The sequence below is a fragment of the Cervus elaphus genome, chromosome 25, assembly GCF_910594005.1.
Source record: "Cervus elaphus chromosome 25, mCerEla1.1, whole genome shotgun sequence".
Classification (NCBI taxonomy): Eukaryota; Metazoa; Chordata; class Mammalia; order Artiodactyla; family Cervidae; genus Cervus; species Cervus elaphus.
In genome coordinates this window covers 71,269,737-71,384,012 of record NC_057839.1, presented here as the reverse complement: position 1 = coordinate 71,384,012, position 114,276 = coordinate 71,269,737, and the positions used below count along the sequence as shown (strand labels likewise).

The 114,276-nt window shown below is 56.3% G+C and overlaps 4 protein-coding genes and 2 long non-coding RNA genes across 14 annotated transcripts; 3 read left to right on the top strand and 3 right to left on the bottom strand.

The window, feature by feature from the left end:
* Positions 1-2,875: 2,875 nt before the first annotated feature.
* Positions 2,876-23,871, bottom strand: LOC122683770 (tubulin polymerization promoting protein). Of its 4 annotated transcripts, none has more exons than XM_043887603.1 (5): positions 23,717-23,835; positions 23,166-23,267; positions 11,512-11,832; positions 6,696-6,849; positions 2,876-6,594 (listed from the first exon to the last, which is right to left on the bottom strand). In XM_043887603.1, the coding sequence occupies exons 3-5, from the start codon at positions 11,826-11,828 to the stop codon at positions 6,400-6,402; spliced, it is 666 nt and encodes a 221-aa protein (XP_043743538.1). In that variant the 5' UTR covers positions 11,829-11,832; positions 23,166-23,267; positions 23,717-23,835; the 3' UTR covers positions 2,876-6,399. The 4 variants fall into 4 exon arrangements, with proteins under 4 accessions (XP_043743538.1, XP_043743536.1, XP_043743535.1 ...); XM_043887601.1 differs by having other exon boundaries at positions 11,512-11,829; XM_043887600.1 differs by lacking the exon at positions 23,166-23,267 and having other exon boundaries at positions 23,717-23,871.
* On the top strand, positions 9,293-10,905 carry LOC122683771. The gene is made up of 3 exons (XR_006337812.1): positions 9,293-9,513; positions 9,985-10,107; positions 10,483-10,905. It is a non-coding gene; the product is annotated as an uncharacterized LOC122683771 (long non-coding RNA).
* Positions 23,872-28,577: 4,706 nt separating the features above from the next.
* On the bottom strand, positions 28,578-67,448 carry LOC122683672 (protein S-acyltransferase 21-like). Its single transcript, XM_043887452.1, has 18 exons — positions 67,398-67,448; positions 66,994-67,182; positions 66,858-66,928; positions 65,658-65,724; positions 65,259-65,480; positions 59,029-59,204; positions 58,602-58,703; positions 57,848-57,972; positions 57,088-57,243; positions 55,010-55,122; positions 54,064-54,098; positions 49,936-50,035; positions 46,142-46,176; positions 41,599-41,689; positions 38,656-38,690; positions 38,114-38,207; positions 31,267-31,339; positions 28,578-29,471 (listed from the first exon to the last, which is right to left on the bottom strand). Exons 1-18 carry the CDS (start codon positions 67,446-67,448, stop codon positions 29,017-29,019), a joined length of 2,190 nt encoding a protein of 729 aa, XP_043743387.1. The 3' UTR covers positions 28,578-29,016.
* Positions 67,449-73,215: 5,767 nt separating this feature from the next.
* On the bottom strand, positions 73,216-91,283 carry BRD9 (bromodomain containing 9). 4 transcript variants are annotated; one of them, XM_043887277.1, is made up of 16 exons: positions 91,117-91,283; positions 90,222-90,436; positions 89,819-89,951; positions 88,371-88,431; positions 87,858-88,002; positions 85,942-86,052; positions 85,236-85,411; positions 84,072-84,204; positions 82,476-82,551; positions 81,826-81,921; positions 81,273-81,405; positions 80,202-80,313; positions 78,650-78,688; positions 77,404-77,503; positions 75,923-76,090; positions 73,216-73,875 (listed from the first exon to the last, which is right to left on the bottom strand). In XM_043887277.1, exons 1-16 carry the CDS (start codon positions 91,166-91,168, stop codon positions 73,775-73,777), a joined length of 1,851 nt encoding a protein of 616 aa, XP_043743212.1. In that variant the 5' UTR covers positions 91,169-91,283; the 3' UTR covers positions 73,216-73,774. The 4 variants fall into 4 exon arrangements, with proteins under 4 accessions (XP_043743212.1, XP_043743213.1, XP_043743214.1 ...); XM_043887278.1 differs by having other exon boundaries at positions 85,236-85,369; XM_043887279.1 differs by having other exon boundaries at positions 85,236-85,351.
* TRIP13 (thyroid hormone receptor interactor 13) lies at positions 91,224-106,054 on the top strand. Of its 3 annotated transcripts, none has more exons than XM_043887281.1 (14): positions 91,224-91,573; positions 92,321-92,486; positions 92,596-92,725; positions 93,394-93,449; positions 94,218-94,308; positions 95,535-95,607; positions 99,643-99,706; positions 100,445-100,531; positions 100,742-100,848; positions 101,991-102,144; positions 102,368-102,480; positions 103,105-103,185; positions 104,672-104,741; positions 105,057-106,054. In XM_043887281.1, exons 1-14 carry the CDS (start codon positions 91,482-91,484, stop codon positions 105,150-105,152), a joined length of 1,380 nt encoding a protein of 459 aa, XP_043743216.1. In that variant the 5' UTR covers positions 91,224-91,481; the 3' UTR covers positions 105,153-106,054. The 3 variants fall into 3 exon arrangements, with proteins under 3 accessions (XP_043743216.1, XP_043743217.1, XP_043743219.1); XM_043887282.1 differs by having other exon boundaries at positions 91,343-91,573; positions 103,120-103,185; XM_043887284.1 differs by lacking the exon at positions 103,105-103,185 and having other exon boundaries at positions 91,343-91,573.
* A 698-nt stretch (positions 106,055-106,752) lies between these two features.
* On the top strand, positions 106,753-111,013 carry LOC122683746. Its single transcript, XR_006337806.1, has 3 exons — positions 106,753-107,541; positions 108,051-108,151; positions 110,879-111,013. It is a non-coding gene; the product is annotated as an uncharacterized LOC122683746 (long non-coding RNA).
* Positions 111,014-114,276: the final 3,263 nt, after the last annotated feature.

Sequence of the window (114,276 nt, the reverse complement as noted above, 5' to 3'; positions counted from 1 at the left end):
GTATGTCAGGGAATACTTGCTATCTTTGGTGAAATGATGTGATCTGCTGAAATGGCCTGTGGTAGATTTGGGGGCAGAGCTCCAGGTGGAGATGGGGGGCTGTGTGGGTCCTGGGCGGGGAGCATCACCCACCTGCAGGTCATGTTTTGTTTTTGTAACTTCGCAGGGAAGTTGGGGGAGGAGGGGTCATCATCAGAGTTTTTTTTAATTTAAAGATTTTTGCATTAATCCATTTTCAGCCTGTAGGAAATTGTCACCGTGCCGTTAGTTTCTGGTTTGGACTGCGTTGAGCTTCTTGGAACCTGAGTTTGTATTTCTCATCAAACGTGGGAGAGTTTTGGCCCCCATGTCTTGGTGTTTCTCCCCTGACCCAGCCTCCCGCCCTCCTTCCTGGGACTCCACAGTGCCGCTTCAAGCACTGGGTCTGGCCCCCACTTCCCTGCACTCACATCTCTTCCTTGGTTCTCAGCCTCTCCCATCCCGTTGGAGCTCACTGCCCTTTCCTCCACCTGCCTGATGTGCTGTGGGCTTGTAGAAGGAGTTTTTAATGTCAGAGATTCTGTACTTCCTAGTCCTAAAATTCCATTTGGTCCTCTTTTATAAAAAGGAAAGAAGCCTTTCTTGTAAAGGTTTTATTTCCCGTTTCATCTAACTGTTCAACCATATTTTGAACAACCTTACTGCAGGTCCTGGGAAACTGCGGTGCTGAGGCAATTAACACGCCATGCCAGCGGGTCTGGGGGCCCTGCCGGCCCTGCCCCCACTCGCAGCTTCCCGAGCCCGCCTCCCTCCCTGAGGCCTGCACCCCTGTGCCCCAGGCAAGCACCTGGGTCTCCAGAGGGCCTCTTCAAGCCTTCTGTTTTCCTACTGGATGGTCTGTCTCTTACTTATTTGTAGGAGTTATTTATAATTCTGGATACTAGTACTTTGTGGAATATGTTTGCAAATAGCTCTTTCTAGTCTTTCCACATTTTAATGGTGTCTTTTGAGGAAGAGAAAATTGAATAGGAGGCAATTAATCAGTCTTTTTCATGATGATTTTTCTTTGTGGTCATAACACATTGCGTGTATCTTTTAAAAGAGTGCACAGCTCTGTTTTGAGTTTTAGACACGTGCTCCCCTCGGAGCTGACTGCACGTGGTGTGGGTTAGCAGCCCAGCTCCAGGGTCCCTCCACGTAGGTCCGGTTGTCCAGCGTCATCACTCGCACGACCGCTCGGTCAGAGTGGTTTCTGTCTGCTCCCCACGCTATCCCATCCATCCCTGAACAGCACCACAGCCGCAGGTCAGGGCCTCCCATCCCCTCTCAGGACGTTTGCGCTACTTGTGACCTTTAGAATTTCATGAACTTTACAATCAGCTGGTTCAGTTGGGGTTTTGTCTCAGACTGCGTTGGTCAATTGGGAAGAGTGGACACAGGTAAGAGTGGGTCTTAGAGGCCGTGACTCTAGGGTCTGTGTCCACTGACCAGATCTCCTCTATTACACTTCTATACTTTTCTCCGTGGGGGTCTTATCTACCTCTTGTTTATTCCTAGGTTTTTCTTATTTTGTGATGCCATATCTAAAAGATATATTTTTAGAATGTGTTTCATTATATGGAAATACAATTGATTTTTTGGTACATTAGTTGTATACTCAGCAATCCTGTTAAACTCTCACCAGTTTTCCTGTGGGTGTCCTGACCTCCCGAGGGCAGCTGTGGTTCCTGTGAGAAGTGGCTCTCCTCTCTGCTCCTTGCCGTCGCTCAGTTTTACTGTATGCGCTCGCTTTGGTTTTGCTCCGAGTTTGGCTTCTCGGTGCTGGCGGGCTCATCTAGTGCAGTGTGGATTATATGGGGCCATAGAGGGTGCCTGTCTTGATACAGAACCAAGGAGGCCTTTCACCATTTCTCTGATAAATTTGAAATAGGTTTTTTGACCTTGCTCCTTCTGTTATTGGTTTGCTAAGAATTTGTCATCATGAATGGATGAGTTTTATTAATAAGACACTCTTCTGCCACTTTGATGACCATATGATTTTTCTCCCTTGTCCTATAAACCTTTCCTTACACACGTGCTGTTGCCTGTGCCCCAGCCAGTGACCAAGTGACCCCAGCAGGGCCAGGGGCTCCTCCGGTCACTGCCCAAGACCCTGGCGAGCCTGGCCATGGGCAGGGCCCCGCTCCCTCCTGCGTTCCCCCGAGCCGGGTGGTGCCGCGGCCCACTCCGGTGTCTGTTGCTTTGTCAGCTAATGTAACCTACAGGTTTGAGTTTGAAGCGGCCATCTCATTTCGTGCTGCTTGTTCTACTTGTGTGATTTTTTTTTTTCCTCTCTGGTTTTGCTGTTTTTGGATAGTTTTCTATCGTTCACATTGTCACCTCTACAAGTGTGGACGCTGTGTGCCCTGTTCCCGGTGAGGGTGGCATCACAGCACGCTTGTGTGTGTGTGATCGGCATGGCAGACACCACACACGAGCTCTGAGCACGTGACTCCCCGTGCCCCCGTCCGGCTTACACAGCGCTCGGCCTCAGGGAAGTATTCTGTGTAACCGGACACAGTCACTGTTTGTGGTTATTTACCGTTCACTCTTTGTCCCGCTTTCCCCTTTAGGGCTCAGACTTGCCTTCTGTACTCGCCTTCTGCATTTGGAATCTCCTTTCTCACCTACTGACTGGCGTGCCCCCCATTATGGTCCAAAAACACCCTTTTTGTCATTCCTGAGGGCGCCGTCAGCCCGCATCCGGGGATGCTGCAGGCGTTCGTGACGTGGTTTGTGTCCAGACCCCGCTCCCCACCTCACACCTCACACCTGGCCCGCAGGCCCTATTGGGCACGTCCGTGCCCCTGTGGCATCACGTGATGCCCGCACACGGCGCAGCTGGAGGACCACAGGCCACGATTCAACACCTTTATTTGTCACCAACCGGACACAATGTTCACAACAGGGGGCACACGAGGAGGTATGCAGACAGACACGAGCTGTTTCACCACAGGCCTCGGACAGCGAGCAGGCCTCGGACAGCGGCTTGGGCGGAGCACCGTGCCCGCCCCCGGAGCTCCCAGAGAGCGGCTCCGAGTCCCCCTGGTGCCCCTGGAACTCTGGGAGAGCAGCTCTGAGTCCCCCAGATACCCCCGGAACTCCGGGAGAGCGGCTCCGAGTCCCCCCGATGCCCTTGGAACTCTGGGAGAGCGGCTCCGAGTCCCCCAGATGCCCCCGGAACTCCGGGAGAGCGGCTCCAAGTCCCCCCGATGCCCCTGGAACTCCGGGAGAGCAGCTTCGAGCCCCCCTGATGCCCCAGAGCTCCGGGAGAGTGGCTCTGAGCACCCCCCGACGCCCCCAGAGCTCCTGGAGAGCGGCTCCGAGCACCCCCAACGCCCCCGGAGCTCCTGGAGAGCGGCTCCGAGTCCTAGCACACTGACCAGGCGACGCTCTCCTCACTCCCTCACAGTGAGAAAACAGTGCAAAAATAGACCGCATCTCTATGTACATTTATTTCCCTTTCCTGAAAAGACTTAATACAAACTAGTAGCCTATGATCCCTTTCAAGTCTGAGTTATGTGCGTTTCCTTGTTGTTTGGCTTGGTCTGGGGAAGAGCGTTAGCCAAAGCAGCCCCGAGTGCAGGGCAGCCGCCTCCCTCCCCGGGCAAGGCCACACCGCTGAGCCGCGGAGCCCCAGAGCGTTCAGTAGTCGGTCTGTGGAGGGAGGCCGCTCGGGGTCAGAGCTCTGAGGACGGTCTCGCCACTTCACAGTGCGGCTGAGTCGTCAGCCTGTGCCGTGGGAACAGGTGACAGCGCGTCCCCACCCGCGTGTGCCGCTCGCGGGGGGCGCCCGCTGGGTCCTGGGGGGTCGGCACCGGCGGCCTTCCCGGTGACCGCAGGCCACATGGGCCTGCGCCTCGCCGCCACCCTCCACCCACATGGCCGCAGATGCCTCCTGACCGCAGGCCATCGGGCTTCCCGTGGAGCCTCCGCCCCTGGGCCTCGAGGGGCCGCCTCGGCCTGCCCTGAGCTGGCGGCCCCTGGGGTGTGGACAGGCCCGAGCCCCCACCTGCCTCTTCCTGACTGGTTTCCACCTGCTCCAACCTTAAGACTGAGGACACTCAGGTGTAAAAATACTCCAGTACAAATATAGACCTCTTCCTGTAATATTTTAAACGTACATGGTTTCAGTTTTGGCGACCTGACTGCTGCCTGCTTGCTTCTCCTACAGCGTTAAATAGAAATAAATACGGGGGCGGCAGTGCTCGCGTGCGTGCTGTGGTCCTGGCTGGGCGCCGTCCGCAAGGAGTGCCCCGACCACGTCCCCGCGTCCTGGCGGGCTTGTGCAGTTTCCTTGGCTCACAGACAGACACGTGATTTCTAGATGACTGCGGTTAGTGGAAGCGAGCGGGTGATGCAGAGAACATGCAGCGAGACGCACACCTGCCTGTGTCTGTAGCGTCCGTGCTGAGCGTGGGATCCGCATCTGTGCTGAGTTACGGGGCGGCAGGCCCGGGACCTCCGCCCGCCCTGCCCTGAGCTGGAGGTGCGTTTCCAAAGCTGCACTTTGGGAAGGGAACCTCAGCTGGGCCAGGGACACACAAGACCTGCCCGGATGCCTCTGGACGCCTCAGGAGCCCAAGAGCACGGGGCTGGGCCAGGGTGGCCACCGTGCATCAACCTTCCCTGGCCCGGGGGCAGGGCTGCCGCGGCCGTGGGGAGCCGGTCTCCCGCGGCGGGCAGTGCTGCCCTACAGGCCAGCCCAGGGGGGTGTGGGACACGGGACTCTGCATGTTCTTGTCTGCACACGTGTTTCCCCACCTGACAGCTCCTAGAGGAGAAGAGCCCAGGGCAGGGGCCAGTGTCCTGCCCGCCTGCCACCCCAGCCTTCGGCTGTAGAGCGAGGCCTGGCCGGGCAGCCTCGTTTCCCCGAGTTGCAGACTTCCCAGATAGCAGTGACTGTGTCCTCCAAGTGCTTCCGGACACCTGTGTTCCATCCCTCACTTCCCAGGTGTTTCTGCAGTGAGGTCCCAGGGTCTTAGGACAAAGCTGCCCGCAGAAGCCACTGCCATTCCGGGGAGCCCAGTGCGGGGGCCGTGTCCAGCGCTGGCCTGAGCCCCTCTGCGGGGGGCAGACCTCCAGGCCCAGCAGGGACCGGCGTGCATGGCAGTGCTGGCCTTCTCATGGCCACTTGTGCTGTGGGCCGGCCGTGTGTCTGGGGAGGGGTGCCCCAGGTGGCCCGCTGCCCTGGACACGGGACAGACAGCGGCGGGGCCGTGGGCTCCACGAGGCACTCCCCAGGGGCTGCCATGGGCTTTCCCAAGACTGACACCAGGGCCCTGGGGCCCAGCGGGTCACATGCCAGGCTGCGGCCGTCTTCACACACAAGGGACACGTGGCCAAGGAGCCAGTGCGACAGCAAGAGGCCCTGCCTCTGGCCTCTCGGAGACCCCAAAAGCAGACACTGCCGGCTCGGGCCCTCCTCGGGCCAGTCTAGCCCTGCGGTTTCTGCTCTCCTGGGTAGGGGTGGACAAGGGGGCCACTCGCAGACACCGCAGCGGCCAGCTGGAGGGGGAGGGAGGGGGCAGCCGGACTACCCGCAGCCTTGAGCCCAGGAGTCTCCTTGGCCTAGGACTCAGGGCACAAGGGTTGCGGGAGAGAGGCCCAGAGATGGGCCATTCTGAGTCTTCCCTGAGCCGTTCTGAGAGCAAACTCTAATCGCCATTTCTTATTTCTTCTCAGAAAAGTGAAATGAAATGAATTGCCCTTAGTTTTAGAATCCTGTAACTTCACGGTTCAAGTCACTTTGGTCGACGGATGAGGCTCCCTCCTTTGCACAGCAGCCCTCAGCTCAGCGCCCACCCTTAGCACAGCCCTGGCCCACGGGCGTGCGTGCCTGAGCGTGTGTGTGTGTGCATGTGCATATGCGCGCAGCGTGTGTGTGTGTGCAGCCTGTGTGCATGCGTGCGTGCACATGTGTGCAGCGTGTATGTGTGCGTGTGTGTGTGTGCACGCGTGTGCCCGCCTCCCCTGCCTGCACGCTGCTCTCCGGGCTCTGCGGGGCCCTGGCTGGGCTCCTCCGTGTCATCGGGGCTGCAGGTCGGCGCCCTGGTGCCCTCGTCAGCGCAAACCCGACAGGGCCTGTCGGCCAACTCCTTTGGACACCCACTTTGCTGCGAGCCAGTGGCCGGTGTGGTCTGGTTCTGGGAGACACTTTGGAAAGGGCCGTCTGTCTACTTCCTGGCAGGGACGAGGCAGGTGTGTTAGGAAAGGTGAGTTCAGGGGCCAAAGCTGGGGTCCAGGGGGCGCGAGGGCTGGGCGGGAGGGAGGCCGGCGGCCCTGCGGCCACCCAGCCCCAGGTCCGAGTTCTGCCGGTGAGCACAGGAATGTAACGAAGTGGAGGTGGTGAGGGGGCCAGGCGAGGGGAGGCCCGGCCAGCTACTTGCCCCCCTGCACCTTCTGGTCGTAGGTGCCCGCGTGCTTGTAGCCCGGCACGTAGCCCGACTCATCCACCAGGTCCACGCGGCCCGCCCGGCCCTTTCCCCTGCCTGACGGGTCGAAGCGCTCCTTGTGGGAGCCCGTGAACTTGGTGGTGTCCGTGAGCCGTGACACAGTGGGTGAGGAGATGGCTTTCTGCAAGAGAGCGGGGGCATGGGGGAGGTCAGCCCGGGGCCCAGACCACAGACAGGGGCGGCCCACGTGGGGACCCCCGTCCTGCCCGCCCCCGCACTCACCGTCACTCCCGCGATGATGGGGGCCTTGCCCTCGACGAGTTTGTGCACCTCCCTGACGGCCTCCGCCGCGCTCTTGTCTTTGAATCTCTTCTTGGCGAGCTCCTCCAGCGCCTCCTTGAACTGCTCGAATGTGATGGTCCTGCAGGACTTGCCCCTGCAGGGAGCAGAGTCTCATGGGGCACCCAGGGACCGCCCCCCCACCCTGCCCAGGGCCCCGTGACATCGGGGACCCTCACCTCCCCCGCAGAGTCCAGAGCGAGCCTGCCTCTCCCCCACCTCAGTCTGCAGCGTTTGCACCCAGTGGTTGGTTGCCATTGGCAACGGCAGCAAATATAAATTGCCTTGGAGAGAAGCTTAAAGGAAGCACATCGTTTATGAAAGACTAGACATCAAGATATGGCCTCGTCTGGTTCTAAAGCAGGTGACCATGCAGCCTCCGTGGGAGACAGACCCTCAGAGAGAGGGGCTGGGAAGCATGTCGCCCCCCGCAGTGTGGAGGGCGTCTCAGTCCCACCAGGGGCCCCCCCAGCCTGCACGGAGGCATCATCCCCTGGGGACAGGATTGGGGGCCACCTCCCCACGTCCCGGCCTGACCAGGGGCCTGGGAGCAGCTCTCCGCGAAGACGCAGACCCCGGATGCCCGGACCCGGTAGGTCATTCTGCCAACTTCAAGATGGCTCTGAACTGGCTCTCCATCTCTGAGAATCTTAACTGCCCCCTGGAGCGGATCTCCCCCGGCTAATCCGTTCAGTGAGGGCCTCAGTGTTTTACAGCAAGAGAAGGTGGGGGACGCGCCTGGGAGGGGGAGAGAGGCCGCCTGCAGGGGCCCAGAGCTCCAGGGGCGGTGTGGCTGCAGTGCCCAGGGCCCTGGCTGGAGGGACCCTGGGTGGAGGCGGCACGCCCACGTCGGCACTGGCCACAGCGGCCGCAGGACGGCGTCAGAGACGGGGCACAAGGAGGATTTCGACAAGGTCACAAAGGCAGTGAGTGGTCGCATATCACCTTTTCAGCAAATAGAGCCACAGCGACCGGTGGGCGGTGTGCAGAGAGCAGGCCTGGGCTGGCGCCGCCCCCCCCCCCCCCCACCCACCTACAGTAGTAAGTAGGCCACAGTCCTACGCTTGCCATAGAGCCCGAACTGTCCACCTTCTGAGACAGCATCCAGGTGGAAATCTTTGTGACCCTGGCTTAGGCAGAGATCTTCTTGGAAACAATCCCCAAAAAACAGTCCAGGAAAAAAAAAAAGAAAATGAACTGGACTTGACCAAAACTTTTAAAACCATGCTCTTCAAAAAGATACTGTTAAGAGAAGCAAAAGACAAGCCACAGACTGGAGAAATTTTGATAAAGTATTCGTATCTGAGTATGCAAATTACTCTTACACCTCAACAACAAGAAGAAAACCCCAGGTAAAAAGTTGGGCAAAATATTTCAACCGGATGCTTTGTCCAAGATCTGCCAGATGCGAACCAGCCCAAGAAGGACATTCCACGCTGCCAGGCGTGAGGGAAATGGGAGGGAATCCCAGTGTGGCCGGACGTGGCGCCCCTGCCAGCACACGCCCGCCACCACAGCTGCCGTGAAGGCCGGGCGAGTGCACAGCAGGGCGGGGCGGGCCCCTGGGGAGGCCGGCGGCCCACACAGCCCCGTGACCCCTCCTGGCCCACTCGCTCACTCTCCTGTTCACCGACCTGTTCAGTCACCAGAACTCAAAACAGCTCGGCGACCATAGACAAACACCTCGGGACAGCCCCAGCAGACACGGGGACTCACACTTGACACATGAGCCTGAGGACTCAGGACATGCTGACCGACTACACCGAGGTCAGGGCGACGGCGGAAAGAGGCCTCGTGAGACTGGACGTCCGGGCCGTGGGTTCCGCCCACCCCTGGAAGCCCCGCCGCCCTGCACGGCCGCTGTGAGGCCGAAGGCCCGGCCCTGCCCTCCCAGCTGGGAGGTGACCCTCCGCGGCCATGGGGTCCCGCTTGTTTGTACCAAGTCGTCAAAGGCGTGCCTGTCTCTATTCACGGGCTCCAGGCCCGACCGGCAGCCCGGTGTCCAGCGGGGGGCACACAGCCCTCCCTGCGCCAGGCGCCACCAGCGTGAGTCACTCGGCCGGGGCGGGGGGACAGCCGCCCGGTCTCCATCAGAGGCCGCATTCAGATCGCGTGGACCAGGGCTGACCTGCATGCCCCGCTGGGCGGGGGCGGGCGTCCCCGCCGTGACTGCCCCGTAGGGTTCGGGGCCTGGTTGGGACCAGCAGGGAGCTCTCCCGGGGCCCCGCGGCCCGCCGCTGAGAGCAGTCCCCAAGGAGATGTCCAGTGACAATGCCAGCTCTTCCCCGGAGACGCCTGGTTACTCGACACAGCTGCGCAGACACAGGGAGCCTGTTCTGCAGAGCACAGAGATGAGGGTCCCCACAGCAGACCCCCTGCTCCCACTTGGCGCCCGGGCCAGAGACTATTGTCCTGTGGGGACGCTGGCCTGGCGGTAACGGGGTCAGTGGGCACACACGTGGCCCCCGAGCTGAGCTCCTCGGGCGTGCGCTCCCGGTTCTGCAGGCCCAGGGCAGGTCACCCGGGGACGCCGGGTGGCCAGGGATCCTGGCAGGGGCCAGCCAGCCCTCCCAGGACAGAGGTCGGTGCCTCCAGGGCCAGCGTCACAAAGGGCCCTGGACTTTGGCCGACACGTCCCAGGACGGGGCAAGGGCCCCCTGGACCACAGATAAACAGCCACCTGTGCGGCTGGAGGAAGCCGACTCCAGGCACCCCTGACCTGCAGGAGCCAGACCCCGGCGACACGTCCAGGAAGCAGGAAGTGGGGCCTGACCCCCAGCAGCCCCGGGCCGGGGGGGGCCTGGGGGGACTGGACCACAGGGGAAACGCAGGCTGCCACACGAGTGGCACCAGGCACGGGTGCGAGCAGACGCTGGCCCCTGCTCCTTCCCAGGTCCACGGGCCGCATCCTGGCCTCACCCCCGCCTGGGCCTGGGGCCCGAGGGCGACTCTGCTCACACGCAGCTCTGGGGTGCGGGGCCCCCGCCCCAGGTCCTGGTTCTCTGCAGATGCACCGGGCGGGCAGCAGTAGGCCAGGACAGGCACTGCTGGAGGCCTGCATGGCCTCGGGGGGCCGGGAGAGGGACCCCCGGACCCTGTGAGACCTCAACACCACAGCTGGAAGCAGGACCTAGGGGCAGCATCCCTACCAGCCTGGACGCAGGGGCTGGGCCCCTGGTGGGCCCGGGACGCCCCGTCCCAGGAGCTCAGCCCACCCCACCTGCTCCCTCAGGCCCCGTGGATGCACCACGCTCCACGCTTCGGACAGTCCCCGTCCCGCCCCGGCCCGTGTTGTCCTAACCAACCCAGACAAGGCTCCGGAATCATGGGGAACGTGACCATCGGCCAGAAAGCTGTGAGTCAGGGCCAGGAGGGGAAGCCTCCCCTACCCCCGCCTCCCGGCCACCCCACCTGCGCACACACGCAGGGACCCCGCCGCCCACAGACCCCCCCGACAGCGGTGTTGGACCCCCAACGTGCTCGTGGGAAGGCGTCCTGAGTTCACTCCTTCGGCCCTGGGGTGGCGGAGCAGGGGTGGGGGTGGGGAGCCCCGGTCGCGGAAACAATAGTTTTCAATCAAGGCCTGGGGAAGAGCGGCAAGAAGTTTGTTTAAAACTTAACACATAGTAACATCGAAACAAACAAGCGCTGCCATGGCGACAGGCCCAAACAGAGGCTGCAGATACCGGCGGGCACAGAGCCACTGAGCCATGGCAACCGCCCCAAACAGAAACAGCCGTCGCTGTCAGCGCCCGCGGCTCCGCGTCCACGGCCACGGCTCCCACGAGCCGGGGCGCCTCGCCGGGGCCGCCACCTGGGGACCCTCCACCCAAGACGCACATGTCCACGCTGCACCGCACTCTGCAGACCTGGGCGCCTGGGGTCCCTGGCCTGGCCTGCAGGACCCGGCCCGGAGCACCGCCCGCGTCTCCCCAAGGACAAGAGCGTGAGGGTGGGCCCCTCACTCCACACCCGGGAGGTCTGGGGGGCCCGCCCCCGGGACAGGTCACAGGGATCCCATGGGGAGCCTGGGTTTAGGAGGGCAGAGGGAAGGAGCCACAGGCTCCTCTTTAGGAGCAGCCACAGGCTGCTCTTAACTGTGTCTTGATCACGACCCTCACTGGGCCCGCGCCCCCAGATGGCCGGCACCCTGCGAGCTGAGGCAGCGACGCTGGGGTCCGGGCAGCCGGGGGGCGGGGGTGGCCCGCGTGTCCGAGCAGCTGGTGTCCTGCCCTCTGGAGTGGGGCTGGGGCCAGAAGGGGTCACCCTTCCTGGGGCAGGAGGGCCTGTGTCCCCCACCGCCCAGGCATCCTGCACACGGAGTCTCCGGGTGAGCCCTGACCAGGGAACCCTGAGCTCTACATGTGTGCACACGTGTGTGATGCAGCGGGCGCTCTTCTTGGGTGTGGTCCCGGGTGTGGCGGGCAGGAGAGGGGGAGGGGCGTGCTGAGGCCTGGACGTGCTCATGCGTGTGGACACACACGTGGACACGCATGTGGCGGCCACTGTTGGTTACCCCTGCCCTTCCTCACACGTGAACGCCCCCCAAAGCTGAGGAGCCGCACCATGGACCTCTGGCTCCCACCCCCGCCGCCCCCCGCGGGCAGGACTCGGCCACACGAGACCCTCGGGCCCCCACGGCCGGCTGTGACTGCCCCCCCCACCCAAGGCCCTGGCCCCACCCGGCTGCCCCATGGGTCTGCCCCGCCCGCTGGGACCCAGACCCACCCCAATGGCCCAGGGCGGAGCCGGCACGCACTTGATCTTGCTGAAGACGATGTCCACGTCGGTGACGGTCACATTCCGGCCATCGATCACCTGGCAGTCCCGGCACAGCTTGGACCAATTCTTGCCGTGCATCTCCCTGCCCGAGGCCCGGGTGTCCCCATGCACCGCGAACCTCCGGAAGGCCTCCTCCAGGGCGCTGAGCTCCGCGCCCGCGGCAGCCGCCCCCTCGCCGGCCCCCTCCGACTCGAGCGACAGCCTCTTGGCAGCCTTGTCCTTGGTGGGGTCCCCCGGGGACTTGGGGGGTGTCTTGTTGGCGGACTTGGCGGGCTTGGGCCTGCTGTCAGCCATGCTGCTGGAAGGAAGAGACGAGAGGTCACCTGCTTTGTGGGCGGCTGTGTGAGACCCCCTGCCACCCACGGACAGCAGCCCTGCCCAGAAGTGACTTCGCGACCGTGGGGGACACCGAGGGTCCCGCGTCTGCTGCAGACACAGCCCGGCCCCTCCGGCCCTGGCACCCTGTCCACCTGTCCCCCAAGCTCACAGCCCCAGCCACGGGGGCAGCACGCGGCCAGCAGCCCAGGGGGTGCAGGGCCCCTCCAGTGAACCCCTCACCTCCCCCCCGGCTGCTCCTGCTCTGGGGGCTCCCCGAGCGACACCCCTCTGGGCACCGGTGGGGAGACACCGTGCTTGTGGCGAGGATCCAGAGCAGTCACACCACTGCCCCGACCTCAGGGCCCGGCCTGCTGACCAGGGTGCCCCTCACCCGGGTGGCCAAGTGGAGTGCTGGGGGGAGAGGGGGCCCAGGTGAGGGCAGGCGTCTGGGGGACCCCAAGGGCTGAGCACAGCTGCACCCAGCCCCAGGGTGGAGGCCCCGTGTTGGGGGGCGGCTGACAGTGTCTGGAGCCCAGTGAATCCCCGAGGCTGGGCCCGGGTCTCCATGGGGCTGAGGCATCTCCACCTCCAGCAGCTTTGGGGAGCCCGGAGCTGAGCATCGACACCCCAGAGTCATGGCCGGTGGCTGGGGCAGGACCCGAGAGCCCAGTCCCCAGAGGAGCAGCAGCCTCAGGAGAACCACCAGGTCAGCGAGCAGAGAGACAGGCAGGACGTGGCCCGAGCACAGGGCCCGGCTGGGCAGACAGAGCCGCGGACAGCGAGCTCATTCATGGCTGAACCCACAGAAGACCCTCAGGTCTGAGTCAGAGCGCAGGAGGCAGCGCCTGGCATGGCGGGAGTCCCCGCCACACCCGGCTGAACTCAGGACCTACAAGTTCCCCGAACAGAAAGGCTGGCACAGCTTGAGACGTGCCGGAGGCCCCATCGCTGTTGCGGGGGGCCCGGGGCCCGGGGCTCAGGGCCGGGTGGCCATGGCTGTGGACGCGGCCGTGAGCCCCAGAGCCAAGCTCTCCACTCAGGGCTCCACGTTCACCATGAACATACGGTATCTTAATAATCAAAAGTTACTTTTGATTCAAAAAAGAACAGGAGTCAGGACTTCCCGGAGGTCCATGGTCCAGGATCCACCTGCCAGTGCCGGGGACCCAGGTTCGGCCCCTGATCCAGGAAGGTCCCGCCCACCGCAGAGCAGCTAAGCCCGAGCATCACAGCTTCTGAGCCAGGGTGCCTGGAGCCTGGGAGCCACAATAAGAGAAGACGAGATACCACAATGAGAAGCTCGCGCACGGCCACAAGGACCCAGCGCAGCCAAAAACAAATAAAAATAACAGCAGTCAGACCCAGTGCGCGGGTGGGAAGCTCTCCAAGGTCACTCTTTGGTGACTCCTAGGTGTTCTGGGGAGAAGCCGGTCTGGATGGGAGAGCAGAAATCACACAGCCCGTGTCGGAGCCGACAGGGGTGTAGAGCAGGTGAGTGCCTGCAGACAGGATGCCCAGCAGGCTCTGTCCCGGTTTGCAGGGGAGGCTTCTCAGCAGCTGATCCTGGTGTGGACCAGGGCCAGGGGCGGGAGGACAGATGGGCGGGCAGGTGACCTGGAGGGAGCCTTGTGAGCATGGCCCGGCCGGCCCTGCTGCAGCCTGCAGACCCCCGAGGCCTTGGGGCAGGGAAATGATGAGGGGCTGTATATCCAGAACAACTCTCCCTGGCAATGCCCTTAGGACTGGCGTCCGAAGCAAAACCTATAGAAAAGGTCACACAGGACAGACCCTTACACACCATAGTCACCGCCTCAGCAGGACATCAGTACAGTGTCCCAGCCAGGAGGGCTGGGAATCCATGATAGTGATGTGCCTGCAACAGGGCCAGGTGTCTGTGAGCTGGACATGTGTGACTGTGAGCTGGGCAGGTGTGTCTGTGAGCTGGACAGGTGTCTGTGAGCTGGGCAGGTGTGTCTGTGAGCTGGACAGGTGTCTGTGAGCTGGGCCAGGTGTCTGTGAGCTGGACACGTGTGTCTGTGAGCTGGACAAGTGTGTCTGTGAGCTGGGCAGGTGTGACTGTGAGCTGGGCAGGTGTGTCTGTGAGCTGGGCAGGTGTGTCTGTGAGCTGGACAGGTGTCTGTGAGCGGACAGGTGTGTCTGTGAGCTGGACAGGTGTCTGTGAGCTGGGCAGGTGTGTCTGTGAGCTGGACAGGTGTCTGTGAGTGGACAGGTGTGTCTGTGAGCTGGGCAGGTGTGTCTGTGAGCTGGACAGGTGTGTCTGTGAGCTGGACAGGTGTCTGTGAGCTGGGCCAGGTGTCTGTGAGCTGGACACATGTGTCTGTGAGCTGGACAGGTGTGTCTGTGAGCTGGGCAGGTGTGACTGTGAGCTGGGCAGGTGTGTCTGTGAGCTGGGCAGGTGTCTGTGAGCTGGACAAGTGTGTCTGTGAGCTGGGCAGGTGTGTCTGTCAGCTGGGAAGGTGTGACTGTGAGCTGGGCAGGTGTGTCTGTGAGCTGGACAGGTGTCTGTGAGCTGGACAGGTGTGTCTGTGAGCTGGACCAGGTATTTTGAAGGCAGCATCAATTCTGCCTCTCCTGGTTCTCCTTCCTGGAGCAGAAGGCAGGTCTGCACTGTGAGTAAACATGGAGTGTGGATTCCTCCTTCTGCAGGTGTGAACATGCCCCCACTCCCTGGCTCCCTCAGCTTTCAGCCCCTTGTTCTGCCCATAGTCTACACACCAACCTGCAGGCACTTCCTGATCAGACAGAGTATCTGGCCCTGGGAATCCCACCCCTCCCTCCCCTCAGCGTAGTCTGGGCTGAAGTCTCCGGGTGCAGACCAGATGTACTGCCTCCCTGCGCCCATCCCGTCTCCCGCGGGTGCCGGCTGTGCCCGGATGGCCCGGCCTCCCTGGGGGGAGGACAAGCGTCACGGGGACGGGTCTAGGCTGGTGTGCAGACGGGCAGGATGCACACGTCTGGAGCTCAGACCTGCACAGGGGACCCTCCGCCCCCCACACCCCAGGCTCCCAGCACCTCCCCAGGAGCTGTGTGAGGTCCTGCTCTGCAAAACCCGGGACCAACCAGCCCCAAGCAGGCGAGGGGTCCCCAGGCCTAAGGATACCCCAGCTCCAAGCTTTGTGATTCTCCCACCTCACACCCAGCGAGCCAGGCTGGCAACATGGGGAGCTGGGGTCATGGCCCAGGAACCATGGTGGCTGGACCCCCACCTCAGGCTCGGCCAGGTCCTCGGACTGGGCTGTCGGGCCAGCATCCCAACCCCTACCTGAAGAGCTGGGGGGCACCCACCCGCTGAGTAACCACATGCCGGCGCTCCGCAGGGCTTCTCGTGGCCAAGCCCATCCCCCCGGGGGCCGTGTCCCCAGGAAGACACTCGGGAGTGGGAGCTGGGCCGGGAGGGGCCCTGGGCCCTGGAGCTCCTGTGGACTCCTCAGGGCGGCCGCCCCCTCGAGCTGGGTCACGGGCAGCACCCACGCCTGGGCCGGGAGCCCGAGTCCCTGGGCCACGGCTGGGCCAGGCAGCGTGACCCCGAGGCCCAGGGCCCGGCTGACCAGCTTCTGTGCAAGAACCACACGGGCCCTGGAAACAGCAGGCCCCCAAGCCTCTTACAAGCAGGCCGTACTTGGACCTCGACGGAGCACCGGCCACTGGCCAGGCTGACCATCTGCTGAGGGTGCCTGACCGCGGCCCCGTGGAGGCTGAGCCACAGAAGGCCCCACGCCAGACACCGCTGGACACACAGAGGGAACCCAGAGGCCCTGCGCAGCGGGCGGATGAAGTGGAGGCAGTGCAGAGGGAGCGGCCGCCTCCCAGGGCACCTCAGCCCTCTGGTGGCTCGGCCCCCAGGGCAGACGTGGCAGAGCGGGGAGGCTGGGGGCGTGACGCCTGCGCCCTCACGGGAGCCCCAAGCACGCCTGCTCCGCAGCCACGCAGAGGGGGCCGGGCGCCGGGTCAGCTGGGCCGGGGAGGACCCCCACCCGCCCCCCAGACCCCCGCCAGGTGTGAGCACTGGACCCCTGCAGAAGAGCTTGCAGGTGGCGGGAGGAGGTGGACAGTAAATTCAAAAGACCAAGCTGAGCGGACGTCACCACTCTGCGGCCCCCCACCCACCAGAGCTCAGCTCCCAGGGTCAGGTCCAGCTCCCGGCAAGGGCACAGTCCCTGAGCAAACAGCCCCGGGAGCGGTGGAGCCAAGCCTGCAGACCCTCTGGCTGCCTGCAACCTGAAGCTTTGGCTCTTTGTTCCGGAGTCCACTTGGGCACAACACAGCCTTTTGGCAGCTGTTCACATTCGAATCACGATTCGGCCACCACTCACAGCTGCCCAGCTCTGACGGGTGAATGACCACCCGTCCCAGTCTGCGGAGCCTCCCAGGCGGGCACCTGCCCCGCAGAGCTGATGGGGCCTGGAGTCTCGGCATGGACGCAGCCCCCCGCCCCACCCTGCCGGTCACAGGCTCCGCGGAGGCCCCGCAGGGAGGGGCGGGTGACTGTACCATCTGACGAGGAAGACACTCAGGGCCCGTGTCATGCACTTCAAGCCAGGGGCCCGGAAAGGCCCACAGAGGTGGGGACCTCCCGCACGGGGCGAGGTGTCCCTTGGAGCAGCCTGGTCACAGCCACACTGGTCCAGGTCCCGGAGTCAGAGGTGACATCTCCAGGACGAGAAGGAAGGGGCGGGTGGGCGGGGGGGCGTCCACCAAGGACCGGGACCACTCTGCGTCCTGCAGCGAGACTGCCGTGGGGGCCACCCCCCCCAAACCTGGGGGCTGCTGCCACTGGGCTGGGGGAGGGGAGGAAGAGGCCAGGACAGTTACCAGCCCTGCCCGCAGCAGACCTCATGTGGACAGAGGAACTTCCCTGGGTCACTGAGAGGCTGGGGGTCTCCCTCCCGGCGACCCCGTGGCCTCCCAGGAGCCACACCCCGGGCCCCACTGTCCGGGCCCCAGAGCCAGCCTCTGCTGTCAGCTTGCTTCTTACAAATCCCAAGAATACAGCACCTGTAGCCCACATGCTGCCAGGGTGAGTCACGTGTGGCCACGTCCTCACAAGGTGGCTGAACCTTGTTTGGAAGAAGGGTCCCTGCAGACGTCATCAAGCTAAGGATCTCTAGATGGGCCCACTCCGGACCAGGGTGGCCCTAAGTCCAGCAACAGGCGTCCTTGCGAGGGACAGAGGGAAGTGACACAGACCCAGAAAAGAGGCCACATGAAGACGGAGGCAGAGACAGGGGCATTGCAGCCCCGAGCCCAGGGACCCCGGGTGCCCTGGGAGACGGAAGAAGCAGGAGGGACCCTCCTGGACCTCCTGACGGAGCCCAGTCCTGCGCCAGCTTCATCTCGGACGGGGGTCTGGCCCAGAGTGGAAGGAGGACACATTTCTGCTGTTGCAGCTGAGCCTGCGGGCATTTGTTACAGCCCCAGACCCTCACACACCAGGGAGACCGGGGGCTGGACAGGGGGTTCCTGCCCCAGAGAAAAGTGCTTGCGGAGGCCCAAGCGGGTGAAGCACCGGTGGGCACACAGACCCGGCGGCCAGAGCCGGCAGAGGGCCGGCCCCCAGCACTGGAATGGAGGCCGGGCCACCATCCCTGGGGAGCAGGAAGCCCCAGGCTCACCCTGGGGGAGGGGGGCCAGCAGCAGCCAGCCCCGCGCTCAGGGTTGGAGGGTGAAGCAAGGCCTGCCAGGCGGAGGGGCGCCTGGGAGCAGACGGGCAGCCGGCAAGGACCGCCAGGCGGGCTCCTCCCAACTCACAAATGTGGACTTGGGGGCCCTGGATCGCTGATGCCCCAGACACCGCTGGACACACACACTCCAGAGGAGGGGACTCCCACTGGAGACAGAGACGTCTCTGTGACACCTTTAGATCCCGTGTCCACACATGACAAACAAACGGCCGGGCTTAACAGGGGAAGTGCCAGGAGCCTGCAGAGACAACAGGAGACAGAAACCACAAGAGGCCGCACGTTCTGCACTGGCCTTGCCTGGACACTAATTTAAAGTAACGGTGTGCGCGTGTGCAAAAGAAATGGGTGGTGCATGCCATGTGCAAAGAGAAAGGACAAGGTGAGGAATTCCAGGAAAGAACAGCGGCTGTGAGAATGCAGCAGGCAGCTTTGAAAAGAGAACACCTCAGAGTTTGGACTTCCCCCGCGGCTCAGACGGTAAAAGCATCTGCCCGCAGTGCAGGAGACCCGGGTTCAATCCCTGGGTCGGGAAGATCTCCTGGAGAGGGAAATGGCAACCCACTCCAGCACTCTTGCCTGGAAAATCCCATGGACGGAAGAGCCTGGCAGACTACAGTTCATGGGGTCGCAAACAGTCGGACACGACTGAGCGAATTCACTTTCACTTTCACAAAGGTTAGTGACTAAAGTTCAGAACTCAGCGGATCAGTCTCACAGCAGGGCAGATTAAAGAACTCCTGGATCAGAAATCCCCAAAAGAAAACACCTAGATGTAGTGTACATATGTGTGTGTGCACACATGTATACAAAGGCATGTGCGTATGTATGGTGCACACAGGCTTTCCAGGCGGCTCAGATGATAAACAATCTGCCTGCACTGTGGGAGACCCAGGTTTGACCTCTGAGTCGGGAAGATCCCCAGAGAAGGGCATGGCAGCCCACTCCAGTATTCTTGCCTGCAGCATCACTTGGACAGAGGAGCCTGGCGGGCTGCAGTCCACGGGATCACAAGGAGTGGGACAGGACTGAGTGCCTAACACATGGTGTACACACAAATGAAAATCATTTGATGGAATTTAGCATTTATTCACCATAAAAATTCTTAGCAAATAAGAAAAGGAAACACATTTCTCAACTTCATAACGGATGGTGGTGTGTTACTTGTTCAATCATGTGCTACTCCTTACAGTCCCACGGACTGCAGCCCGCCAGGCTCCTCTGTCCACGGGATTCTCCAGGCAAGAAGACTGGAGTGGGCTGCCATGCCCTTCTCCAGGGGATCTTCCCCACCCAGGGATCAAACCAGGGTCTCCCACATTGCAGGAGGATTCTTCATCATCTGAGCCACCAGGGAAGCCCTTGATAATGGGTACCTACAAAAAACTACAAAAATGTGTGAACACTGAAAATTTTTTCTTTTCAAGCTGGAGTAATGGGAGGATGCCTGCTATCACCACTTCTGTTCACCTCTGTTCAGTGTAGTGAGACAAGGAGAGAAGCGGCATGAACACAGAGAGGAAGAAATAAAACGTCACTGTTTGCAGTTTCTATGATTGTGTACACACAACGTCCAAAGGGATCCTGGGAAAACTTTTAGAATCAATGTGAGTTTATCAAGATTTCTGCCTACATGGTCAACATACAAAAACCTATTTTATTTCCATGAAGCAGCAAAACCAGACAATAACAGTGTTTAGAAATACATCATTTAAAATAATGTGAGGAAATACCGATTGCCTAAGGATCAATGTAACAGGAGTTGTGCAAGGGCCGTCGACACAGAAACTATGAAGTGTCATTGAAAGAACAGTGATATCATGAACATGGATTAAGTCTGAATGCACAAAGATGTCCATTATCCCCGAATTCACCCACAGTTTTAATTTAATCCAATCAAAAATTCCAACACTTTTTTTTTTTTTGGTCTGGGTTGTGAGACAAGCTGAATGCAAAGCAAACGAAACAACAAAGGATCATGAATTAACTAGCCATCTTGGAGGAAGAACAGGTGGGGGATTTGCCCAGCGGTTTTGAGACTTGATGGGAAGGTCTGGAAATGAAGTGGTGTGTGGTCCTGGTCTAGGACAGAGAATAAACCACGGAGCAGAAGAAAGCTCCCCACCCACCCGCAAGGCGGAGACAGTGTGGACGGCAAGGTGGTCCTACAGGAAAAGAGGGAAGAAAATATTCTCCGAGAAAGGAGACAGGCTTACTGACTGGACACATGGAGAGAAATGAGAATTAATTCAGATGCCGACTGCAGCAGGAGGCAAGGACTTTAAGCCCCTGGTGGGTGATGCTCAAGAGCATCCGATGTCCTTGTGTGGGAAAGACTGTACACAGTACACAAAACCACTGTCCCCAAAGCAGAAGATTCTGAAATGGCCCCAGATTAAAATGTGGAACATCTGCTCCTCCAAAAGGGGGCTGCGGGGTAGATAGGTCTCTCCTATGTGCAGCCTACGCTGCTGGTCTCCAGAATCTAGGGAGAGCCCTGTGGATCAATCCGAAACAGACAACTCCGGAGGAATGTGCAAGGCATGGGAGTGGCTCAGGGACCAGGCCCAGCGGGGACGCCGGGCCCATCACGGTGGCCTGAAGTGCAGGCTCTGACGCGCCCTGCAGGTGGCCATGGCCTGCTGGCGCTGCTGGCGCCGGGGCTGCGACTGGGAGGCAGTGCCTGGGCCCTGCAGACGCTCACCTGTCCCCCGAGGAGCAGAACAGGGAGGCTCCTGGCGGCCACGCTCATGGGAGCCAGAAACCAGAAGCAACCCAGGGCTCGTGGGGCGCAGCAGAGCAGCAGACAGCGGGGGCGTGTTCACAGATCAGACACGTGCTGACGGTGCAAGAGCACGTGCTCTGAGCCCAGAGGTTAGCCGAGCCGGCAGGGCCGGTGGGTAGGGCGGGCAGGCTCAGGCAGGAAAGCCAGCAGGAGGCAGAGTCCCTCCCTGGGAACGTGGTGGGGACAGCCACGGCCCCTGCAGGAGACGGGGGGCCGTGGGCCTGGGGCTGCAGAGTGAGTCCTAACCTGCTCCTGGGATGCTCGGGCTCAGATCTGTGACCACGGCAGTCAGAGGCACAGTGCGTGTGAGGCATCCGGCTTCGTGACGTTCCCGTGGCGGGGCCCTCCCAGGGTTCACCTGGGTCTGGGCACCTGGCTCCTAACACACGGGTGCAACAGGGTGAGAACCTAGGAAGTTCGGCCCAGAGCAGGGAGGCTGTGCTGGACAGGTGGACAGGGGACAGGAGGGGGCACACTCAGGGACGCCGTGCAGAGGGGCGGAGGAGGGCCTGGGTGTTCTTAACCTCTAGGCTTGGAGAAGGACAGTCCTTCCTTTCCACAAATCTAGCAAGAAAAGGGAAAGCGATGTGAATGAGAGAATGAGTGCCCCCCCATGTCACAGAAGATATGTGCATTTGGTGCCAAAGTCAGAGCACCAGCATCCTCACGCCCTGTGGGAGTCAGTTTACGCGTTCTCAGTAAAGAAGGTCCTTCCCTTGGACACTTACACATTACGTCGCAGTTGAGCTTCATTGCATGTCGCCGCACGTCCTGGTACAGTCAAAGGGCAACTCTGCAACCTGCGAGGAGTCTTGCTTCCCAGCCAGGGTGAGAGCACACCCTGACCCTGCCGTGGTCCTCACCCAGCCCCGCCCGTCCCCCACACGCCTCTCCTGGAGGCTGCAGATCACAGAACCTGCACCCCCCGGTGACCCGCCCTCCCAGCCGGCGACGCGCCCCCCTGGTGGCCCAAACCCCCCCCAGGTGATGTAACCCCCCCAGTGAACCACCACCACCCGCCCCCGCCGGTGACGCACCCCCCTTGCTACCCCCCCCCCAGCGACGCACTCCCCTGGTGATGCACCCCCCGGTGACCCACTCCCCTGGCAACACACCCCAGGAGCAGCCACATGAATGCAGCAGAGGAAGTGCCCTCTGCAGAGGCGCTGCTGAGCTGGGACACCGAGGTCCCATCGAGGATGCTGGGGTTCGAGGGTGCCAGCTCTGGGGATCCATGGACTGTGACCCCGGGGCCACCTCCACAGCCAGAGAGGAAGCTGCTCTCCCAGGAGGGGCTGGACAGTGAGCGAGCGCGCCAGGGCCCTGCAGGCCCCACCCGGGCTCCGCTCCTTCCTGCCCTGAGAACACCTGTCGATGGAGCGGCCAGGACTGGACGTGGGTCGCTCCTGCCTGCACCCGGGGTCTGCCTGGTCTTCGGCTTGTGAGCGCGGGTGGGCTCCTCACAGCGCCCCGCACCCTGGGTCTGCAGCAGCTCCGGAGTGGCGCCAGACAGGGCCTGAGGGGGACCTGATACCAGTGCCGCGTGGCCCCCGCATCCCCGGATGGCATCTCTGTACGTGCTCCTCCAGCCTCACCACCAACATCACCAGCTATAAATAGCCCTGGCGCTAAGTCAGCAAGCCTCTCCCCGAGGAAGCGTTTAATTCTCAGCCTCTTCTGCAGGGAACGGCTCCTCTACCCACCGGGGAAGGGAGCCACGTGGAAGCGGCCCCGGAGGGCACTTTGGCTGCTCAGGGCTTTCTCTTAAACCTCAATCAGTGATGAGCCATTTTAATTTTCTTTACGAAATTCTCCTGTGCTTTGCACATTTCCCACAGTGAGCATCTATAACCTTGTATGTAGTTAAAACAGTTTATTTATTGCGACTTCAAAGGATTAGCAAAGATGAGGCAAACAACGCCGAGGCGATAGGAACACAGCCCCACACGGCTTCCTCTAGTCTGGCTCATGTCATCATTCCAGAAAGATGGAGAAGAATTTTTTAAAGTCGTAGTTAAATGATGGCACCTTTCTGAGAGATCCTTCTGAAAGTCAAGAAGGCCACGGGCCCTTTCCTCAAGAAAACATGCATGCTTGTGTGTGCCACATTTGGCAGATACTCCCAGGAAATTCACCAGCGCCGCCTTGCCCCCTTGCTATCCCTGAGCCCTGGGATTCCACCCTGGAGGTGGGAACCGGGGCTGGTACCAGAGCCGGACAGGGAGTCCAAGGGAAGGCCCCCTCAAGGCACCCCTCCCCTGGCCCCGCCCCACCCCCGTTTCCTGCCTGCTCCAAGCTCGCCCTCCCCACCCCATCGCTCCATCCCCGGATGTGGGCCCAGGGCACTGGGAATTCGGGTCAGGGTTCACTGACCACCTCCCAGGCTCTGGGGAGGCCCTGCCAGCACCCCTCCCTGAGAGACTGGCCATGGGGAGCCCTAGGATATGTGCTGGGGGCCTGGGAAGCTAGGTCTTTTATCATTCATAAATGTCAGACGAATTAGCCAATAAATACACATGGGTGACAGCACAGCCAGCTTATCCTAAAAGGTGTCTCATCTTCAGAGAACACAGAACGCCCGTCAGCACGGCAGGCACACAGGGCCCTTCCCACCTCCTCTCCAGGCTTCATTTACATAACTGAAACCGCAGATAAAGGGTTTCTCCGGATCCTCCTTCTAGGGCGGGGCTCTGGTCCCCAGGGGCGTGTGGAAAACATACACTGGCCGCCAACCTCTTTATCTAGATTGCCGGGTTCTGTGCCCACATGCGCTAAGAAAACATAACACCCCTCTGGCGGGTTCTGGATCGCAGAGTGTCTGACACTCACCTGCTCCGATACGGCACAGCAATGCCCGACACAGAGGCGGCGTTCTCGCCAGAGGGTCACGCTCATTCTGGGCCGCGGACGCAAACGGTCTTTTCTGTGGCCCTGAAATTCGTGCAGCGTGACAGTGGCTCCATTTCAAAGCCTCCAAGCCCTAAATTCCTGCCGTCTCGTTGGCAGCCGCCACCCCGGGCCTGGGCGTTTGAACGGTGTTTATGCAGATGAACGCGGAGGGGGAAGGGGCTGCAAGGGGCGTCCTCTGTCCTCTGCGCACCGACGGGCAGAAAGGCCGGGGCGCCCCAGCGAGGGCCGATTATAAACCCATCCTCTGCATCGTCGGCCGCTCCAGCCCGCGCCCCCCGCGCCCCGCCGCCCGTCCCCAGACCCGTGTCAGGACGCAGCCGCTGGGGCCCGAGCGCCAAGCCGAGGGCCGGCAGCTGGGGGGCGCGGGGCCTCGGGGAAGGGGCGCGGCCGGGCGCGCCCCGAACTGCGGGTGCAGGTGGCTGGAGGAGCAGGCGCCCCGCGCCCCGGGACGGCGCTCCGCGGCCACTTACCTCAGAGATGCGGCGACCGCAGCAGCAGCGCCTCCGCGACTCGGCCGCGAGCGACCCGGTGCCCGGCCTGCTCTCGCGCCGCCGCTCCCCGCCGCCGGCCCCGCCCCCGGCCCGGACCCGCCCCCGGCCCCCCGCTTCCGCGCCCGGACCGGCCCACGCCCTGCGCGCCGCGCGCTCTCATTGGGAAACGCGGCCCCGGCCCGCCCCGCGCGCTCCTGGCCTCCCCGCCCGGCCCTCCCCCTGGCCGCCCGGCGCCCCGCGGCCGGCCTCGCTCGGCCTCTGCCTTACAAGGCGGGTCGGCACCGGCCCCGGGGCCACACGGCTCCCGGGGCGGGGGCGGCCCCTCCTGGCCCTCCCGGCCCCCGGGCGCTGGGAGACAGAGGGGCGCGCGGACCGGCCTCCCGGGTGGGCCGGTCGGGTACGAGCCTCTCTGCGGAGACGCTGCGGGTCCGCGCTGGGGGCCGGGGTTGCGGGGTTGGGACCCCACGGAGCGGGTGCAGGGGGCGGGGAGGGGGCGCCCTGCGAGAGCCGGGGGACGGCGGGAGCGTGCGGTGAGCGCCTCGCTGGGGTCGGCGGGGAAGGGGTCTGGGCCGGGCACTGGGCGCCGTGAGCAGTTGGGCCGCTTTGAGGGGGGTGCAGGGGGCAACCCCATTCCAGCTGGAGGCGATCGGTCTTCCTGCGGACGGCCTGGGCCCCGGGCTGCCCGTGTGAAAGCGCAGACCTCAGAGCCTCTTCCACTGTCTCCCTCCTTCTCGGGTACCTGATTCCCTCTCCCCTCCAGGCGGTGAGCTGGCGGGGCACCCCCGCCGCCCTGGACAGCAGTGCTCAGCAGAGGTTCTGGGGCTGAGGTGACAGAGGTGCTAGTGTTGAGTTCAACAATTGGAGTGCAGGGGTCTTCCCATGGATCCTCCAGGACCCCCTCCAGTGGAGGAAGCCACCCCAGGCTGCCGGGATGTCCAGCCTCCGGCGGAAGAGTGGCCTTCGGGTCATTTCCAGCTTCACTGCCTTGTGACCGGCCAAGGAGCCACCCCAGGCCCCTCCTCCCCTCCCGGCTGCAAAGCCACCCCCGCCCCAGGCTTACACACACACTTCACACACACCCGCCACCCCCTACCCAGGCCCCCAGGACCTGTCCTCCGTCCTGGCTGCAAAGCCCCCGCATCCCAACTTGACTTGAGTCTCACCTGAATCAGAATTGTGGCAGCAGCTTCTGACTTCACCTGGGATTCCAACCAGGCCAGGGGGACACGGAGGCAGCAGAGGAAGCTAGGGTGCTGAGCTGGAGGAGGGGTGACCGACAGGCGGCCCCACAGGTGAGAGGACTCAGTTCCCCCCAGGGAGCCCAGCAGGCAGGTGTGTCCTGCCCTCCCCACCTGGCCCTGGGCCTTTCCCTCAAGCCCTCTGGTTTCTGCTTCTGCTCAAAACCAGCCAAAGATAGGCTTCTAATTCTAATTCCTCTGCAAAGGTTCACACTGCGGAGCCCAGGTGAGTCCAGAATCTTAGACCTGAAAGAGCACAAAGAGCAGGGAGTCACCTGAGGCCCGTTCCTGGCGAATCTTGGTCCTGACTTTCCTTGGTCCTGACGCTGGGCTGCGCCCCGCCGGTCCCCCACAACCCTGAGTGCCGCCCACATTGTTCTTAACTACGCAAACGAAGTCATTAAGACCACTTCTCAGGATTATGTCCCCATTGTCATATTAGCCAAAAGGCTAAGGTGTTCAATCTGTTTTTCAAACCCTGTGCCAATGCCATGATGTGATCCTGGTGATTTTGCCAAAGGTAGAACTGCTCTGGGAGGCAGGTGCCAGGCTTCAGGTAGAAACGTTTGAGGGACAGAGTCCTTGGGAAGCAGAGACAGGGCCTGGGAGTCAAGGTGGGCTCCCACAACACGTGCTCCCCCCAAAGACAGAATTGCTGGAGCCGCAGCCCTCAGCCCTGGTTTGGGATCAGGGGACCCTTCTTCCATCTATGGCTGCCGGACTGATCCTCTGTGGGGGATGACCGCCCCCTGGCCCTTGGTCCTCTGCCAAGACCTGGATGATCCCCGTCTACCCTGCAGTTATTACAGCCCAGCTCAAGAGGGCAGGGGCAGGTCTGCACCGTAGCCGTGTGGAGGCCCACGGATGGAACCATCTGCCCTTGCAGGACACTGTGCTGGTTTTTCAAGGCCGCGCGGCAGAGGACCACGTGCTGGTGGCTTAAACAGCAAAAGTCCTCACAGCCCAAAGTCAGGGTGTCAGTGGCCATGCTCCCTACGATGGCCCTGGGGCCCTTCCTGCCTCCTCTGGCTTCTGGGCCGCCAGCTGTCCCCCTACGATGGCCCTGGGGCCCTTCCTGCCTCCTCTGGCTTCTGGGCCGCCAGGTGTCCCTGGCTCCAGGCTGCATCGCCCAACCTGGGCCTCCGTCCTCACGTGGCCTCCTCCCCCAGGTCTGTTTCTGCCCTGCATCTTGCACCAGGACGAGTGGATTTAGGGCCCACGCGGGTTGTATGGGGTGCCCTGTCGAGCCCCTAAGTATGCCTGCAGAGACCACTGTCTGTGCTGTCCCCCAGGGATGGGCGCTGAGCTCTGGGCACCATTTCTGCGTCCCAGCGGCCCCGGCCCGGCGTCCTGGGCAGGTTCCGTGTCCCGTGTCTCGACTGTGCCAACTCGGCTCAGGACCCTGGGCCCCCTCCCCGAGGACCACCTTGGTGGGAGGCAGCTGTGGGCAGGAAGGGGTTGGGCTCTCGGGCTGTATTGAACTCCACGTGCTGGGCGTGAACATGGTCCTTATTTTAAATCCCGAAGGACATCTTGGTTGAAATGCATCCTCATTCACACACTTGGAGGCCTGGGTGGCTCCATCTTGGACCACGCAGTCTTCCCCAGGTGGGAAGCCGCTCGTGGGCCACGGGCTGTGTCCAGGCCCCACTCAAGCAGCAGTGGGGGCCCGTCCATCTCGCTGGAGGCGGGGGCAGAGCTTTGGGGCTCCTGGTGCTGCTCAGCTCAGGCAGAGTTGCCCTTCATCGCAGACGAGACCCGAGGAGCTCTGTGCAGCCCAGGGAGGGGGGTGCCCTCAGCATGGAGCCCTGGACAGACTCTGCGGGCGGCCCCTCTGCAGGTGGAGCTGCTGTGTGCTCACTGCGGGTCAGCGCCCGGCGGGGCCCCTCCCCTGGGAGGTGTGTGGGGAGGGTGGACAGCCAGCTCCTTGCAGGAACGTCTTCAGGATGACCCAGTGTGGGGACGCCCAGCACCCTCTCTGTGCCCATGGGGGCCCTGTCCTCCTACGCATAGAGGCCTCCTGGGGTGGATGTCCAGCCAGGGCCCGCCAGGGGCCGGACACTCGCTGCAGATTGTGAAGAATCTCACGACAGTGGCAGCAGAGCACTGGACCAGACCCAGGGGTCCTGGGTGTGAATGGCCCTCATCACCATCCCGATTTTAAGGCAGCACCCCCAGGATTCAGAGAGGCTGAGTTGCTGACCCAGGACACACAGCAGATTTGGGACAGGGCTGGAGTCCAACACCAGCACGTGCTTGACGGTTACCTTGAAGACCTGTATTTTGACTTAGGTTTACCCTTACAATCACAAACCTGGGCACAGAGTCTTATTAAGAAAGCCGTATAAATTTCTCATGGTTTAAGATGATTCCGTAATTTTTATTCTAATAAGATTTTCAGGACCTGGGACCCGTTATTTACTCTGCTTCTAAGAAAATCTGGCCTGGCTTCAGCTCAGCAAGGAGGCCGGGGGCTTCCCCTTGGGTCTGGGGACCCGCCGCCCACCCGTCCCTCCTCACCTCTGCTTGTGCCAGACCTGCGGTGCTGACCCTCCGACGTCTTTGCCCCAGGTTGGCGTTGCTGGGTCCATGCTTCCACAGTGACTGCTACTTCTGTCACCCCCTGTGATGCCACCCCTCCTGGTGCTACCCTTCTGCCCTTCTCCACAAGATCTCTGGGGGGGGGTGTCTCTTCACACGGCTTGGGATACGTGATGCCTCCTGTACCTGTCCTTTCACGTCCTTAGTCAGCTCAGGGACCCATCAGCCCTTGTAACGCTTGCCTCCCTGCGTGCTTGTCTTCCTGGCCTCCAGCTGGACACAGGAGACCCCCTTCTGCCCTCCCTCTCTGCCGACCTCTCCTCCTCTGTCCATCTCATCCTCTGCTGGGTAATTTCTTCAGATTATCTTCCAGTTTAATAAGTCTTTCTTCAACTGTGTTTATTGTTTCACTTACTTTAACAAGTGTATTTATTTCTGAAAAGTCTACCTCTTTTACATGTCCTCCTGATCATGTAGAAAATCCACTTGTTGCTTATTTTTTGTGATTGTTGTATATTTACATATTTCATGCACCCTACTGAATACTCTGTGTTTCTGATCGCGAATCTCAAGTTCCTGGGGCCTAAATCCACCTTCGTTGTTTGTTGACTTCCACTCACAATGGTGTTTTCTTTGATCTTTGATCGTGAACTTGCTTTGATTGATCCTAAACTTTGAAATCGAGAGCTCTCGGAAGTGTAGAACCTCAGCTTTGGCCACCTTATTTAAGTCTGTTTCTGCCACAGTCCCTGACTTTGTCCTGGAATCTTGCAACAGGCCTGCTTTTGACTCGAGGCCTTGTTTCAAAGCAGCCCACCCTTCTTGTGCTATGTATCTCCAAGTTCACTTTCTTCCTCTAGTTTCAGCCAGAGGGTCCTGGAGGGTCACACCTCAATTCAGGGGGCTGCCCCCAGAGACGGGCTGGGGAGCCTGTTCCAGAGGCCCAGAGCGGGCCTGGTTCCCACCAGGCTAAAGAGCCCAGCGCCAGCATGGGGGAGGGCCGGGGTCGGTTGCCAGCCCTCCACGGAAGCCACTGCCCAAAAGCCATCTACCAGGACTGATTTCAAGTTCATTGCCGTTAGAATTAACTTTTATTATTTCCTATAAAACTTACTGAAGAGTTCCAAAGAATTTTCTTAAAAAGCTACTTAAATTCATACAGTTCAAAACATTAATAATCAACGAAAGTAAAAACACGGCACCCAGCCCGTCTTGAATCTGCCTTCTTTCTGGAATAACGTGTAGACATGTTTAGAAAACTAGGTGGGTCTTTAACATATGGCTTCTGGAGTGAGGGAGATGTGAGTTCATGAGACTCCTCCTGCGTGGCCAGAAGCAGCGGCCTTCAGCTCTGTTCCCTCTTGATGCCGGGGGGCAGGGCTCTGAAGATGGGCGGCGGGGCCCAGGTCTCCTCCTCGAGGTGGAAGCCAGGCTGGGCGGCATGGGCAATGCCAGCCAGAGGGAGGGGCACCCTGGGGGCCTGGGGGACGTGCCCTGGCTCTACACGAGCTGAGGAGCCCTGTCCCCGGGCTCCGGGTCCTCCGGCATCGTGGTCATGGCGATGGGGGTGGGGCTGCTGGGCACAGGGTCCTTCGCGGAGGTGTAGCCCCCCACCTCTCTGACGACCGGGATGCCCTCCTCCCCACACTCTCCCTTGATGGCAGGCAGGCTCTTGGGTGCCTGGGCGGACGGCATCACCACCAGTGTGCAGGGCATCTGCTGGACGTCCAGTTCGCCGTCCAGCCCTCCTGGGATGTTGATGACAGTGGACTCCACGGTCCAGGGCTCCTGGTGGCTGGGGACGGTGTCCTGGTGCTTCTGGGGCCACGCGTCCTGGTTGTGGCCCTGCGGCGGGGATGGGAGCTGGAGGGTTTCCGGGACAGACTCCGCGGCTGGGATCCCGGTGGAAAAGGACCCCTGGACGCGGGACTCGGCTGGTTCAGGTCCCTGGGCTCCTGCAGAGAAAGGAGACGTCCCCATGAGCACCTAGAGGCAGGGGTGGGAGTGGAGCCCGGACGCAGCATAGGGCCCTGCACGGAGGCCCCCGGACAGCAGGGACGGGCGTGGGCAGCAGAGCCCAGGCCCAGCCCCGTGTGCCTCTTTGCTGCCCCTCTGCACCTCTGGAAGCTCTGTTTCATTCTTTCTCAGATGTGTTTTGCTCATGCTCAGTCATGTCTGACTCTTTGTGACCCCATGGACGGTAGCCCACCAGGCTCCTCTGTCCATGGGATTTTCCAGGCAAGGATACTGAAGTGGGTTGCCATTTCCTTCTCCAGGGCATCTTCCTGATCTAGGGATCGAACCCGGGTCTCCTGCATTAGCAGTTGGGTTCTTTACCAGCTGAGTCACCAGGGAAGCCCCTCAAATGTGTTTGGTAATTAACGAGTTTTCTGTTCTCTTCAGATACTTTGAACTTTGCCTTTTGTTTCTCTAAGCAACATAAACCCTTGTGGTTACTCGGTGATTCCGCCTGCTGAGTCCCGAGGCCCTTGGGGCTGTTTCTCCTGTGGTTTTGCTGACTCTCACTCAGGTGCTTTGTCTCCACGGGGAGTCGGTCACTCGAACAGGGAGCGACTGGTTTTCTGTGTTCTGTGTCCTCAAGGCAGCAGCATTGCGTGATGAAGGGCGAGCCTCAGAGGGCCCCTGCCTGGCACTCCGGATGACCCTAACCCTCTGTCGGTTCTCAGCTGGGGGCTCAGGGTCACCCCCTTTCACAAAGGGTTGGCTAGGGGTCTGGCTGGGGTGGAGCGTTGGGGTCCTCTTGTTCACCCCTGCACTTGGGGGACCCAGTGTTATGGGACAACTTAACCCATAAAGTCAGGTCGGCCCTGGACGCAGCCCTCTGTGTCTCCCGCCTGTCTGTCTGTGAAGGTTAAACTCGGTGGGGCTGCTGCCCCGGGTGTCTCTCTGGGTCTCTCTGCCTCAGTCCCCTCCCGAGTCCCTTCCCTCCCAGCTGGAGGCACCACCCACAGGAGGCCCTCCCGCATGTGGCGCACCCACACCCACCACGCGCCTTCCGTCCTCAGAGTCAGCCTGCTCATTCAGGCTCACAGAGCAACCTCCCTTCTCCTCTACCAGTTTCAATGACATCACGTTTGTACTTTGTGATCCTCCAAAACCGCCTTTCGTGGAACCACGTAAACATCTAACTACCCTCCCGGCCGCCCGCTCCCTCCCAGGGGTCGGAGGCGCCGAGCCCCACATCAGGCATTTTGAAGAGTTAACAGCTCAGGTGTCCTGTACTCCTCAGGGATGCACGCTCATGAGATGTTAGCATTGTGAACGTTCAGTATTGCAAAGCTGAGTGGTGGATGTTGCTCAGACTCTGAAAGGACGAAGACTCACGAATGATGAGGTCTGGAGCCCCCAGCAGGCGGGGACGCGGCGGGGCTGAGCCTGAGTGTCTGGGGGACCCCACCCTGTGGCCACACGGTCACTCTTGGGCTCCTCGGCTCTCGTGGGGCCACAGGAGAGGACACCAGGGTGGCCCTCAGCCCGGGCAGACATCCACTGCTGCTGCTTAGACCCGTGTCCAGCTTTACCTCTGGAGCCCACCTCTGTTTGGCACACAGCGGGGGCAGGGGCTGTCTGCGGACCCCCAGCAGGCTCCCCCTTCTCTGCATCACAGAGACAAGTCCCAACCCTGGCTTTCTCTGGCGACTTCTCTCCTTTTTCTTTTGAGAATATTGGACGTGCTAGAGAATCAAATTTAGGTAGACCTCGACGTGCCCGGACTGCAGAGGGTCTCACCTGAGGCAGAGCCTTGCTTTTCAGCCGCGTCTCCTGCTCTAAGTTGCTTTCTTTCTCGCTGATCCTTTGTATTCTACAGAAAGAGAAATCACAGGGAACCTGTGATGCAGGGTCTGTCACACTGCTGAGGACAGCAGAACAGGCGGCACTTTAGAGAGGACGCTTCAGAGACAGACAGGTCTGCCCCACCCCCCGTGAGCTGCGGTGATCACCAAGAACTCCAAAACCTTCCCCTCGACCTGGGGCTGGAGCCACGACAGCCTTGGGGAGAGTGCTGACCCTTCTCCGGCCTGTGAATCAGGACGGACACGGGGTGCTTTGTCTGGCACGTGTGAGGGTCTCGGGGAAGCCAGGGAGACCCCTGTGATTCCCAGCACGAGAAAGGCTGGCTGCCGCCTGTGCGGGCCTCTGCCTCCTAAGAAGCCTGAGCATCTCACCCACATCTGAACACAGGCGTGTGTCCCCTGCCCGGCCCAGCGGGATTGTCCTGTGTCCGCCAGCCGGCAGGTCGGAGGGGTGGCCGCAGTTCTTGCCAGACTCGCTAAAAGGTCAGGGATGTGCTCATTCCAACTTTCATTGGTGCATGTGCGGGACCCAGAGACTGGGCCTATGCAAAACTTCTCTCTGAGAATCTGGACAGCCTTACAAGCAGATATGTCGCTGGGAGACTTCTCGGTGAAAACAGCACATCTGTAAATGCTCTCGTCCCTTTCCTGGTCCAGGACTTTAAAATTATTCTCAAGGTATCAACAAATAGCGACAGATACGTGAGTGCGTGAAGAAACAACTTCAGGGGAGACAAAGAAGGAACCCTCGCTGGGCCAGAAGCACCGACGCCCCACAGAGGAGAAAGCAAAGGCCCACAGGAGGTCAGAGGAGGCTGCTGTGGACGGCGGGAGAGGCCCTCATGGAATCCACCGCGAGCAAGGCAGGGGCGGCCGTGGGAGTGGGGGTCCCGATGGATAACCTGCTGGGGCCGCAGCAGGCCGAGCGGCCAGGCAGACAGCCGGTCGCTGCTGCAAAACCTCCTGAATCCACAGCAACAGCGGGGAGCCTGCCCCACACGAAAGCGGTAACCTCAGTGGACAGAAGGCCGTGTGAGCTCACACACCCAAGGGCGTGGCACCCAGGAAGCAGAGGTGGGCTGAGGTATCGCCAAACACCCAAGCGCCCCTGGGAGTCAGGAGCAAAGCGCTGCTGTGGAGTGAAGGGGAGAACCCGGCGCAGCATGTACGGGACGCACTGGAGGGTGTGGGGCAGATCCTGTGGGAGGATGTGGGGGCTGGCTGGGGGGTGCTGTGCATCAAAGCGCACGGGGGTCTGCTGAAAGGAGAGGGGAGCTGTCAGAACCTTCAGAAACTTGCCCTCCACCACAGGGCTTCCCAGGTGGCACTAGTGGTAAGGAACCTCCCCGCCAGTGCAGGAGATATAAGAAATACAGTCTCCATCCCTGGACTGGGAAGATCCCCTGGAGGAGGAAACGGCAACCCACTCCAGTATTCTCGCCTGGAAAACCCCATGGACAGAGGAGCCTGGTGGGCAACAGTCCACAGGGTCCGGCTGCAGCTTCAGGGAGGGCAGCCCCCACTCCCCACTCTGTGCAGCCCTGGCGGCTGGCACGTCGCAGGTGTGGGGTGTGTGTTCTGGCTGACCCAGCCCTGCCCTGAGGGATGGGCACAGCTGCTGTCCTGGTTCTGGCCCCCTTGGCAGCAACAGCCTCCCGCGTGCCGCCCGGTGGAAGACTTAAAGAGACAGGACCTCGCCCCTCCTGCTTGCAGCCAGACAGTCAAGGATGCCTTCCCCAGGCCACTGGCTGACCAAGCAGGCGATAGAAGAAAATTTTCAGTGACAAGAAATACACTCTTTGCAAAATTCAGCCTTCAACAGGCAAAAATCTATAATCTCCAAGGAACAAATCTGACTTCCATCATTATCACATGATAATACTACAAAGAAACAGGAAGCCCGGACTTTCAAGTTAATAGTCAAGGATATTAAGTCAGCTGTCTCAGAAATACTCAATGAGTCAGGACATCAAGGACGAAGAATTAAAGGAGATCAGGACAATGGTGTAAGAACAGATCAGAATATCAACAAATAAGTAGAAATTATGAACAGAAACTAAACAAATTCTAGAGGTAAAAAGTATAAAAATTGAAATAAAAAAATTCACTAGAGGAGCGCAACAGATTTGACCAGTGAAAAAAGGATAAAAAAAAACTTGACTAAACTGAAATTATTAATATCCAATCTGAACTGTAAAGAAAAAACAATGAAAGGAAGTGAATGGAGCCTGGTGGGCCTGTGGGTCTCCATCAGAGGTATCAAGATATGCCTTGTAGGACTTCCAGAAGGAAGAGAGAGAAACAGAGCATAAAAACAGCTGAAGAAATAATGAAAACTTCCCCAAACGGATAAAAACGTGAATCTACACATCTAATCTACACTCTCCATGAAGAGTATGAAAAGGCAAAAAGATATGACACTGAAAGATGAACTCCCCAGGTCGGTAGGTGCCCAAATTGCTACTGGAGAAGAGGGGAGAAGTAGCTCCACAAAGAATGAAGAGGCTGAGCCAAAGCAAAAAACCCACAATGCCCAGCTGTGGGTGTGGCTGGTGGTGGAAGTAAAGCCCGATGCGGTAAGAGCAACACTGCGCAGGAACCTGGAATGTTAGGTCCCTGAATCAAGGCGAATTGGAAGGGGTCAAACAGGAGACGGCAAGAGTGAACATCGACATTTTAGCAATCAGTGAACTAAAATGGACAGGAACAGGTGAATTTAACTCAGATGACTACTATATCTACAACTGTGGGCAAGAATCCCTTAGATGAAGTGGAGTAGCCATCATAGTCACATGGTCAACAAAAGAGTCTGGAATGCAGTACTTGGATGCAATCTCAAGAACAACAGAATGATCTCTATTTGTTTCCAAGGCAAACCATTCAATATCACAGTAATCCAAGTCTATGCCCCAACCACTAATACCAAAGAAGTAGAAATTGAATGGTTCTATGAAGACCTACAAGACCTTCTAGAAAGTGAAAGTGAAAGTCACTCAGTTGTGTCTGACTCTTTGTGACCCCATAGACTATACAGTCCACGGAATTCTCCAGGCCAGAATGCCGGAGTGGGTAGCCTTTCCCTTCTCCAGGGGATATTCCCAACCCAGGAATCGAACTGGGGTCTCCTGCATTGTAGGTGGATTCTTTACCAATTGAGCTATCAGGGAAGCCCTTCTAGACCTTCTATAACTAACACCCAAAAAACATGTCCTAAGGGGACAGGGATACAAAAGTAGGAAGTCAAGAGATACCTAGAGTAAGAGGAAAGTTTGGCCTTGGAGCACAGAATGAAGCAGGGCAGAGGCTAACAGAGTTCTGCCAAGAGAACGCACTGGTCATAGCAAACACCCTCTTCCAATGACACAAGGGATGACTCTACACATGGACATTACCAGATGGTCAATAGCAAAATCAGATTGATTATATTCTTGGCAGCTGAAGATGGAGAAGCTCTATATAGTCAGAAAAAAAAATACTGGGAGCTGACTGTGGCTCAGATCATGAGCTCCTTATTGCCAGATTCAGACTTAAATTGAAGAAAAATAGGGAAAATCACTAGACCATTCAGTTATGACCTAAATCAAATCCCTTACGATTATACAGTGGAAGTGACAAATAAATTCAAAGGATTAGATCTGATAGAGAGAGTCCCTGAAGAACTATAGATGGAGAATCGTAAATTGTATAGGAAGTGGTGATCAAAACCATCCCCAAGAAAAAGAAATGCAAAAAGGCAAAAGGGCTGTCTGAGGAGGCCTCACAAATAGCTGAGAAAAGAAGAGAAGCAAAAGGCAAAGAAGAAACATAAAAAATATACCCATCTGAATGCACAGTTCTAAAGAATAGCAAGGAGAGATAAGAAAGCCTTCTTAAGTGAACAATGCAAAGAAATAGAGGAAAACAATAGAATGGGAAACACTAGAGATCACTTCAAGAAAATTAGAGATAGCAGGGGAACATTTCATGCAAAGATGGGCACAATAAAGGACAGAAACTGTATGGACCTAACAGAAGCAGAAAATATTAAGAAGAAGTGGCAAGAATACACAGAAGAACTATACAAAAAAGATCTTCGTGACCCAGATAACCATGATGGTGTGATCACTCACCTAGAGCCAGACATCTTGGAGTGTGATGTCAAGTGAGTCTTAGAAAGCATCACTACTAACAAAGCTAGTGGAGGTGATGGAATTCCAGCTGAGCTATTTCAGATCCTAAAAGATGATGCGGTGACAGTGCTGCACTCAATATGCCAGCAAATTTGGAAAACTCAGCAGTGGCCACAGCACTGGAAAAGATCAGTTCTCATTCCAATCCCAAAGAAAAGCGATGCCAAAGAATGTTTCAACTACTGCACAATTGCACACTTTTCATATACTAGCAAAGTAATGCTCAAAATTCTCCAAGAGAGGCTTCAACAGTGCGTGAACCAAGAACTTCCAGATGTTCAAGCTGGATTTAGAAAAGGAAGAGGAACCAGAGATCAAATCGCCAACATCTGTTGGGTCATAGAAAAAGCAAGAGAATTCTGAAAAAAATCTACCTGTGCTTCATTGACTATGCTGAAGCCTTTGACTGTGTGGATCACAGCAAACAGTGGAAAATTCTTCAAGAGATAGGAATACCAGACCACCTTACCTGCTTCCTGAGAAACCTGTATACAAGTCAAGCAGCAACAGTTAGAACCAGACATGAAACAACAGACTGGTTCCAAATTGGGAAAGGAGTACATCAAGGCTATATATTGTCACCCTCTTATTTAACTTATATGCAGAGTACATCATGCTAAATGCTGGACTGGATGAAGCACAAAGTGGAATCAAGATTGCTGGGAGAAATATCAATAACTTCAGATATGCAGAGGACACCACCCTAATGGCAGAAAGTGAAGAGGAACTAAAGAGCCTCTTGATGAAAGTGAAGGAGGAGAGTGAAAAGGCTGGCTTATAACACAGCATTCAAAAAACGAAGATCATGGCATCTGGTTCCATCACTTGATAGCAAATAAATGGGGAAACAATGGAAACAGTGACAGACTATTTTCTTGGGCTGCAAAATCACTGCAGATGGTGACTACAGCTATGAAATTAAAAGATGTTTACTCCTTGAAAGAAAAGCTATGATCAACCTAGACAGCATATTAAAAAGCAGAGACATTACTTCGCCAACAGAGGTCCCATATAGTCAAAGTTATGGTTTTTCCAGTAGTCATGTATGGCTGTGAGAGTTGGACCATAAAGAAGGCTGAGCCCCAAAGAATTAATGCTTTTGAGCTGTGGTGTTGGAGAAGACTCTTGAGAGTGCCTTGGACTGCAAGGAGATCAAACCAGTCCTTCCTAAAGGAAATCAGTCCTGAATATTCACTGGAAGGACTGATGCTGAAGCTCCAATCCTTTGGCCACCTGATGTGAAGAGCTGACTCATTAGAAAAGACCCTGATGCTGGGAAAGGTTGAGGGCAGGAGGAGAAGGGGACAACAGAGGATGAGATGTATGGCATCACAGACTCAGTGGACATGGGTTTGGGTGGACTCCGGGAGTTGGTGATGAACAGGGAGGCCTGGCGTGCTGTGGTCCATGGGGTCGCAGAGAGTCGGACACGACTGGGTGACTGAGCACCAGCAACACAGTCGAGCAGCTTAACTGAACCCCGAGCAAGAGAAGCTAAAACCCTCAGCAAGACATGTTACAGCCGGTTTCTTAGAACTAAAGAGGCAGAGCTAATGACAAAGGAGTGATCCTCGGAGTCATAAACAGCGATTTCTCATCAGATTCCATGGAGGCCAGAAGGCACTGGGGTGACATAAGGTCATGAAGGGAAAAAAAACCACCAACCAAGAATTCTAAATCCCCCAAAGCTATCTTTTAAGAATGATGGAGACATTAAGACATTTTCAGGTAAACAAGGGCTGAGGGACTTTATTACAATACACCTGCCGTACAAGAAATGCTAAAAAGACTTACACGGTTTACCAGTCTCTCCAAATTCTTCAGGTTAAAATGAAAAGGTACTAGACAGCAAAGCCATAAAAGCAATAAATAATACAGGTAAAGGTAACCACATATGTTAATTTATAAGCCAGTATTATTGTACTTTGATTCGTAACTCTTCCCCTTTTCTATATGATTTAAAGATAGATGCATAAAACAATAATTATAAATCTTTGTTCATGGGCACACAATATACAAATATGTAATCCATGACACTAACAACATAGAGGAGGAGAGATCGAAATGTATGAGAATAGAGTCTTGGAATACTATTGAATACTGAATTCAAATACTATTGAAACTGAATTAGTATTATTCAAACTTTATTGTTGTAAATTTAGAATGTTCATTGTAATCCTCAAGGTAACCATTAAGAAGATGACTAAAGACCATGTAAGAAAAGGGTACCATACAAAAATTCAATTAAATACAAAAAAGTCAGTTGTATTTATTCCTCGACTCCTAATGGAGGAATGGAGGAACAATATATATATATAACAGCTAAGTAGCAGAAGTAAATCCTTATCTACTGATTAATTACCTTAAACATGAATGAAGCAGGAAACAGTAGAAATCCCATGGGAAGTGGGGAGCCAGACCCCTGCCTCACACCACACACACCAACAACCACAGATAGGAAAGGACCCAGCTCTCAAGATCAAAATGTTAAACTGTCAGTAGGAAGTATCGAAGACTTTCCTTTAGGTCTTTGGGTGCAAGATTTGTGAACAGAGCCCCAAAGCACTATCTCTGAAACATTTGTAATTGTGATCCTTAGGCCCACAGGCTCACCTGGGGTGGCGGGGAGCACTCGAGGGTAACGGTGCTGACCGAGCTCAGGCTGGAGCACCTGGAGAGTGGAGGCAGGAACTCCTTCCGCTTGACTCTGTTGGACCGCAAGAGACAGAGACATGGGGGATCTGGGGTGGGGCTGGGGTGCCTGAGGGCTGCAGGGGAGAGTGTGTGTGTGCCCGTGTGTATATGTGCACACGCTCATGCATGTGTGTGTGCCCGTGCACGTATGTGTGCGCACTCATGAGTGTGTGCTTGTGTGCGTGTGTGTGAACCGTCGGAAGGGCCGCCTACACTTGCACAAACGGAAATCAAATGAGCGTGATGCCTGGTGTCCTTCAGCTCAGGCGCCAGCCATGAGCAGGGTGGCCGCAAGGGGTTGTGACTTCCAGGTTGGGGCAGAGCTGAAAGCCAGTCAGTGACTGAACTCCGCACAGGGGTTTCCTGCCCCAAATGCTCTGTCACAGGTGGATCGCTCTCCTAGGAAACCTGAACCAAGGCGCGCCCCCAGCCCCCGTCAGGTAGAAAGGCTCGCAACTCACCGTATGGCGGAAGCGCTCCGGCCGGAACACAGTTCCTGCGGGCAGGAGGGGAGGAGCAGCTGGTTAGGAGGAGCCAAGAGCCAACACCCCTGCCCTCCCCCGCACCCCGGCTGTGGTGTCAGGGCACCTGGGGGCCCCCGGGTCCAGGCAGGACGCTGGAGGATGGCGCCAGGCCCCACCCTCGAGCTCTGGCTGAGCTGCATCCTCTCCCTTCCATGGTTAAAGTCCTGTCCCTCATGACTTGTCACCGTCCTTGGAAACAGGGCCTGCACAGAGGCTAATAGTGAAGCCAGGTCACTCATGTAGGTCCCGGAGCACGAGGCCTGATATCCTCGTGGGAGGACGAACTCGGGACGAAAACCATGTGCCCAGGTGGTGCTGACGGCTCAGAGACACCAGCCCTGGCGGCGCCCTGACCGCAGACTTCTAGCTCCAGGATGGGAGCAGGAAGTGAGCTGTCTGGGCAGCTCGGCCCTGCAGCCCCAGCAGAGAAACACACCGTCACACGTGTGCATGTGCTAGCTTCTCCTTGGTCAGGGCGGGAGCGGGACAGCCCAGTCACGTGAAGGCGCCCACTTGACTCCCGGGGTGCAGGCTTGGCCTCTGCAGCCCCATCCTCCCTGCCTCTGGCCCATGCTTGGCGTCTGTAGGTTAGAGCCTCACGGGCATGTGTGTGGTGACGCCTCACTGTGGCTCTCATCTGTGCGTCCTCGGTGCCTGATTCTGGGCATCTTTTCAGGTTCTCATTTGCCACCGATAGGATCCCTTTGGGTGAAGAGTTTGTTCAAATCTACAGTTTGAACTGTGGTGCTGGAGAAGACTCTTAAGAGTCCCTTGGACTGCAAGGAGATCCAACCAGTCCATCCTGAAGGAAATCAGTCCTGACTACGCATTAGAAGGACTGATGCTAAAGCTGAAGCTCCAATACTTTGGCCACCTGATGTGAAGAGCTGACTCATTGGAAAAGACCCTGAAGCTGGCATCTGATGGCCCTCTTCAACCTCTTTCTGGACAGATGAAGATGATGACAGCTGCCAGTCTGGTCTTCTCAGCAATCATTTACCCTTTCTGTTAGTGGCACCTGATTTCCTTTTGGGACCCTACCCTTCCTCCTACACTTTGCCTGCTCATATTCTCTGTGGTTCAAGTAGAGCTGATCTCATTTCCCTTGCTCCAGGGCAGGTCTTACACAAATAGAATCTCAATGATTGGTTTAAGGATGGGCATGTGACCCAAGCTGAGCCAGTGAGAGGCACCCCTGGGACCCAGTGGCACTAGTGGTGAAGAATCCCCCTGCCAAGAAAGATTGAAGGCGGGAGGAGAAGGGGATGACAGAGGATGAGATGGTTGGATGGCATCACTGACTCAATGGACATGAGTCTGAGTAAACTCCAGGAGATGGTGATGGACAGGGAGGCCTGGTGTGCTGCAGTCCATGGGGTTGCAAAGAGTTGGATATGACTGAGCGACTGAACTGAACTGGACTGAGGTTATTTCAGATTTTTGTTATTATAAACAAAGTTACAGGGAACATCTCTGTCACAGATCTTTGTTTTTCTAAGGCTGGGGCTGTAAGTTAACGGTGGTAGACAGCCGGTCCCAGTGGGTCATCTCCTTTAATCATCACCCACTCACTCAGAGGTTTGCGCGGAGCCCCCTGCCCAGGGTCCCTGCCCAGGTAACTGCAGAACAGGGTCAGACCCGGGAAGCCTTGGAGTCTATTTTCATTCTTGGGAGTGCAATTCCTGGGTCCAAAAGTTTGTCAGTGGGTTTACTCAAAGGAAGACCCTTTAAAAGTATACCAGTGACCTAACAAGCCTCATGGTGACTGAACTTGCAATTTCAGAGTGCATCTCAAGGTCGTCTCTCACACACAAAGGAGACGAGAGGTGACAACTTGCAGTCACCTCACGATGGACACATGGTTCATTTTTCTCTTTAATAGGCAGCCCTTTGTGTACCAGATCAAAGGGAACCTTACACAGGAAATCTTAACACAAGATCACATGCGATTTCTTCCAGAAGCAGTAAACGGGGAGAAATGCGTTTGTCTGAGTGCCCGTCTGGACCTGAGAATGGACACAGAACGCTCCTTCGCCCACACAGACACGCGTCTCAAAAGTGACCCCAGACCTACAGTCAAGAGGTCAAACCCTCACCTTCACCCGGGTTGGGACTTGAGTACAACGTTAGGTAACAGTCTTGTGTGTGGACCCTGTGTCTTAAGGGGAAGCTTTGAGCTTTTCACCACGAGGTAAGATGTTAGCTGTGAGCTTTCAAGGTGCCCCCTGTGGGAATGGGGATCTTGTCTTCGCGTTCCCAAGATGGGGAGATTTTAAAATCATGAATGGGAGTTTGTTACCATCTGGTCCACGCTCTGCAATGACCACTGCATCCACACGATGGTTGTTCAACCCTAACCCGACCCAGGCCTCAGACTCAGTGCCCCCTGGGCAGCTGCAGCGTCTCTGGACGGCCGCACCCAGGCCTGCGAGGACCAGCGGGGACTGGCTGGCCTCTGCCGCTAAAGGCCAACCCGGTGAGGGCCCAGGACCAGCGCGTCCTCGGGGGCAGACCGTGTCCCTGCTACTGCCTGGGGAGGCCTCGGAGAGCCTCGCGCTGGGTGCCCAGAGGCTGCTGAGCCCATGAGGGGGCGAACTCCCAGCAAACGGGCTGGGGCCACGTGGACACAGCGCACTTGGCTTGACAGGTCTCTGCAGCAGATGGTTTGCACCTGTTCCTCACACACACGTGCCTCACAGCTACAAACATCATGTCACGTGCCCACCATTGTTCCCATTCAAGTATCACGGCCCCAAAACGCTGTAAACATTTAAGGTGAGCGCGTCAGACCGGCACCTTCTGTGCCGTGCGGCCCTCTGCAGGCTCCTGGGGGCGGCCGCGCCCCTGCCTCTGGCCCCCACCCCCCCGCACCAGGCTCACCTGCTGCGACAAGCCACTGTTGGCATGGATGGTGAGGCTGGAGACCTGTGAGTGGTCCGGGGTTGGTGGCAACAGTTGCATGGACTTCACGCTGGTGGGGACGCACAGGAGAGAGAAAGCACATGTGTCAGCAAATGGAGATTCTTGGGGGCCCAAAAAGCTTCACTATCGTGGTTTTCCATCTTCCTGAGGACCTCAGAGCTTGGGATGGGTTGTGGGTTCCCCCTGACCCAGGAAAGTCAGAAAAGGAGCAACCCTGCTGAGCCCCGGAGCTTCCGACACGGAGAGAGAACAGGGGCTTCCTGTTTTAAGCCCCTGTTATGTGGGAATTTGTTGCACTGAACCTAAAATTCACACAGGAGTGTCATGTTGAATTATCCACGTGTGATCGTCTGAGCCTTGGGGTACGGAGGACCCAGGAAGGTTAGTTGAGAGAGATCCGAACACGAGGAGGACTTGGACTGCTGTGGCTGAGGGTAGGAGCAAAGCAGGAGGGACGTGAACCCGTCTCCCTGGCGTGCTCAGAGCAGAAACCAGGCTCATCATGGCCGGGTTTCCACCCCAAGGGAACCATGAGAAGACACGTGCTGGTGTGTCTTCGCATGTGAGACCATAACCCTTGTTCATATTCTCATCCTACCCACTTAACATTTCAGAACAGAGAAGCAGCCCAGAAGAAACTCTCTTAGAAATGGCACAACCGCCACCACCAGGGACACTTTGTAAAGTCCTCTGTAGAGGTTTTGCTCTGAAACATGCCCGCAGAGCTCCGGCACACCGCACGGCTGTGTGCTGGGTGTGTTCCCTCCTTTGGCAGGTGTCACAAGGCTTAGAAACTTCTGGTCTCTGTGAACTCGATCCCACTGGCTCTAACTGGCTGTAACTGGCTCTAAGAGGATCAGCCTCGGGAGTGGGGCTGGGAATGGCTGTCAGCACTGCCAATTTGCTCAACTGGACCCAGAAACTACGCTACCCGGAAAACATTCCCTGCGACAAAAAGACTACCAGTAATTTACTTCCCATCTCATCTAGAGGATTTGTAGCTTACTTGTATCACCTTTTACCCATCATTAACCCTTTATTAAATAGGGCCGGCTCCTCTTCCAAGAGGAGGAACACAGGCTGGATTGGAAATGAAAACGAATGTTCCTGTAAGGATGCACGTGACGCCTGCCCAAGGGGGTGAGTGTGCCCGTAAAAGTCTTGTTATTTTCTTTTAACAAAAAGAACCTCACAATACGTGAGGTAAAACAAGAGGCTCCTAAGGAATCGTATATGGTCATTCTTTTATAAAATAAAACATTTTATATATATATATATATATATATAAATGCACAGAAAAGGTACTGGAAAGAAAGATGTAAAAGATACAAATCAATGTCCCAGCAATAGTTATTAGTGGGCAGGGAACTCTGTGTGTTTTTGCTTTTATACTGGGAATTTGTATTTCCAAATTTTCTATAATAAATACACGTTGATGTGAAAAAAAAAATTTTAAGGGGAAAGTCTACCATCCTGGTTCCAGTTAAGTTTCTGTCTTTCTTACCAGAAAAGGAAAAAATAGAAAATGTTGTTAGATTTTACTTAAAGGATCATGGTTAAATGATATTTTGAAGTGAAATGCAAAGTGATGTGGATTTACATGCTAGTATTGCCAATCAGATTTCTAAGGAAGAAAAACAGGAAGAAAAATTATTGGGTTTTGAAAGAGAACAGCCCTTGCACGGTGAACTGCATTTCCTGGCCAGCTGTTAAACTAAGCAAGAACTTCAGGAACGCTCAGCCTTTGGGACGCTGCCGAGTGCCGTCTTTCTCTAAGCTCCCCGCTCCTGCGGGTCTGTGGGCCCTCTCTGCCCCTCTGCATGCGGGACAGGGATGCAGTGACCCCAGGGCCACAGCCCTCCAGTGCCCCCCGGCTCCAGGGGAGACGACTCTGTGCCCCCACCTGGGGCAGCGACACTGGGAGGAGTCTGGTCCCCCATGAGTGAAGGTGTATTCAGCGCAATGCCAACCCCAAATGCAGGTGACTTGGAACTGGACAAAATCACTTGAAAGTTTACATGGAAAAGCAAATGTGCAAGAATTGTCAAAAATTTTGAAAAATGAAAAAGGCTTGAGAGGAATTTGTCTACTAGGGAGTAAGGAGAGGCTGCAGTAGAAAGAGCTGATGGAGGCAGAAGCAGGTGGGTCCAGACAGAGAGGGGACAGCGGGCCATCTATGTCATGAGGACCACTGACCTTGTTCCCTCTCTCACTGTATCCAAAAACCAAGATGGCATGAGGATCAAAGTGCAAAGAAAGCAAATAAAACTACAAGAATATTACACAAAGACTATTGGAGCAATGTTTGGAGAAGTCAGGAGCAAAGAAGGTTTTTAAAAAACAAAATAAAAATTTGACACATTATGCTTCAGAAAAATTTGTGACCTCTACATTGCAAAAGACGCAATAAAGAAACCTTTTTAAATGACAGATTGGATGAAATATATTTTAGACACACAGAACAAAGAATTAATCAGTATTTTCAATAGGCAAAGAGCTCTTAAAATGGATAATATACAAATACCCCAGTATAAAAATGGGGAAAATATTTGAAAACCTAATGCAATGCACACAAGAGAGATTGTCGAACGGTCAAAACAGATGAAATGATGTACATTCCCACTAGTATCAGGAGGAATGCACATAGAAACAATGACTTGTTTTACTTGGATAAAACCAAAGATACTGTTCTCGTGCTGCAGCGTCTGGGGGAGCTGGGGGAAGTGTGAGTCACTCTAGCTTTGGGGAAAGTAATCGTGAAGACTTATGACGATTTAGCACAGGCAGCCCTTTGACGTTTGGACGTCCGACCGAAGTAAAGCCAGCTGCGCCTGACAACAGGGCTGCCTCGGCGGCTCAGCGGCAAAGGATCCACCTGCAATGCGAGGGATGTGGGTTCGATCCCTGGACCAGGAAGATCCCCTGGGGGAGGCCGTGGCGACCCACTCCCGGATTCTCGCTTGGAGAATCCCATGGACAGAGAAGCCTGGCAGGCTACGGACCACAGGGTAGCAAAGAGTCAGACATGATGGAAGCGACTTAGCACTCGCACGCACCTGACAATACGGGCACGGAGACACTCCTGGTAAACTGTCTGAACAAGACACACCGGCCAGAACCTCAGAGTCTGTCGGGGGATGGCTGACGAACTCATGGTCTGCCCGTGGAGGACGACGACACTGCCAATGAGAAGCCATCACGTCTGCGTGGAGGGTCACAAGAGCCATCCAGGATGTACAGTTGGGGGTGTAAACTATGGCACGGCAGACGGACAAGTGTGTGTCATCTGATCTTAATCCTGTAAGTCTCACATGTGGGTAGAAAGAGAGCTGATAGCTGCTTGGGTGTCACCCTTGAGCTTCTGTTGGGGGTGCGACTGTTTTTACACTGGTTCACGAGCCTACGTTACGATATAATAATGAAGCAGCAGTGAGGAACTAATCTCAACTGATTCTCACACTTTAAATGGGTAACTGGTCCGGCTTCCTGACATGGAGTTGGTGGGTCTGGCAATACCACAGACGACCAAGCTAAAGGGGGTTGTTTTCAACACTTGAAATCTAAGGCATCTGCTCTGCTGGGTTTCAGACTGGCTTGGGACTGGTGACCTTTGCTTCCTACCGATTTCTTCCTTCTCGAATGGGTGTGTCTAGCCTATGACGGGCCCCTCAGTGTATTTTGGAAGCAAATGGCTTGTTTGGTTTCACGGGTTCACAGATGGAGAGGACTTTGGTCCAGGATGAATCCTGCCTGGAGTCTCAGCCATCACTGATCTGCACCACTGAGATGATGGGCTTTGGGACTTAGAGCTGATGGTTGAATTCAGGGAAGTTGTGATGCAGTGAATTATTCTGTGTGACAGAAGACAGTGGGTTTTGGGGGGCCAGAGGGCAGACTGGTGTGGACCAAATCGTGTCCCTTCAAAAAAGAAGAGCGGTTGACTCTCAAACAACAGAGGTTTGAACTGTGCTGATTAACATATTTGTGTGTGTTTTTCAGTATACCGTTGGCCCTCTGGATTCATGGGTCTCATATCCAAGTATCATCGAATCTTTGACTGAAAGGTCTATGTTTGGTTGAGCCCTTGGATCCAGAACACATGGATATGGATGGCCAACTATGGGACTTTAGCATCCGTGGATTCTGTTAAATGCAAGGGCTCCTGGAGCCAATCTCCCACGAGAATCAAGGGTGACTGCATGGAAGCCCTAAGTGTAAGTGTTAACTGATCACCTGACTCAGAATGAGCCGGCCTGACTTTCAGGAGCTTCACAGAAACCAAATGTTATTAGGGACCGTACAGAAGACATTCAGACTCAACACTGCCCATGTTCTCCAGCTGGCATAGAAAATAGATGAGCGTTGTCTTACTTTCATGTATTTGTTCAGATGTTAGTTGTAAAGAAGTCTGAGAAGAATTATTGTACTTTTTGCAAGATAAGTAAAACTGAGATATGAATAATTGTTAGTAACGTTAAGTGAACTATTTTATTTAACTTACCTCTGTACAGATGAACTCAGGTTGGCAACTGATTTCTGTGAGAATAAATAAAAATCAGTAACATTGCACAAGAAGACATTGTCGATATTGAGGCTATTTTTTTAGAAACTTCAAGTCTGTTGTTAGTGGACTTCACGTGATGCTGTTGCAGGGATGTCTGAGGGCAGGGGAAGGCTCTCACCGAGGAGACTGCTTCCTTCCTCCCCAACCATGCTGTGTGCCCAGGGGTGGCTTCATTTCTCCTTAGTGAGCACGAATATAGTCAAGTTTTAAGAAAACTGCCAAACAGCTTTCCCAGGTGGTGTCACTTTAAGTCCTTGTTTTAATGTATTAGACACCCAGTTCTTCTACAGATTCACCGTCACGTGGTATTGCTAGCCTTTTCAGTTTTAGCCATTCTGATTCATGTGTGCATGAGTTTGTGTGTGCTCAGTGGGGTCTGCCTGTCACCCCATGGACTGTAGCCCACCAGGCTCCTCTGTTCGTGGGATTCTCCAGGCAAGAGTACTGGAGTGGGTTGCCATGCCCTCCTCCAGGGGATATTCTTGACACAGGGATTGAACCTGCATCTCCTGTGTTGCAGACAGATTCTTTACCACTGAGCCGCCAGGGAAGCCCTGACTCCTGTGCGGTGGTGTCTTCCTGTGGTTTTGATTTGCATTCCCCTCCTGTCTAATGGTGTTGACCATCTTTTCATGTGCTTATTTTTGCCACCTTTTCTTTTCTTTTCTTTTTGGTGCAGAGTTTGTTCAAATCTTTTCCCATTTTAAAACCTGGATCATTTTTCTTATAATTGAGTTTTGAAAATTCCTTGTATATTCTGGAAACAAGTAGATGGTTTGGAAATACTCCAGCCAAAAGTATTTTTATTTTTGAAACAGTGACTTCCAAAGAGCAAATATTTTTCATTTTATGAAGTCCATTTTTTTTCATATTTTTATTGAATAGTGCTTTTGGTATCACATTAAAGAAAACTTTCCTAACTCAAGATCACAAGATTTTATTCTGCTTTCTTCCCAAAGTATTGTAGTTACCCTTGAAATTTAGCTCTAAGATTGATTTTGAGTTATTTTTGTATCTGCTATGAAATAGCACATTAGGTTCATTTTTTTCCTTGTGGGTAACTGACTGTTCCAGTACCATTATTGAAAATGCATTTCTCCCCATTGAATTGCCTTGGCATCTTGGTTTAAAATCCATTTATTTGGATTGTGTTTAATTTCTCTCAACAATAGTTTGTAGCTTTACATATACGGATTTTGTATTTGTGGTTTTATTATTTTTTGATGCTGCTGTGAATGGAATAGTTTTCTCAGTACTATTTTCAGATTTTTCACTGCTAGTATGCAGGAATATAATTCAGTTTTTAATATTGATTTTGCATCTTACCACCATGCTAAATTATCTTATTATTTCTATTAACTTTTCTGCAGGTTTGTTAGGATCACGTTACCTGCAAATAAATATAGTTTCACTTTCAGATATATATGCCTTTAACTTCTATTTCTTGCTTTACTGTACTGGCTGGAACTTTTTAGTAAAATGTCAGAAGTTTGGAATGCACATTTTTGTCTTGGTCCGAGTCTTAAGGGAAAAGCATTCAGTATGAATTAAGTATGAGTTAGTGGCAAGTTTCATCAGAGTTCCTTATCAGATTTAGGGGGTTCCGACCCTAGGTTGTGAAATTGTTTTATCATATCTAGATGTGTTGTTAACAAATGCTTTTTCTGATTGGGTGCGCTCATATTTATTGTACTTTATTGTATTAATATGTTTATTACATGAATACATTTTCAGATGTTAAGCCGACCTTGCATTTCTGGAATCCTCCTTCCTTAGTCACAGTGTATGACCCTGTTCTGTGTGGGTGCCCGTGTCTGCTTAATGATATTTGCCTCTGTGTTCATGGGTGACATCAGCTTATAAGATTCTTTTTTGGCAAAAGGATCTGGCTTTAGTATTAGGTACTCATATATATACAGAGGATGAGATGGTTGGATGGCGTCACCAACTCGATGGACATGAGTTTGAGTAAGCTTCAGGAGTTGGTGATAGACAGGAAAGCCTGGCATGCTGCAGTCCATGGGGTCGCAGAGTTGGACACGACTGAGTGACTGAACTGAACTGATTATGTACTCACCTCGTAGGATGAACTGTGTGGTATTTCTTTCTTTTCCATTTTCTGAAAGTTTGTGCATGATTGATTTGGTTTTTTTTTTCCCCTTAAAACATCAGGTATAATTCACCAATGAAGCCATTAGGGTCTAGGATTTTCTTTGTGGAGAATTTAAAATTACTAGTTCACAGTTTTTACTTGTTATATGTCCATTTGAATTTTCTATTTCTTCTTGAATCGTTTAGTAATTTGTATCAATTAAGTAGAATGGTAAATCCCTTTCTTAAGGAATAAAGCATGTTTCAACCTTGGAATACTTACAATTAAGTATAGAAAAGTTTAAGAGACCCAAACCCATGACGTTACTATTTTTGCACTTGCAAGTCATCGGCACATTGGTAATTTGGATTTCACTTTCCTGAATGCCAAAGATGATGTGTCCTCCTGTGCAGGAGAGACAAAGCTTTCAGCTCTTAGAATCTTAGAGATGGCCTCGTTCTCTGCTGTTTGCCACCAAATAAATGTATCAAAGCTGCATCCAGGAGACCCTTTGCTGAGATTTAACACAATGGTCAATGACAAGTGTCCGTCAGGGTGGTGGCTGCATGGTCAGGGCTGGCAGCGGGTGTCCAATGGGACTGTCCCAGGCACACTGGAACCTGGGGTCACCCTGGCTTCGATGACAGCAAAGCATAACCCCTGATTGCCTGCTCCCACCTTGGAGTGGATGTCACATTTAGTGGTTGAATCTGGCACAGGGACAGGATTATAGGTTCCCATGAATGTGCTTCCAGACCTCGAGTGGAAGCTGCTGGCACAAGTGTAAACAAGGGAAACATTGCTGCAGCCAAAGGCGGGTACTAACCCCCCTCCTAGTTCTACATCATTACAAACAGCCCCCTTGCTGAGGCCCTCCAGGGCTCGTGAGATGAACTTCCACTGCAGAGAAAGTGAAGTCACCAGTCGCCTGCAGGAATCAGCACAGTCACAAACCTGCTCACATTCACCCACCAGAGACCCCGGAGCCCCTGACCTCAGGGGGCTGAAGAGAGGCAGCCCCGCTGGCTCCATCCTGGGAATGACGGAGATGATGGAGCATGCTCACACGTTACACCCTCATACCACACATACACACACACAACACACATTCACACACACAGAACACAGAGAAAGAATACACACACAAACACACACACACAATACACACAGAATACACACACATCACACACACACCACTCACATCACACTCACACACCACACTAACACATCACACTCACACACAAAACACACACATCACATCACACACACACACCACTCACACATCACACTCACACATAAACAGAACATACACAGAGAGAACACACACATCACATACAGAATACATACATCGCACTCACACACACACTCCACAGAAAACACACGTCACACACACACACCACTCACACTCACACATCACACTCAGTATACCCCCGCGGTTCAGCAGCATCTGTCCCTCACTTTCTCTTCTGTCCCCACCTCCTTGCTCCCCTCCGTGAGCGGCACTCCCCAGGTACCACATAAAGGCTTCAGCTCACACAGCGGTTCCAAACCCGGCTCTGCCCTGGTTCTTGGAGGGCCTGGGGCCCAGCCCTGGGCTCTGGCCCTGTGGGGCGGCTCATGCCGGAGGCTGGGGGCTCACCTTCAGCGACGTCGGGGTGTCCTCTGGCTGTACGGTGGCGGTGGCGGTGTCACACAGACTCGAGTGCCGGGAAGGGGGCGGGAGCTCCTCGGGCGACTCTCTGTGAGGACGGTGGGGGTGGGGGGGTGTAGTTAGCGGGGCGGGAGCTCCTCCTCTCTGTGAGGACGGTGGGGGGGGGGGGGGGGCGTAGTTAGCGGGGCGGGAGCTCCTCTGGCGACTCTCTGTGAGGACGGTGGGGGTGGGGGGGGTGTAGTTAGCCGGGCGGGAGCTCCTCCTCTCTGTGAGGACGGTGGGGGTGGGGGGGGGTGTAGTTATCGGGGCGGGAGCTCCTCAGGCGACTCTCTGTGAGGACGGTGGGGGTGGGGGGTGTAATTAGCGGGGGCGGGAGCTCCTCGGGCGTCTCTCTGTGAGGACGGTGGCGGGGGGGAGCTCCTCGGGCGTCTCTCTGTGAGGACGGTTGGGGGTGGGGAGCGGGTGTAATTAGCGGGGGCGGCGGGGGGAGCCTGGCTGAGGTTGGGGTGCAACACACGGCCCTCCTCCCCCGCAGGGCTCCGAGCGGCTGCCGGGAGGCCGCGTGGACGCCTCGAGTGGCCCGCACCGGGCTGCGCGTGCCCACGACTGCCAGCCCCGGGGGCGCCAGAAGAGGGGCTTCTCCCCGCCGAGCACCCCGGCCCCTGCACGTGCCAGTCTGAGCAGCAGTGGGGCAGGGGCCTGCAGAAGCGCACAAGGGCCACGGCACGGCCCCTCCCTGCGGAGGCCCCGGGAGATGGACCCGGGACGCTCGTCCTGGACACCCTCGGGGGGTGGCGTCATCACAGGAACAAGAAGGGGACTCGGCCTCTGCTACCGACCTGAAGGTGGGGCGTGAGGACAGGGCGGGCCGGTCAAAGCTCCAGACCCAGCATCCGCGGGGGGGCGCGGCCCCGGGAGTCTTGACCCGCTTGTGCACAGTCCAGCGGGGTGAGCCGCTGGGACCGTGTCCTCTTGGTCACTCGGTCTGTGTAGCAATGGGAACGGGCACAGGCCACGCCTGCAAGATTAGACAGTGCACACCTGCCTGTGTGTGGTCATCCCCATGCACGTTTTCATTCTGGCTGGTCAGTCCCAATAATCCAGTCCAGTTACAGTCCCACAGTAGCTAACAGTCCAAAAGGAACATGCCCAATAAACCGGTCTGATCACTGCTGCTAGAGACACACTCTGTAAAGTCCCACAAAGTGCTTCCACTGAACACCCGTGAGACACAGCAGTGCCCAGGGTTCGCGCATATTCCCAGGTCTCCAGAAGCCCAGATGCCTGACCTGCTCCAGCAGCATCCCCCCAGGCTGTGTCTACGACTCACCGTTTGTTTCCAAGGCCAACCATTCAACATCACACTAATCCAAGTCTATGCCCCAACCACTGAAGCCAAAGAAGCTGAAGTTGACCGGTTCTATGATGACCTACAAGACCTTCTAGAACTAACACCTAAAAAAAGACATCCTTTTCTTCATAAGGGATTGGAGTGCAAAGTAGGAAGTCAAGAGATACCTGCACTAACAGGCAAGTTTGGCTTTGGAGTACAGGATGAAGTAGGGCAAAGGCTAACAAGAGTTCTGTGAAGAGAACGCACTGGTCATAGCAAACACCCTCTTCCAACAACACAAGAGATAACTCTAGATATGGACATCACCAGATGATCAATACCGAAATTAGATAGACTATATTCTTTGCAGCTGAAGATGGAGAAGCTCTATATAGTCAGCAAAAACATGAGCTAGAGCTGACTCTGGCTCATATCATCAGCTCCTTTTGTAAAATTCAGATTTAAATTGAAGAAAGTAGGGAAAATCACTAGGCCATTCAGGTATGACCTAAACCAAATCTCTTATGATTAATAGACTCAAGGGATTAGATCTGATAGGCAGACTGCCTGAAGAACTATGGACAGAGGTTAATAACATTGTACAGGTGGCAGTGACCAAAACCATCCCAAAGAAAAAGAAATGCAAGAAGGCAAAGTGGTTGTCTGAGGAGACTTTACAAATAGCTGAGCAAAGAAGAGAATCAAAAAGCAAGGGAGAAAGGGAAAGATATACCCAACTGAATGCAGAGTTCCAGAAAACAGCAAGGAGAGATAAGAAAGCCTTCTTCTATGACCAATGCAAAGAAACAGAGGAAAACAATAGAATGGGAAAGACTAGAGATCTCTTCAAGAAAATTGGAGCTATCAAAGGAATGAGGACAGAAATGGTGCGGACCTAATAGAGGCAGAAGAGATTAAGAAGTGGCAAGGATACACGGAACTATGTACAAAATGTCCTCATGACCTCCTCACCTAGAGTCAGACACCCTGGAGTGTGAAAGGAAGTGGCCCTCAGGAAGCATCACTGTGAACAAAGCTCGTGCAGGTGATGGAATTCCAGCTGAACTATTTAAAATCCTAAAAGATGGTGCTGTTAAAGTCAGCATGTCAATATGTCAGCAAATTTGGAAAACTCAGCAGGGGCCACAGGATTCAAAAAGGTCAGTTTTCATTCCAGTCCTAAAGAAGGGCAATGTCAAAGAATGTTCAAACTATAGGACAATTGTACTCATTTCACATATTAGTAAGGTTATGCTCAAAATCCTTCAAGCTAGGCTTCAGCTATACGTGAACTGAGAACTTCCAGATGTATGAGTTGGATTTAGAAAAGGCAGAGGAACTAGAGATCAAATTGCCAACATTCATTGGATCATAGAGAAGGCAAGGGAATTCCAGAAAAACATCTACTTTTGCTTCATTGACTACGCTAAACCTTTGTGAGGATCACGACAAACTGTGGAAAATTCTTCGGGAGATTGGGAATACCAGACCACCTTGCCTGTCTCCTGAGAAACCTGTGCAAGAGTCAAGAAGCAACAGTTGAAACTGGACATGGAACAGCTGAGTGGTTCCAAATCGGGAAAGGAGTACATCAAGGCTGTATATTCTCACTCTGTTTAACTTATAAGAGATATGCAGACAATACCACTCTAATGGCAGAAAGAAGAGGAATTAAAGAACCTCTTGATGAGGGTGAAAGGGGACAGTGAAAAGGATGGCTTAGTTCAAAAAACTAAGATCATGGCATCAGGTCCCATCACTTCATGGCAAATAGAAGGGGAAAAAGTAGAAAGGGTGACAGACTTTATTTTCTGGGCTCCAAAATCACTATTGACAGTGACTGCAGCCATGAAATTAAAAGACACTTGCTCCTTGGAAGGAAAGCTGCGACAAACCTAGACAGCATATTAAAAAGCAAAGACATCACTTTGCTGACAAAGGTCTGTATAGTCAAAGCTCTGGTTTTCCCAGTAGTCATGTACGGTTGTAAGAGTTGGATCATATAGATGGCTGAGTGCTGAAAAAATGATGCTTTTGAATTGTAGTATTGGAGAAGACTCTTGAGAGTCCCTTGGGCTGCAAGGAGATCAAACCAGTCAATCCTTAAGGAAGTCAATCCTGAATATTCATTGGAAGGACTGATGCTGAAGCTGAAGCTCCAATCCTTTGGCCACCTGATGAGAACTGACTCACTGGAAAAGACCCTGATGCTGGGAAATATTGAAGGCAAAAGGAGAAGGGGGCAACAGAGGATGAGGTGGTTAGACAGCATCACCAGCTCAATGCACATGAGTTTGAGCAGACTCCGCGAGACAGTGCAGGACAGAGCAGCCTGGCGTGCTGCAGTCCATGGGGTTGAGAGTCAGACTCAACTTAGTGAGGGAACAACAAAAAATGAAGTCCAGTCCTGAAAACAGCCCAGTGTCCTGTAGGACACACAGCAGACGACAGACCATCATCAAGAAGCAGACGGATCAGCTTCCAGGGAAACTTGGGGTATCAGGAAGGTGCCTTTGGATTTGATGAGGTAAAGTGGACCATTTAGTTAACGACAACCACCAGTTACGCTGTAATAAGACAACCTTGGCTCCTACTTCACTAAATAAATTAATAGAAGATGATTTAAAAACCAAAATATGAAGCAAATAAAAATAATGAAAGTATTAGCAAGGAGTATGGAGGATACTCTGTGAAAAAAAGAGTGATTTTTTAAAAGGAAGGCAGTTGAGAAGAATGTAGCTGTTTCAGACGTACAAAACAGCTCTAAGGAAATGGCGACTTACCCCTGCTCGGAGGGTCCCAGGGGGCTGTGCAGACGCTGTGGGGGGAAAGCAGTCACACAATGACGACCCTGAGCTTATCAACACAGCGCCCGTGTCATCTGCAGCTCACTTGGAGCAGGGCTGCCTCGGGGTCTCGGGGTCCCGGACGAGGGTCTCACAGGGGAGCCCCTTCCCTGCGCCCTTGCTCATCTGTGCATCTCTGCTTCTCATTAGTAAGAGACAGGAAGTAGAAGGCTGGGTCACGTGAGATGTACTTATTTTACTTTTTAAGAAAATGCCAACTCTTTGCAAAGTGCTGTAGCTTCATACGCCACCAGCCACGTGCGAGCCCTGGGGGTTGGGCTTTTTGGTCACGGCCACTCTGGAGGCCAAGTGGCGGTGTCTCATCGTGGTTTCAGCTTATGTTTCCTTAAGGGGGAATGATGCTGATGTTCACCATCTGGGTTTGTCTGCCACCCATGGGATCCCTGTTGGTGAAGTGTGTGCAGATATTTTGCCCATTTTAAAAACCTGATCAGTGTTCTTGTAACTGAATTTTGAAAGTTCTATGTATATTCTGGGTACATATATATGATTTGCAAATGATTGTTTCTCTCTGTGGCTTATATTTTCATTTTCTGAATGGTGACCTTTAAAGACTAAAAGTTAACTTCGATGAGGAGCTGCAAAAATGGGTGGGTCAGAAAGGTGTCAGCCCTGCTGGCTTGATCTTGTGGAGAGTCAATTCAGAAACGATACAACACCCACACCCACAGGACTCGCCAAAGAGCCACATACACAGAACCCCACACGTGCACTGCATCACATACACCCCCCCCCAAAACACTCGCATATATGTGCCACACCCCACCCCCGCCACACCAACACAGAGGTCCCGGCCTCCAGGTGACCTTGGGCCCCCTACCCAGTCCTGGACGGATAGATGGGGGAGCAGGGATGCCGGTACCTGTGACAGGTCTTCTATTTGTAAACGCACATCCCTCTGCCCTGTCTGGTGTTTCGAGTCCTGCTGTTGGCGGCCCTGCGTCATGTAATCAAACGTGCTCAACCTTTTGGCCACTGGAAAGGAGAAAGCAGGCAAGAGACAGTCACCAGCCACCCGTCCACGGCCCGCAGTGCTGGGAGGTGGCTCCTGACCGGGAGCCTGGGCAGCAGCCGGAAGGCCACCCCAAGCCTGGCTGACCTTCGGGCCGAAGCCAGCAGGTGCCCGCACCCGTGGAGCCCACCAGCCCCCGTCCCGGGGGCCTCACAGACCCGTAAAGTCAGCGTGGATGCGGCAAGTGTGGAGCTCAGCTCTGTCTTTAAGGTGAGACAGTGGCCAGCACGTGGCAGACAGACTCAGGTTATTAAAGAGTCTCTAACATGTTTCTCAACAGAAGATCACTACTAACAAAAGGAGACACGATCCGGTCCTGTGTCTCCACCCTGGTGGTGCGGGGTGGGGGCTAACTTTCCATTTCTTTCCCTGAAAACTGACAAACATGGGAACAGATGGTTTATAATTATTTCTGGAAAGAGAAAAGGCCACCCACAGAAGCCTATTTGCAGCTTGAGGAGCAGACGGAAGACCGCCGCCCCCACAGCCCCCGTGGGCGGGGGGGGGGGGTCTGCTCCCAAGGGGGGGCCCGGCTCAGCCCCTCCCCCACCTCGCCCCCTCCCCGGGGGCTCCTACAAGGGCTGTTTCTTCTGGAGCCTTGAATTCTTTCTCCGTTAACTGCACACACTGCCTCAGAGGCCGTCGCAGTCTGAGGACACGAACTGGACCTTGTTGACATTCTAGTGAAGACATCCAATCTTCTGCCCAGGTCTGCACAAAGGCCCCCAGACATGGGTGCCGGCAGGCTCTGCACGTCTCTGGAGCCCGCCTGGTGTGACACGGGCGTGGCCAGAGCACACAGAGGAGGAGAGGCAGGACAGGCCTGCGTCCCCGGTCAGACCCTCACAGCCTCCGTGCGGCTGCCCAGCGCCTCCTCGCGCCTCCGCCTGAGGCCGTCTCCCCCGCAGGCTCGATGAGGACTCATAGCCGGGCCAGGCGGCCGCGTCTGTCAACTGGCCTGGTGGCTCCGCCTCAGGCCCCCGTCTGCGGGGCCCCGTCCTGGCCACCTCCCCGCCCCCCACCACCAGGAGCTGCAGACGCAATTGGCAAGTTCAGTGTTCTTCATCATCAGGGATTCTGGCGGGTGCTTCTCTAAATGCCCTGTTCCTGCCTCACAGACTCCATCCTCTCATCTCTCTCAACACTGTCACCGCCCACTTTCTAACCCCTCTGTGTTTCGGCGGGTCTCAGACTAGAACTCAGCCCTCTGCCCTCTGGGGTGTTCCTTTCTACCCTGAACTCACTGCTGGAGGAGGCGGCCTGCTGGGGACCTGTGTGAGCACAGGGGTGAAGGCCAGCCAACCTGGGAAGCACGTGCTCAGGTAGAGGGGAGCCTGGGGAGCACGTGCTCAGTAGAGGGGAGCCTGGGGAGCACGTGCTCAGGTAGAGGGGAGCCTGGGGAGCACGTGCTCAGGTAGAGGGGAGCCTGGGGAGCACGTGCTCAGTAGAGGGGAGCCTGGGGAGCACGTGCTCAGTAGAGGGGAGCCTGGGAAGCACGTGCTCAGGTAGAGGGGAGCCTGGGGAGCACGTGCTCAGTAGAGGGGAGCCTGGGGAGCACGTGCTCAGGTAGAGGGGAGCCTGGGAAGCACGTGCTCAGTAGAGGGGAGCCTGGGGAGCACGTGCTCAGGTAGAGGGGAGCCTGGGAAGCACGTGCTCAGGTAGAGGGGAGCCTGGGGAGCACGTGCTCAGTAGAGGGGAGCCTGGGGAGCACGTGCTCAGGTAGAGGGGAGCCTGGGAAGCACGTGCTCAGTAGAGGGGAGCCTGGGGAGCACGTGCTCAGTAGAGGGGAGCCTGGGAAGCACGTGCTCAGGTAGAGGGGAGCCTGGGGAGCACGTGCTCAGTAGAGGGGAGCCTGGGGAGCACGTGCTCAGGTAGAGGGGAGCCTGGGGAGCACGTGCTCAGTAGAGGGGAGCCTGGGGAGCACGTACTCAGGTAGAGGTGGAAGAAGAGCAGGTGGCCGAGCAGCAGCAGGCTGATGAGCGCCAGCAGCAGCACCAGCAGCCCGAGCGCCAGGAGGACGCCTTTGCTGGTCCTCACAGGGGAGATCGGGAGGAAGAGCAGCCACGTGTCCTTGTTGGAGATACCTGTGGAGGCAGAGCCTCATCGGGTGCATCCCAGGGTCAGCCTTGGCAGTGGGGGCGGGGACACCAGCTGGAGAGAGCCCCTCCCTGCCTACCCAGCGAGCCCCTCCCTGTGCAGGTGGCCCCTCCCTTCCCAGATGAGCCCCTCCCTGCCCAGGTGGCGCCTCCTCATTGCCCTGCCTAACCTAAGTGCCCTTGCAGCCCCTCCTCTCTGCAGTGGGCATTGATTCCCTTTATGGATCTGGAAGGTGAGGCTCGGAGAGGGTAACTAAGTGCCCAGGTCACAGAGCCTGACCCTGGCGTCCACTGTGCTGGCCTCCCCACTGTCCCTACAGCTGAAAGACCACAGCCACCACCTTGGGGCATTTCCAGGACATAGTCCTCTGTGACAAGGGGACCGGGCACCCCAACCACAGTTTCCAACAACCAACTGAGGAAAAGCAGGGAGGGGTTGTGTGTGGGCCAGTGAAGGCCGAGTTTCAGCTGAAATGTCTTCAGCCCACAACTAGGTCTGGACAGGTACTTGGGCCCAGATTGCCCAGTGTGGCACCCTGGGTGGGCGGGCGGTGGGCGGACGGCCAGCCTGGGGGGCAGGGGGGGTGCGCACTCCGGTAGCGTGAGTCGGTGCGCAGGGCGGCGGGGTTGAAGAAGTACTGCAAGAAGATGTACAGAAGGATGACGATGATGCAGAGCAGACCGGCCAAAGCAGAGGCCACCGAGCTGAAGAAGCACCTGCGGGCAGAGCTGGCTGAGTGCCTGGAGGCCTGACGGCCCAGGAGGGGGGCCGCCAGCTCCGGTGTGTCCCTGCCGAGCCCCAGGACCCCCGCCAAGCCCCCTGGGCCCCTGCTGGGCCCCAGAACCCTTGTCAAGAGCCTGTGACCAGAATAATATCTCTTCCTCCAAAACAATAAACCCTAGGCAGCAACTCTCAAGAGTGTGGTTTCACTGAAGTGTCTTCCCTCAGTCTTCCTGATGTTACACCTTTAACGTTTTCAATGTTAAACAGGATCTGATTGTTTAACAGGGTCTAGTTGATTCCCCACTTTTCCTGAAGGTCCCTTACACCTGCCCCCAGGCCTCTGACCCCCTGTTCCCCGGTGGCCCCGTCCTGCTGACCCTGCCTGTGGACGTGGGGACTCCTGGGCCCACCTGCCTCCTGGAGCCCCACTCAGCCTGCTCTGCGTCAGGACCTGCAGCGCCCGTGAGCTTGCCCCCCTTGGCCCTCCTCCAGGCGTGCGGGCAGGGAGCAGGCACCCTAAGGGGTGTGCCCTGGAGGAGGGGCGCTGAGCAGGCGGGCCCTGCCCTGGTGCTGCCCTCCACCAGGGCCCCTCTGCCATTGGGGGAGGGGGGGGGACCCTCACCAGTAATTTCTGCTTCCCACGCAGTTGTTCAGCCATTTGCAGTGATGGTCAAAGCCTGAGACACACTTGTTGCAGGCGCTGCAATGCTTGGCTTTGGCACTCCTGGGAGGGAGGGTGGATGGGGCAGCCTGTCAGTAGGCTGTGCGGTGGGGGGCCGGGCAGAGCCCGTCTGCTCAGAGGGTCCACCCGATGCAGTGGGCGGGTCCACCCGATGCAGTGGGCGTCTTCCCCCGGCCTGCTTCCAGTCGCTCCCGCCCGCCCACGGACGCCCTCAGCCCAGGATGGGGCGGGGGGCTGTGCCCGGGACCCCGCCTCTCTGAGAGGGGTCTGGGCCAGGCACCTGCCTGGGAGCAGGGGCGCCCGAGTACGGCCCGGCCCGGGACACAGCCCGGCGCCCCTGCCATGGCCGTCCCCCCCAGACACGCACACGGGGACCTCGCAGAGATGGCAGTGTTGGTTCTGGATGACGTGCGGGTGTTTGGACCGGTCGAAGGTCGGCATAGGCTGAGAGTAGTTCTTCAAGCGGACGCTGGCTTCGGCCGGGTCAATGGAAATGGCGACCAGGTGGGCTAAGAAGTGGAAGAAGAATATCCCGCCGGTCACCTGCAGGGGGCGTCAAGGAGCAACTCGGCCCAGGCAGCTGCGGGGCCCGTCCCGGAGGCGGGTGGTTGGGCCCTCAGCCACCCGGGGGACCGTCCAGGAGGCGGGTGGTTGGGCCCTCAGCCGCTGGGGGGCCCATACGTGGCTGGCGGCAGGGAGCAGGCCTGCCCCTCTGGCAGCCGCGTGCCCTGCCAACCCCGGAACCCTTTGTCCTGCAAGGACAGAGCAGGATCAGCTGTGGCCCTGAGACCCCTGCCGAGCCTCCTGGAGGAGCAGGCCAGGCCTGTGCGTGCCGGTGGGCACCAAGCTGGTACCGGAAGGGGTGGTGGGGGTCCTTGGGGCAGCAGGGCCGTGCTGAGCGTGAGTCCTCAGGAAAACGAGGAGGGTGGGAGGGTTCAAACACCTGCCGGTGAGCCTCTGTGGCCACTGGCCCCGCGACTGTCGTCTGTGATTGTCTGTCCCTGTTTCTCTGTGTCTGTCTCTGTCTGTCTCTGTCTGTCTGTCTGTCTCTCTATTCCCCCCAGCCCTCTCGGCATCCCCCGCCCGGAGCTCCCAGGGTGACCTCACGCGCTCAGATCCACCCTCTGCACAATCTCTCCAGGGACCAACACACTGTCCCCATGGAAACCAAACAGGAGGAAGCACAGCTCTGGCTCCCCTCAGCCCTGCCCTGCTTCCCAGGACGGTCCTGCGGGGAGGGTTGGGGTGCACAGGCCCGCTCTGCAAGGGCCGCCTGGGCGTGGCGGGCAGGGCCTCTGGCCCACTCCCTGCCCGCCAGCAGGGTCTACGGGGCACTGCCATGTGTGGGCTCTGGGCAGGGCCAGCCTCCCGGGCCCTCCTCACTCAGCACTGCCGTTGGGTTCAGGCTCCCACGGCCCCTGCGGCGCTCAGCTCGGCAGAGACCCTGGGCTCCGGGCGCCCGTTTACGGCCTGCATGGGCCTCCTCGGACCCACCACCCGCAGGGCGTGGCCAGCCTCAGCGGGGGCCGCTTTGCCCGAAGCTGCTCGGCTCCCCGTCCTCCAGCCTCCAGCGCAGACCCCAGGCTCTGGGTGCCAGGCATGGGGTGAGGGAAGCCCGGGCCAGCTAGGGGACACGGGGACCACCATGAGGGCTACAGTGAGCTGGGCCAGAGGGCAGGGCTGACCGGAGGGCTGGTGCCCGGGTCAGGGCTGGTGCCCGGGTCCAGGGTTGGTGCCCGGGTCAGGGCTGGTGCCCGGGTCCAGGGTTGGTGCCTGGGTCAGAGCTGGTGCCCGGGTCAGGGCTGGCCGGGCGCATGGCCTGGAGGACGTGGGAAGCGAGGCTGACCGAGGACCAGCTGGGCCAGGGACCCCACGGGGGCGGGGCTGCCGGATCCCTTGGAGCCACTGGGGCCCTTCCCTGTGGCGCAGCCGGGGGGCCCCCGCAGGGCTGGGTGGGGGGTGAGGACCGCCCCCCGCCCGTGCTGACCAGCAGACGGAGCCCCGCCCTGCGCAGGGTGAGGGGCGGTGGGCGGGGCTCCGTGGCCAGCCTGCGGTGTCACAACTGGTGGCACCACACGTCTGTGCCCACTGACCCCCGGCACCCACTTCCGGAGCACAGCAGGCCGCTCTGTTTGTGTGGTTCCCGGGGCAACCGGAGCGCATCCAGAGCACAGACGGGAGGGGCCGGCGGGGTGGGCCGGGGGCAGGAAGTGGCTCGCTGCCCAGGTGAGGCCCTGCTCAGCTGGCTGCAGTGGGCTTGACCCCACCGGGCACCTTCGGGCAGGGCCGGGACTATGGGCAGGACGGCAGGCGGGTGGCCCACGTGTTCTCTCCCCATGAGACCACTGCCAGGCAGGGAGTGTGGCACGGCGCCCATACTCAGACCCTTGGCCTTACATGGAGACGCCTGACCCATGGCCGACAGGCAGCCCCGTGGACTTCCCAGAACTGCAGGTGCCAGGGACCCCAGGACAGCGTGCTGCCTGGATGCAGTGGGCCACGCTGCCAGGGCCCCTCAGACACTGAGAGTCCACAGCAGGCACACACCTGGGCCCGTCTGCAGGGGGGCAGGCAGGGTCGGCCATGCTTGCCCAAGATGGCCTGGCCAATCCCGTTGGTCACACACAGGGTGAGTGGCACTGAGCCCCAGAACAGACGGGTGCAGGTGGGTGGCACACCCTCCAGCTGCTGGCTTTCACTTTCAGATGTAATTTTATCTCCCAGAGTCTTAGGTTCAGGTTAATAATACAGAGAGCCTGGCCTGGCGTCTCACTCCCAGCAAACAGGACCCGAGCTCCAGGACGCGGACGCGGCTCCCCTGGCAACTATCTGCAGTCAGTAAACAAACAGCCTGGGCGCGGCCCGGACACCCGCCCTGGCCCCCGGCTGCTGTGCTGGTCCTGGGCTGGGGGCGGGGCCCACACTGGAGCACCCCCTCACGGCCTGGGTCCCAGAGGACCCCCGCCCCTCCCGCCCCTCCCGCACTCGCAGGGCGGCCAGGGTCCGACTTGCTGACCCCTCCCCCCCCCCCCCCCCCCCGTCTCCAGGGGGCCTGTGGGGTGCTGCCCGACTTCCGGAAGCTCCACAGCCCTGACCCTGGGCCTGGGACCTCCGTCAGCTCTGCTCCTGGGTCCCTGCAGGTGCCAAGGGGCACCGGCGCCCCCCCGTGGCCAGAGCGCGGCACTCAAGTGCCCTTCTGGGACTTCACTGCCACAGGGCAGGTCTGGGCAGCAGGAGACTTCACCAGAAAACATGTCCTGCGGGCAGTCTGAGCTCTGGACAGCCAGGAAGGCCACCCTGCATCCTCGGCCTGGGACAGGCAGGAGGGGCTCACAGAGACTGGGTGCTGAGCCACCCAGGGGCAGGGGCCACAGGGGCGGGGGAGAAAGGACGGCCCACCTGGGGCTCCGTGCCAGCACAGAGCAGGTGAGCACTCACGGGGGCTGCTGAACAGGGCACATGTGTCCCTTGCAAAGACTCCCCGGGCCAACGCTCAGCTAAGTTTTGGGTCAAAAGAGAACAAAGAGACTGGATTATAGCCCAGCACAAAGCTATGACAAAACTAGATAGCTTATTAAAAAGCAGAGACGACATTCTGCTGACAAAGGTACGTCTAGTCAAAGCTATGGTTTTTCCAGTGGTCATGTATGGATGTGAGAGTTGGACTATAAAGAAAGCTGAGTGCCAAAGAATTGATGCTTTCGAAATGGTGTTGCAGAAGACTCTTGAGAGTCCCTTGGACAGCAAGGAGATCAAACCAGTCCATCCTAAAGGAAATCAGTCCTGAATATTCATTGGAAGGACTGATGTTGAAGCTGAAGCTCTGATACTTTGGCCACCTTATGCAAAGAGCTGACTCACTGGAAAAGACCCTGATGCTGGGAAAAGTTAAAGGCAGGAGGAGAAAGGGACGTCAGAGGATGAGATGGTTAGATGGCATCACCGACTCAATGGACATAAGTTTGAACAAGCTCTGGAGACAGTGAAGGACAGGGAAGCCTGTGTGTGCAGTCCATGGGGTCACAATGAGTTGGACACAACTGAGCGACTGAACACAGGCGAGGTGGAGCTGTGTCCCTGAGAGGCTCTCAAGTCCCAGCCCCAGGAACTGTCATGATTTTACCTGTGAGTGGGGTCTTTGCAGATGACCAAGTTAGGCTGAGGTCCTTGTGATGTGTCCTGACTTCACGGGACTGGTGTCCTTACAAGAAAAGCAGCCCAGGACTCAACACGCAAGACGCTGTGAGGACATGGAGGTGGCTAGATCTGAAGCCAGCAGATGCCTGAGGCCCGCAGAGCCGGGATGGGTCCCGGAAGCTTTGCAGGGGCACGGCCCCCCCAGACATCTCAGGCCTCTCACTTCCGTCCTGTTCATCTGTGCCTCAGCGTGTGTAACACTGTGGGTGTCCATACGTGTGGCCAGCGGGTCACTTGTGCATTATATGTATACTTGTGTATGTGTGTGTGTTTGTGGGTCTGTGTGCACACATACCTAGAGGTAAACTTACAGCTTCAGATATGATGAAAAGAAAAAAAGGTCTAAAACCAATGACCGAAGTTTCCACATTAAGAAGGTAGAAAAAGAGCAATTAAAGCTGGCACATTGAAAGGAAATAGCAACAATAAAAGCAGAAATTCAGAAAAAGTAAACAGGGAAAATCAATAAGTCCAAAAGCAAATCCTCTGAATAACCAATAAAAGTGATAAACCCTAGGAAGATGGATCACTGGTGACATTACTACAGATCCTACAGACACTGGCTGGATAACAGAAAATAGTGCAAATAGCTTTATTCCAAGAAATGTGACAATCCAGACGACATACTCAAATTTCCTAAAAAGCACAACTTTTTGCCAAAACAGACAAGAGGAAACAGAGGAAGCTGAAAAGCCCTTTTTCTACTGAGGAAATTGATCATGGCAAGTCTTACCACAAAGAAGTCTCTGCTAACTCAGGGGCAGGGACAGACAGGCCTCATCTGAGGGAAGAGATGCCCACACAGATGCCCTGGTTTCTCTGGCTGATGGAGGCTGGGCGGGGGCGCAGGGTGACTTTGGGGCTCAGTGCTGCCCCACATCTGCAAAAGGACTTTAGAAATCAGCAAATGCCAACCTTGGTATTGGGGAACACGTGGTAACTTCCCAGGGACTTTTAAGGTGAAAAAACAGAATGGTGTGGAAACAGACATCTTTGTTAGATGCAGAGTGGGCATTCCAGGGACACTTCATCATGTGGAGGGGGTTTAAAGACACTCAGCATGTGTGAGACATGACGCAAGCAGTCTTAATCAGCACCTGGTACTTGGGGTCCGTCACTTTGCCCTCCCTGCTTTTTCAAAGCTGAAAGATGCTGAGCTCAGGGCTCGGGCACCTTCGTGAGCCTGCGAGGGCCCTTCCTGCCCTGCCTCCTCCCACCCAGCTGCCCACCACCTCAGCCACCTGGCCACCGACTCCTGGCGGGCGGGCAGCGTAGCCCGTTTGCTCACTGCAGAGTGAAGGCGCAGGCGCAAACACCCCACTTCACAGCAGCCCGGCCTGTCCACGGGGCTTCCCAGGTGGCGCTAGTGGTAAAGAACCCGCCTGCCAATGCAGGGGACCTAAGAGACGTGGTTGGGAAGATCCCTTAGAGAAGGAAATGGCAACCCACTCCAGTGTTCTCACCTGGAGAATCCCACGGACAGAGGAGCCTGCTGGGCTACAGTCCATGGGATTGCAGAGTTGGACACGACTGAAGTGACTGACACACAGCCTGTCCACTGGCTCTAATGTGCAGGGACCCTTGGGGTGGGGGCCAGGGTTCCTGGCAGAGCCCCACACCACCCTGACGCCCACCCAAGGGATCAGATGTCTTGTGCCCAGAACAAGGCCACTCTGGGGGTCACAGACATCAGCGCCTCAGTGGGAAGGTGTGGTGAGGGGGGCTCCATGCACCTGACACTGAGGGGGGCATGTGAGCACCTCAAGTCCTTCCTCATTAAAACACACCATTCCTGGGGCTCCCCTGGTGGTCCAGTGGGTAAGACTCTGCACTCCCAATGCAAGGGGCCCAGGTTCATGCTCCAGTCAGGGAAGTAGAGCCCACATGCCGCAACTAAAGATCCTGAGAGCCACAACTAAGACCCAGTGCATCCAGACAGATGGAGAAAGTGAATACTAGCACACACACAGATGCACGCACACACACACACACACACACACAGAGACAACACACACATGCACACACACGCCGTTCCTCTTGGACAGCACAGACTGGCTGTGTAGCCAGGGTCAGGGCAGCCTGCAGCCTGTCTGCAGCTCCTCCCCTCCTGGAGTCTCTGCCCACCCAGGACCCTCTCGCCCCTGCTGCCAGCCGGGTGCACTCCCCCTTCCCAGCACAGGTGGGCACTGGCAGCTGGGACCCCAATCCAGCAGCCACTGGCAGGCAGCTGTGGGGTTTCTGGTGCGGACGGTGGGGGTGAACCATGGCTGAACCATGGGAGCCGGAGCACAGGCAGGTCTGACCACCCCTGCGGGTGGAGCTAGGCCCGCTGGAGGCCCCTCAGGAAGCCCCTCCCAACTTAGACCACAGCGCTGCCCCCCCACCCCCGGAAAAGGATACACTGTAGGTGATGTATCTCCAGTCGCATGGCAGAAGGGGGATGAAGACCCCGAAGGTCGTGAAGGCCAGAATCAGGAACACGGTCCAGGCCACGATCTGGAAGGGATGCAAGGGCCGCGACCAGCCATTCACCCTGGACAGGCGGGGCGGCAACACCTGCGTGCTCCTACTGGACACAGCTTCTGGGAGGACCTGCCTCGACCTCCTGGTGCAGAAGGCCATCTGCAAGACAGCAGGGGGCACAGGGGGCCGTGGGCGCCTGTCCACAGCTCAGCAAGCAGTTTCAGTGTGTGTGTGGTCCCCGGGCACCCTCACCTCTGCCGGGACCCCAGGGCGGGCAGTTACCAGTCCCTCATGGTTGGCAGGCCACCTACAGTGACGGTCTGCTGGTCACTTTACAAACGCATGCACCTCATCAGAAAATCCACGGATGTGGGTGGCCCACGTGAAGAAGAGGTCCACATCCCTGGGAAAGCCCAGAGCAGAAGCAAAAGGCAGCTGGAGCCAGGGCAGTCAGAAGCTTTCTCCCACCAGAAACCCTGCCTTTCCCCAGGGCAGGAGCGCCTCACAGCCAGGGTCCTGGCCCAGGGGTGGGCCCTCCAGGGGTGGGAGGGAACCGGGCCGTCTGCTGGGCAGGTCCGCCAGGGACGGTAGGGATATGTCCTGGGAGGCCATGGGGTGTTTGCGGTGTCGGAGGGCAACACTGTTAACAGTTGCTACAGGTGGAACTTGGGGGAGTTTAGAAGACTCTGTGCACAGCCTCCACGGTCTCTTCAGAAAGAAACACACAGCAAGTGTAGCTGACAGGAGCTGGCTACTTTAGGGAGAGACAGAAACATTGAAAACTATTCCGACTCTTGTGTGAGCTGGGACTCCCCCGGGCGGGGGGACGTCCTAAGGGCAGAGCTCAGCTGCTGCCTCTGCGGGCCGTCCACCCAGGTCCTCGGATGAGACGCCATGCAGACAGAGGCCACAGCGGCCCCGAGTTTGCAGGGCTCCCGTGAATCGAACAGCACACTTGTACAACAGGACCGAGGTACCTGGGAATTAGAACCCTGAGGGACAGGCATGGAGCTGAAACATGATTCCCAGATAGAAACATGGAATGGAAGGGCTGACATCTCACACCACACAGTAGGCACGCGGAAGGTCGCATCAAGGATTCCTGCAGGTCTTGGAACAGAGGTATGGGGAGGTGATGGTTATGAGACTAAACTTCACAGACCACAAAGCTGGAGACACAACACGACGTTGGTCTGTTAGGGTTTCCAGGCAAGGAAAAGGAAGAGGGTGTAAGAGAAGAAACAAAGAAAAAAGGGAAGCATGTGTGTATTGCAAGGAGATTGAAAACTTCAGCCCTAACTCACATTCCAAGAACCAAGCAGGGAAAAGAGAAATAACCTACAGTGGTGAAGATGGGAGCTCCGAGGACAGAGTCCTCAGTGTCCTAGAAGAAAACAATGGCATCACCTATGACGCGATGTAACTGGCACTTATTGAGTTCAAGTGCTGAGTCTCCTGTCCTGAGATGAGCAGCCAGGCTGTCACGCAGGAGGGACAGAAGGAGAGGCCTCGGGGCACGCAGGGGCACCTGCTCACCTTTTCAGATCCGAGACGCACCCCGAAACACCGGGCACCTCACATCCAGGCCGCGGGGGGAGGCAGTGTGTCTGCGTGAAACCCGGAGCCCACAGCGCTGGCCATGCTGGGACGCGGGGAGCCCAGCCACCCTCACCGACCCAGGGTGCCCGCAGGCAGACCTGGCCGGCTGTGGCTGCAGACCTTCCTCTCGGCTCTGTGCTGGGACATCGGGGGTCCCTGCACTGGTTCTGATGCTGGGGACCTGGGGAGGGCGGACGGGCTGGGAGGGCTGGACCTCTCGCCCCTGCCCCTCCTGGGCAGCACCCTCCGGGGAGCAGGGGCCCTGGGGGTCAGGGCAAGAGGGGGTCAGGGCCCCGGGGTTGGGAGAGCTCGTCCGCCTCGGTGCACCACGGCCGTGCCCGCCCTCCTCCGGGGACACTCACGGGCACCCTGCCCTGCTGTCCAACTCCGACCCTGACTGGCCATGGCTCATCCTCCACAGGTCTCGACTCCACGCCCTGCCTGCCAGGCGCGCTAAGAGGAGGCTCAGCCAAGCACCCGGGGCGGGTGGCAGTCCACGGCCACCACCGCCGCCATCACCGCCGCCATCACCGCCCCCCCATCACCGCCGCCATCACCGCCCCCCCATCACCGTCCCCTATCACCGCCCCCTATCACCGCCCCCGCCGCAGGAGGAGCTGGAACTCGGCGGGCCCAACAGCTGCTGTGGGGACAGGATCTCTTGTCTCACCCATGCTGAGACACAGTGCTGCTGCACGTGGACACAACACACGCCACACACACCTCACACCACGCACACCACACAGGACACACACACCACACAGGACACACACCACACTCACCACACAGGACACATACCACACAGGACACACACCACACAGGACACACAACACACTCACCACACAACACACTCACTACACAGGACACACACACCACACAGGACACACACCACACAGGACACACAACACACTCACCACACAGGACACACATCACACTCACCACACAGGACACACACACCACACAGGACACACACCACACAGGACACACAACACACTCACCACACAGGACACACAACACACACAACACACAGGACACACACCACACAGGACACACAACACACTCACCACACAGGACACACATCACACTCACCACACAGGACACACACACCACACAGGACACACACCACACTCACCACACAGGACACACAGGACACTCACCACACAGGACACACACCACACTGGACACACACCACACAGGACACACACCACACAGGACACACACACCACACACCACACACACCACACAGGACACTCACCACACAGGACACACAGGACACTCACCACACAGGACACACACCACACTCACCACACAGGACACACAGGACACTCACCATACAGGACACACACCACACAGGACACACACCACACTCACCACACAGGACACACACACCACACAGGACACACACCACACTCACCACACAGGACACACACCACACTCACCACACAGGACACACAGGACACTCACCACACAGGACACACACCACACTGGACACACACCACACGGGACACTCACCACACAGGACACACAGGACACACACCACACTCACCACACAGGACACACACACCACACAGGACACACAACACACTCACCACACAGGACACACACCACACAGGACACACACCACACTCACCACACAGGACACACACCACACAGGACACACACACCACACAGGACACACACCACACTCACCACACAGGACACACACCACACTCACCACACAGGACACACAGGACACTCACCACACAGGACACACACACCACACAGGACACACAACACACTCACCACACAGGACACATACCACACAGGACACACACCACACAGGACACACAACACACTCACCACACAGGACACACACCACACAGGACACACACACCACACAGGACACACACCACACTCACTACACAGGACACACACCACACAGGACACACACCACACAGGACACACAACACACTCACCACACAGGACACACATCACACTCACCACACAGGACACACACACCACACAGGACACACACCACACAGGACACACAACACACTCACCACACAGGACACACAACACACACAACACACAGGACACACACCACACAGGACACACAACACACTCACCACACAGGACACACACCACACTCACCACACAGGACACACACATCACACAGGACACACAGGACACTCACCACACAGGACACACACCACACTGGACACACACCACACAGGACACACACCACACAGGACACACACACCACACACCACACACACCACACAGGACACTCACCACACAGGACACACAGGACACACACCACACTCACCACACAGGACACACACACCACACAGGACACACACCACACTCACCACACAGGACACACACCACACTCACCACACAGGACACACAGGACACTCACCACACAGGACACACACCACACTGGACACACACCACACAGGACACTCACCACACAGGACACACAGGACACACACCACACTCACCACACAGGACACACACACCACACAGGACACACACCACACTCACCACACAGGACACACACCACACAGGACACACACACCACACAGGACACACACCACACTCACCACACAGGACACACACACCACACAGGACACACACACCACACAGGACACACACCACACAGGACACACACACCACACAGGACACACACCACACTCACCACACAGGACACACACCACACTCACCACACAGGACACACAGGACACTCACCACACAGGACACACACCACACTGGACACACACCACACAGGACACACACCACACAGGACACACACACCACACACACCACACAGGACACTCACCACTCAGGACACACAGGACACACACCACACTCACCACACAGGACACACACACCACACAGGACACACACCACACACACCACACAGGACACACACCACACTCACCACACAGGACACACACCACACTCACCACACAGGACACACACACCACACAAGACACACACCACACAGGACACACACCACATTCACCACACAGGACACACACACCACACAGGACACACACCACACAGGACACACACACCACACAGGACACACTCACCACACAGGACACACAAACCACACAGGACACACTCACCACACAGGACACACTCACCACACAGGACACACACACCACACAAGACACACACCACACAGGACACACACCACATTCACCACACAGGACACACACACCACACAGGACACACACCACACAGGACACACACACCACACAGGACACACTCACCACACAGGACACACAAACCACACAGGACACACTCACCACACAGGACACACTCACCACACAGGACACACTCACCACACAGGACACACAAACCACACAGGACACACTCACCACACAGGACACACAAACCACACAGGACACACAGGACACACACCACACAGGACACACAAACCACACAGGACACACAGGACACACACACGTCACAGATACATCACACACACGGGCACACACACACACCTCTCATCCCAGGTGCAACCTTCTCAGGTTTCTGGGCTCGTTCCTCACGGCTCAGGCTCTCCTAGACGAGTTCCCGGTCCTGGGCCCTTAGCCCCTCTCTCCCACCCCACAGCTGCCTCTGCCCTTCACACCTGTCCTGGGGCCACTCCCTCGGGACATCCTGACATCACCAGGGGACAGACCGCTGGGTCGGGCTTGGTACACTGGCCGTGTGGGGTGTGACAGTGCCCGGGACCCATTTCTGCTCTATTTTGGTTCTTGCGTCTGGTTTTCCATCATCCCTGAGGCACTGGTCTGTTTGGTGCTGGGTTGACCTGTGAGGCGTCGTCCAACACGAGCACCACTGAGATACGCGGGTGCGAGCCACCTCTGCCAAGCTGTCCGTAGTGACCAGGGGGGCAGGCGGCAGGGCTATCCAAGGTCTCCCCCCGGCCTGTCGGCAGTGTGGACAGGGCCCCTTCCCCTCCCCGATCCACACTGCTCCTGTCCTCCCCGGAAGAGGCGTCCGGGCACCACCACGAGCTCTGAATGCAGCGCAGACCTGGGCCACTCCTGAACCCAGGTCTGCTCATGTCCTGATGGCCCTGGACTCTCTGCAGATGGATGTCCAGGAGGCCCCCTTCGAGGGCCTGGGCAGAGCCGACGGAGGGTGAGGCACCCACCTCCCTCGCAGCCAGAAGGCGCAGCCACAACAAGCACTCAGAGCACTCTCTCCTCGGGCACACTCTCCTCCTCTCCGTTCTCAGGTCCTGGGTGAGCTGGGGACGCACAGGTGCCTCTCACTCAGCCCAGGCCCAAATGAGAGACTGGCCTCCTGGCAACACTAACAGTGGCCCCGGACGCATCATAAAGGCGGCCCCGCCCCCGGGGACGCATCACCGGCAGCGGGGGAGGGGCGGGCCAAGGGGTTCCCCGGGGGACCCTCACCACTGGCCCCTGAGCCTGGAGAACTTCAACCTTCAGTGAAAAGGCAGGGGTTCTGCCCCTGACCTACTGCCTCAGTAATTTCAGGCCGGAGGTGGCCAAGGTGTCCAATCCCAACCTCATCCTCACGCTTGACCCTGGAGCCGAGATGCCGGGCTCTGTCCAGGGCTGTGGGCACCTCTGTCTGGGCCTGACCAGTCCCCCCGGCTGACCCCCTGTTGGCCGCAGAAGGGCCACAGTAGATGGTGAGTGGGGAGTGCAGGCATGTGGACACCATGCGAGTGGGTGGCTTACCCCACGAGGATGGCCAGCTCCCGTCTTGGGGTCTCCCGCCATCCGCTTTGCCCCAGTCTTGGCTTATAAGCTCAAGAAATGCCTGGTCCTCAGTGTGGGGTCCAAGGACTCCGATCTGATGTGGCGGATTCCGATCTCAATCCTCCCCAGGGGAAGGCAGGTGGATGGGGATGTGTCCCCCTCTGTCCACAGAGGCGGCCTCCTGCGGCCTCCAGCCTCCCTGAGGAGTCACCGCTCCGGGCACCGTCAGTGACAGAAGGAAGGCTGGCTTCCTCCAGGCAGCGTGCCAGCCCTGCTGCCTGAGGCCCGTGGGGATCAGGGGTTGGCCTCCCCCCGGTCCTCTGGGCCTGGTCCAGATGGACAGGCATGAGGGAGGAGCCAGCGGGTTGCAGGCAGTGGGGTGGGCGGGAGGCTGGTGAGGAGGGGGCTCCTCCAGGCCTCGGGGCCTCCCGCAGGGCAGGGCTGGTCAGGCCGACTCTGCTCCCTCAGCTGCCCAGCCTCAACCTCCCACTCACTGGCTTCTGTTTCCTCACACGCTGTTGGCCCAACAGCACTGTCCTGGAGCAAAGCACCCCCTGGGTGACGGGGACGCTCCTTCCAAAACCCCAGCTGACCACAGGTGGACAGGCATGCGAGAGTCTGGGATCACTGCCGGGAGCCCCAGGGGATGAGGAGGCTGGTACCTGCCTCCAGGGCCCCTGCACACAGTGCCCGCCCAGCGGTAGGCCTGAGCAGGAACCTCCACCAGAAGGTACTTCCAGGGAGGCAGGCGGCTCCGACCGCTGTCCATGGTGCTGCCCAGAGCCCACAGGTGCCAGGGAGATCCAGGGCAGAAAATGAGGCACCCAACCAGGGCCTGACCCCGAGACGCAGGGTCTGACCCCATGACCCAGCCCACAGGCAGCAGAGGCCTCGGAGACGTTGGAGCTTTGATCTCTGGAGACTAAAAGCAGAGCTTAACCCCTGCAGGAAGAGCGCAAGGCCTGCATCCCACACTTTCCCCCTCAAGGGCTAGGCTCGGGGATCCCGGGAGACTGAGACGGAGCTCAGCCGGCAGAGCGGCCCGCGCCCACGTGTTACCCCTCTGCAGGGCCGGGCTCGGGGGTCCCGGACACCATGGCTCCTGCTCACAGCAGGCACCGCCAGGCTGCAGGTGTGCCTTCACACGTCCTGGGAAGTGCTCTCTGGTTAAGATGATTGTCATCACGGCCTCCTGCACACAACACGCTTCTCCAGAAACACGTATGTGCAGCCACGGCCAGCGCACCCCGGACCTCAGCCCCTCACTCATGGGACTTTGGGGGATGGTGAGCTCAGTCACCCACAGGCGGTGCCACCAGGGCTACCTAGTGGCCAGGGAGCTTCCGGAGGATCCAACCTTGTTTCAAGGCAGGAAAACAGACCAGGGAGTTGTGTGGGAGCGGATGTGACCCTGGACACCACTCAGGTGCCCAGAGCCGGGCCAGAGGCGGGGGAGACAGCACCAGGAAGAAGGCAGGCCATCAAGCTGAGTGAGAAGTGAAGGGTCTTCACTGAAGTCACTCAACAGGGGACACCTGGCCGGGTTGTAAATAATGCATGCCAACGACACTGTGTTTCTTTTTATTAAGATCTGTATTTACAATCTGCAGATACAGACAGACATCCAGTAAACACATCCAGAACAAAGCGATTTCCGACACGTGATCCACAGCTGCAGTCACAAGACGGCCCACTGCCCAGCAGAGCTCCCCACGTGGCACCCCCCATGACCTGCCCCAGAAGTGTGGGGACGTGGGCTCGGTGGGGTGGGATACACACAGGACTCACCCACGTCCGCTCCCCGAAGATGCAGACTGAACAGTGTGTTTACATGGGCACCGAGAGGGACGTCCCCGCCACCTAGCAGCCCAGAGACAGACCACGCCGGCTTCACAGAATCTGCTCACACACCCTTTATCAGTGATGTCCACTCCGGGATGCACAGGGCTGTCCATGGACACCCCGCATCCGAGTGCAGCCGGCATGATCGCAGACAACTCACCAGCTCCCCGGGGCTGCTCCCGCAGGCCGAAGGGGACAAGATGAAGTTTTTGTCTCATGACAAAAACTCTGTACATGCAAATAAAAACTGAGAAGCACAAAACCACCAAGACCGCCTGCAGGCTAGGCCTTTGTGGAGGCCGCAGGCTCCGGAGACTGCAGGAACTCATACGGGTCGTGGGCTGCCTCCTGCTGCTCCCCAACGCTGAGGCGAGAAGGGCTCCCTGCAGTGACGGGAGGGGGACACATCAGCCCAGCGCTTAACCCCACTCCGCCCAGGAGGCCCGGCTGGACACGTGTCCTGGGGCTGCGGCCAACTGAGCCCACGGCTCAGCCAGAGCCCTGGACTCACGGCAGAGACCACCCAAGGGCCCCAGGGAGGGGGTGGCCGAGCCTCCACACAGCAGGGCTGTCAATCCTGCAGGAAGGCAGCTCCTGGGCTGGGGGTCCTCGGACACCCCCAGACACCGAGGAGCCCCAGGGTCACCCTGAGTCCCCCAGGACCTTGGGATCCTCAGACAGCCCAGACCTCAAGGAGATCCAGGGTCACCCTAAGTCCATCAGAGCCTGAGGGTCTTCAGACACCCCCAGACCCTGAGGAGCCCCTGCGTCACCCTGAGTCCATCAGAACCTCAGGGTCTTCAGACACCCCCAGACCCCAAGAAGTCCCATCGTCACCATGAGTCCACCAGGACCCCATCGGGTTCCTCAGATACCCCCAGACCCCGAGGAGCCCCAGCATCACCCTGAGTCCCCCAGGACCCCATCGGGTTCCTCAGACACCCGCAGACCCCGAGGAGCCCCAGCGTCACCCTGAGTCCCCCAGGACCCCAACGGGTTCCTCAGACACCCCCAGACCCCGAGGAGCCCCAGCATCACCCTGAGTCCCCCAGGACCCCATTGGGTTCCTCAGACACCCCCAGACCCTGAGGAGCCCCAGGGTCACCCTGAGTCCATCAGAGCCTCAGGGTCTTCAGACATCTCCAGACCCTGAGGAGCCCCAGCGTCACCATGAGTCCATCAGAGCCTCAGGGTCTTCAGACACCTCCAGACCCTGAGGAGCCCCAGCGTCACCCTGAGTCCATCAGAGCCTCAGGGTCTTCAGACACCTCCAGACCCTGAGGAGCCCCAGCGTCACCATGAGTCCATCAGAGCCTCAGGGTCTTCAGACACCTCCAGACCCTGAGGAGCCCCAGCGTCACCCTGAGTCCATCAGGACCCCATCGGGTTCCTCAGACACCCCCAGACCCCGAGGAGCCCCAGGGTCACCCTGAGTCCCCCAGGACCCCATCAGGTTCCTCAGACACCCGCAGACCCCGAGGAGCCCCAGCGTCACCATGAGTCCCCCAGGACCCCATCGGGTTCCTCAGACACCCCCAGACCCCGAGGAGCCCCAGGGTCACCCTGAGTCCCCCAGGACCCCATCGGGTTCCTCAGACACCCCCAGACCCCGAGGAGCCCCAGCGTCACCCTGAGTCCCCCAGGACCTTGGGATCCTCATTGCTGGGAGCCACCCCAGAGTCACCTGGAACCTCTTCACAGGCTTTTATCACCAGGTTAACGGGACCAAAATGCTGGTCCTCTACTTGGGCAGCTTCAGTCAATCGTCTGCAGCTCCGCTCCCCTCCCCCAAATGTCAAGACATGCAGAAAGGGAAGTTCAAGGCTTGTGTCTGGAGCTGACGCAGGAACGTGAGAACATGAACAGCATGCTCAAGGGGCCAGCAGACGATGTCCGCTCCCGTCCTGGCGGGGTCGAAACCCACCACCCACCCACCCTCACGTGCCAATGGCGGCTCCCAACCAAGGATGGCGGTGTGCCCCTCCCATCGAGGACTGCGTAGTCTGTCCCATTCCCCCCCAACACCAAGGACCCTGAGGTCTGTCCCATGACCCCCCATCTGAGGGCTCCGAGGTCCCGTGCCCCCCCCCACCCCCTCGCCAACTGAGGGCCCCGCAGGTGCACAGTGCTGCCCTCGCTGCTTCAGGACCAGAAGCAGGAAGAAGCCAACGTTCCCTCCTCAATGACACTGTGGCGTCCATGGCCTGGACGTGACCGGCGGGGGCTCCTCCCGACATGGACCCAGTTTCATCTTCAGGCCAAACCCCCAGGTTCACAAGACTGAGTTCCACCCAAACCCCTCCTTCAGTGCAGCTGCCCGACCAGAGTCCCTGTGGGGGCCTGCAGCGCCCCTGGACCCGGCCCAGCCTGCTGCTCCTGCCCTACCGGCTCCCCCAGGGGCGCCCACATCCGGTGCGCGGTGGGCCTCACCCAGATGGTGCTGGTCCCGGTCAGAGGCGTTGGACAGTGAGCTGAGGTTGGACGAGGGCCGCGAGCCCCCGCGCTCCGCCTGCGCCTCCTGCAGGTCCTGAAGGAGCTTCGTCGTCTCGTCCAGGCTCAGGTGCCCGTCCTCGGGGTCCAGCTCCTTCTTTACCTTCCCTGCAGACACGGACGACGGGGCTGGGCCAGGCTCAGGCCACCACTGCCCTGCTGGGCCCGCGCTGCGTGAGGCGCCTCGCGGGGGGAGTGATGCGCGCCCAACAACAGGCCGCGCCCCCGAAGGGCCAGCGGGACCCTGCCCCTAACGGTGGGGCCGCGTTCCCCTGCACCGAGCGGCTCCCCGCCCTGGGGAGGTGAGAACACCCACATCAGACGGCACTGGAGCAGGCAGGAACAGCCCCAGGGGACATCGCAAACGGGACAGAGGCGGCGACCAGGACTCACTGCACACTCAGAAGGCAAAGCACACATGAAGGGAGGAGAGAGGGGAGATGCAGGAAAAGCTAGGGAGCCAATAAGTCGGCACCTGCAGGGCCATGTCCGCCCCGGCTGGAAACCAGCGGAGAAAAAATGCCCCGAGGGAGACGGGCAGGATCAGGCCCAGGTGAGCGCGGGACAAACTACAGTCAGACTCCCCACGTTCAAGAAAAACTCCCGGCCCCGGGCGCAGCAAAGACAGGCAGCCTAAGAACAGACCCAGAAAAGAGCAAACGGGGCTGGTGACAACCCCACTACTGAGAGAAAGAGGGGGAGACGGCAGCCTTGGCGGAGGGAGAGCCGGTCGGAGGCAGGGCGGCCCTCGGCTGCACCCGAGCGAGAGGGGCCACCGGGCCCACAGTGAGCTTCCTGCCGGACCCCTGCCTGCTGTGCGCCTGGGGCCTGGGGACGTGCCCGACAGAGGGTGCCCAGGGGTCACGCTTGCTGCCAGGGACTCTGTGGGAACAGAGCTCTGCAAACTGACGCTGGTTCCCGCAGCACCTCCTCCCCCAGCACGCCTCCCTGGAGGACCCCGGTCTGTCTTTCCGCTGGGACAAGCCACAAGCATGACCACTGCAGACTCCAGGTGTCCGCAGGTCTGAAGGGCCGGGCCCACACGCAGGGCGGAGGGCAGAGGGCCCTCCTGGGGGTCGGGGTGGGCTGGGGCACACAGCGTGATGGTGGCGAGCACGGCAGGAGCTCCCCACTGCCCACCAGACCAGGGGACCCAGGGATGGGGCCGGAGGTCAGAGAGGAAAGCCTGGCGAGCCCAACTGGGAGCCACTGGGGGTCCTAACAAAGGGGGGTGGAGGGTCCTGAGGATGGGGGGTGGGGGTTCCTAAAGACAGGGGGTGGGGGTCCTGAGGACAGGGGGTGAGGGGGTTCCTGGGGACAGGTGGGGGGTGGGTGGGTGGGGGTCTTCATTCTGGGGCCCATAGGCTGGGCCGAGACACCCTCCTAGCAGCAGGCACAACACAGCGCCTGGCACAACCTACCCAGACAGCCAAGCACGGAGATGTCCAGGGAAACATCTGAGTAGGGCTTCATGGCCATGAAGTCCAGTGTGGAGCCCCCGTCCCCGAGAGGGTCCCCAGCCTACGGGAGACAAGCCACGTGAGACAGAGAAGAGGCAGCGAGCTGCTGCCCACCACCCAGGGCACAGAGGCTGGGCCAGCTGCATCCCATACACGCGAGGAGTCCACAGACAGGCGGAGCCCGGCCCATGGACGACAGGGCCTGGGCTCCCCAGAGGAAGATTCTACCTGGGGCAGCCGGGAGGGTACTGGTCCCCGGGCACCCATGGGCGCTAGGGGGACTGTGGAGAGACCTGTAGGTGGTGGCGGCGTGGGGGGGGGGGGGGTCTCTGGGGAGGTCCCTGGGGACCCACAGGCACTGAGGAGACTCTGGGGAGACACCCAGGACTCGAGATCAGGCTGTCTTTCAGGAACTCAACAGACATCATGGCAGGTCCTCGCCTCCTCTAGGCTGAGCCTGAGAGGCCCTGCTGTGGGGCCAGGGCAGGCGCGGGGGTGGTCCTTGCTCCGGCAGCTGCAGCCCGCCCCAGGTCCTCGCCTCCTCTGGGCTGACCCACGGAAGCCCTGCTGGGGGGCCGGGTCGGGGTGGGAGTGGGGTCCCTGCTCAGACGGCTGCAGCCCGCCCCAGGTCCTCGCGGGCCGTGCAGGGCAGCGCCCAAGGCCACACGTGTCACACAGCGCAGAGACCAAGCAGACACCAGGCCACCCTGTGCATCTGGGGAGGCATGTCCTCGGACAGCACCCTCCCCAATTCTCCGTTCAAAGGGCCCCATCTGACAGGCACCTGACCTCTGCCTTGTGAGGCCCCCGTCATGGAGGCTGAGTGACCCCCACAGCCCAGGCCCCCGCACCCTGCCCCATCCCAGTGCCTGCCCATACGGGTGGTTTCAGAGCTGGGGCCAAACACGCTCCAGGTCACTGCAGACGGGGCAGAGGCCACGGAGGACCGTGTCCTTGGGCTGGCGAGGCCCCGGGCCGTTCCTGCTGGCCACCCACGCCCACCAGTGAGCCCACCCCGGGAGGAGCCCCGCCACACCCTTAGGCCAGGTCACCACGGGCAGGCTGAGGTCAGACCATCTCGCTTTCCTCCTCAGTAAAGGGACTGAAGCTCCTCTCACCGGCGCTGTCTCAAAGGCCACACACAACATCCTCACGGGGACCTGCACCACTTGGTTTTTACTGTCTGTAACTTGTCCACGGAACCCACCTTCACTTCATCTGGAGGCTTCATCGGAACGCTTCTTCTCTACAAAGAATCACAGACAGGAGCCAGTCTCTCAGCAGATGCACCCAGGAGCACACCCGCTTACCATCTCACTCACCCACGAGGTGGGACAGGCCCACCGTGACCTGAGCGGGCCTCACAGGCTGTAGCCAGAGCGAGGCTGCCGCAGCGCCTGCCAGCTGAGACCCCCGGTGGGCTGGGCACCCATGAGACCACCCGGGGCGAGATGGCCGTGAAGGAGTGAGAGCCCCCAGGCTGCATCCTCAGCCCCAGGGGTGGGAACAGAGGTGGGCAGTCAGACACTGGCCCCCCAGGGCTTCACCTGGAGGACGGCTGACCAGGGGCGGGGGGTGGGGGGCTGCTGAGACCAGCAGAGGAGATGGTTGGATGGCATCACCGACTCAACAGAATTGAGTCTGAGCAATCTCCAGGGGACAGTGGACGACAGAGGAGCCTAGCGGGCTGCAGTCCATGGGGTCGCAGAGTCGGACACGACAGAGACTAAACGACAAGGGTCTGAAGCTGTGCCGCTCTGAACAGTTCACATTCAGTAAAGCGATAAGACCGTTCTCGCCTCCTCTGTCCTAAGCTGGCCGTGCGCTCCCGGGTTTACTTCTGGGCTCCCGATTCTGCCCCCTTGTCTGCACACCTAGTTCAGTGCGGGCACCACACGGCTCTGATGACGGCAGCTCAGCAGTACAGGCTGAAACCTGCAGGAGGGAGACCCCCGGCGCTTTCTCAAGACTGCTTCGGCTACTTGGGGTCTCCGGTGCCTCCACGTAAACTTTAAAATCATTTGTTCTAATTTTTTTAAAAATGCCATTGATGTTTTGATAGTGACTGCACTATACCTATGACTTGCCTTGGAGAGTATAACCACTTTAACAATATTAATTCTTCCAGTGCAAGAGGAGAGTCTATTCCATAAGTAGTGCTGGAAAAAGTGGAGTGTTACATGTGAAAGAATGAAATTAAAACGTTTCCCTAGTACTGTATACAAAAAGAAACTCAAAATGGCTGGGGAGGAAACATTTCAGGCTTTGTGGTCACACACAATTTCTATTTTCTAAAACACTCAAAATCTGTAAAAAAAACATTGTTAACGGGCCAAAGTTCACCAATCCTGATCTTGACCAAAAAATACATACTACAAATGGAAAATAAAAATAAAAGTGACTGCAGACACTTTCTCAGACACAAGACGAGTCAGACATCACTCTACAAAGAGGTTAAAATGTCAATCTAGGCATCCACACCAGGAAGACGAGTATCAAAAACAAAGGTAAAATGAAGACAGCTTTCAGATAAAGAGAAAGTTCAGTAAGTTTGCTGCCAGCAAATCTGTCCTTTAAGGTAAAAGGACATTTTTCAGGACAATGGAAGGTGACAGTTGAGGAAGACGGGCAGGTCTAAGAGGGGTGAAGAGCAGGTGCCAGATGAGGGCACCCTTCCAAGGCTTCCCTGGAAAGTAATGACTGAAGTCAACCCGTGGGGAGAACAGCCCCATGACCTCACACGTGAGCCCAGCGCCCACCTGCCTCAGCCGGAAGAGCATCCGCGAGTGGTCCCCGCCTGTGATCTGGTCCAGAAGGTCGTCTACCAGCTTCTTGCTGTAGCTCCCGGCATCTTTCACAAACTCCTGCAGGCTGGAGGGGCCGCGAGAGCAGGCTGGGACCTGCGTTCCTCACCCTCCTGCCCTGGCTGCCCACCCCCGAGGTCCAGATGGGGTGGGTGGGGGCTGGACCACACTCAGAGCGACCCCCAAAACAAGAAAGGTAAAGGCAAAGCAAAGCAAAGAACGAGGCATCTGCACACCTAAGTCCCTTACGCTGACTTTTATGAGAGCACTCATGTCTGTTTTGGGCTCAGAAACACAAGGAGATTAAGGAGAAAGCACTGGGTGGGCTGGGAGCACCTCTGGGGTCATTTTGGACCATAAGGAAGTGAGACAATCCCAAACCAGACTAACGAGTTTAAAACAGAGGCCACAAGTTGAGAACAGAAGCCGGGAGCAGAGCCACAGCCCGAGCAACACAGCCAGGCCAAGGCCTGAAGGGGCCCTGACGGCAAAGCCTTCACACGGCTGTGGGCCTGACTCCACACCCAGCGTCCGGCTGCCTGGACCAAGGGCAGTGGACCCCAGAGCCACGCGCTGGGGCAGGGCGACACAAGGTCACCACCTGGAGGTCACCACCCTCCACCACCACACCTTCCTCTTGGTTTTCCTCCTTTAATTCTGTTTTCGCACAAACACTGGGGTCAGCTATTCGTTTACTGTGTTAGAGGCTAACTGATTCCTGTGTGTTCTTCAAACACACTCCACGTTGTTTTTGGAGTAAGACAAACATCTAATATGGGGAGACGCCATTTCTGCAGTTCTGTAATAGAGAACCCCTGGACGGCCGTGACCCTGGCTCTTCCTGGAGCACGATGGGTCACAGCAGGCTCTGGCCTGGACCATCATCCCCTTAAAAACCTGGTCCAGTTACCTGAGCTTCGAGGCCGCCGGCAGAGGCCACAGTCATTTTACTGAACACAACCACGGCCTGCAGCCAGGAACCCACGCCCTCCTGCCCGCCACAGACGCTGACTGGCCCCCACCCACCTCAGTGCGCACTGCACGCCAGTCTCGTCTCCGTAGGCCGAGTACAGCAGCTCCACCTCGTCAGCCTTCAAGTCACCAAACACGGAGTTGTTGTGCGTGGAGAGGGCAGTGCTGGCGCTGGAGAGGAAGGTGACTGGGGGGGTGCAGAGGCCGAGGTGAGGCACACAGACACATGGGCCGCGCACAGGCCACGTCTCCCGGGGACCGCGGAGGCCCGCGGAGGCCGACCAACCAGAGCCCCACGTGGAGCCCACGTGCCCCCTGCACCCAGCACCGTGTTCTCAGGAACCTCCAGGCGTGGGTCTCTCCACTGCCTACAGTGTCATGACTCCCAAGTGGAGGAATCGTTTGTTGGAGGAAGTTTAAGTGGCGTCACTGGACCACCATGCGGAGAGCCGCCGAGCGCAGGGAGGAGCCCTGACCCTGGCAGACGCGGAGGCGGGGCCTGCCCGCTGGGCTCCAGCTCCCGCACCTCCCGGGACCCCCGAGCACGATGGGACCCAGAGCCAGGCCTGACACAGCAGCCGCTGGGTGGAGGGGGGTGGGGTCTCACCTCGGCTCCTCCGTTCCTCCCGGAAGCCCAGCGTGGTGAAGCCGGGCAGTAGCTTGCTGGACAACGAACTCAGGTCCACCGGGTGGGTCTCTTCCTCTGCAAGGGACCAGAGCCGTGAGCAGGCGGCCCCCAGCCGCAGGCAGTAGCGGCGGCATGTGGGAGTGCAGCGTGGGGCCCCCGGGACCATCTGAATTTGGGTCTACACAGCCGGCAGCCCCTCTCAAACCTTGGCTGCCCGCAGTTTCACAGTGGAAGGCCAGCGGTCGGCCCACCACATGGCAACACAACCCCAACCCCATGCCACAGGCCCCACCTCCGAGACACGGTCGCCTCCACCTCCCAAGAGGCCTGCGGGTGGTTCCCATGGGGACTGGGGCCTGAGAGGACTCCACGTCCCCGTCAGAGCCTCAATCTCGCGTTCACAGCAGGACCAGCTTGCCTGTTCTCTTTTATTGAGAACACTACGATTCACTCCAGCTGACGATTAAAGTGGTCAGCACCTGCCCTCCACACCCACGGAGGACTCCTGACCACACTTGCATCCTGCCACGTGGGCAATGGACATGCCTCATCTACACGTCAGCAAGGAACAGCAGGCCCTCAGGCGGGCCGGTCAGCAAACGGGACAGGGTGGGGGAGCGGGCACGCACCGTCGGTGTCCAGCCCGGCCGTGTTGACCACGCTGTAGAGCAGACTGCCGTCCCCGCTCTTCTTCAGGTAGCCCATCTGCAAGACAGCAGCCTGAGTGCCTGTGCCCCCAACCCCCCCGCACCCCCAACCACCGTGGCCTTGAGGCCCCCCGCACCCCCAACCCCCTGCCCACGGCTCCCCCGAAGCAGGGCTCCCTTGAGGGGCCAGGAGAACCACAGCCTCTGAGGACAGCCTGTCCCGAGTAAACCCTGAATGGCCACAGAGCTCCCTGTCCCCCAGAGACCACAGACACACCCCGTGCCGTCAGCACATGACCCCGGGCACACGCGTGCCACGGAGGAGCTGCTGAGCTGGGCTCCTAGCACCCTTGTGACCAGGAGCTTCGAGGACACAACACTCCCCAAACAGCCTTTTCCAAGAGCCAGAAGCCTGACCAATGAGAGCTGGGGCAGGGCCTGGTCAAGGAGACCAGAGGCCCCACCTCCACACACACGGAGCCTGCCTCCGTCTAAACCAAGCTCCACCCGGGAACAGCGCCGTTCACAGGCCAGGGCGGCCCAGGCCAGGAGCAGCCCCATGCGATGGTGCAGGGGAGCCCAGGGATGGGACGCGGGCGACGGCAGGAGGTTCCTCGCTGCAGCCACGAACTCGCAAGGAGCAGAGGACCCACAGGTGCGGGCAGACCTGGAGGTTTTAGTGTGAGCACACGGCCTTTGGTGAACGAGAAATCAGGGCAGGCTGCACAGACGGAGGTGGCCATCCCAGCACTGTGCACCCCCGCCCAGACAGGATGGACGCCCTGGTCTGCGAGGAATCAGAGCTCAGTGTGGAAACGCTGGCTCCGGGGCTGAGGAGCCACCGCAGCATGTGACCACACGGGGACCTCACACCTTACAGCAGGCGCGTGCAAACCAGCAGGAAACAGGAGACAAAAGACGTGATGTGTCTTATATAACCGGACACATCCCAACTGCGACTGTGACCACTTCATGGTTCTTTATGTAAAACCCAACATACCCTCTGCAAACTTGGTATAGATAGAAAGTTCAAGTAGGTTTCCACACACACTGTGTGAAAATAAAACGTTAGACACACCAGGTCAAACAAAACACCAGGGTTAACTAACTTTGGTCTTTCCTTGCTAACAGTCACCAGGAAGCCTAAAGCCACTCGCCCACGTGATTCCCACATGCCTACCAGACGCCTCTGTGTCAAGAGAGGCGTTGTGCAGAGCAGGGTGGGCCCTCGTGGGGACCGGCTCACGCCTGGTTAGACCCATGGAGACTGCAGAGGCGCAGACACCGAGAACGCAGAAAGGACGCGCCACTGTGGAGAGGCAGGGCGGGCTCGGCGCCGGCCTGGAAACAGAGTGTAACCCTCTGCCAGCCAGCGGCCTGCACACCACCTGCCACTCCCGCCCCCAGGAGATGGTCTGCCAGCCGTGGCAGCCGAGGGGACCAGGCGCTAACCCCTCTGGCGACAATGGCAGCAGGACACGGCAGCGCTCCGGCCAGACACCGGCAACGTCCACTAGCGCTCGGGCGTGCCGACAGGCCAGCACCGGGCAGATGACATGGCCGCCCCCAGGGCACTACCTTGCCGCCAGGCACCAGCCGGCTGATCCTGTCCCGGGCCTCGTCGGCTGCGTGCTCCACCAGCGCCAGCACATGCTCCTCCGCGGTGCTGTCCGTCAGGCTGCAGGCATTCCCCTCCGGCTCGAACACACAGCTGTGAGGCGGGGACACGCACGAGTCACACCTGCCCTCCCGGCGGCCAGCACGCCAGGCGACGGCAGGGGGCACAGGGCGTGCTTCACACCCTTCCTTCTGCTCCTAAACCTCCACCGGCTACGGTGCGCGGACACCAGCCAAGCAGGCCCCTCGGGTCTCGGCCCCTCCTTCCGGTGGCTCTACGGGCAACAGGAGCCTCACTGGCAACAGCGTCACTCAAGCACTGGACCGACAGTGGCAGTGATTCCATGCAGGGTCGGGGCGCTGGCAGTGAGCGCAGGCTGAGAGCAGCCCCCAGACCCCAGAGCGCCCCGAGACGGCAAAGGCAAGAGGGGCAGCTGCCAGCACCCGAGGGAGGTGGTCCCCTCGTGCAAGTCTCTGGAAACAGTGGTGGAACCTCTCCAAGGAGTCGGGGGCGAGCCCTCTGGGGTCCTGAGCCTTTGGGAAGCCCCCTCACAGCCAGCCCCTAACTACAGAAGCAGGAGCCTGAAGACAGGCCCCTATCCACTCTGACCCGAGCTGTCATCCACAACAGAGCCCCCGAGCCTGGGACAGGGAGCTCCGGCCACCAGCGCGAGTCCTGCAGAGAGGGGACCCTCAGGAGTGAAGGGCCAACAAGAATTCACAGGACGTGGTAACAGCAGCGCCCGGGCAGCAGGCCTGGCAAGCCACACCCGGGACAGAGCGTGGCCCGCGAGGGTGGCTCAGGCCGTGCCCCCGACACCTGCTGGGGTGGCCGTGACTTTCCTATAGGACCCGTTGCTGCGCCAGCACATGGGGAGCGCCGGCCGCAGAGTGGAGAACTGCGCCCCTCACGACCGACCCCAGGGCCTGCTGACAGTCCTAGCAGGATGGTGACCGCCACCACAGCCACCGCACTCTCGACCAGGCAGGGAGGAGGGTTGCTTCTGTGTGAACACGGGCTGCAGGCTCCATCCCAGCTGCCGTGAGCAAGCTGGGCTGGGACGCGGACCCTGCCAGCAGCGAGGACGTCAGCGCCCGCAGAGCCAGGCAGGCTGGCGGCTCTACCTGATGACTTCTCTACTCGGCCGCTTGGACTTCTTGGCTGTCTCTACGTGCACGGGCACGACTTCGGGGACAGGCTCCTCGGCAGCCGTGTCTTCGTTGCCCAGAAGAGCCGCCTGCTGAGAGAAATCCATGTCCTGCATAAACGACATGCTGCGCTTCAGAGCTAAGAGCCGCTCCTGGAACCAGAAAGCACAGAGCAGCGGCTCGACCTCTCCCTCCAGCCACGGCACCGACGAGGCGAGGGGAGGGGCGGCGCGGCCTCGCCCGGCCTGGCGGCTGACCCTCCGGGGGCAGGGAGCGGCAGGGCACGGCCCCCGAGGCTGGTGAGGCCCGCACTGGTCCTAGACACGTGGCGCATGCAGCCTGGCTCACGGGACAGAGGGGGCCCCGGGGCTGGGGGTGGGGCGCTGCGCTCCGGGAGGTAGCCACACAAGAGGAACCCGCAAGGCAGGCCGCAAGGCAGCTAGACCCAAGCATCTGGAACTCCGGCCCCGAGCCGGCTGGGTGCAGAGGGGGGGCGTGTCTGGAGGAGGGGCGTGCTCACAAGGGCAGCTGGCTGGGGGCTCCCTAGAGCAGAGGGCCCGTGCCGTGGCCAGGGGTGCGTGGACGGAGCATGGCATTCGCTGTGAGCTCCCGTTCAGACGTGAGAGCCAGGAGGAGGCGGCACTCAGCCGCAGCCCCGCGCTCGCCGCCGGAGGCCCCTTACTTTGCTCATCATCTTGAAGCCGGCGTGCAGGATCTTCTTGGCCAACTTGTAGTACACAGTGTCCGGCCTGTTGTACGTCATCGCGTTGTCACACATCAGCTTGAAATCTGCCTGAAGAGAAAAGAGACGATTCACCAGGTGTGGAACACCACACAGATGACAAAAGACTCAAGATTCCTATCAAAAGAAGCCAAAGGAAGACGCTCAAACATACTGGAAAGCAAATGTGGCTCTCCCGTTTAAAGAACTCTCCTTTAATTTATGGAAATTGTTTTCAGCTCATTTCTGTTACAGCTTATTGTAAGATACTGAGTGCACTTCCCTGTTCCATACAGTAAGTCCCTGTAGGGAACCGTTTGTATCTGTTCATCCCAAACTCTTAGTTTGCTCCCCCAACCCCACCCTTTCGGCAGCCACCACTCTGTTCCCTGTATCTGTTTCTGTTACGTAGACAAGTTCGTTTGTGTCATCTCTGTAAGTGATGCCATGTAACATTTGCCTGACTCACTTCCCTTAGTATAACCTCTAATTTCATCCATGTTGCTGCAAGTGATAACATTTCGCTCTTTTTTATGGCTGAGGAATTCAAGAATCATTTTTAAAATCTTTGAGAAGTTTTCATAACTGTTCATTAGTCTTCACTTGCACAAAAATACCTGAATGAGAAGCTTGTCGAACTGTGTAATCCTTTCTGAACGTAGCACACACACTTCACGGGAGTAAAATGCTGGTTCCTCCACTTCTTTCCTGATCTGCCCCCTTCCCTCTCCTTGGAAGGAACTCGGACATTAACAGGAACAAGAACCAACAACAGGTTCTTTTAAGCAAAGCAGAGGGATAAACTGAGAGGTGGGCATGCCCTCTATCTCTGAAGTTTTTTCACAGAATTTAAAATTCTGCCTATAGATGGTTACTCTAGTACCATCAGAAAAACACTTTCCCCTAAAATAAGTGAACAACTTACATTAAAGGTAAATGCCTTGAAATGTCAGTATTCTGTCACCCTAGCCAAACTACTCAGGGCACACCTGACAGGTGAGTTAGACCTCAGGATGACAATGACAGCTGAGGTAGCGCACGCCATCTGCGGTCCTTCCCTCACCAGGCCAGTGTCCCCAGGGCTGGGCTGAGGCCATAAAGCCCCTGTGTCGCAGGTCCCAACTGTGACAGGCTCAGGGACAGGGTGACGCTCTTCACATCTCAGCTTTGTCACTGGGCGGCTGACCAGACTGGGTCCACAGGTGGACGGGTGCACTTCAGGACACAGATACAGGTAACCACCTGCCCACCTGCCCGAACTGCCCAGGAAAACTTTCCTTTTCTCCCACCCACCCTTCAGTCACCGGTCAGCCAACACTTTCAGTGAGTTCTCCAGTAAACAAAAATAGGAAAGCCAAGCTTGGCCAAAGTGAACAGAACCTAAGACAGAAATACAACGACTTTTTCTAAATGGCATCATTGTCAACACTGTCAAACATCTGTTCTGAAGTTCCCCTGAAGCTGAATGCCAAAGAGCAGCTTTCACCTTTCACAGCCAGTGCTGGAAAACAGAGTCAGCAAGAGTACTCAAGAGAAAAAAACCATGATCCTAAAAAATTTAAACTCCCAGTTAGCTACATTAGAAAAATTACACTGCAGGTCAAATCAAACACACCTTTGCTTGACCCAACATGTCCATTTACGCCAAAATACTAACTTAAGAAACACATGTCTACTAGCACGCAAGACACGGGCTAGCTTTTAGACCAAAACAGGGAGAAAGTCACAACTGACCTCTGTATTTTCAAAACACCAACCCAACACAGAAACACCCACAAAGCTTGCAAATGCAAGCAACCAAAGCTGTGTGAAGGGTCTGTATACATGAATACACACGGAGCTTCCTGGTGAAGACTTCAGGAGGTGAAATGATCTACCTTAAACTCCGTGACTGACTTGTACTCGTTAGCTATGATCTTGTCTTTCATTGTGCCGAAGTCCATTGGGTGTTTTATTATCATCGAGTACCCAGGAGCGATTGCATCCGTGACAGGAAAAGCAAAAAATCCATGAGGATCTTTTCTGAAAACACAAACATCTTTATTTAAACTGGAAAAACCCTAAGATCTAAGTGTTTGAACAAAACACCTCACAGTAAAAAATCTGATGCAATTAACCAAAATTTAAGGTTGCTTCTTAAAATTAACAAAATTTATGCTCTTTCAGACTGTGGTATTTTGGATACGCTAAAAACTCCAAAACCACTGTCCTGGGTCCTGTCATTACCCCACCCATGGCATTTGACCTCTGGTGCCCACTTGGGGTTCCTGGAACTCTGAGCCCTGTTCCCACAGGCATGCCCACCCCCTGCCCCCCACCGCGAAAGCAGGAGCACACAGAGAGAAGAGCCCAGACGCCCCCAGCAGGAGCCCCTCTGAAGCGCCCTTTACCTCTGCAGCTGGCGGAGGAAGTGCTCCAGCAACTGCTGGATAGGCGTGCTTTCGTTCTCAGCTGCCGATTTAAAAAGGGAAAGAGTAAATTAAACAAAAGTGTCTCGCTAACACTTCACCGTAAAGAAAACGCTGATTTCGTGATCCTTATCAATCTATCTCCTGTTCCAGTGTCCCAGGCTCACATGAGAAGCGGACGAGAAGGTGAGCAGACCCATGCATGGTCCCCACCCAGCGCAGCTGGGGAAAGGGGCAGAGACCCAGCAGTGGTCCCCCAAGACCCCTCTGAGACTACCAAGATGGGCTGTCACGCGTCACCCTGTCCCCAGCCCCCACCCCTCCTGGGCCTAGGACATTCCAGACAAAGTAAGAAGATGCAACCAAGACTTGGAACAGAAGTTGACAATGAATGCCCTGATAGCATTTTACTTGAACTCTCTGGTCGTGCTTCTGCTCACTAGTAAAATGGGGACAAAATGGGGGTTCTTATGAGGACTCTATTAACTACACCTCTGGGCGCACAGCGTGAAAAACACTGTTTTCAGCGAACGTGAACACAGAAGTCAGTTAGGTTTCCCTCCACAAGAGTACGTATGTATACGGTCTTCCCCGCTGTGTCCCCAAGGCTGCACCCAGAGCCCCAGATCCGGGGTTCTAAATGCTCTTCTCCACCGAGGAACCAGGATCCTTGGGGGAACTGGCTCACTCCGGCCACCAGGGTGACACTGTTGAGAGAGACCAGAAGAGGTCCAAAGAAACACCTGATCACAGGCTTTCCAGGCACACAGGGAGGGTGCTCAACAGGCGGTATGAATGAGGCGAGTGAATACTAGCAACCGTAGGCATTCCACAACCACGTTCAGCTGAGCTGCTGCTCTGCGCCGACCTCATCTGCCCCACAGCAGGCCCAGCAGCCCTGCGTCTTACTGCTCCCCAGGAGCAGGGCAACCAGCAAACACCACCTCCATGACCGCAAGACAATGTCTCCCCCCTCCTCAGCAAATTAGTGGTGGTCAGACCTCCAGTCGGAGCCAGAGTGCCTCCCCCCAGAGGCGCCTGACAGTCTGAAACCTGCGGGAACTGCCCACACAGACCAGTGGGGGTCTGAGCTTTCCAGAAGGTTTCCCCGGCTGAAGCCAGCACAGCTCCCGGGGATGTAAGGGCCCAAACGACTGATGGCCAGCGCTGGCCTCCTCCCATCTCTGAAGACCTTCTTGGGGGCTCTCAGGCTGAGAGGCCAGGAGCCACGGCGGGCCAAGCCCTGCTCTAGAAGCTCAAAGCAAGCAGCAAGAAACTCAGGCTGGCCCAGCTACTCTGTGAGGCCCTGGAACAGAGAGTGTGGCTCCTTCCGTCCTAGGCGTCTCCCCAAGCCCAAGGGCAGAAAGCCAACCGCTGCTCCCCACGACAAGCCCCACAGCTCCAGGACGCCTCTGAATGCCGCCACTCGCCTGGCTGCGTCCGGCACGCTCGTATGGGCCGGTCAGGGGGCGGTTCCACCTCCACCTTCTTCCCCGGGTCAAAGTCGTCGGCCTCGCCCTCTGTGTCACAGTGCTCCTTCTCCCGTTTCCGTTTCTTCTCCTCCTACGAGGCAGGGTCAAAGCAGCGAGGGCAATGAAGTGGTTTTTAACAGACCTCCTGTTTCTAAGGGGGAGCTGAGAGTGAAAAGCCTCTTCCGGTAACCCTTCTCACCGCAGACCCCACCCTTCCAGAGGCCCTCCACAGGGGCCCAGCAAGAGATGAGAAACGGGAGGCCCTGACTCTGCAGGATGTCCTCTGCCACAGAGAGGACACCCCCGCCCGAGCCCAGGAAGCACTGGCTCCGTCCACCAGCACCCCCACCCCCCCGCTCACCTTTCGTTTCCTCCTTTCTTCATCGTCAAGGTGCTTCTCCTTCTCTGACTTTTTCTTTTTCTTCTTCTTCTTCTCCTTGTGTCTCTCCCGCTCGTGGTCTGACCTGTCATCGTAGTAACTGGAGTCATGGCCGGACCCTGAGAGTTCTGTCACTTCGCTTCCTCCAACTTTGAGGACCAGCTTCAGGGGCTTCTCCAAGGGCTTGTCTGCATAGTCTGTGGACACAGAGGCGGCTTTCACCGCGTGCACTCATGGAGGCCGCTCAGCAGCGCACACTGCTACCCAGAAGGCGGCACCTCAGCCCAAGGTGAGGGGACACCGGGAGGTCACTGAGGTCCGGGAAGGTGGGAGGACAAGCCGAGCTGAGGCGAGCAGCAGGGCACTGCCAGAACCATCAGAGAAAGATGGTGGTGAGTGCAACGGACGGTAGTAGAGGGCTCCTTCCCCTCCCCGCCCAGTTATCCTCCACCGGCCAAAAGAGGGGTCTCCAGGCCACTGTCGGAGGATCCAGACCACGCCTGGGGCCCCGGGGCCCAATCCCGGCCCGTTAGCTCTGGCCCCGGGTCGCCCCCTTCCCGCCCTGCCGCAGCCCCCCGTTGCGTAATCCCTGACACCAGGAGCAGGACAGCGCGCTTTTCACTCTCAGCTCCCCCTTAGAAACAGGAGGTCTGTTAAAAACCACTTCATTGCCCTCGCTGCGGGGAGAGACCTCAGGAAACACGGCCGAAGAACAGGGATGCTCCACACTTTTCTCCAGGGCGAGGCGACAGCAGGGCTGACGCCTGAGAGCCGCGTCCTCGGGGCGCGGTGAGCGCGCCAGCGTCCCCGCCCTCGAGCCCGGGACCGCGCCGCCGCGAACGCCCGCCCGGCGTCACAAAGCGCGCCGCCGCCTCACCCTCGTACGACGAGCGCCATTCGGTCTTGTGCTTCTTGTGCTTCTTGCCCATAGCGGCGGCGCCCAGGGCAGCAGCGAGCCCGCCTGGAGCGCGGCCGCCACGCGCCGGCCCCGGCCCGCCGCCCGCCTCCCGCCTCGCCCGCGGAGTTCGCCCGGCCGCGCCGGAAGCGGCTGCGGCGACCGGAAGTGACCCGCCCGCTTGCGCCGGCGCTTCCGGGTCAGGGGGCGGTGCGCCGCGCGCGGCAGGTTTGAAGCGCGCGGGGCGCAGCCTGAGGGCCCAGGCCGCTGAGGTGGCGGGGCGCTGCGCGAGGCGGCGGCGGCGACGCGGCGGCCCGGTCCCCGCGGCTCCCAGCGGCGGCACCGCCATGGACGAAGCTGTGGGAGATCTGAAGCAGGCGTTGCCCTGCGTGGCCGAGGCGCCCACGGTCCACGTGGAGGTGCACCAGCGGAGCGGCAGGTGAGCCCTGCCTCGGCCCGAACTTGGCCGTTTCCGACCTGACGGGACCCTGCCCCGAGCCCGCCCCGAGCAGACCCGCCCTGACAGGGTCGGCCCAGACCCCGGCCTCCAGCCCCGGCGAAGCCGGCCCCGGGGGCTCTGAGTTTTGGGAAACGCCCCTGCGCCCTCACCGTCACCCTCACCCTCGCCCACCATCCCCTTTCCCCGGCCAGGCCCTCGGGACGATGGGCCCCGGAGGTGCTGGCGGCGGCGGGTCTCCGGGTGCCGGGGGCTCTGGGGCGCGGACACCGTCGCAGGGGCCGCTGGAGGGCCTGGGCCCTCAGGGAAGCAGCGAGCGCGGTGGGTAGGGGCTGAGGGTGGACCCCAGCCCGGGAAACTCCTCTGGGGCCCCCAGCTGTGGGCATTTCATTCCCCCCTGACTTGCTGCTGTTTCCCAGCTGTGGGGCTGGCACCTACGCAGCAGTTCCAGCTTGGTGACCAGCAGCCCAGGTGGCACCGACTCCGCCTTCACCCCCTGCCTCTGAGGGGCCTGGGCAGAGTCCTTGGGCAGCTTCCCTGGGTCACACAGCCTGCAGTTACCGTCAGCCCCTAGTCGGTACAGGATCACTGCCATGCAGGCCCTCCCGCCAGCGCTATCCATGGGTGCATTTTCCCCACTATGGTCTGTTTTGTTTTTAATCACTCTTTCTTAAGATGTTGATTTTTTTTTTTAACTCAGATCTGATTTTATGTGTTTTGTGTTCCTAGCACTGCAAAAAAAGAGGATATAAAGCTGAGTGTTAGAAAGCTACTCAACAGGCATAACATTGTGTTTGGTGATTACACCTGGTCTGAGTTTGACGAGCCTTTTCTGACCAGAAATGTGCAGTCTGTGTCTATTGTTGACACAGAGTTAAAGGCTAAAGATCCACAGGTAACTTAATTCTCAGAGCTAAGAAACAGTTAGCCCGTAGCTCAAGAACATGAATTTGCTGTTTTGATAGTGTGTTGTGTAGATTTATTTGATTTTTTTCTCATCACAGCCTATTGATTTGAGCGTGTGCAATATTGCACTTCACATCTTCCAGCTGAATGAGGATGGCCCCAGCAGTGAAAACCTGGAGGAAGAGACGGAAAACATAGTTGCGGCAAATCACTGGGTTCTGCCTGCAGGTATCTGTGACAGTGACAGTAGGTGGCGCACGCCTAGAACGGGGAGGGGTGGAGGACAGGGCACACCTCAGCCTCCGAGATATTGTGTGTCTGTTATGTAGTTTTACGGCATTTTATCTGTTAGGAAATAAGAAGTATATCACAAGAGAGAAAAGTAGAAATTTCCAATATGAGACTACTTGGATGGGTCTCTCAAAGCGAGTGCTAATTGAGGGTTATTACACTGTCGCTCTTTCCTGCCCAGTTGGTCGGTCTTACTAGATGACTCCTTCCTCCTACCTTCTCTGTGCTTCTCTGTGCTAATGGGATCTAGCAGGCTGAATGCCATGTCTAATCCAGGTTAGGCCTGATATCCTGAAAGCTAGACTCCACCTGCCACTCGGCCCTGCCGGAGTGTTGGCCTGTGGGGAGGGTGGTGAGTTCAGGATCAGTGCTTGGGTCCACGCGTAGGTCCACAGAAGGTTCATTACCTACCCAAAGTCACATGTGACTGCCACTTACTCAAAATCTTTAACTTACAAATGACTTTGAAAGTTTAGCTTCTCTGTAACCAGAATTGTAGCTTGCTGCGTCTGGAGTAGTTGAGGATTATCAGCGGCTCAGGGTGGACGTAACCAGTAGGTGCAAGGATTGCTTTCCTAACATTTGGTTTTGTTTTGTTCTCACAGCTGAATTCCATGGGCTTTGGGACAGCCTGGTGTATGACGTGGAAGTCAAATCTCATGTGAGTTGTGCTTTTTCCAGAAAGGCTTCCATATTTCAAGTGAATCATTATTGTGTTCTCTCTAGCGCCTCTTACCTCATATGGGCTTCTAGGAGTGCTGCTAGCCAGCACCCCATGCCCTGGGAGTCTGTCTTCTGTCCTGGGCGTCTCCTCTGGGCTTTCTCTGAGTGGAGCTGTACTCTGGGGACTTCCCCTCAGGAGAAGGGGGAGGTTTCAGAAGTGAACCCACTTGCACTGGGTCACACTCCTTAGGAACCTGTGGGCTGAGATGGCAGTGTCAAGGGGCAGAGCAGGTGGGCGATCTGAGAGAGTACCACCATGTCTGAACCCCCTTCAAGGGGACGAGTCCTTCTGCACACAGATGGGGGAGGGGAGGACACTAGAAGTCCGTCCTCACTACCCCCGTCACCCACCCCGGCTCCCCTAGGAGCCACGGGGACCCCAGAGCCCCGGCTGTTTGTTCTTTTAGCAAACACAGCTTGTCCACTGCTGTGTCCCAGAGGAACGAGCTCACTGACTGGGTGTAGCCCTCAGTTGTTTTGTGTGTTCTTTGCATTGTAAATAAGTGATCTTTGAGTTTACTTTTATCCTTGTAACAGTCACACCCAGCACGTGTCCTCTTAGATTTTAAGACACCTTCTGAGGTGAAAGCCTGAGTGTGCCTGGCAGGCTCTGAAGACTCTCCTTCCCTCTGCTCATTCAGGACACGTTCAGCTGAACCTTTGCTCTGCCAAGGACTTTACTTCTGTCTTTCCTTTCTTCACACAGCTCCTCGACTATGTGATGACAACTTTACTGTTTTCGGATAAGAATGTCGACAGCAACCTCATCACCTGGAACCGGGTGGTGCTGCTTCACGGTAAGCATTTTGGTTTCGTTTGACAAAATAAAACTGCGTGGAGTCAGGCTTTTCTTCCTGCCTTTGTCCTGTGAAAGTTACAGCTCCTTTTTCCTAGTGGAGCCAGTTGTCCCAGTATGTCCTCTGTGAAGCCAGTCATGTGCACACTCTCTGCACTTTGGTTACTTGACCCTTCATAGGGCAGTCACCTGATCATTCCTTGTGACTTTTTATTCTATTATTCAGCTTTCCAAATATCTGCCTTGTTTCCCCACTGGTTATGGGTTTCTCAGGATAGCAATTGCCTTGTATTTCTTCATAGTATCCTTGGAGTTTCTCTTGATGGATAATAAACTGCAAAAGCCCACACTTCACAGAACTGTCTAGTTCTGGGAAGAGAATACTGGGGGTTTTTATGTTGTTGTTATTGTTACTATCTCAGGAGAGAAAAAGAACCGAGAGAAAGCCCAAATTATAGTGAGATAAGAGCTATAATTAAAAGAGTAATTAGCTTCTTTATACAATGAAGATTGTAGGCTTGTGTTCAGTTTTATGAAAACAGTGTCTTTAGAATGTCTTGGCAAATTTTCTTCATACTAGAGTCAGAGGGTAATCACAAGGTGTTTTACTTAGTGCAACACAGTATTTCCCATTAGAATTGGTTATAGATTTACTTGTGAATTATGGAAACTGCTGAGGATCAGAATTGAATGTCATCGTTTTCTGTTGGACACGTTCGTGCTCCCACATCCATGCCCTCAGAGCTCCTGTCAGCCGCTGTGCTGAGGGACACGCAGGGCCCAGGCGTTGCCCCACCGCTCTCCCTGTGTAGCTTGGGGTTCAGGCCCACGTGTGTGGAGCTGGAGTGAAAGATGCTGGTGCCGCGGGCTTCAGGAACAGCAAACACCAGTGCCTGAGGTCCCGATGGTTACCAGGAAAGGTTTGTTTGACCTTTGAAAAGTGGGTTTTCATAATCAGCGGATTTCATAGAAGACATGTAGGGACAGGGAGGGTTTCAGTGAAGATGGAAAGAAAAGCAGAGTGGATACAGGCCAAGAAGCTCCTGGGGATGTTTTCTAGCATTTACACTGTTAACAGATTTCTCAGCAACTTAAGCAATTCTTGTGATAATAACATTTATAGCGTTACAGCCTGTTCCTTATGTTATATCCTATGAATAATGCAGCTACTGTTTCAAGAAGTCTGTTACAGCAGTAACTTAAATACTTGTTTGCATTTTGTTACAGGTCCTCCAGGAACTGGAAAAACGTCCCTGTGTAAAGCTTTAGCCCAGAAATTGACCATCAGACTCTCAAGCAGGTAACTTGGGTAATTCGAGAGAGGAGAGCCGCTGAAGTGGGTTTGCTCTGTTTTCAGCTGTAACGATGGGAGGAGCTGCTGCTATTTTTAAATCATCTTACATGAATAGTAGGTGTCTCAGTGTAATTTAATGAGTCCTTCTGTACTCACATAGTCTTGCGCTCTGAGTCCAGTCCTCTTAAATGTGCTGAGACTCACTCTGTGACCAGCACGGGATTGCTTGTGGTGCCCGCCCCATGTACACTTCGAGGAGCGCTCTCTGCTCGCGTTCGGTCGACCGTCCCATGGTTGCTTGATGTCTGTGCTGACAATCTGTCTTCTGCCCTGTCACTTCCTGCGAGGAGTGTCCAAGGCTAGTGCTGGGTTTGTCTGCCACTTCTTGAGTGTAGTCCATTTAGAGATTTATGGTTTCACTACATTTGGAGAGTATTTGGGCATTACCTCTTCAACTAATTCCCCTGCTCTGCCCCCATTTGTGGGGGTCCATTCATTTACACGTTAGACTATCTCATGCTGTCCCGCAGGCCACTCATGTGCCCTTTCATCTTTTCTCAAGTTTTAAAAATTTTCTGAGTTTCATTTTGGATAGTTTTCTGCAGTATCTGATCTGCTTTTACTTCTGTTCAGTGAAATTTCCATCTCTGAGAGTGATTTTCTTGTCTGAAGATTGTTCAGCTCTATTTATGCTTGTAAGCTCTGTCTACCAATTCCGTCCTCATTATCACTTGGGTCTGGTTACGGGTCACATTTTCCTGCTTCTTGGCGTGCCACGTAATTGTTGAATGTGGACATAATGATTTGCAGTGACTGGATTCTCTTGTTTGTCTTTAATGACCACAGGATTTTATTCTGACAGGGGTTTGGGTACTTGTGTTTGGTGTGATCCTTTTGAGGTCTGCTTTTAATCTTTTTCAAGAGTGGTCTCAGTGTGGCCTGGACTTCGCCCTCAGGAGGGCCCTTCTGGGTCTCAGTTGAGCCCCTGAATGAGCAGCGAGTACCCTCGCCCCTCGGCCCTGGGGTCTCGAGCACTCCCGGGCTCTAGCACTGGGTTCCGTCCTCACACACTGCTGCCCCATGACAGTCGCCGGGCTTCATTCCTGCGTGTCTCTCTCCTCTCTGGAACCCTGCTCTGTAGCCTCCAGACACCTTGGCTCCTTGAACTCTGGCCTCTGTCTCTTCAGCTCAGTACCCTGGCCTCTCCTCTTGGGTCCCCCCCAGTGTCACTCCAGGCAGGAGCTCAGGGCTGTCACGCTTGCCCCTTGCCCGCCTCCCAGGTTACAGTTCCTGATTCTGCTGTCTGGCACCCTTCACAGACATTGGTTCACTGTTTTGTCTAGTTTTCTAGTTGGTTAAGGCAGAAGGTAAATCACCCTTTTAGCGTAGTATGGCTTCAGAAAAGGAAATCCTGTGAGATTTACTTTTAAATCTGTTTTCTTTTCAAAACTGTCTTAAAAGTAGGGAAGTTGCTCTATTTCAGCCCTTTGTTTTATGCTCAGTATCTTGGCCTTTATCTTGACATAGTGAAACACATCTGTGTTTGATCATCTCTGAGGGCAGTTTCCTGAAAACGCCGGAAGGTGAAGGTGTTATTACAAGAAATGTGACGTTTTCCAGTACAGAGATCTGGAAATTGGTATTTATTTTGTGGCAAGAGGAAGCCTTAGCAAGCCTTTTTTGCTTTATTAACTAAAGTCTACTTTACTTAATAATCAAAATGCTTTATGATTAATTTTGTGTAATATTCAACCCAATCTATATTCACTAGGTTGTCTATCTCCCCCTTCTCCTCTTTTGTAAACAAAATTACTAAATGATGTTTTTCAACTGGAAAGTCAGTGATGCTTTTTAAAGTAATTATTTTTCTTCTGTGGACTCTCAACATGAAAGAAACTGTAAAAAAAATCTGGGAGTTGGCTTCTCTGCTGGCCCTTTCCTGTTTGATTTTGATCAGAACTAAGTGCATCCAGAGCCCTCACTGACTCCATGTTGGATGGAGTATTAGTGCTGGATTTCAGACAGCGTGTTTCCAGGTTCCCTTTGAGTTTTCCAGGGCTCCAGGTTTAAGGGAAGTGATTTTGTGCTAGAAGACAAATTCTCACATTCCTTAGGGTTTTGTGGAAAGAGAAAAAAATGTTCAACTGTGTCCAAAAGACTTTTGATGCTTATGTTTTGATTTGCCATGTTAATACAGGTAATGGTTTTTGAACATAGGAATATAAATTACAAGTAGACTAAAAGCAGTATTAAGAATTAATTGTATTTAACTAGTTGTATTAACTATTGGAGAAGAAAATGCTAACCCACTCCAGTATTCTTGCCTGGGAAATTCCATGAACAGAGGAGCTGGTGGGCTACAGCCCATGGGGTCGCAGAGTCAGACATGACTGAGTGACTAAACAACCAAAAGAGTATTAAGTATTCTTCAGTTCAGTTCAGTCACCCAATCATGTCTGACTCTTTGTGATCCCGTGGGCTGCAGCACACCAGGCTTCCCTCCATCACCAACTCTCAGAGCTTGCTCAAACTCCTGTCCATTGAGTTGATGATGCCATCCAACCGTCTCATCCTCTGTTGTCCCCTTCTCCTTCTGCCTTCAGTCTTTCCCAGCATCAGGGTCTTTTCTAGTGAGTCAGTTCTTCACATCAGGTAGCCAAAGTATTGGAGCTTCAGCTTTAGCACCAGTCCTTCCAATGAATATTCAGGACTGATTTCCTTTAGGATCAACTGGTTTGATCTCCTTGCAGTTCAAGGGACTCTTTAAGAGCCTTCTCCAAGACCACAGTTCAAAAGCATCAATTCTTTGGTGCTCAGCTTTCTTTATGATCCAACTCTCACATCCATACATGACTACTGGAAAAACCATAGTTTGACTAGATGGACCTTTGTCGGCAAAATAACGTCTCTGCTTTTTAATATGCTGTCTAGGTTGATCATAGCTTTTCTTCTGAGGGGCAAGCGTCTTTTAATTTCACGGCTGCAGTCACTGTCCTCAGCGATTTTGGAGCCCAAGGAAATAAAGTCTGTCGCTGTTTCCACTGTTTCCCCATCTATTTGCCATGAAGTGATGGGACCTGATGCCATGATCTTAGTTTTTTGAATGTTGAGTTTTAAGCCAACTTTTTCACTCTCCTTTTTCACTTTTCATCAAGATGCTCTTTAGTTCGTCTTCACTTTCTGCCATAAGGGTGGTGTCATCTGCCCTCTGAGGTTATTGATACTTCTCCCTGCAATCTTGATTCCAGCTTGTGCTTCATCCAGTCTGGTATTTCACATGATATATTCGGCATATAAGTTAAATAAGCAAGGTGACAATGTACAGCCTTGACGTACTCCTTGCCCAATTTGGAACCAGTCCATTGTTTCATATCCAGTTCTAACTTGCTTCTTGACCTGCATACTGGTTTCTCAGGAGACAGGTCAGGTGGTCTGGTATTCCCATCTCTTGCCCTCACAGGCAAGTCTGGCTCAGTCTCTTGTGGGGTCACTGTTCTTTCTCCTGGGTCCTGTTGCACACAAGGTTTTACTTGTGCCATCTGAGTGTCTCTGGAAGGTATGGGGTTTGATTCCAAATGTGATCTTTGCCCTCCTGCTGTCTTGCTGGGGCTTCTCCTTTGCCCTTAGATGTAGGGTGTCTTTTTTTGGTGAGGTCCAACATTCTTCTGTTGGTGGTTGCTCAGCAGGGAGTTGCAGTTTTGGAGTTCTCGCAGGAGCAGATAAGCACACCCTTCTACTCTGCCATCTTAGCACCATTTTTTTCTTGTTTTAAGTCAAATGAAGATACCATTCAGTCTGAGACACTTAGTTTGCTCCAACTAGAACCATTGATGTTGACGCATCTTGTTAGATTGTTCATAACTATTAGTATGCAGTTTGCAGTTACCTCATCCTGGGTCAGTAGTAACAGAGTAGTCATTCTCAGCCTGCTGGGCACTTGAGCAGTGTTGTATTATAGAGACAGAGGTGGTTGCTGCCAGGGATGTTGTGGGACTGACTTGTAATGATTGCTCTCTCTCTCTTTTTTCTAAACCATCTTAGGTACCGATATGGCCAGTTAATTGAAATTAACAGCCACAGCCTCTTTTCTAAGTGGTTTTCAGAGGTAAGTGTTTATACTAATCCCAGTTCTCTGGATTGTCCACCACATAGTTGAAAACTTGTCCAGTAGATTAGGCAATCTTTTTCCTCCAAAAGCTTTAGGAGAGAAATAGGTGAAATGGGAATTTCACATTCCCATTTCCTCTGACCGACTGTATGGTCAGAGGAAAGTTCCAGAGCTTAGTGATAACCTGGAAACCACCTGAGGCCTGAGAGGACCCTCTGCTTGTCACCTCCAGACCTGGGCTGGGGCACGGGATGTTCAGTGTTACCTGAGGAGGGAGGGGTCACCTTCCAATGGGACCGCACCCTCAGCTTGAGCCTTGTTCGCCAGCTGTGAACTGAGGCACTCAGGCCAGGTGATGGCACAGGTGCCCCTCAGCTCTGGAAGGCTCTGCTGCAGGCCCCGTATCGGATGGTGCCCCTGGCAGATGGTGGGTGGGGACAGGAGTCCTGTAGGAGGGGCGCCTGGCTGACTTGCACCCAAGACCCAGCACATCCAGGACCGCTGGGGAGGGAAAGGTGGAAAAGGGGGCCGAGGTGTGGGTGTGGCAGCGGGCCTCTGGGTTCCCTGCAGACCTGGCTTCTCTGATTCAGGGAGTTTTCCGAGGGGCTGTCAGGAGACGGTGGGCTTGTGGGGCCACCTAGGGTCAGAGCTCAGCCAGATGGAGACAGTGGACGCACGTGTACAGCAAGCAGCTTGAAGAGTACACGTTGATAATAAGGAGTGTTTTGTTTCCAGAGTGGCAAGCTGGTGACTAGGATGTTCCAGAAGATTCAGGACTTGATTGATGACAAGGATGCTCTGGTGTTCGTGCTGATCGATGAGGTGGGTGTGTTCACACCTGTGACTGTAGGAAGCGCAGGACTGGGTGGCCTTTCATGTTTCCGGCACCACCAGCCCCATGCTTGGCCAGCCTCCACAGGCTGTGTCCTGCAGTCCTAGCCCCAGGGGTCCTCACAAGCCCTCGGTGCGGTGTTCACATGCCCCCCGCCCCACGTCCACTTAGCTGACCACCCCGCCACTCTGTGCCCACAGGTGGAAAGCCTGACCGCTGCCCGTAACGCATGCAGGGCAGGCGCCGAGCCTTCGGATGCCATCCGTGTAGTCAATGCCGTCTTGACCCAAATCGATCAGATTAAAAGGTACCACTGCACACGCACACCCCCGGCCTTACTCCCAGCTTTACCAGCTCAGGATGCGTCTGGCATTGGGTATGGGCCCTGTCTTCTGTATGTTTGAAGCAGCATGTGCTACATAAGCTTTTTAGAAATTAAGCACTTTTTATGTTATTGAAGTGTTAAAAATGCACAGCAAAGATTTGGTGTGGGGAGAAGGTACCCACTGCTCAGAAAAGGGGGTCTCCCTGAACCCCGTCCATTACCCCGGGAGAAGTGGAGACTTGTCTCTGCAGTCTCTCTCACCTTCCTTGCCTCACGAGATTAAGGCCCGCTCTGGTGACCGTTGGTGGAAAGCCTGATCCCGGCACGTGGCTCCCAGCCATGTGTGGGAACCCTGTGCACACTCCATGCTCGCCAGCTGCTGCCCAGACTCCTGGGCCCCGTGTGCCTCCCTCACCTGGCTCAGCTCTGCTCACCACTCTGTGGTCAGAATACAGGGGTCGGTGGGGGGCAACCCTCCAGGTGCTCCGCAGCCACAAAGCTGCCAGTGGTCTGTGTGCTGCCTGCGGGCCCGGGGCAGCCCTGCCTCGTCTCCGGGACTCAAGCCCAGCAGGCCAGGCGGTGTGCTCCCCAGGGTGCCGCTGCCCACTCCATGCTGTTCCCACAGGTGAGCAGACCGGATGGCGGGGTCTCTGGGGAGTGTAGGAGCCGGAGGGGAGGGCCGCTAGTCCTCAGGGTGAATCATGCAGCTCAGCGTCGCGGCTGTCAGAGTGGTGAGAGTGTGTGACGGGCAGATGTGGCCGTGCCCAGGCGGGCAGTGTCAGTGTTGGGGCGCAAGGACACTGCGCAGAGTGAGGGCTTCACCAAGGTGAAGGGGGCAGGAAGCAGTCCAGCTGGGGCCCGTGAGAGCTGTCCATAGGCGGGGAGCTCGCAGAGCAAGAGCGGGGAGGTCTGCGCTGTTGCAGCCGGGAGGACCTGGCAGGAGTGAGAGTCAGGCAGAGCCCAAGAAGCAGGGCCTCAGAAGACCTCGTGGGGGTGGGCACAGGACGGGAAGCCGGCTGAACGCCTGGGCCCTGGTGCTGGTCTGTCCTCACACTGCGTGTGTCAGGGCAGGGGTGGTTGGGTCCCTGTGGCCCAGGCTGACTGGGCCCGCCCTCTGCCCACAGGCACTCCAACGTGGTGATCCTGACCACGTCCAACATCACAGAGAGGATCGACGTGGCCTTCGTGGACAGGGCTGACATCAGGCAGTACATCGGGCCGCCCTCTGCAGCAGCCATCTTCAAGATCTACCTCTCTTGCCTGGAAGAGCTAATGAGGGTGCCTTGAGTTTTTTCTCACTTTCCTAAAAACACATTAGCTTTCTTGTGTGTTCTTGATTTGCTGGCGTAACTTACAGTGTCTGGTTCCTGTGTAGAAAGAGGTGTCACTCAGCCTGCACCCACCGTCTTACGTTGAACACTGCACTTGTTGGGTCTGCAGGTCGAGCTCAGGGAGAAATCACTGACCGATGCTTTTGCTGCCCCATCCTCTGTCCCTGCAGTGTCAGATCATATACCCTCGCCAGCAGCTGCTGACCCTCCGCGAGCTGGAGATGATTGGCTTCATCGAAAACAACGTGTCCAAGTTGAGCCTCCTTCTGAGTGAAATTTCAAGGTGTGTACAGACCTCACTTATTCTTTTTTAAAAACTTTTTTGAAATATGGTTGATTTGCAGTAAATATTATAGAGCAAAGTGACTCAGTTATACATACATGTATCTTCTCCTTTAGATTCTTTTTTATAGGTCACCACAGAGTACTGAGTAGAGTTCCCTATGCCCCACAGTAGATTCTTATCTGTCACCTATTTTACATGTAGTAGCTTGTATGTTATCCAGAGTTGAAGGGCCGACTCATTGGAAAAGACCCTGATCCTGGGAAAGACTGAAAGCAGAAGAGAAGGGGGCGGCAGAGGATGACATAGTTGGATGGCATCACCTACTCAGTGAACATGAGTTTGAGCAAACTCTGGGGGGTTGGTGGAGGACAGAGGAGCCTGGCGTGCTGCAGCCCATGGGGTCGCAGAGAGGCAGACACGACTGAGCGACTGAACAGCAACGTGTCAATCCCAGTCTCTCAATTTACCCCTCTCCCCCATGCCCCTCTGGTAACCAGAAATTTGTGTCCTAAGTCTGAGTCAGTTTCAGTTTTGTAAGTAAGTTTATCTGTATAATATTTTAGATTCCATGTATAAGTGATATCATATGATATTTGTCTCTGTCTGTCTTGGTTCACTTAGTATGATAATCTCCAGGTCCATCCGTGTTGTTGCAAATGGCATCATTTCATTCTTTTTCACTGTGGAGCAATATCCCACTGTGTATGTACACCACGTCGTCTCTGTCCATTCACGTGTCAGTGGAGATCTGGGTTGTTTCTGCGTCTTGGCTATTGTGCATAGTGCTGCTATGAACATAGGGATAAGTATATTTTTTGAATTTTTGTTTTCTCAAGACATGTGCCCAGGGGTGGGGTTGCTGGGTCATGTGGTAGTTCTGTGCTTAGGGTTTTAAGGAAGCTCCGTGCTGTTCTCCGTAGTGGCTGTATCAGTTTGCATTCCCACCAGTAGTGTAGGAGGGTTCCCTTCTCTCCACACCCTTTCCAGCATTTATTGCTTGTAGATGTTTTGATGATTACTGTTCTGACCGGTATAGTTTTGATTTGCATTTCCCTAATGATTAGTGATGTTGAGCCTCTTTCCATGTGTGTTTGCCATCTGTATGTCTTCTTTGGAGAAATGTCTGTTTATATCTTCCACTCATTTTGGGATTGGGCTGTTTGTTTTTTTGATATTGAGCTGCATGAGCTGCTTGTATGTTTTTGAGACTTAATCCCTTGTCATTTGCTTCGTTTGCAAGTATTTTCTCCCATTCTGAGGGTGACCTCGCTTTGACAACCTAGAGAAGCCCGTTCTCTTTGGTCACAGGGGTTGTAATTGCTTGTGGCAGCCGAGGTGGTGATATGGGTCGGGTGGCGGAGGCTGAATCCCAGGGCATCTCACCCACAGCAGATGCCCTCTGGCCTCCCCAACCCTGGCCTCCTGAATGGGAGAGTGAGGCCAGCTGCCCTCCACCTGTGCCCATGGACAGCAAGCCAAGCACTGCACTAGCTGAGGACAGGCTCTCAGATTAAGGCTGTCTGTAGCATCGGTGGATTCTTAAGCAATATTTGTTAAGTTTTTACAAATGGCCGGGAAAGTAAGGTGGAGGCTTTTTCTTTGATGAGCAGAGTAAACAGTTAAACAGTCAGGGCACTGGCCTTGGTGCTGTGGGACGGACAGTGTTTGATCCCACTGCCTGGGTACTGAGAGCCACGAAACATGTGAGAATGCCCGGCACACTTGCCCGAGCCCAGGCTGGTAGCACCGGCAAGTGCTCAGGTGGCCCCAGAGATCGAGCCGGGAAGTAGAGCAGAGCCTCTGAAGACAGTTAGAATTTGGATAAACTGGAGAGAGGTCAGGGAGACCGTGTGCGCTGTGTGAGGGCCTCGGGTGGGCTGCGTGGCAGACACCAGGTGCCAGACACGCTGGCGGGGCTTTGGAGAGAGTTGGTTACAGTGGTCAAGGTGGGACAGAGGGGAGCAGTGCAGACTTGTGCAAGAATTCAGAGGTGTGAGCCGGCCTGTAACCACCTCATGGTCCCCCAGCCGAGGCCGTGGGTGGTGTCAGGATCCTGCCCCTCCTGGAGCAGTAGCTGAGGTCTGGGGGAGACTGCCCACCCTCCAAGGGGCTCTAGGGAGAGATCGGGACTTGTCCTGAAGTGCACCGCGGTCCGTGTGGAGCTGACGCCATGTGGTCATGTTCACAGGAAGAGCGAGGGCCTGAGTGGCCGTGTCCTGAGAAAGCTCCCTTTTCTGGCTCATGCGCTGTACATCCAGGTGAGTGCCCGGGCCCTGGGCCCCTGCTGCCCACTCTGCCTGCAGGGCTGGCCTCGAGGAGAGTCCCGCCTGCCTCCCTGGGGTTTCCGCTGCCTCTCGTGTTTCTGAAGTGACAGGCCCGGGGGCAGTGGAGGGCTGGTGACAGGCCCGGGGGCAGTGGAGGGCTGGTGTGTGTCTGCTCACCTCACTGGCGTGTGGAAAGCGCATGCCCAGGCCCTCCCTGCCTGCTCAGAGTGCTTGTGCCCTGGAGGTGGGTGCTACCAGGCCACCCCCACCCCAAGGGCAAGGACTGCCACAGTGCCGTGTATTTTCCAGGCCCCCACTGTCACCATTGAGGGCTTTCTCCGGGCCCTGTCTCTGGCCGTGGACAAGCAGTTTGAGGAGAGAAAGAAGCTCTCGTCGTGCGTGTGACCCGGCCCGCCCCCCCACCCCCAGCCCCCGCCACCGTCTGTCCTCGGTGAGCACACCGCGGGAAGGCGCCATCGCTTCCTCACCGCAGCAGCTGCCCCAGGATATATGAGGCCACAGCTGAGACTTGCAGGCCTGTGTGGTTCAAGCAGCGTGTTGTGCTTACATGATGTTGCTCAAGAAGTGTGTTGCATTTACGTACTTTAACTGCATGCTCGAAGACAAAACAGCCTGTTTTCTCTGTTTTGAAGGACGATCATCTGAGCTCAGTGTCTCTTTATAAAGAACTGTCTAGATGTCCTGGTTCTATCCTGCTTCTGGTTGATTGGACCCAAAATGCTGACATTTTATTTAAAAAGATGATTAATGTAAGTTTTATAGAAACAAAACAAACTACATTGCCTTAAGGAAGAATGTAATCATAGCATTAAAAAAAAAGTACACGTTGCTCAAGACGAGGCAGCATTTGCTTCCTGCTGCAAGCTCGTCCTGGTTAGTGCACACGTTCTGGAGACTGCGATGAATAAGAACCTGTTCCTGTGTTACAGAAATCAAGAGAAAAATTTTAGGCCCAGTGCTCTTCCTGGTAGCAGGTACACTCTGCTTGTCGGGGAGGGACAGCTGGCGTGGGGCCTGCCTCACTGGTGACCAGCGTGGCCGGCCTCACGGCGATGTTTCCCGGTGAGTCGTTTGTCGCAGGACGCCAGTCACGGCTTAAACGAAGATTCCCAATAACAGATGTAAGATGAATTGGCCGACAATGGGTGTATTCCACAGAACCTTGTTTTGCTTTTATCTCATGCTAAAATAAATTTCATATCACTGTTTTATAAAACATTTTTAAAAGAATATGTTACCTTTTGTCTTAAAACTTTTTAAGTATTAAAAATCTTTTTCAAAAAAAATCTTTTTCCAAAATTTTCTCATTTTGATTTTCTTAACACTCTCAAATGCTTTGAGTTTTAAGTCACTCACACGATGAGGTAACTTTAGCCTGTCTCACACCGTGGTGTGGAGCTGCGCTGCCTGCACGTGGCCATGCAGCCTGGGGAGGCCTGGTCGGAGCTGGGCTGGAGTGGGAGACCCGGGTTCCACCCCTGGGACCATCAGCCAGCCTTGGCTCCGGTCAGGTCCAGGGCTAGAGCGAGCACGGCCTTGGGGGCCAGGGCCCGGTTCTGTGGCTTCCTCAAGACTCTGAAATAGGGTGAGAAGAGAGGTCTGTGGGCCCTGGGGTCAGGGCGGGGGCGCTCCATGCTCCACTGTTACTGCTGAGGAGCCCTGTGTCCCCAGTGGGAAGAGAGGGTCTGGGGAGGAGGGGCTAACCAGGGCGGGCCGTGCAGAGGGGCAGACAGACAGTGAGGGGGCAGCCGAGAGGGCTGGGGGCAGGTGGTGGGGGCGGGAGGGCGAGGCCTGCACCAGAATCTGAGGGTGGTCCTTCCCCCAGGCCCTTTCCCAGAGTGTGAGGGTGTCTGACGCTGCCGCCCATGGACACCAGGGGGCAGCGCCGCTCTGCGGGATGGACAGGAGGGGCCTGGGGCAGAGGGAAGAGTGGTCGCAGAGGCAGCCTGCCACGTGGTCCCTGCCCCGGCCCTGTAAGCCCCGCCCACACACACCAGCCTCTGGGCCCAGGGGACGTCTGAGTGCCTGTGTGCCGGGCAGGGGTGGGGGCATGGGTGTTCTGACCGCCTCCTCAGGCGCCAGCTCTCTCTGGGTCAGGGGTGGGGGCTGGGCCTGGTAGGAGGAGGGGTCGTACCCAGGTCCCCTGCCGGAGGCGGGCACCAGCCTTGTGGGCACTTTCTGGGCCGTGGCTGAAAGCCGGAGGTGCCCTCGGCTGGGCCCTGGGTTCAGGATGGGGGCATGCTGTCCCCCCACGGGGGTAGGCTCCTAGGCGGGCGCAGGCGGGAGAGGGGGCAGAGCGCCACCCTGGGACACCATGGGGCATGGTGCTGCCTGCCTGGCCTCTGCTGAGCCCACGGTCCAGCGCACAGGCCTCAGATCGACCCCTCCGTGGGCTGGGGCACCTGCGAGAGAGGCTGAGGACACAGCCCGACAGAGCAGACCGTCCCCGGCAGGATGACCCAGAAGACGAGGTGATGGGGACTGCAAGGGTGAGCGTCGTGGTCATGGCACGGAGGAAACGTGCTGAGCTGCGGTCTCTGCGTCCACAGCCCCTCTGCCCGGTGCGGAGGCGACGCGGGGCAGAAGCGCCCCAGGAGTGAACCGACAACCGCGGCTCTGCCCCCCCGACCCCCCGAACCTGGAGGCCCTTCTGCGGAGGCTGTGGTTCCCGCCTGGCAACTTCTTCACGCCAGCGAAGGGGCCGCTCCGGGGAGGTGGCCCCGTCACTGTGGCAGCCTCGCTCCACGGCTGTAGTGTCCTTTCGGATGGGGAGGTGAGTTTTCCATCCCCCGAGTTCTGATTTATGACTCAAACTCCTTACCATCCAGAACTAGAAACTTTTTGTGGTCTGTCACTGTGTGTCATTCAGGGCTGGAACCTTCTCTCTCTCCCCAAAACTGTCATTTATGGATGGAAACCTTATTTCTGTGTGTCTGGACCTATCTATCCTGGCTGGAAGCCTTCTTTTTCTCTAACATGAGTTATCCTTTGCTCCTGAAAACTTCTTTGTCTGTAATCTGAGTTTGCACTTGTTGGAAACCTTTCTCATTTTCTCTGTAGTGTGACTGTGAGGATCATCCTTGAAATCCCTGTCACCTCGTCCTCCAGTCATCCTGCTGAGGACGGTCTGCTCTGTTGTTGGAAACCTATCTCCTCTGTCCTAAGTCATAAGTTAGGACAAGACGACTTCCTCCCCAGTCACCTGAGTCATTATTGCTGACCGCAAAACTTCTTCCTGTATCCCAATGTCATTCACGACATGAAACCTTTTTTCTCTTCCAGAGAATCATCACTTCAGAGGGGGAGGAAACTTTTCTCTGTGTATCACCTGGGCTGTTTGTGGCTGCAAACAACCTTCGTCACCCGATGTGCCTCTGTGATGGGTGAGCTTCCGTCTGGACCACCTGAGTTAGGATTTATGACCAGGAAACTTCTTTCTGCATCACCCAACTTGGGTTTTATGACTGGAATCATTTTATGTTACCTGGGTGACCACATGCGACTGGAACTTTGCCCTGAGTCCCTGGAGTTACCACTTAGGATTGGAAACTGTATTTATGCGACTCCCAACTTAGCATTTGTGACTGAATCTTCTCTTTCTACCCCCGGTGTTGTCACTTATGGCTGGAAGCCATCTTTCACCATCACCTGAGTTACCATTCTCGGCTGCAAAATTTCCTCTTTTACTAGTTTTAAGCAGCAACTTCACTTTGCTGCCTGAGTTGTCATTTGTGACGTTCCCTTCTTCCTCTGACACACGAACCCTCATTTGCCACAGGACACCTTTTGTCCTGTCACCTGAGTCATCACACCAGGTCAGAACATTTCCTTCTCTGTGACCCGTTACCTTTGTGACAAAAAGTCATTTTCTGTGACCTGCTATTGTTTATGGTGGAAGGCTTTTTATAATATTGGTTACCATTTATGACTAGAAGCCTTCTTTCCGTATTGACTAGTTACCATTCATGACTGAATTTTTTTTCTCTCCTGAGTGACCACTTTATGACCAAACAATCTTCTTTCTCCATAACTTACGACAAGCTACCTTGTTTCTTTATCACCTGACATTTAGGCCTGGGAAACTTTCTTCTCTCAGCTGACTAATCATTTATGAGTGAAACACTTTTTCTTTGTCACCTGAATCATTAATTATTGGAAACCTTTTTCTCCACCTTTTTTATGACTAGAAAACTTTTTTCTCTATCATCTCAGTTCTCTTTTTTGACTAGACACCCTCTCTCTGTATCACCTGAATGATTGCTTATGACTGGAAGCCTTTCTCTATAAGTTCTCATTTGACTCGAAACCCTCTTTTCTAGCCTATGAATTATGGCCAAAAACTGGAAGTATTCTTTCCCTATCACCTGAGTTACAATTTTTGATTGAAAAGCTTTCATTTTCTCTTACTTGATAGTTTTCTGTATCACTTGAGTTATTATTTATAACTAGAAACACTCTATCACATGATTTATCTTTTATGACTTGAATCTTTCTTTATCACCTGCATGATCAATTAAAAGTAGAAAAGTTTTTCTGTCTCATGCTATTGATGGTTACCATTTATGACTGGAAATCCTACTTCTCTATTTCCTGAATTATCATTTATGACAGAATTTTTCTGTCTCACCTGAGTTATCATTTATGGCTGGAAAACTTTCTTTTCTGTCACCTGATTTATCCTTTGTGACTGGGAATCCTCTGTATCACCATCTTTCTCTAGTGTGTTTTATCCTTCATGACTGCGGTTTTCCGTTCTCTATCACTTCACTCTTCACTATGACATGAAGCCTCTTTGTCTCCTGAGTCATCACGTAATACTGGGAAACTTCTTTATGACCTTATCAGTTCAGTTCAGTTCGGTTCAGTCCCTCAGTCGTATCCACCTGTTTGCAACCCCATGGACTGCAGCACGCCAGGCCTCCCTGTCCATTACCAACTCCTGGAGCTTGCTCAAACTCATGTCCATCGAGTCGGTGATGCCATCCAACCATCTCATCCTCTGTCATCCCCTTAAAATTCCATTTATGAGAGGGATTCTTTTTCTATATCTTGATTATCATTTATGATGGAAAGACTTTTCTGTGACCATGGTTGTTATTTGTGACTGGATACTCCTTATTTGTAAGTATCTCTTTTAGGTAAAATTTATGACTGGAAACTTCGTTTCTTATCTGCTGAGTTTTCATTAGTGACTGGAAACATTTTGAGTTATCATTTATGGCTAGAAACCTTATTTTTTTATAAACTGATTTATGACAGGAAATCTTTGTTCTCCATTACTTGACTTATTACTTATGACTGGAAGCCTTCCTTATGTATTACTGAGGTACCACTTACATCTAAAAAACTTCTAAGTTTTAGCTTATGACGGGCACCTTCTTTTTAATCACCTGAGTTATCACCTATGAATGGAAATCCTTCTTTCTCTAATCATTTGAGTAATCATTTGTGATTAGGAAACTTTTTTTTCATGACCTGGATTATCATTTGCAACTGAATACCTTTCTTTGCCAAGGTCTACATCCTAATTTATAACAGGAAAACTTTTCCATCACAAGATTTTTCATTCATGATTGAATAACATTTTCGTCTATCCCCTGCCTTCACATTTATGACAGAAACCTGCTTTCTCTAGCACTTGGGTTATCACCATGAATGGAAACTTATCCACCACTTGAGTTGTTATTACCGAAAAACTTTTGGTCTTGATCACATTATCATTTATGCTTGGAGATCTTCGGTCTCTATCACCTGAGTTAACACTTTTGACAGGAAATCTTTATCATCTGAGTTATTATTCATAACTGGCAAACTTTCCCTGTATCAACTGTGCTGCCCTTTTGACTGGACATCTTTTTTCTCCATCATCTGAGTATGTTTTGACAGGAAACCACTATCACCTTAACTTATGATTTGTGACTAGAACCCTTTTCCTAACACCTATTTACCATTTACGACTAGAAACCTTTCTGAATTATTTATGACTGGAACTTTAGCCTCAAACATCTGAATGATCATTTCTGAAGTAACATTTTCTTTCTCTATCACCTTGGTTATAATTTATGACTTCAAACCTTACTTCTCTATTTACTGAGTGTTTATTTTTGTAGGCACTGGGCAAAGAAATGTATTCAGTTGCAAAAGAATTCCAGAAAAACGTTTACTTCTGCTTCATTGACTACGCTAAAACCTTTGACTGTGTGGATCATGACAAACTGTGGAAAAGTATTAAAGAGATGGGAATACCAGACCATCATACCAGCCTCCTGAGAAATCTGTATGCAGGTCAAGAAGCAACAGTTAGAACTGGACATGAAACAACAGACTGGTTCCAAACTGGGAAAGCAGTAATTCAAGGCTGTATATTTTCACCCTGCTTATTTAACTTACGTGCAGAGTACATCATGAGAAATGCTGGGCTGGATGAAGCACAAGCTGGAATCAAGATTGCTGGGAGAAATATCAATAACCTCAGATATGCAGATGACACCACCCTTACGGCAGAAAGTGAAGAAGAACTAAAGAACCTCTTGATGAAAGTGAAAGAGGAGACTGAAAAAGTTGGCTTAAAGCTCAACATTCAGAAAGCAAAGATCATAGCATCTGGTCCAATCACTTCATGGCAAATAGATGGGGAAACAGTGGCTGACTTTATTTTCTTGGGCTCCAAAATCACTGCAGATGGTGACTGCAGCCATGAAATTAAAAGATGCTTACTCCTTGGAAGGAAAGTTATGACCAATCTAGACAGCATGTTAAAAAGCAGAGACATTACCTTGCCAACAAAGGTCCGTCTGGGGAAAGCTGTGGTTTTTCCAGTCATCCTTCTCTGCCTGGCCTTGGGTCCGCTTCCACGCCTCCTCTGCCCAGTCGTCTTGGTCCTGAGTCCATACTTGGTTTATCTCAGGGTCCTCCCACGTGTCCTCGTCTCTCAGCCAAGGTGGGCTCCAGTGAAGGGGCTCGTGGGTGGGTTACCATGTACTCTGAGGTGACACCCTCCGCCTGACTTCCAGAGAGCGTTTCTATGCCTGTGCAGTCAGGAAAGTCTCCTTGACTTCAGAGTGAGGGACGTGTGGTCTGAACCTCTTCTCGGCAGAGTCCAGCCTCCTCTCTCAACTGACCTGCTGTCGAGATTGGGAGCGTCTGTCCACAGGGACTGAGCTTCTCAGCCTGGGGCCTGTCTACCCCCGCCTCAGAGCCGGCTCCCAGGCCCACAGGGAGGGGGCAGACCCCCAGAAACTCCGGCCCAGGGTGGCCCCCGTGTCTCTGTCCTTTCCCCGGCTCCAGGGAAACCTAGTATGGTGGGCATGAGGAAGCTGGGGATGGAGGTCTGGGTAACATATTAAACACACACGCAGAGGAAGACGTGGCTTTTGAGATGAAATAAGCCACCTGAGGCTGCCAGCCAGAAAGAGCCAGAGCTGGACTTGGGCCCCAGGGAGGTGTGCCCCAGGGGGAGGGGGCAACAGCGGTCGACAGTCTCGGCTCCTCTGGGCTCCCTGGGTTCATCTTGAGAAAGAGGCTCCTTTCCTTCCTCTTGTCGTTGCTGACCCCTCTGGGCTTGCGTCCTGGGGCTGGACGTGTGCCCGTCGTGCGGCTACTCACTTCTGTGCAGTCACCGTGGTGTGGCCACACTCGCTGCAGGCGCCCTGTGCACGCAGGCCCTGGGGGCTGGGGGCTCCCTGCAGTCCTGGGGCGGCTGGCCCGTGCCCAGGATGACAGGAAGGTGCCAGGCTAAATGGGGCCCTGAGCAGATGGCCAGTGCCCCCACCCCACCTCCACGGTCTTACAGAGCCGGCCAGGGGCCCTGGCGGTGACCTGGAGGCCAGATCAGAGTGGACATGTGACCTATTGTCCCACAAAGGCTCACTACAGCCCCGGGGGCAGCTGGTCCACTCCTCAGACAGCCTGGGGAGAGGGGCTGCGCCGCCACTCCAGCGGACCCTCACAGCGAACCTCACAGTGGACCCCACTCCAGTGGACCTTCACCACCCTGGGATCAGGAGCCGGATTTCCTCTGGGCCCGGAACACAGCAACTTGTATTTATCCAGCAAAATCCAAGAAGTCTCCCTCGAGAGCCATCTCTCCTGGAAGCCCCATCTGTGAGTACAGTGAGACTAAGCTTTTCTGGCTGGGGGGTGCGGGGCCGGGCCCCACACTGGTTCTGTGCCCCCTACTCCCTGCAGCCTTCCTGGGCCTCCCTGCAGCTATGTCTGCGGCAGCCCGGGACCACTGCAAGGTCCCCTTGGGAAGGACAAATTCCTTCTCTGGCTCGGAGTGGGTCCAGAAAGCAGGGACCATGGGAGGCAGGGCTGGGAGGGGAACTGGTTCCAGGAAAACCATTTGGTCGGCTTCCCGGAGAGGCGGGCGTAGGGTTCTCAGGAGCTTGCAATCCTTCACCCACGTCGAGCGGGGAACAGAAGGCAGTTTGGGGTCTCCTGGGCAGGTGAGAGAGTTTCTAGGGCTCAGCCCAGAAACCCCAGTCCCCGCGTTCCCCTAGCAGAGGCTCTCCCAGAGTCGATGCCTCTCAGAGGCCACCTGAGCATCACAGGGACCAAGGGGCCTCCGACCCAGCCAGGCAGGAGTCCTCGCAAAGGGGGCAAAGTCAGAGGGCAGCAGTGCCCAAGGAATGAGGCCTCTGTGCTAGTGTTGATGGCCAGATGGGCCCACAGGGACCTGGAGTGACGTGACCTGCCACCCGGGGACAGGGGTCACGGCCCACGGCTGCCCTAGGGTCAAGGGGGCAGCTCCAGTCAGCACGCAGGTGTCAAAGCCTCCAGGGATGGACACGCCAGGCATGACCTATGTTTTGTTTGACCCAGAGTTTTCTTTTCGTAACAATGCTGGTCCAAGTTGGGACTCCCGGCCATCCCACGATGGCTGGGCTGTGTCCAGTACAGAAGGAAGGTGTCCAGGCTAAACGGGTCCCCTGAGCAGGTGGCCGGTGCCCCCGCCCCCACCTCCACGGTCTTAGAGAGCTGGCCAGGGGCCCTGGTGGTCACCTGGAGGCCAGCTCAGAGCGGAAGGAGGTTGCAGTCTTGACCGACAATTGGAGCATCTTTCTTTCACAAGTTTTGCAAAGAAGTGACTGTGTGAACACAGGTCACACACAGGACCAGAGTGTGAGCTCAGGCTGTCGGGAAAGCGCGAGCTCTAAGCCAGGGATTGGGGCACAGACCTGGGGGTCTGGGGGTGGGGATGGTCGCTGCTGAAGCCGAGACAGAGGCATCCAGGGACGCTCCCACTGACCCCAGCCACCGGGCCCTCATCAGCCTCCGCGCCCTCATCAGCCTCCGCAAGGGGGGCGTCCACGCTCTCCTCAACTTGACACACGGAGCACTGCTGGCGTGGCCAGGCAGCCTGTGGTCAGGACGCTCCTCAGAGCCTGGAGACCGGGAAGTGGTTTCAGGGGACGCGGTGGCTGGTGGCCGAGCCCAGCGTGACCAGGGCTCGTGGCACTCAGGTGGGGTGGAAGCGCCAGCCTCGTGGGCTCTGCTCCGGCCCTTG

Bases quoted from the DNA above. Each gene is read 5' to 3' on its own strand.
- LOC122683770 (XM_043887600.1), bottom strand. From the start codon at position 11,828: ATGGCTGACAGCAGGCCCAAGCCCGCCAAGTCCGCCAACAAGACACCC. The intron at 6,850-11,511 runs GTGCGTGCCGGC...TGCTCCCTGCAG, and splicing joins ATCGTCTTCAGCAAGATCAA to GGGCAAGTCCTGCAGGACCA. The intron at 6,595-6,695 runs GTGAGTGCGGGG...GCTCTCTTGCAG, and splicing joins CCATCATCGCGGGAGTGACG to AAAGCCATCTCCTCACCCAC.
- LOC122683672 (XM_043887452.1), bottom strand. From the start codon at position 67,448: ATGGCGGCGGTGATGGCGGCGGTGGTGGCCGTGGACTGCCACCCGCCC. The intron at 57,244-57,847 runs GTGCGCACCCCC...CTGCCTCCACAG, and splicing joins CACCGACTCACGCTACCGGA to GTATCTCCAACAAGGACACG. The intron at 55,123-57,087 runs GTACGTGCTCCC...TCTCCTTTCCAG, and splicing joins CTTCTTCCACCTCTACCTGA to TGGCCAAAAGGTTGAGCACG.
- BRD9 (XM_043887277.1), bottom strand. From the start codon at position 91,168: ATGGGCAAGAAGCACAAGAAGCACAAGACCGAATGGCGCTCGTCGTAC. The intron at 88,003-88,370 runs GTAAAGGGCGCT...TTGTGTTTTCAG, and splicing joins TTCCTCCGCCAGCTGCAGAG to AAAAGATCCTCATGGATTTT. The intron at 77,504-78,649 runs GTGGGTTCCGTG...TGTCTCCCGTAG, and splicing joins AGCCTCCAGATGAAGTGAAG to GCTGGGGACCCTCTCGGGGA.
- TRIP13 (XM_043887281.1), top strand. From the start codon at position 91,482: ATGGACGAAGCTGTGGGAGATCTGAAGCAGGCGTTGCCCTGCGTGGCC. The intron at 92,487-92,595 runs GTAACTTAATTC...TTCTCATCACAG, and splicing joins TAAAGGCTAAAGATCCACAG to CCTATTGATTTGAGCGTGTG. The intron at 92,726-93,393 runs GTATCTGTGACA...TTGTTCTCACAG, and splicing joins TCACTGGGTTCTGCCTGCAG to CTGAATTCCATGGGCTTTGG.